Raw genomic sequence first — 143731 nt, 5'->3', positions numbered from 1 at the left:
AGTAACTTTCCTGTAATGCCATGGGCTCTTAACTTGGTAAGCAGCCTTATCAAAAGCCTGATGAAATTCCAAATATACAACATCCTCTGCATCCCCTTTATCTATCTTATTTGTAATCTCCTCAAAAAATTCCAACCGGTTCGTCAGGCAGGATTTTTCCTTAAGAAAACAATGCTGACTTTGTCCTATCTTGTCCTGTGTCACCAAGTACTCCATCACTTCATCCCTAACAATCCCTAACTCATAATCATCACTTATGTCAGAAGGAAAATTTCTCCATTTTCAAGCATCTGTAGACTTTGTTGAATCCACTTTACTACTCCACTCTGAAAATTCTTCAAGGTATGTCAATTTTGAAGAGTTTTCCCTCCTCCTATGGTAGTCTGTGATACCCTCGCTCACCGCTCTCTCTCAGTGGTTTCCACTGCTCTCTTGCTCTTCAATAATATTATTATCAAGTCACCACTCTACCTGACCATTGACTATTTTCCCTCTCTATTCTCATTCCTGTTGCAGCTTTTCAACTAAAGATGTTGACGATTCCTTTCTCCTTATAGATGCTACTTGACTCACTGAGTTTTTCCAGCAGGCTATTCATTACTCCAAATTTGTCAAGTTAAATTTATTGTTCTTGGTCTTAAGTCAGGAACCATAAATTTAACGAGAAATATGGAGCAATATAGTTTTGAAGTTCTTGTGTGAAGTTATTTTCTCTGTGATTTATAAACTGTGTGTAAGGTCATTTAAAATCTTTAGAGATGAGCTGAGTATTTAGATCAAAGTAGATACCAGCTGTTTAAAAAGATTAAATTGCCACTGATATTTAACATTTCTAAATTATTAGAAGAGTCTGCATTCTGACTTAACAGCTGATGTATCGTCAGAGTTAAATACCACACTGATATTTTTGGATCCATTTGGATTATATGATCTAAGATTAAATCGTGCATGTGTGTAAAATAAACGGTATTTTTGAAGTGTCTAAGAAGAGTGGTTTTGTAGAAATACTTCTGGAGTCCACCATCATGCTCACATATAATTCTGTTCAATGTAACAATCTGCAGATTTGACTCATATGCTGCCAACTTGGCCTGTGACAGAGATAAAATATGATTATTAAACAGCAAGGGTGATGCACTGCAAATGTGAATCAGAAGGAATTTCTCACTTCAAAGCAAAAACTTGATGAGAATGCAGGGACTCCAACATATGGTCCATGCAGCACATTCCAGGAACATGTTTGGAAGCTTTTCCAAAAGTACCACAGATTAAGTAAGAATCTTGTACTTGTAAGGTTCTCTGTGGGCTTCAGCAAAGCATGTTAAGGTCTTTTATTGAAATAAAATTTACAATTACCGAGGGGTTATACAATTAGTGTGGCTGCTCCCTGTGAGGAGCTTGTACGTTCACCCTTTCACTGCATGGGTTTCCTCCCACATTCCAAAGACATACCAGTTGGTAGCTTAATTGGTCATTGTAAATTGTCCTGTGATTAGGCTAGGACTAAGTTGGGAGATTGCTGTGCGGCGCGCTGGAAGGACCTATTCCGCACCTATCTCAATAAATAAATAAATAAATAAATGGAAAGGGTAGAAATCAAATAGATTTTTTGTCGGTACTTTCATTAGCCGAAAAGATCAAAAAGTTTGTCTAATTTTTTAATTGAATTCATATTTAATCCTTGACACTGTTGGTAAAAGCATCACCTGGTATGGTGTTGAACTGTTGAGATTTTAAAAATTGTACATTTAACTCCTGATATTTGCTGATTTTGCTGATATCCACTGTGGTGAAAGGTTGACATGCGGTACAAATAGAAACAAAAGGATGATACATCTGATATTTAGGAGGGAAAAGTAGATACAGTCTATATAATGAAGAGAGTATTCAGAAAGTATCACAAAATATTATTAACTGACAACCTTTGCACCTAATTTTCTGAAACCACTGTGGTGAAAGGTTGACATGCGGTACAAATAGAAACAGAAGGATGATACATCTGATATTTAGGAGGGAAAAGTAGATACAGTCTATATAATGAAGAGAGTATTCAGAAAGTATCACAAAATATTATTAACTGACAACCTTTGCACCTAATTTTCTGAAATACCTCTCAATGTATAAGACTGATGCTATTAATATAGGTACCTATGTACCTCCTGTACCTAATAAAGTGGCCACTGAGTGTATGCTCAAGATCTTCTGCTTCTATAGCCCATTCACTTCAAGGTTTGATGTGTTGCACATTCATAAATGCTCTTCTACACTCTACTGTTTTAATGTGTGGATATTTGTATTATTGTCACCTTCTAGTCAGTTGGAACCAATCCGGCCATTCTCCTCTGTCCTTTCTCATTACCAAGGCATTTTCACCCACAGAATTGCCACTCACTGGATTTTTTATTTGTTTTTCACACCATTATCTCTGAATTCTAGAGACCGGTGTGCATGAAAATCTTAGGAAATCAGCAGTTTCTGAGAACTCAAACTACTCTGTTTGGCACCAACAATCATTCCATGGTCAAAGTCACTTAGATCCTGTTTCTTCCCCATTCTCATGTCTTATTTCAGCAGTTGAACCAATTGGACATGTCTGCATGCTTTTATGCATTGAATTGCTGCCACATGATTGGCTGATTATACAGTTACATTAACAAGCTGGTGTACCTAATAAAGTGGCCACTAGGTGTATTTCTCAATTTATATGACAGAAATAATAAGTCATATACACTAATATATTATAAATATAGGCACAAAAGCCATAAACCAACAAATTGGCAGCAAGTAATCTATTAATCAACCAGTTATGGAAAGAAGGCAACAAGTTACCCAGCTCCTTTTTTTAATCATTTTTCATCTTGACTTCGTTTAGTATCTGTAGATTAAGTTTATGACTTAACAAGCACATAAAAAGGATTGAGTGAGATAACAAATCAATCATGATGAGATGGCAAAGCAGACTTGATGGGCCGAATGGCGTAATTCTGCTCCTATGTCTCTCACCAAATGTTAAGGAAGTAAGAATTTAGAATCATAGCCAGAAACAGGCCCACTGGCCTGGCCCATTCATGCCGACCAAATTGCCCAGATGAGTAATCTCATTTGCTGCATTTGGCCCATCTCCCTTTGGGTTTTTTTATCCGCTTTATTTTAATAATCTAAACCAATGAAAAGTCTAATAACTGTTAACTATTCATCTCTCCACAGATGTTGCTTGACCTGTTACATTTTCCCAGCATGTTTTGCATTTATTCCAGATTTATAACAGTCATAGACATTTCATTTGCCTTAAAGGTGTATTGAAAAATAATCACAAACCTCAACTAGAATGGAAGTCATTTTAGCTTAAAACCATATTTCTGAGAGATTTTCAGCAGAAGCTTGCGTATTGACAAGTGTCAAGTTTAACCCAGAAGTTTATGGAGTAAAAGCCAGCTCCTGCAACCTAAATACAAAATAGAGAAGATACAGGAGACTGCAGCTGCTAGAATCTGGAACAAAAAAAAACCCAATATGCTGGAGGAACTCAAAGGGTTGAGCTACGTCTGTGGGGGGAGACAAGAATCGTTGAAGTTTCAGATTGAGACCCTGTATCTGGACAGAGAGGAGAGGGAAGATGGCTAGTATAATGGGGAGAGAGGGAGGGGTGAGGCAAGGTCTGGTGGATGATAGGTGGATTGATGAGGAGTGGGAGCTGATGGGTAGAAGGAGGTGTAAGTGAGGTGGGGGTTAGAGGAGAGAGAAAGACATATCATTGGATTTTCATTTAATTTTACATCAGATCTTTCCAATTCAGGTAACACTTGCCTTCTGTGTTCCCATTTCTCTTTCTCCTTAAAGTCCACATCTGGCGTACCCAATTTTGTTCACTTTTCCATACTGACCACCACTCTCCTAGCACCCATTTTGGCCCCCCCCCCCGGTTTCACCACAAGCTGCCCACATGCTTCAAACCCCAGATCAACTCCCCTAAATGATTCCATCTGCTTGTCTCACCCTCAGTGGGTCATATTATCATCTTTCTTGCTCACCAAATTCCAATATGTGTGGTTTTTCTGTCCCTGGTTATTTTCCTCCAGCCTCCCCTTCCTCAGTATGGTTCCATCTACCCTATCCTCCCTTGTTGAACTTCATCTATGACCCACCTGCCTCAGTAGCTGAACTCCACCCCTCCTCCTTCCCCAGTGACTCCTGCCCATTATCCCTCATCCTTCCTTAGTCCACCTACGACCTACCATCCCCTGTCTCATCCCTCTCCGTCTTCACTCTATATTCTCAGACAAGATGCCGAATCTTTCCTGAACTGAATATTTACAACTATCCCTTAATTCTTTAATATTTACATCTGGACTGTCAATTGGAATCCCACTGTAAAAAATGTGAAATTTTGCAGGAAATTCATTTCATATATTTTGAAATTATTTAATTATCAGCTTCTCTATTTAGTATTTTCTTTTGTTTATCAACTTCTGCTAATTGGTTCCATCAGCTGGATGAACATTTAGAAATAGATGAGTGTGGAGAAGAAAAAAAATCCATTTGCAACTCAAATTTAAGATGCCTTTGTTGGAACTGACCGAAAAAGAATGGATCTATATCTTTAAATAGTTCATTTTATTAAGTCCCTTTGAATACATTTGTAGTGATGAGGTTGTATCCAGGATAATGCTACACAGTCACTTTGCAGCAGCAGTGGCACTGAATATAAAAAGTGACAAGAAGTTGGAAAAATAGGAGCCTCATCACTCACATCTATTAAATCTCATTCCTCATATTACATAACATCTAAATTGTTTTCATGTGTCTTTTAGACTATTTAAAGCACAATTTACTGCTTCAAATGCATATTAAAGCCTAAGCTTATTCCCTTAGGGGTATAATGGAGAATTTTTGCCAAACAAATCAGTTTGTTGTGCAAAGGCTAATGCTATATTTGCCAAGGAAAACAGCGCCACTTTTTTTCTGGTGAAGGGAGACACCAACTGGAGAGTGCACATATATTTTTTCCAGTTTCTTTGCTTCCCTAGAATCCCATGAATCTATGAAACCTATGTAGTCAATTGGGCTTCACGTATCCAATCTATAGAGTCATAGCATCATACAGCCCAGGAAGGGGCCCTTCAGCCACCATGGCAATTCTGTACATCCACCTGTCCTAATCTTATTTACCTGCACTTTATCCATAGCCTTTTATGCCTTGGAAATGCAAGCAATCATCTATCATGGGAGCACCTGCTTCCAATACTTATTTACATATCGAATTCCAGATTTCAATCACCCTTTAGGTGTTTTTTCTTATATTCCTCCCAAATTTCTTGCTCCTCCCTCTAAAACCAAAGTTTTCCTATTTTGACACTCCTGATATGGGGAAAAGTTTACTATCTACCATGTTGATGCCCCTCAGATTTTTTATATCATGGTGAAATCCCCCATCAGCCCCCTCCAGTTCAAGGGGAAAAAAAAACAGTTTATCCAGTCTCAGGATTAATAAACCACTCCAGCCAAGACAACATCTTAGTGAATCTCCGTTGCACCCTGTGCAATGCAATCATGCCTTTCCTGTGGTGTTGTGAACAGAAATGTGCACAATACTCCATTTGTGGATTCACTAATGTTTTATAAATATGCTCCATGAGCTCCTTGTTCTTATATTCTATGCCCCCAAATAATGAAGGAAAATATCTCATACAATTTATCTCATATACCAGTTTTTTTTTCGCTGAAGTCTCTTGATACGAATGCATTCATGAAAAGATAGATGAATTAATGAAACAAGTGGAAGTAATCGGCACAGTCTAATAATCATTATGGAACTGTGGTTATAAGGTCATCAGTGGATATCTAACTCCTAGAAGTTTTGGACAAAATGGAAAAAGAAGATGACAATATAATATGGGATAAAGGCAGTGGAGAGAAAGTATCATCTAGAAAAATCAAGAAGTAAAATTAGCTTGGTGGAGATAAAGAAGCAGCAAGTATAGAAAAGATTTGAGGGAGTTGTCCATAGTAATGGGAATGTAGTGGGTAGTATAAATCTGGAAATTAATGGAATAATGACATATTATAATAAAAAAGGACTTAAATCTACATATTGACTGAGCAAACCAAATTAGCAGTAATAGTATGAAGACCATATTCATGGAATATAAGATACATTGAAGAAATAATGAGCTACTGTATTTAAAATCCCATATTGCTTATGGGAAGGAGTTAAGCAGTTACCTGGTAGTTAAAGAAAGATTGATCAGAATACAATATAACTTTATTTATAAATATTGAAAATAATTTGATTCAGTGTCAAACCAGAGTCTTGAATTTAAACGATGCAGATATCATGACCACTGGTGCTGTCCATATGAATTTCCCCAGGATGTTCTGCGTTCCTTCTACATTCTCCAGGTTGGGGAGATGTTCCCTCTGAGGAGATATTAAGCAGGCTAGGCCTATACTCCTTTGACCATATTCAAAATTCCATTTGAATGTAATAGCATAGAAACAAGAATGATGTTTCTCCAGCTGGAATATCTAGAAGTAAAGAACACAGTCTCAAAATAATAGGTTGGCCATTCTGAACAAAGATGAGATGATTTTTTGAACTAAAAATTTATATATCTTTGGTATTCTCTGCCCAAAAGGGACATGGAAGCTTGGCCATTAAATATATTTAAGATAGACCATAAGACCATATGATATTGGAGCTGGATTAGGCCATTTGGCCCATCGAGTCTGCTCCATCATTTCATCATGGCTGATCCATTTCCCTCTCAGTCCCAATCTCCCATCTTCTTCCTGTATTCCTTTGTACCATGACTATCAACCTCTGCCTTAAAAATATCCAGTGACTTGACCCCCCACAGCCACCTATGGCAATAAATTCTGCAGATTCATTGCTCACTGGCTAAAGAAATTTCTCATCATCTCCATTCTAAATGGATGCCCCTCTATTCTGAGGCTGTCTTCTGGTCTTAGACTCACCTGCCATTGGAAATAGCCTCTCCACATTCTGTCTTTCCAGACCTATCAACATTCAATAGGTTTCAATTATTTCACCCCTCATTCATCTGATTCTTCTGATTATTGAGACTAATAAATTTTCAGATGTTCTAAGTTCAAAGTACATTTATTATCAATGTATGTATAACATACATATAACAGCCACAAAACAAGAAATCGGAAAGAACCCAATTAATAGAAAGACCAACACCCAGTGTGCAGAGAGAGAGGAAAAAACACAAATCATCCAAAAAGTAAAAACAAGCAACAGCATTCAGAACAAAAGTGAATCCATAGCTTGAAGCCTAGAGCAAATAAATGGATATGGAGTTAATGCAGGAACATGATAAATGATCAGCCATAATCTTATTAAATGGTGAAACAGATACAAAGTTTCAATGTTCTACTCTTTCTTATCCTTCTGAATCTGTGTTCTTAGAGATAAAAATTGTCAGGGACAAAATTGGTCCTCTTGAAGATCAGGGTCATCATCTATGCATGAAGCTGAAAGAGGTAGGGGAGATCTTAAATGTATACTTGCATCTGTACTTACTCAGTAGATGGACATAGATGTTATGTTTTGTAACTCCAAAACATAAAATTAATTGAAAACAAAAACACAGAGCCAGGAATAATGTGCTTTAGTTTCATTTTTACTTTTAATGAGACATGCCGGCTGGTGGCGCAATGGCATCAGCACCAGACTCCGGAGCAAAGGCTCCTGTGTTCGAATCCCAGTTGGGCCACCTCCGAACATGCTTTCCATCCGTGCCAGGAAGAGCGTCGAGCTAGCCATTCGACCTCGTAAAAACAAGGGTCGAGTCAGGAACGTTCATATCGTGACCCGGTTAATCCAAAAGGAGACCAATCCTGTAACTACGTGCCAGACAAGAATGGCTGACTGTCTGGTGTGACACGCTTAAAAAAAAAGTGAGACATGCATGTATGAAGTGGTGGAATGATGATATATACCATCTGTGTACTTTTACATATAACCTGCAGTGAATTATTTAAATGAACAAGAATGCTTAATCAAACAATATATTTACAATATTACTCAAATATTAAATATGCAACACTCCTCCCTGCTTAGCTATAAATTCCAACTCAATTTAGAATGCATCTCAACTACATACACACTATACTAAATAAAACAAATACTATATAGACATTCACAGCATAATAAATTAAAAATTGTTCCAGTCAGGCCTAAGGATTTAGTCAATGTGGAGGATCTCCTACTCATCTGGGATAATGTCTTTCTTGACGGCAGGGTTTGGAGTGCTTGGCAGGAGAGATTTGCGACCATGAAACAATCTCAGATTCTGGGGCCTCCTCCATGGTTGTAGGAGTTGACTCTGGGACAGCAGGAAGTGGTTCTGACAGCTCTGGACATCTTTCTTCTTTAATGATTAACTTTGCTCTTCGCAATGGATTGATATGTTGTATCAGAAGCAATCTCCACTGTGTAGGATCGTGGTCTTTTGATCACCTCTGTAGTCTTTTGCCAGGACTTCTAGGAGTTAAAATCAAACCTCCTTGTTTGAGGAGCCCTCAATTGGTCTCAGCTGTTTGTCCTGCATACTCCTTCTGAGATTGGATTTCAGGAGATCTAAGCATGAACACAAAGGATGACCCAGGAACAGAGTAGCTGATGAGTCATTGGATGTGTAGTGTGCTGCATTGCAATATGCAAGGAAGAAATTGGTGAGCTTCTGATTCAGTGTCAGTGTAGTGTGTTGTGCTGACTTTAGTTGTAGTATATTCTTTAGACCCTTGTCAAACCTTTCCACCAAGCCATTCTTAGCCGGATGGTATGTTGCAGATGTCATATAACTTATTCCATTCATTCATTATCAAGAATGACTGAAACTGTTCTGCAACAAACTGTGGTCCATTGTCACTGACTAAGTGTTCTGGAACACTAGTCCTTGAGAAGTGGCTTCTCAATTCATCAACAGTGTGTGAGTCTGTAGTGGAGGCAATTGGGAACACTTCTGAGCACTTTGTAGCTGCATCCGCTACTATCAAGAAATTTGTGTCCGTGAGTGGTCGGCAAATACACATGAATCCTCTGCCAGGGCAATGCAGGCCATTCCCAGAGATGGGGAGGCATTGCTCTTGGCAGTTTCTGGACGTGTTTGCATCCAGTACAGTGCATAGCAAGCTGGTCAATTTGCTAATCTATCCCAGTCCACCAGACAATGCTTCAAACGAGGATTATCATTTTGACCATGCCAAGATGACTGGTATGTAGCTTCTCCAATACTTTAGATCCCTGTTTTAATAGTATAACAATTCTTTATCCCCACATAAGGCAACCCCTGTCAAGAGCAAGTTCATCCAGGCACTGATAAAAATGAGGGAACTGGGATTTCTGCACATTTTGAGTGTCCATATAGACCTGAGATGGTACGAGATCTTTTTTGTTTTCCCTTTGGATCATCTCTGGTGTAATAGAGAGAATTTGATTTGCATTAGGGAGAATACATCAAGTATGGTGTCCTCTTTTTGTAAATTTTTCAGATATTTCATTTTCCAAGGGTAAATGGGCATGATGATGGTGAGGCCACATTGGTCAGGGTTGACCATGGATGTTGCCTCATTGCTGTCTAGATACACAAGCCAGGGCAGTACAATATAGAGAGTAAGCTGCTACCCATATAGCAAGCTACCTCTCTCTATGCATTTGATGAACCCAAAGGAACATCAGAGACCAAAACAGTTTGGATCCAGTAGCATTGCAAGAGTTGCCAGTCAGCGTTGAACCCAACGTAGGACTGTCTTAGGGACTCCATCTCTGGATTTTTCCCTTGGGGTTTACTCCCAAAGCCTTCTCCATGAGTATAGTCACAGGGCAGAGGAGGTTTGAGATCAGAGTTTTCCTTCTCCTAGATGAGCTGCCAACCACAGCTGACAATCCCCATCTGCCCAAAGCGACTGGTTTTAAGGTGGTAGTAGCCTGCATTTGACCCTTTTCTTGTCAGCAGAAATAGTTCCATCAAGCTTAGTAGCCAAGTCACATGTGAAGGTCAGGAGCTAGACTTGGTTGACACAGGCTATTTGAGTCACACGCCATTGGGAGCATTTAATAGGTAGTGGGAGCTTGTTCCCACTACCACCCCCTGATATTACAACTTTAAGGAACACAAATGGGACAATCCATCATCATATCCATGATTAGTCATCCTCTTGAATATAATCTTGTAATTGTGTCCTCTAAGAAACAGAGCCCACTTCTGCATTTGTGCTGCTGCTGTTAGTGGAACACCCTTCTGTGGATTGAAAACAGACACTAGTGGTTGATGATTAGTAATGAGAGTAAACTCTCTCACTGGTTGAAACGTTTTACACCCCAAACCATATTCAAGGCATCTCTATTGATCTGTGCATAATCTTTCTCTGCAGCAGTAAGGGAATGTAATGCAAAGGCTATGGGGCATTCACTTCCATCACTCATAACATTTGACACGATGACACCTAGGTACCATAAGGCAAGGCATCACATACAGGTTTCACTAGACACTGTGAAAAATAATGTGTGAGTACTTCGCCATTTCATTTACCTTTTGGAAAGCCACCTCATACTGCTTTGTCCATTGCCATTTCTTACAGATCTGTGGTAATAAGTTCAAGGGGTGGAGCACAGTAGCCAGGTTTAGTAGAAACCTATTACAACTAAAAAGAACCACAACTGTGAGATGTCCTTTCGCCTTGGGGCATCCATCACTGCTTGAATTTTCTCAGAAAACGTGTAAATATTGTGTGTCAATAGTGTGACCAAAGTAAGCGATGCTTGGTTTGAAGAAGTCACACTTGTTGTGCTCTGAGCTGAGAATCTTCTAATCTTTCTAAGACAGTCTTAAGATTTTGGAGATGTTCTGTGTATCCTTACCAGTAACAATACTGTCATACATTTAACCCTGACTGTCTTGGCAGCCTTGCAGCACCTGGTTCATAGTTTTCTGCCAGATTGCAGGTGCAGAAGCTACTCTAAAAGTAAGCCTAATATAGCAAAAAGCCCTTTGTGAGTGTTTATGGTGAGGTCAGAATCAGAATCAGGTTTCAGTAGAACAGAGTGATCTAGGAATAATGGTGCATATTTCCCTGAAGGTGGAATCTCATGTGGATAGGGTGGTGAAGAAAGCTTTTGGTATGCTGGCCTTTATAAATCAGAGCATTGAGTATAGGAGTTGGGATGTAATGTTAAAATTGTACAAGACATTGGTAAGAGCAAATTTGGAGTATTGTGTACAGTTCTGGTCGCCGAATTATAGGAAAGATGTCAACAAAATAGAGAGAGTACAGAGGAGATTTACTGGAATGTTACCTGGGTTTCAGCACCTAAGTTACAGGGAAAGAATGAACAAGTTAGGTCTTTATTCTTTGGAGCGTAGAAAGTTGAGGGGGGGGACTTGATAGAGGTATTTAAAATGATGAGGGGGATAGATAGAGTTGACGTGGATAGGCTTTTTCCATTGACAGTAGGGGAGATTAAAACAAGAGGACATGAGTTGAGAGTTAGGGGCAAAAGTTTAGGGGTAATATGAGGGAGAACTTCTTTACTCAGAGAGTGGTAGCTGTGTGGAATGAGCTTCCAGTAGAAGTGGTAGAGGCAGGTTCGATTTTGTCATTTAAAAAAAAATTGGATAGGTATATGGACAGGAAAGGAACAGAGGGTTATGGGCTGAGTGCGGGTCAGTGGGACTAGGTGCGAGTAAATGTTTGGCACCGACTAGAAGGGCCGAGATGGCCTGTTTCCGTGCTGTAATTGTTATATGGTTAACTCCATCTGTAGATAGGCCTCAGCTAAATCCACTTTGCTGAAATGTTTCCCTGCAGAAAGGTATGCAAAGATAGTCTCTACCCTGGGCAAAAGGTATTGATCGATTTTCAGTACTGGGTTGATGGTTACCTTAAAATCACCATAAATCCTGACATGTCCATTCTTCTTGACTACTGGGGCAAATGATGTTGTCCATAGGCTCTATGCAACCTTGGAAAGTTTCCATGCAAACTATGTAGTTCACTGGCTACTTATATTACAGATGGTATAAGGAATGGGACAGGCTTTGTATAAGTTCTCTGTGGCATTTTCATATAATAATATTTTACCCTTGATATGTTTGAGTTTTCAATACCATCCTTGAACACTGCAGTAGCATCATGCAGTACACTCTTAATTCACTTTCTGTTGACTCTATTGCTGGGGATGTGGCACCCAAATGATGGAAGGATCTCCAATCAAGCTGCAGTTGTTTCAGCCAATCACGTCCCATATTGCTGGCCCTTTTGGTTTCATCACATACAAGCCCAAGTGGCTTGTTGGTTGTTGTATTTCACTGTTGTGAATGTCATTCCCACAGGATTTATCTTTTCTCCAATGTAAGTTCTTAGTAGAATATTTGCAGACTTCAGTTCAGCATCTTTGAAAAGCCATTCAAATGCATTTTGTGGAATGATTGAAACAGCTGAACCATTGTCCAATTCCATTTTAATTAATTGGCTGTTCACTTCTGGTGTAAGCCACATTGCTTGTTTGCTGTTAGTTTCCAAATTGTAAGTCTCGAGGACAGCCAGTTGGGTGTCACTCTCTTCATTATTAGATTTTTCATCAACAGCATGCAGATTAGTGTTCTTTTTGAAACTGCAACTTGACTTTTTAGCTTTTACTTCTCCTTGTGCTGTCTATTTATTTTTGTCTGCCCATAATGGTTTTTGTATGTATCCTACTTTGTTGCATTTTTTGCAATTTTCACCTTCAACCCTGCATTGGTCTGGTGCAGGGGTCAGCAACCTTTACCACTGAAAGAGCCACTTGGACCCGTTTCCCACAGAAAAGAAAACACTGGGAGCCGCAAAACCCGTTTGACATTTAAAATGAAATAACACTGCATACAACGTTTTTTTTTGCCTTTATGCTATGTATAAACAAACTATAATGTGTTGCATTTATGAAATTGATGAACTCCTGCAGAGAAAACGAAATTACATTTCTGCATGCAACAAAAACATTTTGAACTCCGAAAAAAAGACGTTGGGTTGAAAGTTACTTTTAAGTAAAATATTCAATGTCTATTTGAGTCCTTCTTGTATTTATGAAAAACGCCGAACTTAAATTTTCCGCCAGCAGCAAACCAAAAATAACGTCAGCCAGCTGTCATCCTGAAAAATGAAAGGACTATTTCACTGAACTATGAAAAAATATGAATATAAGTAAAATAATAGGCAATTAAAATATTTATCATACTTGGTTAATGGGATTTCTGCTCTTGGACCTCAGCGCACAGCGTCTGCACATCAGGGCTGTATGATGTCACCTTCATCTTTACACAGGATCGCAAGCTGTCATCTGTGAGGTTTTCAATATCACTCCATTTGTGTTTCTGAGCAAGAACGGCCTTCTGACGGGCAACATCTTCAAGGTCTGCTGTCAAGCGTCTAAACTTGGACACCCATATGTCTTTGTCGGCTATGTCGGCCAGTTCCATCTCAAGATCAGGTTGACTCACACCTGCCAATGCAGTCGTATTCAGTAGGGAAGGATCGATGCTTAAGGGAGTGACCGGGAAGGATAATGTGTTTTTTTCCTCTCTGAACTCACAGAAGCGTTTCCCAAACGATGTTTGCATTGCAATGATTGCAGAATGTAAATACTCCGAAATTATCATGTCGTGACCTTGTTTGAACTCTCTCAAATTGGGGAAGTGAGACAAAGTGCCTTTCTGTAAATCTCTGGCAAGCACTGTCAACTTGCGCTCGAATGCCAAAACATCCTCCAACATGTGCAGGGCTGTACGTCCTTTCCCCTGAAGAGCTGTGTTCAGCGTGTTCAGGTGCGCTGTCATGTCTACCATGAAGTGTAGCTTTTCCAGCCACTCTGGCTGTTCCAGCTCAGGAAAGGTGAGCCCTTTGCTGCCCAGGAAAGTTTTCACTTCTTCCAGACACGCGACAAAGCGTTTCAGCACCTTCCGTCTGGACAGCCAGCGATAAAAACACGTTGTAGCGGTGTCAGTAAACTGCAGTCAAAGATAGCTTTATTCGAACTAAACAGCCTTGCTTTTAAGCCTCCCTCAACCCAGCCCCCATGGACGCAGATGCTGCAAAAGACGCGTACTCACAAACCCCCGTAGGCTATCTCCCTTAGCCGGAATGCCGGCTAATTGTGAGCCGTTTCGGATGTGGCAGGAAATGTACAAGATCACCATAATTACATTTCAAAAGCTAACAAACTAACATAAAATACATTTTAATTAAATACTGACCAATTATTTCCCAAAGCCACAGGGAGCCGCAGCACAGAGGTGAAAGAGCCACAAATGGCTCGGGAGCCGCAGGTTGCCGACCCCCGGTCTGGTGTATGTGAGCTCCTGTCACAATGTTGACACAATTTGTTCATCCGGTTCATTCAGTTTCTGCTGAGACATTGCAACTTTGTGCCTGCTCACCTTCATTCCTGACTACAACTCACTTGCGTTTTTGTCTGCTGTTTCCATAAGACCGTAAGATATAGAAGCAGAAGGCCATTCAGCCCATCGAGTCTGCTCCGCCATTCAATCATGAGTTGATTCACTTCATCCAGTCATCCCCACTCCCCTGCTTTCACCCCATACCCTTTTATGCCCTGGCTAACCATTAACCTATCCATCTCTGCCTTAAATACACCCAATGACTTGGCCTTCACAGCCATTCGTGGCAACAAATTACACAGATTTACCACCCTCTGACTAAAGTAATTTCTCCGCATCTGATTTCTAAAAGGACGCCCTTCAATCCTGAAGTTCTATAATCACCTGCCATGGGAAATAACTTCACCGTATCTAAGTTGTTCAGGCCTTTTAACATTTGGAACATTTCTATGAGATACCCCCTCATTCTCCTGAACTCCAGGAAATACAGCCCAAGAGCTGCCAGACGTTCCTCATATGGTACCCCTTTCATTCCTGGAATCATTCTCGTGAATCTTCTCTGAACCCTCTCCAATGTCAGTATATCCTTTCTAAAATAAGGAGCCCAAAACTGCACACAATACTCCAAGTGTGGTATCACTAGTGCCTTATAGAGCTTCAACATCACATCCGGGATCTTATATTCTATACCTCTAGAAATGAATGGCAACATTACATTTGCCTTCTTCACAACCGATTCAACCTGCAGGTTAACTTTTAGGGTATCTTGCACAAGGACTCCCAAGTCTCTTTGCATCTCTGCATTTTGAATTCTCTCCCCATCTAAATAATAGTCTGCCCATTTATTTCTTCCACCAAAGTGCTTGACTATACACTTTCCAACATTGTATTTCATTTGCCACTTCTTTGCCCATTCCCCTAAACTATCTAAGTTTCTCTGCAGGCTCTCTGTTTCCTCAACACTACCCACTCCACCTATCTTTGTATCATTGGAAAATTTAGCCCCTAGTACTGTAGTCCAAATCATTGACATATAGTACCTTGTAAAAAGTAACAGTTCCAACACCAACCCCTGTGGAATTCCACTGGTAACCGGCAGCCAGCCAGAATAGGATCCCTTTATTCCCACTCTGTTTTCTGCTGACCACCCAATGCTCCACCCACGCAAGTAACTTCCCTGTAATTCCATCTTGCTAAGCAGTCTCATGTGCAGCACCTTGTCAAAGGCCTTCTGAAAATCTAAGTACACCACGTCTACTGCATCTCCTTTGTCTACCCTGCTTGTAATTCCCTCAAAGAATTACAGAAGGTTTGTTAGGCAGGATCTTCCTTTCAGGAAACCATGCTGGCTTTGGCCTATCTTGTCAAGTGCCCCCAGGTATGCTGTAATCTAATCCCTAGCAATTGATTCCAACAACTTCCCAACCACTGATGTCAGGTTAACAGGTCTATAGTTTCCTTTCTGCTGCATCCCACCCTTCTTAAATAGTGGAGTAACATTTGCAATTTTCCAGTCATCCGTTACAATGTCAGAATCTATTGATTCTTGAAAGATCATTGTTAATTCCTCTGCAATCTCTCCAGCTACTTCCTTCAGAACCCGAGGGTGCATTCCATCAGGTCCAGGAGTTTTACCCACCCTCAGACCATTAAGCTTCCTGAGCACCTTCACCGTCATAATTTTTACTGCACAAACCTCACTTCCCCAACACTCTTCAATGTCCGGTATACTGCAGACATTTTCCACTATGAAGACTGATGCAAAATATGTATGCAGTTCCTCTGCCATCTCTGTGTCTTTCATTACAATATTTCCAACGTCATTTTGTATTGGTCCTATATCTACCCCCGACTCTCTTTTACCCTTTATATACTTAAAAAAGCTTTTAGTATCTTCTTTGATATTAGTTGCCAGCTTCCTCTCATAATTCATCTTTTCTTTCCGAATGTCCTTCTTAGTTTCCTTCTGCAAGTTTTTAAAAGCTTCCCAATCCTCTATCTTCCCACTAGTTTTGTCTTCCTTGTATGCCCTCTCTTTTGCTTTTACTTTAGCTCTGAATTCATTTGTCAGCCACGGTACTGTCCTTCTTCCCTTTGAAAATTTCTTATTATTTTGAATATATCTGTCTTACACTTCTCTCATTTTTCACAGAAACCAGCCATTGCTGCTCTGCTGTCCTTCCTGCAAATGTCCCTTTCCAATCATCTTCCGCCAGTTCTCTTCTCATGCCATTGTAATTTCCTTTACTCCACTGAAATACTGACACATTAGATTTTATTTTTTCCCTTTCAAATTTCAAAGTGAACTCTGACATATTGTGATCACTGTTCCCTAAGGGTTCCTTAACCTTAAGCTCTCTTATCACATCTGGATCATTGCACAGCACCCAGTCCAGCACAGCTGATCCCTTAATGAGCTCAACAACAAGCTGTTCTAAAAAGCCATCCCTTAGACATTCTACAAATTCTCTCTCTTGAGATCCAGTACTGGCCTGGTTTTCCCAATCTACTTTCATGTTAAACTCCCCAACAATTGTCATGACATTGCCTTTCTGATATGCCTTTTCTACCTCCTGCTGTAATTTGTAATCCACATCCCAGCTGCTGTTTGGAGGTCTGTATACAACTGCCATTAGGGTCCTTTAACCCTTTCTATTTCTTAACTCAACCCATAGAGACCCTGCACCTTCTAATACTATGCCATCTCTTTCCAATGATTTAATATTATTTCTTATACACAGAGCCACACCATCCCCTCTGCTAACTAACCTAACTTTCAATTAATAAATCAATTTCAACTGCTCTTTTAAGTGTAAGTTGTGCTTTTGTTAGGAGCCATTTTGAATGCTTTCTTGCAAAATTAGGGTTAACTAAATGGTCTCTCTTTAAGCCCATCACTGAACTGACAATGCTCGGACAATCTCTTCAAATCAGCTACATAAGCTGGAATGGACTCGCCTTTCTCTTGATTCCCCTTATGAAACTTAAAGTGTTCTGCAATCAATGATGGTTTCGTTTATAAATATTCCTGTGTTCCTTTCATGGTATCAGCAAAGGCTAATTTGATTGGAACAATTAAATTTTTAAGCAAACTGTATGCTATTCCACCTTTTGCACTCAGCAAAACTAGCACTCACTTCTCATTGGCAATTCCATTTTCTTTAAAATATTGTTCAATTCATTCAGTATACAGTATTCAGTTATCTATTATGCAATTGAATACATCTACTTGGATATAGATGAGGTGTCAGGCAACTTGTCGTGGCTATCTCTTGAGGTCGAGGATGATGGTTTTCGTTCTGAAGAAGTGGCCCACAGAGCAAAGACGCCTGTGCGTGTATTTGTTTAACATGTACTTGATGTTGCACTACAAGAAGGACACGATACTTCTCAAATCAACCAACTGATTCCAATGGCATTGAAACCACAATGATTGGAGCTGATGGATTTGTTGCAGCCTTCACAGCCGTTGAGATAGAAGTAACTTTGTCTGCCTGTTCCACCGTTGAGGTCTTGGTAAGATTGTTCTTTGTCAGGGACCTCACCCTTGACCTTACTGCCATGGGTGACCCTACCAGGAGCATAGCTCCAGACAACATTGCTCTCGGGATCACAGGACCACACAAGCTTCTCCACCATGACAAGGTGGAAGGCAGCAAATGGAGTATTCTTCTTTATTCCAGATGGGCAACATTGATGATGAACTAAGCAATTATAGGGCTGTGAATCTAAGATAAGTGGGAGAAACTTTTGCAAAAATAAATGAGTGTGTAGTCTACTCTGATGTACCTCAGTAAGACTTGATAAGATTTCTGTGGAAGGCTGGTTCTTAGGATTAGAACCTATGGGTTTGGGCAAATGGCAAAGTGGATCCAGAATTGGTTTGGTAGTAGAAGGTAGAAAATGATTGTTTTTGTGATTGGAAACCAATGACTAGTGACGTGCTGTATGGAAGGTGTAGAGACCCTTACTGTTAGTTGCATATATTATTGATTTGGATGTGAGACTTCAAAAAGGCTAAGATGAGAGAACACACACCAATCCTTATAGAGAGATCAGAAGTGGAAAGGGTGAGCAATTTCAAGTTTCTGGGCATTAACAGCTCTGAGTATCTATCTTAGGCTCAAAATATTGACGCAGTTACAAAGAAATGACGACACTGGCTATATTTCATTAGGAGTTTGAGGAGATTTGGTATATAACCAAAGACAATCGCAAATTTCTACAGATATACCATGGAGAGCATTCTAACTGGCTCTCCACCTGGTATGGGAGTGGGTAGGGGAGAGGCACGGGATCGAAAAAATCAGCATGTAACCCCCTGGGTCACCTCAGGCTCGCTCAGCTCGTTCTCGTCTAGGGGGAGCAGCCTTCGGCCCCGCCAAACTGGGTAATCAGCTGGTGTGGATGCTGTGTGATGTCCCGCCTCACCAAAGAATAGACAGTACACCATATGCGATTAAATGAGTACAATTTATAAAGGTTACTATAACTAAGTGATTAATAATGATACGGTATATATGAAGAAAAAAATAAAGAGAAGGTGCCAAACTTATCGAAGTCCAAACCACTTCATGCACAACTGTTGGAGCTCAATTCCTGGAGTCTTCTGGCCACCATTCGATCCCCTCCGAACTCCTCGACTCGCAGCTTAGGACCATCTGAAGTGGTCAACCAAGCACATCTAGCTTCATCTCCTCTCCTCAGAGTACCTCCTGGCCTCGGACCCCCACTTGGGTCCGTTCCTCGCCCAGCTTACAGCATCACGTCCTCTCTCTCTCTCAACCCCTCACGCCAATCTCCCCAAAAGCCCGCCAACAATAGCTTACAGACTCAGAAGAAAGAACAACATTAATCCCAATTGGTTTACAAAGGAATACAATTCTCGTTATCAGTAAATTTTAACCCAAACAAGCTTCCAGCACTCTCTCGCAACAAAGAAGCATTCCAGCTTTTAACAAAACAAAGAAGCCACTTTGATTACATACACAGTAACAAAGAAAAAAAAAGAAACCCCCTTTACAAGCAGAAAGTTGTAAACTCAGTCAGCTCCATCAGGGGCACTAGCCTTCCCAGTATCCAGGACATCTTCAAGGAGCAATGCTGCAAAATGGCAGCATCTATTATTAATGACCCCCATCAGCAAGGACACACTCCTTCTCATTGCTACCATCAGGAATGAGGTACAGAAGCCTGAATGCATACACTCAAGAATTCAGGAACAGCTTCTTCCCCTCTATCGTCAAATTTATGAATGGACGTTGAACTTACGAACATTACCTCACTATTTTACTTCCCCTTTTTGAGCTACTTATTTAACTATATATATATATATACTGTAATATACCATTTTTATTACGTTTTGCAATGTACTGTAGCTGCATAACAAAAAATTTCGTGATGTATGTCAATGATATTAAATGTAATTCTGATTCTGTATATTGGAGATATAATGCAGAAGATGAGGATTGATGGTGTTCTTCATGGTGAGAGAGTTATCTTACACCACAGGATGATACTGATTCATTGGTAAGAAAGGTAGAGCAATGGAAGAAGGAATTTAAACCTGATAATTGTGAGATGACATAATTTAGGGGAACTAATAGGAATAGAATCCACCAGAGGTATCATGCCCTCTGCATGATTTCAAGGCGAGTGGTCTTGTATTTGAATTCAGCCAGCTCCTTTCCATACATGTAGGGTTAAGAATTGACCTAGCAACTGGCTTTTTCATAAAAAAGCAGACAAAAATGCTAAACAAATGACAAGGGTGCTGCCCAATGCGCCACAAAGTGGGGAAAGGAACAACAAGAAGAGTAGAACCTACACAATTAATTGAGGATTTTAGGAAGTATTGAGGAACAGAGAAACTTCAATGTACAAGTGTGAAGATCCCTGACCATATTAGCACAGATAGATAAGATGGCGAAATGAGTATATGCAATGCTTGCCTTTATCAGATGGGGTTTGGAGAGGAAACAAGGAAGAACTATTTTCAGCATCCTAGAGAGTGGTTGGAACCTGAAATGCACTGTCAGAGGGGTGGTGGAGGCGAAGACCCTTTCTTTTAAGAATATTTAGACTAGAACTTGAATTGCCCAGGTATATAAGGTTATGGAATTAGTATAGATGAGCATGGAATTGGTGGGTTGAAAGCCCTGTTTCTGTACTGTGTGGCTATGACTATGAACAACAATAGCAACAATGGGTAGGACCTTAGCTTCCAAATGTACAGAAATGCATATGTTGTCTTTGTACAGTAACTCTGACTGTATCAGCTGTAATTCAATGCAATGTTATTTAAATCATGCTAGATTACACTTCCAAAAGGGTATTAGTTATGCAGCTGACTGGTTAGCAGCTTTAAGTAACACATTTATTACAATTCATCTGAAATTTATTTCAGTATACAGCTGCAAAGTTGGAACTAGGTTTGGTGATGGAATTCAGGATTGAGATGAAAAGAAAATTGTTTACTAGAAGGTCACCAGGAATTGTTTAAAGGACAGAAATCAATAAATTTTTGGATATGAGGAAAATGAAGGATATTGCTTTGGTTAAAAAAGTGATGAGTCTAGCCATTATCTTGTTGAATGACGGACAGATAACCTAGTCTTATGCAACACAATGCATAAGAAAGATGAATGGAGAGGAAAAAGCTGACATTTTGGGCCGTAATCCTTCACCAGGGCACTACTTCTACTAGTTCTAGTCCTACTTCTACATCTTGCTTCTTATTCCTGAAGTTTATAAAATCTCATCTTTTCCATTTAGTCACAGTATTCATCTTATATAGTAATGCTCCTGATATACAATGGCAAATTTAGATTTCAATTGTTATAGCATTATTGTTGACAAGGTTTATAGTTAGTAATAACAATCTTTTTAATATCAATCTTCTTACAGTCCTGTAAGAAGCAGGCTGATTTTCACATCATTATTGTAAACATTAATGGCAAACATTGAGCTAATTGCTTAATGTATAGTATATTGCTGAGAGCAAGCTGGATTTGTCCGGTGCATTTCAGCTAATGTGAATTATGTACTCAAATTACGAGTTATTTTTTCTACATTTGATTTTTAATTAAATAGGGACCATTCACACATATTACATTTCTTACATACTGAGCACATAAAACTCCAGAGATTTTATTTCAGTGATTCTTACATAATTTGGGAATGTGTTGGTGCTTTTAATGTTCCTTCTTATTCATTACCTTTGCTAACACGGACTCCAAACTATTTATGCATTCTGGATGTCGATACATTTTGGTTTAAGGCTTACATTAATATAAGATGTCCATCTCAGCATTCTCTTTTTAGCGCTTCATAAATTGCCCTTCTTTCCCCAACTGGAGACCCTTGCGGCACAGAATTTGCTACTCTCACAAATTAATTATGAGGAAGTGAAGTAGTCTGAAATTAAAAAAAGCAAATGCCAGTAACTCTCAGCAGGGCAGACAGTTTCTGTAGTTGGAAAATAAGAGTTAAATTTCAAATCTACATGCCTACATTTGATGGTATTACAATTTCCAAATCTCCCACCATCAATATCTTTGGAGTCACCATAAACCAGGGTCTCAACGGTACTGGTCATTATGGGTATGAGAGCTGGTCAGAGGTTGAATAGCCCATGGGGAGTGACTCATTTCCTAATATCCCAAAGCATTTTCATCCTCTATAAAATTAGCAATGTAATGGAATATTCTTCACTTACATAGATGTAGAGTATTCAGTTCGAACAGCATCAAGGACTGTGCAGTCAATTTGATTGATACCAATATCCATTGTGCCAAACATTACCTTTATCTGTCACTGGTGTATAGTGATTTTGGGGTGCACTATTAATGGTATATACTGACCTTGGTCTACTGCAAAAACAGGTCTCAATCCTATGACTCCTAAAACAGAGAACGACAAGGATTATTATTATTGAGTTATTTTTGTCAAACCTACTGTGACATGAAAAAAATTGTTTGCATGCCATCCAGAAAGATCATTTTGTACGTAAGTACATAGGTAATAAAGAGGAAAACAGAATGCAGAATATAGTGTAACAGAGACAGAAATTATTGTGGAGTTAGACAAATAAAGTGCAAGAGTCACAGCAAAGTAGATTAAGAAAGAGGCACATGGGAACTTCCAAATTACATGCCATCTTGATCCGAAAATATATCAACGGTCCATCATTTCATTGGGTGCAAATCCTGGAACTCTTGCCCCCAACAGCATCATAGGGGTTCTTTCAAAGGGAAAAATAAAGTGAATCAAAAGGTAGCTGGTCAACATGTTTGCAAAGCCTGTTTACAGATGGGCCATAAATGCTGACCATGCCAGCAAAGCCCAGAGCAGTTTTCCTTCTAGGCACTGGAGAAAAACCATCAATGTGTGTCCACAAGGTCCATTAAATTCACTGCCAGGATCGGTGAACCTACAGTTGAGTGTATTTCTTGCCCTTAAGTCACTATATTTACTTTTTGTACTTATGTAAGTTATGTGCAATTTACCTTAATTCAAGTTTGGTAACTTATCTCCCTCCTTGTCTTGTACTGCTGCTTGCTGCAAAAAGCCAACATTTATGGCATTGATACCCTGCATATTCATGCCAATGACAAAAATAAATTTGAACTGGAGCTTGCCAGTCTCTTCCTAGGTTTACATTGAGATTCTGTTCCTGCTGGATAACTTTGTAGGGTGGGTCACTCTGCCACAATGTCTGACACCAGACACCCAACACAAACAATTTACTCTAAGTTCCTTCATGACCATTAATTTCCAGAAGAAGAGAGAAAATGCTTCAAGGACCTTCTGAAAATACCCTTGAGAATGATTCATGTCCTCCTTGACTCATGAGAATAACTGACCAAAGATCATGGCAGGGTTGCTTTTGCAAAGAGGTTACTTGGAAGCTAAGTACAAATAGCAGTAGAAGCCCATCAACGCTAGAAGCTTTAGAGAGGATTCAAAGGAGATTATCAGGATACTGTCTAGATTACACAACATATCTTGTGAGGATAGATTGAATGAGCTAGGGCTTTTCTCTTTAAAGCGAAGGAGTATGAAAGGTGACTTGATAGAATAATACAAGATGATAAAAGGCATAGATAGAGTGAACAACCAGAGACATTTTCCCAGCTTGGAAATGGCTTCTGTACCTGTTGACATCAGGAAGAAGATACAGGAGCCTCAGGACTCACACAATCAGGTTCAGGAACAGTTATTACCCCTCAACCATCAGGCTCTTGAACCAGAGGGGATAATTTCACTCATCTTCAGTTGCCCCATCATTGAAGTATTTCCTCAACCTATGGACTCACTCTCAAGGACTCTTCATCTCATGTTCTCTATATTTATTACATATTCATTTTTATTATTATTTATTTCTTTTTATATTTGCAGTTTGATGTCTTTGAACTGGTTGAATGCCCAAGTTGTGTGCTCTTTCATTGATGCTGTTATGGTTACTAGTCTATGGATTTATTGAGTATACCCACAAGAAAATGAATCTCAGGGTTGTATATGGTGATAGATATGTACTTTGATAATATATTTTCTTTGAACTTTGAACTAATATGGAAGGTCATAACTTTATTTTGCTTAGAGGAAAGTTTTGGTAGGGGGGATGTCAGAGATACATATTTTATGCAGAGAATGGTAGATTCACGGAATATACTATCAGAGGTAGTGATATAGGCAGTTTTTTTTCCTGTGTTGTTTTTATGTAATTCAGTCTAGTTTTTGAACTGTTTCATTTAGCACCATGGTCCTGCAAAACGTTATCTCGTTTTTACTGTGTACTGTACCCACAGTTATGGTCGAAATGACAATAAAATGTGACTTGACTTGACTTGACTTGATAAATTAGTAATATTCAAGAAACTCTCAGGCACATGGATGAAAGAAAAATGAAATGCTATGTTGGAGGGAAGGGTTAGATTGATTTAGAATATGTTAAAGAGCCTGAGCAACATCATAGTCCGAAAGGCCTGTATTGTGATATACTGTATGTAACCCACCCACCTGTTTAACAAATATCTGCCACCTCTTCCCCTTGCTATTTTTTCAAAGGATGTAGTTACTCCGGAAGGCCAGAAACCATAAGATGCACAGGACTGTAGTAGAAGTGCTAGTTGTCAGAAGAATTACTGTAGATGAGATCATTTCCCTGAAAATGTGTGTTCCTTCCAATAATTTAAATGTGCACTCAATTTGACTAGCATTCAAAGTATTATCGCATTTACTTTTAATGCTTGTACACAGTAATGAGTTTTGGTTAATATGCTTTATTTTTACATCAGTTGAACCACTAGAGGTCCTCATACCCTATTTCATGCCAAATCAGTCTTGTTGGCAACGCCATGCTCATTTTCAGCCAATCATCCATCAAGCAGGTCATTGACAATTTAGTGAAGAGCTATTTCTATGTTACAGATCTTAAGTGGTTCATGTTACTGTCAGGTACAGAGGCCTTCTGAAATCCATAGGGGCTTCATCACATGAAAGGCCACCGCAAGTCAGCACATAATTTTAGTTGAGGGGTCAAAAACCAGGAAGCATAGGTTTAAAGTGTTTCTATAGATGCACAGTGGAGAGTATACTAACTAGTTGTACTACACGCTGGTATGGAAACACCAGTGCCAGGAACGGAAATGTCTACAGAGAGTAGTAGATACAGCACAGTCCATCACAGGCAAAGCCCTCGCCGCAAATTAGCACATTTACATGGAGCACTGCCTCAAGAAACTATCATCCATCATCGACGGCCCCTGCTATCCAGGCCACGCTCTATTCTTGTTTCTACCGTTGGCAGGAGGAACAGAAGCCTTAGGCCCCACATTTTCAGGTTCAGGAATAGTTATTACCCTGAACTGGAATGGATGACTTCAGAAACCTACAAACTCACTTTCAAGTACTTTTACAACATACTTTCTCAGTGTTACATTTTTTTATTTGCATGATTTGTCTTCTCTTGTACGTTAGTTGTTTGTTGGTTTTTGTTTATGCATTATTTTTCATAAATTAGACCATTAGACCAAAAGACATTGAAGCAGAAATAGGCCATCTGGCTCATCAAGTCTGGTCCAACATTCAATCATGGCTTATTCTTTTTTTTCTCCTCCTCAACCACATTTTCCGGCCTTCTCCCCGTAACCTTTGATGCCATGTCCAATCAAGAACCTATCAATCTCTGCCTTATTACACCCAATGACTTGGCCTCCACAGCTGCATGTGGCAGCCAATTCCACAAATTTACCACCCTTTGGCTAAAGAAATTTCTCTGCATCTCTGTTTTGAAAGGGCACCCCTCTATCCTGAGGCCGTGCCCTCTTGTCCTAGACTTTCCCACTATGCGAAACATCCTTTCCACATCTACTCTGTCTAGGCCTTTCAACATTCAAAAAGTTTCAATGAGATCCCCCTTCATCCTTTTGAATTCCAGTGAGTACAGACCCAGAGCCATCAAACATTCCTCCTATGATAACCCTTTCATTCCTGGAATTATCCTTGTGAACCTTCTCTGGACCTTCTCCAATGCCAGCACATCTTTGCTAAGATGAGGGGCATAAAACTATTCACAATACTGAAAGTGAGGCCTCACCAGTGTCTTATAAAGCCTCAGCATCACATCCCTGCTCTTGTATTCCAGACCTCTTGAAATGAATGCTAACATGGCATTTGCCTTCCTCACCACTGACTCAAAACTGCAAGTTAACCTTCAGGATGTTCTGCACAAGGACTCCCATGTCCCTCTGCATCTCAGATTCCTGGATTTTCTCCCTGTTTAGAAAATAGTCTGCACATTTATATCTGCTGCCAAATTCTATCTTATTTATTCATGTTCCTGTAAATGTCTGCAAGAAAAAAATCTCAATGTAGCATATGGAAGCGTATATGTACTTTGATAATAAATTTTAATTGAGTTTGAGGAATTAGTAGAAAAGTTAGAGTGGAGTTGAGTAAAAGATCTTTAGAAGTGCCTGAAAGCTCTTGAAGAGCCAATTCCTGTAAGACTGAAGAACGTGTGACAGAAGGTGGAATTAGGTTGGGGAGACCGTTTTTTGGAAGGCAAGAGTATGACCAACAGAATGTCCTCTGCTTGTGTCAGATATTTTCTGTAATTGTGAGTCCCCTTTGGCCAGATGTGAGTTTCTTTCTTCTTCTCTTTTAAAATTATTATATAAAATAAAATCTATACCCCCCCCCCCAATGACAAAGCTGGTTGGAGAAAGAAAAACAAGAGAAAAAGAGTAATGACCATATAGTATTTTATAATAATAGCCCAGATCTATATTATAGTAACAATTGAAAGGTCTTAAAAATAGTTCAGAAAGGGTCCCCATAATGTTTGAAAATCTTGGTTGGAATTGGAAAGCGAACAACGAATCTTCTCTAGATTTAAACATGACATAACAACTCATAACCATTGAGCCTGTGTGGAGGGGGGGGGGCAATCTCCTTCCATTTAAGCAAGATCACCTTCCCAGCCATAAGAGAAATAAAAGCCAGTACCTGTGAATGAGAAGGCTCCAAAATTATAGTTCTTTCCTCAACAATATGAAATAAGGCAGTTAGAGGATTGGGTGTAAAACTAACTTTAAAAAGTACAGAAAAAGTTTGGAATACATCTTTCCAATATTTTTCAAGGCTTAAACATGACCAAAACATCAGAATTAATGAAGCCTCTCCATTATTACAGCTGTCAGAGTAAGGAGATATATCTGCAATATAGCGAGAGAGCTTGTCTTTAGACATATGAGCCCTATGTACTACTTTAAATTGTAGGAGGGAATGACGAGCGCAGTTTCTTCTGAATGGTACGTAAATGATGCTATGTGCCTGCAATGCTGCTGCAAGTAAGGTTTTCATTGCATCTGTACATGCATGCATCTGACAATAAACTTGCCTTGACTTCTTGATGTTGATGCATTGATATCCTTGGGACTCCATGCTGAGTTCCCTGATTTTGGAAGATGTTTCTATTTTCACATTTAACCTGCATCAGATAATTTCTTATTTTTCTTTGCTCCTTTCTTTACTCATCTACAGCCCAGCACCTTTGGTTTTGCATCACCGTCCCATGTGTTATTATTTTTGTCCATCCCACCATATACATTCCCTCTGAACTTTATCCAATTCCAGTGTAAAGACATTTATCTACATAGTTTTTTCCCCCTTTTCTTTTATCTGCACAGATACCATCAGTTATGCTGTACAGAACTAACAATTTCTCTGTGCATTAAACAACCACAATAATTTGGTCATGTTATTTTAAGAGAGGGAGGATTGCAAGGATGGACTGGGTGATGACTGGGACAAATCTAAGCTCTCTCCAAGAGCCAAAAATGGGTTCTCTCATTGCCATTATCCCATCTCATTACAACATAAGAAACGAATGCTAGAGGTAGGCCTCTCAACCCCTCAAGTCTGTGTCATCATTCAATATCATGACCCATTTGCCCCAGGCATCTCCTCTTCTGTGCCAATTCTCCAAATGGCCCTCAAGCCTCCAACCCGTCAAAAGTATATCTGCATCCTCTTTATATTGTGCAATGACCTTCATGAAGCCCCCATGACCTTCAGTCAGAGAGGTTCAGAGACACAACACCCTCTGCAAGAAGTTCCCACAGATGGCTTACTTCTTACCTTTGTAACTATGTCCCCTCTTTCAAGGTTGTCCTACACTTGTACAAACATCTCCACTTCATGTAACCTCTACATCACACATCTGTTTCAAACACCCAGCAATATGTTTCAATAGTTGCTGCTAGCCAACAAAGACAAAGCAAGGTAGATGCTATCAGCTATTGGTGTGTTTCCTGTAACATTGAAAAAGAATCTAGCGTTTCAACTCGATCCTGAAAAGATAGAACACGTGAAACGACTCCTGACCCACACTCAATAGGGCAAAGGACGTTTTTATAAAACTGCTTTGAACCTTACAAGTTTATCATTCAGGAAGTCAGGGGAGTCGCATTGAACACACCAAGCCCAGACCGCCCAACACTCACTGTCTACCAGAGACGCGACCAAGAGAGAGAGGAAAAGAGATCCCCTTACTAATCAGTCTCTTCCCTGGAACCATGAGATTGTCCGTCTACCATGGGCGCATCAGCCTCGCAGAGACCGAAGATCTGCTAGCATCGATGGGGAAGGATGGCAGTTATCTGATCCGAGATAGCGAGACCATACCGGGAGTCTACTGTCTGTGTGTGTTGTAAGTACGGAAAAATGGGGTTTACAGAGAGGTTGAATAAAGGTTATAAATTAAAGCAGAAGGAGTCAGAAATTAGAGCGAATCACATGAGTAGGAACGTGCAATGTCATTGTATTGAGTTTTGATCGTGCGGGAGAATCAAACAAGGAAGAAACGAAGGGTGGGGAGGAAAGACATGTTAACCCCGGTGAGAGAAGTTATTTATTTCGTGGCCGGTGGGAATGCACGGATCTTTGAGCAAAGAATTTCATTCCAGATATAATAAAACGGGCGAATCATAAACTATATTCAGTAGTAAAGGAGTGCGATGGACGGTTGTTTTACGCCCCGAGGTGTACAGCTCAGGAGGAACAACAATCGCCGCCATATGCTAGGCATTAATTCTCTGGTATTAAGCTGTGTGGGTAGCAGAGTTCCAATTAGTACCTTCTATCATCTAAGTAGCATAGTTCTGCAGCATTGCAGATGTTTGAAAAATCAACGTTCAATCGAAGTACAACTCAACCATTAAAGAGGAGGAATTGTTTGGTCCAGGTCCAGTAAAAAGCCGGAGTAATGCGCCGATTATACTAAATAAGACAACATTTCTGGAGCCCACCTTTAGCCACTCGGGAGAGCTCCGGTTCAAGTTCAAGTCTGTTTCATGGCTAATGTACAAGTACCCTAAGAATTACCTTTTTGCAGCAACAAACAGCAGGAGACATTACAAACGTAAGAACTTTAACTTGAATTCACGGATTTACACAATTGCTCAAATCTGTCGCTCGGTTCTCTGTAAATACACGAAACGCTGCAAATACCAGTGGAACTCAACATGTGTGGAAAAGGAAAGAAGAGTCGACGTTTCTTTCGGACCGAGACCCTGAATCAGTCCTGCCTCTGTATCGACTCTTTGTTCCTTTCTATGGATGCTGACTGACCCGCTGATATCTTCCAGCATTTTGTGTGTGCTACTCAGTTCTCTGGACCGATGGCGATTTTGCGGTACCTAATACCTACCTGCTACAGCTAAGCAAGTCTGTACCTGGGACAAAGTCAAACCACCGACCCGAAGAATAAACCAGCCCAAGTATGTTTCTTCACTATAATTTTACACACAACAACCTAATAGTTTATACAAAACGTAAATACCATGGTAATGGCAAAGTCGAAGCCCAAGTTTTTGAAACATTAACGAAATTGAATAAAGGTACTACGAATGTTTTCTGAAACACAGTTTTGACATATAACTTCTCTAGCAAATATTCAACACGTTTATTTTTTGGCATAAACAAGTCAAAGCGTTAACTTTGCGTTCATCGTGGGGTTGTAACCCACGCTCAAACAGCGTTATGTCTGGTGGTCAGGGCTCTAAATGCACTAGTTACAATCTACGGCGCAAAATAAACGCGCTACCAACAATAACGATATTTAGTGATGAGGACCCTCGGCCCGAAACAACGACTCTTTATTCCACTGACAGACCTGCTGAGTTCCTCCGGCATTTTGTGTGTGTTACTTGCGATATTTAACTTCTCGCCTTCGGGACACACAGTGGCCAGTGAGAATAGAGAATCCAAAGAAAATAAAACACGAAATGAAAATAAGAAAATTACATCTTCACCACCCGTATCCTAGTTTAACAAATGGAGACGGGTGATGTGTTTTAAAACTAACCCCGCTGTCTTCTTTCGAGGTAATGAAAACATAACTACAGACGGCGTCTAAAGATGTTCATGCCGCTTGCTAAATACTGTGTATCCAGTTTTTTCCCCTTATTTCTCAGTTGGGAAGTAGTAGGGATTCCGCTAAAATATTTCACCAGTCACATTACCGCTTGCCAATGAAATTCTCCTCGGTTTGTCCTTTCATAGTCTGGCTCCCATCCTTTGGAGTCTGCCGGAAGATTTTGATCTAAAATTTTAAAGGTGTGTGTGTGTGTGTGTGTGTGTGGAGTAGATTCCAATTTCCGCAATGTATAAGATCAAACAAAACAAAACTGGCGGAATTTAAACAAAAGAAGAAGGGGGGAACTACTCCGATCAGGTAGTGGAAGAAGAAGCGCAGTTAATGTTTCATATCGAAGGATTAAAGGAGAGATAAAAAAAGTTTTGAGTGTGTGGGGCTGGCGGGGCGGGGTGTGTCGGGATTTACTGGCCTGGCATGATGGCGGAGATAGAAACAGTTCGACGCATTCGATAAAGCTTTATTTAACGTGCACTCGAAGAGCCATGACCCATAGGTAGTATTCGGCGGCATAACTTTGATTTTGAACTGGCACAGAAACGATGGGTGAATAGCATCCTGTGTCGTGAATGTTTTGCGATTCTAGCAATAAATTAATACAACAGGAAGATACTACACCAACCAATGGGCACCCACTCGTACTAATCCATCTTCCGACACGTGACACGCAGTCTTCCCTAAGACATAGGAACAGAATTTGTCCATTCGGCCCATCGAGTCTGTTTCGTACCTTGGCGATTCAGCCGCTTGTCTAGGCACTTCTTTTGCGCAAATCTATATATGTAACTGGAAAATCTTAATAAAAAAGTCCCAAGAACCCTTTAAGAAGTTAATAACAGTATTAGATGGCTCCAAGGATAGAGGTTGACAAACTGAATTGACCACGGCCTTTCACTCCCATCTCAGGCACCGGAATTTAATTCTCTATGTTAATGCCAAGACTTGTGTTATCTCGGGCAAGTTCTTTCTTGCACTATCCCTGTCACACACGCCACAATCAGATTTACAATTGGGCGATCATTTCATCTGATGCACTGCGCCAAGCGTTGGAGGCAGCCTGGATGTCAAGGAAGGTTCCAGGTGTCTGAATGTTGTTTTCTCTGTCGGAGAGGGAGAACTGGAGCCATAATAAAACGGAGATTTCTTTAGGTGGAACATTTTACCATTTGAGATGCTAAAGGTGTTTATGAGAACCCAGTTCATTTGCTAAACAAAAATCTAGTTCAGGAAGCGGTCTTCATGCTTTTGCATCTTTGCGGGAGCTGAGATCTGGACCACAGAATCAGTCGGAGCAATAGTTCACAAAATGTAAAACACGGTTTTATTATTAAACATTTTATTTGAGGTATTGAGGTTGGCGACAAACTGAAGGCGTAGGCGTGAATAAGGAGCATTTACAGAATCGCTTTTGTAGCTTATTGATTTAAATTGACCACACTCTTGTTGAAGAGAGCAGCTCTTTGGACAGTTAGCACTTTCCCCGAGAACCATTGTACCTGTACATCATAATCCCTGTATAGAAACCGCTCTGCACACCTCTCCTTGTTCACCACTCTCTCTGTGTATTACCTTCCCTGTGTGCCACTCTCACTGTGTATCCTTCTCCCTACACACCGCTCTTTCTGTGCACCGCACTCCCTGTACACCACTCTCTCTTTAAAGCATTCTTGTTGGGTATCACTCTCTGGGCATGACATGCCCTAGAACTTCACTCCCCTGGACACCATATTCCCTAGGTATCATGGTCTAACAGCACCATTCTGCCCAAGACCCTTTTTGCTTGGATGTTCCTGCTCCTGATCGGTTTTGGTTTATTGTCGTTTATTATCACGTACAATGAAAAGCTTGTCTTGCATACTGTTCATACAGACCAAATCGTTACACGGTACATTGAGATAGAATAAGGTAAAGCAATAGCAATGCAGAATAAAGGGCAAAAGCCATTGAGAAAGTGCAGTTGTAATAAACAATGAAGTGCAAGATCATAACAAGGTAAATTATGAGGCCAGGAGCTAATTGTATCACACAAGAGGTCTCGTCAAGAGGCTGATAACAGTGGGATACAAGATGTCCTTGAGCCTGATTGTACGTGCTTTCAGGTTTTTGTATCTTTTGCCTGATGGGACAGGGCAGAAGAGGGAATGCCCAGGTGGATGGGTTTTGTATAAAGTCTGTTGGTGCCAGAGACCCTGGTGCAACCCTGACCTCCAGTGCGGTGTGAAGTTTGTACATTCTACCTGTTGGTGCCCTCTGGGTACTCCAATCTCCTGGCATATTCTAAATATTTGTGGCTTGGTATGTTAATTGTCCGCTGTAAATTGTCCCTAGTGTGTGGGGAATGGGGTGGAGATATATATTTAAAAAAATCATGTAGACTGGTGGTTGGTGGTTGGCACTGATGGTGGGCTGAAGGGCCTGTGTACTGTATCTCTCTCTGTGACTATGATTATACACTCTAAGTACCAGTGTCACTGGAGATTATATTCATAGCCACTATTCTTGATTACACTCCCATGGGCAACATTTTCCATGGACACAACTCTCTGGCAATACAGACCCCTAACCCACTCTCTGGACACGCTACCTGGGCACACTGCCTTGGCACAATACCTGGTCATACTGCCTGGGCATCACTGCTCCGTCACATCCCTTGGGCATAATCCCAAGGCCGATGAATACAGATTCGGTGAACATCTCCCTTATAGAATCGATCAATCCGAGCAGGGTGCCAGGTTTTTGCGCCTGAATGAAGTCCGTAAAGCGAAGGCGTTAGCTATTTAAATGTTTACTGTACAACGGCATGTTTCATACAAATAACAGACAATTAAGGAGATTAAAAAACACGCGCATTCCTTTAGTATCGTTCACCATAGAAGACGCCCCAAAACACCAAAGAAATGCAAGTCTTGAACAAACAAGCACTTTCCCAATGCAGTCATTATTATACAACAGGGGATTACCGCGGGTAAAGGCCAAAGATTAAAAAGTCATCAAGGTGTAATGTACACATCCGATGTTTAATGCAGTTTAACATATTTAATTCACTGATGTTATAACAATGGTGGAAACATGATTACACAGATAACAAAATACTGAAATGTGAATGTTTCAGGTTGAGAAAGTCGCCCCGATGTTTATCACCATTCACAGTTGATAATTTTCTAGTTTCCAGTCTCTTATCTATTCCGAATGATTTGAAACCTAAAATTTACCGAGAGTGTGTGCAAATAACTACTTTTGTGCACTGGATGTTAACCTGAAATTCGAGCGTGTTACTGACTAGAGAGTTAAATTGCAAAAAAAAAACGCAGACAAGGGCGAGGGCGCGGACGAGTGTGAACTCTAACATCTCCATCAAAGAGGCTCGCGTTTTGCAGCATGTAAACATAATCCGTTGCAAAGAGTTTCAATTTAAGGTCGACCGCAGAGCTCACACGAAAACAAAAGATCAGCAAAAAAAAAACTGCGAGATTCTGTAGATGCTGAAAATCCAGAGCAACACACACACAAATGCTGGAGGAACTCAGCAGGTCGGTCAGCATCTATGGAGGGGAATAAACGGTCGACGTTTCGGGCCAAGACCCTTCATCAGGACTGAAAATAAAGGCGGAAGAAGCCAGATTAAGAAATTGGGGGTGGGGGGGGGGTGAAAGGGGAAGAGGTACAAGCTAGAAGGTGATAGGTGAAACCAGGTGAGGGCGCAGGTAAGTAACAAACACCAGAAAATCTGCAGATTTTGGAAATGAGGGGAAAAGTAGATTGGGGGGTAGGGAGGATGAAGTGGAGAGCTGAGAGTTGATAGGTGGAAAAAGTAAAGGGCTGGTGAAGGAATCTGATATGAGCCAGTGAGTCAAGCAGCATCTTTGGAGGGAAATGGATGGTTGACCTTTTGGTTGGAGATCCTCTAATGACTGACTTGCTGAGCTCCTTCAACAGTTTGCTTTGGCTCCAGGTTCCAGCGTCTGTAGTCTCTCATATCCTCTAAACAAAAGAGGAATTTTCAAATCAATCAAATCAAGTTTAATCATTGTTCAAGCCTTACTTAGATACATCTGAACGAGAGAGTGTTTCTCTGGAGCCAAGGTGCAAAATATTCAAAATGGCATGCAAACATTCAAAAATAACAAGTAAGACACAATTTAAGATACGTAGCCAAAAATGGCACCAGCAAACATGCAAAAAGAAAGTGGGAGTGCAATGTTGGAAAGGGAAGAGCAAGAAAGGATTGGGAGGTCATAGAGAGGGCACAGTAAAGGCTTACCAGGATGTTCCCTGCATTAGATTGCATCCGCTATAAGGAAAGATTGGACAAACTTGGGTTGTTTTCTCTGGATCAGAAGAGGCTGAGGGGATCTAATCAAAGTTAATAAACTTATGAGAGGCACAGACAGAATATACAGAAACTATTTCCCAGGGAGGAAATGTCACACACTAGAGGATAGGCATTTAAAGTGAGAAGGGGAAAGTTTAAAGATGTACATGCCAAGTTATTTTGCACAGTGAGTGGTAGGTGCTGGAACAGGATGCCAGGGATGGTGGTGGAAACAGATAATATGGTGGTGTTTAAAAGGCTATGAATAGACACAGGAATATGCAGGGCATGGAGATAAAGGAATCAGTAAGTATTCTATACTCACTTACTTACTTTTAGCCTGTTATGCGGCTGGCTTTTACGGCAGTAATGAAGGTCCTCCATTTCTGGCGGTGTTCAGCACTTTCTTCATCATGTCAGTAGTTTCCTTTCAGTCTTCATTACTATCTGTCTGCAAGTCCCTGATGAAGACTCAGGAATACCTTTGCACTCAGATGTAGAAGGATTCGTCATTGCTGCTTTGTAACAATTTTGTTTTTACCGGTAAGGGTTGTTAACCCTAAGCTGAACCCCTGAACCTGAAGGACTGGTGAACCTCTCTTAGTTTGTCCTCTACCCTTTGACCTGTTTGGCATGGGTGACCCTTCCAAGAGCCAAAACATGAAGCCCTGACTCCAGCCAACATATATGTCTGGGTCAGTGAGGCACACCGCCTCCAAACCACGACAAGGTTGTGGTCCTCTTGGAAGGTTCTACACTCTGTGGCCACTTTACTAGCCATCTCCTGTACCTAATAAAGGAGAATGGGGTTGAAAATGATAATAAATCAATCATGATGGGGGAGCACACTCAATGGGCCAAATGCTTAATTCTGCTTCTATGTCTTTTGGTCTTATAAGTGGCCACCGAGTTTATGTTCATAGTCTTCTGTATCTGTAGGCTGTCTGCTTCAAACATCCACATGTTCTGCTTTCAGGGACGCTCATTTTTGCTCAATTCTCTATAACCTCTAGAACAGAGGTTCCCAACCTTTTTATGTCATGGACCAATAGCATTAAGCAAGGGGTCTGTGGATCCCAGGTTGGGAAGCCCTGCTCTGGAGACTGTTGTGTGTGAAAATCCCAGAAGATCAGCAGTTTCTGAGATACTCAAATCACCCAACTGGAACCAATAATCATTCCATGATCAAAGTCAATTAGATCATATTTCTTCTCCGTTCTGATGTTTGGTCTGAACAACAACTGACTCTCTTGACCACATCTGCATGCTTTAATGCATTGAGTTGCTGCCACATGATTGTCTAATTCGATTTTTACATTAATGAGCAAGTGTAGAAGTATTCCTCATAAAGTGGTCACTGAGTATATGATTCTATTGTATGTTTTATGAAAGAGATTGAAAGCTGTGTGGCAGTTTCTATGGATGCAGAATATATAACATAGAGCAGTACAGCACAGTATAGACCCTTCAGATGATTATGTGGTGGCAACCTTTTAACCTTCTCCAAAATCAAAATAAGACCAAAATCAATCCATACATTTTTATTTTGTCCAAATGCCAACATAAGTGTCTCTTAAATGTCTTTTACACATACCCTGGCAGTGCATTACTTACACTTACCATCTCTGTTTTAAAAAAAAACTACCTCTGACCTCCATACTTTCTTCCAATCACCTTAATGTTGCAGTGAATGGATGAACCCAAATGCAGGACACTAACACTTAGGTAGAGTAAGCTGAAGAGTGTTTATTAATGGTTGCAGGGAAGGCAGAGGAGCGAGGAATAGGCCAAAGAAAGCAGAGGAATGAGCGAGGCTTGACCGTGGGATGAACCTGGGTCACTGTGGTGAGAGCGTGGCATTTACCCACTGAGCCAATGGAGAGTGTAGGCAGGCAGTGGGACGAGGCAGAGCAGGGATGCAGACCAGGTTGCGAGCGTGGCTTGAGCTGAACGGCAAACAGGAGAATGAATGGAAGGGCAGGCGGCAGGCAGTCCCTATCTTGAAACAGAGCATTGCTAGAGCTGAATGGCAAACAGGAGGCAGGCGGCAGGCAATACTTATCTTGACATGGAGAGACAGAGTTACACAGGCAAACCTCGGTACTGAAGTAAAACTTAGAATACACAATCCTAAGCAGCTGGGAACATGAATTACCACACTGGCTGAAACAACGATCTGGCAATGAGTGGAAGCAAAGCCGGGGTACTTATGCTGCAGATTTAGATGAGGATCAGGTGTGCAGCTATCAAGGAGCCCAGGAGAACATGGGGAAAAGGGAGTTAGGAGAATATGAGGAATTAATGGTCAGGACTGTAACACTTAAAGGTATGTCCTCTTATATTAGCCATTGCCACCCTGGAAGAAAGACACTGGCTGTCCACTCTATCAATGCCTCCTATCAGCTTATATACTTCTACCAAGCCTCCACTCATCTTCTTTCACTCCAAAGAGAAAAACCCTATCTTGCTCAAAAGACATGCTCTCTAATCCAGGCACCAACTTCACCATCTTGAGAAGTCTTCTCTGTACCCTCTCTAAAGCTTCCACATTCTGCCTATAATGAGGCTACAATAACTGAACACAACATGCCAAGTGTGGACTAACCAGATTTTTACCGAGCTGCAACGTTATCTCATGGTGCTTGAACTCAGACCCCAACTAATGAAGGCCAAGACACCATATGCCTTCTTAACCACACTATCAACTTACATGGCAGCTTTGAAAGACCCCAAGATCTATCTGTTCCTCCACACTGCTAAGCATTCTGCCATCAAGTTCAACCTCTAAAGTGTATCACAGTTTTTCAGATTGAACTCCATCTGCCACTTGTCAGCCCAGTCCTGCATCCTGCCTGTATCTCCTTGTAACCTACAACATCCTTCTACACTATCCACAACTCCACTAACCTTTGTGCTATCTGAAAACTTACTCATCCATCCTTCCACATCTTCATCCAAGTCCTTTATAAAAATCACAAAGACCAGGGGTCCCAGAATAGATCCCTGCAGAACACCACTAGTCACAGACCTCTAGGCAGAATTTGCTCTATCTAGTACCACCCTTTGCCTTCTGTGGGCAAGTGAGTTCTGTATCCACACAGCTAAGTTTCCCGGCATCCCATGACTCTTGACTTTCTGAATGAGCCTACAATGCGAACATTGTCGAACACCTTACAAAAAATCCATATACGCCACATCCACTGCTTTACCTTCATTGTTTTATTTTTCACTTCCTTGACAAAGTTGCTCAAGCTCGTAAGGCATGACCTGCCCCTCACAAAGCCATGCTGACTGTCCCTAATCAGATTATGTAAGGTTGCATTATTTGAATAGATAAGCATTGCTGCTATCAGTGGGAAGGAGAGAGAAAGATTTTGCAAAGAGAAAGAGAACATAACAATTTCAGCTTCTAGAACAGCTATAGATGCAGAGTAGAGAAAAATAAATTTCCCAGATCCATGACGGAAGTGGTATCAGTTGATCATGTAGGTTAATGTGGGTGCCTAGAGATAGTACCAGTGGAAGAGATTTGTAATGTGTTGTTATAACAGAACTGTAGGCACTGCTGGGCACATTCCACTTCCCCAGTACTAGCAATGTATTATGGTTCCTTGTTTATGTTATTACCCTATTACTTTCCCAATTAACCCAGATAATTCCATGGCTACCTTGGTCTCACTTTATCACACATATTCCCTTTGTTCCAGCCATGACACCTGCCACCCTCTCAGCAACTTAAAGCTGTTAATAATCTCTCCAGCCACCACACACAAAATGCTGGAGGAACTCAGCAGGCCAGGTGGCATCTATGGGAAAGTGTACGGTTGATGTTCAGGCAAAGACCCTTCAGTGACCTGACCTGCTGAGTTCCTCCAGCATTTTGTGTGTTTTGCTTGGATTTCCAGCATTTGCAAATTTTATTTTGTTTATAATCTCTCCCACTACCATCTGAAGTCTTAGTTTTGATGCTGCCTAAATTTGTTGAGTGATTCCAACATTTTCTGTTTTGATTTTAGATTTCTAGCATTTTTAAAAATTTCCATTTGTAGGACTTAGAATATAGAACACTGTAGCACAGTACAGCCCTTTGGCCCACAATGATGTGCTGACCTTTTAGCCTACTCTAAGGTCAATTTAACCCTTCCCTCCTACATAACATTTTACTTTCATCTATCTGCCTATCTAAGAGTTACTTGAATGCTCCTAATATGTCTGTCCCAGCCACCAACAACCTTGGCGGTGCATTCCATGCATTTACTACTCTGTGTAAAGAACTGATCTCAGACATCCTCTGTATACTTTTCTCCAATTATCTTAAAATTATGCCCCTTGGTATTAGCTATTGCCACTCTTGGAAAATGCCTGTAGGTGTCCACAATATCTATGCCTCTTATCATCTTATACACCTCTTATTCTCCTTCACTTCAAAGAGAAAAGCCTGAGCTCATTTAACCTACCTTCATAAGAAATGCTCTCCAATCCAGGCAGCATCCTGGTAAATCTCCACTGTACCTTCTCTAAAGCTTCTACATTTTCCTATAATGAAGCAACCAGAGCTCAGCACAATACTCCAAGTGTGGTCTAACCAGAGTTTTAGAGCTGCAACATCACATCATGGCTCTTGAACTTAATCCCCCAACTAATGGCTAGGATCAAAGTTTTATTCCATTCCAGAGAATTCCACTTAAGCATACAGATCCAAGATGAGACTCCAGTACTATGTGCTGTAGTGTTGGAGGTGTTCTTTGTCAGTGATAAATGGAGGTCCTGTCAACCCTATCTGGTGGAGATAAAAGATCCCATGGTGTCATTTTGAAAGTAGGTAGGAGGAGGGGTGGGGAAAGGATGTCTGCAGTGACCTGGCCAACAGTTTTTCTTATAATATGATTTCATAAATAGGTTATTAGATTATTTTGATGTTACATTTTCAGAAGCTTGCAGAGGACAGACATCCCAGCTCCTTGACTCAATATCCTAAATAATGAATGCTAGTGTGTCAAAAACCGTGTTCACCACCCTGCCAGTTTCCGGGAACTATGTACCCTTACCTCTCGGTTTCTCTGTTCTATAACACTCCTCAGGGCCCTTGCCAGATTTTGTATGAGTTCTATCCTGACTTATCTTATCCAAATACACCAACTTATATTTATCTGAATGCATCATTTGTGAGATGATGTGTTTTTTCTAGTACTTATGAAGGCTCTTTGCTCTGGATGCATAGCCTCAGGGTTCTTAATCCTCTCCTGTATACTCCATCCCTCATGGAGGTCATGGGCAAGAGATTCCCAAGAGCCACCAGGGAGATGTCAACAATGACTACGTTCAAATGTACATGATAGGCTAAAGGAATCTTAGGGACATTCTGAGAGATGTGAAATATGTCATAGGAATGCAAACCTTTCCCTTTATTCACAAATAGTTGAAAGGGAAGGATAAGGAATAACTTTACAGTTTTCACTTTCACTCCTTAGAGGACTGACAGCATGTAAAAGCATTTAACGGTGCAAATGCACAAGAAAAAATCTTTTGTTTGTTTTGGCTATATTATTGCAATGGTTCTCAGTCAGCAGATAGTTCTTTAATCTGCAATGAGTTGGACATGTGCATTTCACTCATGGAAACCTAGCATCCATACATGCCTTTAATTCAGTCACCAGTTCCAGCACATCTACGATTTCCAGTGTCAAAGTTCAAAGTAAATTTATTATCCAACTTTATGGAAAACTATACACAGACAAAAACTGACATACAACCCATGTGCAACAGAAACCAAATTGTGCAAGCAAAAGTAATTCAGAGAACATAAATTTGAAAATGTCCTTGAAAGTGACTCTGTAGGTTATAGAATCAGTTCAGAGTAGTGGTGAAGAGGTGGTGAATGAAGTTATTTTTACCCAGTTTTAAGATCTATTTAGATCACTATTTACAAAAGTGTCTTCTTTCTCTCTAGGAATAAAACGTTTGTTCATACCTACCGGATTTCGGAAACATCTGGGAAATGGTCAGTTCAGGTAAGGAAACTTGCTTATTCCATTTGCATTATATTGATCCTAACTTTAGGGGAGTTGTTAATTCCACTGCCTGTATTTATATAGAATATTGTGGTACTTGCACAGAAAACATTAAATGTGGGCAGGGAAAGAGGATAACTTGTGAGCTTTTGGTGTAGAAATGTCAAAATGTGTAATGATAAGTGGTAACTCCTGACAACACAACTGAAGGTTTTAATCTAATAACAACAGGAAGTAATGGCACTCTATGTTTCAAAATACGAGCTCATTACCAAATAGTTTTGAAAGTAAAGACAAAATGCCTTTCAATAAGAGGGAGTGATGTTTTTTAAGGATAACCTGAAGGAAAACAGAGTTAAAAAATAGACTGGATAGTGTTCAACTGGGCATGTAGTCTTCTCATACAATAACCCCACCCCTCCTCTCTCACTACCATTCATTCCTCTCCTCAACTGTTCTAATGCTTTTACTGATGGGAAGCTCGGCTTTGATGGTTCAGTGAGCCTGATTGATGGTCCTGGAGGTCCAGGTTGCAAGTCTGCTCTGCGAAGTGGATCAGGCTGGTGAATAGCTCAACCCCAGGTGCCCCTGGAAAGCCCTGGGTAGTCTTCTGATACCTTTTAACTGCTGTTAGCAACTCTGAGACAAGTGAAAACCTGGTAAAAATTAATTTAAATGATTAAAATAAAAATAATGAAGTTACTTAAAATAACTTAAACTAGAATTTAGCAATACGCATAAAGGTAAATAAAATAAAGAAAACCGAACAAATTATCAAGTTTTCTTTGAGGTACGTGACCTCAGATGAATAAGGATAACTACTCACACAAAGCCAAATGGTGCATGTCATTGACATCTGCTGCCTTGCTTGTCTCTGACTACTACTTTGCATATTTATTTGAGAAAAGTAGCCCAAGGGGAAGGAGTTGCCTGTTACAAACCTGCTGGGCTCAGCTAGCCACTTTTGGTCATTTATTTACAAGAATGATAAATTGAGTCTGGCAGTCAATTCTGACTAAATATATTGCTCACATTTGGTGCAATGTTAAAATAAATGAACTAAGGCACAAGGCATATGCTTTTTATGTTCTGTTACTACTTGCATTATAGACTTGTAATACCGTATTTCATAACAGCTGTAAGTGTTTCACAGCATGTGGTCCATATAGAAATATCAGGGAAAACGTGCTTATCAACTCTTGGAAAATGTATTTTGCACTGTATGTTTTCTTTCTGCCTAATCATGGATGACAATTTTATCTTGTGAGATTGTCCAGATCAGAGAGTTCTGGAAAGAAATTTCTCTCTCTCTCTGTCTCTCTCTGCTGTGAGTGTATTGTTCCAGGGAGTTTCTTATGTACACAGACTGAATTAACAAACAACTTTAACACAGATAAAATAAAATCATTGCTAGTAATAAAAACAGAAAATGCTGGAAATACTCAGCAAGTCAGATAGCATTTTAGAGGGTTATGCTTCAGTATGATGACATCCCATCAGGACTAGGAAAAGTTAGTAACCATAACTTTTCCTAGTTGATGTTCTGGAGCATGTTGATATGAAGGCAGAAGAGGTGTTAAAGTGTTAAAATACATTAGGACAGATAAGACCCTGGGGCCTGACGGAATATTCCCCAGGCTGCCCCACGAGGTGAGGGAAGAGATTGCTGAGCCTCTGGCTAGGATCTTTATGTCCTCATTGTCCATGGGAATGGTACCGGTGGATTGAAGGGAGGCGAATGTTGTCCCCCTGTTCAAAAAAGGTAGTAGGGATAGTCCGAGTAATTACAGACCAGTGAGCCTTACGTCTGTGGTGGGAAAGCTGTTGGAAAAGATTATTAGAGATAGAATCCATGGGCATTTAGAGAATCGGTCTGATCAGGGACAGTCAGCATGGCTTTGTGAAGGGCAGATCATGTCTAACAAGCCTGATAGAGTTCTTGAGGAGGTGACCAGGCATGTAAATGAGGGTAGTGCAGTGGATGTGATCTACATGGATTTTATTAAGGCATTTGACAAGGCTCCACACGGTTGGCTTATTCAGAAAGTCAGAACGCATGGGATCCAGGGAAGTTTGGCCAGGTGGATTCAGAATTAACTTACCTGCAGAAAACAGAGGGTTGTGGTGGAGGGAGTACATTCAGATTGGAGGGTTATGACTAGTGGTGTCCCACAAGGATCAGTTCTGTTATTAACAACCTGGATGTAGGGGTGGAAGGGTGGGTTGGCAAGTTTGCAGATGACACAAAGGTTGGTGGTGTTGTGGATAGTGTTGAGGATTGTCGAAGATTGCAGAGAGACGTTGATAGGATGCAGAAGTGGGCTGAGAAGTGGCAGATGGAGTTCAACCCAGAGAAGTGTGAGGTGGTACACTTTGGAAGGACAAACTCCAAAACAGAGTACAAAGTAAATGGCAGGATACTTGGGAGTGTGGAGAAGCTGAGTGATCTGGGGGTACATGTCCACAGATCCCTGAAAGTTGCCTCACAGGTAGATAGGGTAGTTAAGAAAACTTTTTATTAACAACCTGGATGTGGGGTGGAAGGGTGGGTTGGCAAGTTTGCAGACGACACAAAGGTTGGTGGTGTTACTTTCATAAGTCGAGGGATAGAGTTTAAGAGTCGCGGGATAATGATGCAGCTCTATAAAACTCTGATTAGGTCACACTTGGAGTACTGTGTCCAGTTCTGGTCGCCTCATTATAGGAAGGATTTGGAAGCATTGGAAAGGGTACAGAGGAGATTTACCAGGATGCTGCCTGGTTTAGAGAGTATGCATTATGATGAGAGATTAAGGGAGCTAGGACTTTACTCTCTGAAGAGAAGGAGGATGAGAGGAGACATGATAGAGGTATACAAGATACTAAGAGAAATAGATAGAGTGGACAGCCAGCGCCTCTTCCCCAGGGCACCACTGCTCAATACAAGAGGACATGGCTTTAAGGTAAGGGGTGGAAAGTTCAAGGGAGATATTAGAGGAAGATCTTTTGCTCAGAGAGTGGTTGGTGCGTGGAATGCACTGTCTGAGTCAGTGGTGGAGGCAGATACACTAGTGAAATTTAACAGACTACTAGACAGGTATATGGAGGGATTTAAGGTGGAGAGTTATATGGCAGGCAGGGTTTAAGGGTCGGCACAACGTCGTGGGCTGAAGTGCCTGTACTGTGCTGTATTGTTCTATGTTCTATAAACACAAGAGATTCTGCAGATGCTGGAAATGCAGAGTAACTCATACAAAATGCTGAAGGAACTCTGCAAGTCAGGCAGCCCCATGGAGAGGAATAAACAGTCACTGTTTTGGGCCAGCACCCTTCATCAGGACTGGTGAATGATCTAAACGTTGACTATTTATTCGTTCCCATAGATGCTGCCTGGCCTGCTGAGTTCCCCCAAAATTTTGTGTGTATTACCCCAAAGTTTGGGTGGTGGGGTGGAGATATATTTCTACCAAAGGAGGTGTAAGACGCTCCTTCCCTCCTCTAGTCTGTAGGTCACACTTAGGCAAAGTGTAGCACTTATTTAACCCCAGATCAGGGTCAAATGAAGCCATGTGAGCAGATAGTGGATGGTTGTATGAGCAGCTGATGTTTATCACAAGTCCTGGTAATGCGACCACTGACACCAGGGAGACAATCTTTGAAGAGTACTGATAATGGCTGGGGTCACTCGTTTTGTAAAGACACTGCCCAGAAGAAGGAAACGGCAAGCCACTTACATAGAAAAGTTTGCAAGAACAGTCATGGTCAAAGACCATAATCACCCATGTCATACGACACGGCACATAATGATGATGTCTCCAAAGTCAGTAACAAAATATGTTTCAAGTTATTGAGAAGGGGAAATAGTGAAGAGACCAAAGGAAATATGTGTGATAAAATGGAAACCAAGAGTGATTGAATTAAGTAAATTTCAGTCAAGATCTTAACAAAACCAAGAATGGAAACAGAAATCTTTTTGCTGGTGATCAATATTAGTTGATACAAAACAGCAGAAGGAGAGTCCTACCTCACAAACAATCCACCCACTTATCCTTCCAATCACATATCTCCTGGCCCACTTGTGGTTCTCATATTAGCCTCATTAGTTACTCCAATGGATAAAAATGGATTAGAAAAAACAATCTCAAACCCAAAGGAATATATAAGAAGAAAAAGAAACAGATCACCACTCATTCCATTTGCTGTCTCTACCCTTCTCCATTCTCTGCAGCTTAAAAGATGTTTGATTTCTAAATGTTCTTAGTTCCATGACATAACCAGATGTCAGCAACCTGGCATATTAACTCTGTTTCTCTGTCCTGACCTGCTGAGTGTTTCCAGTATTTTCTGTTCCTGTTTTAGATTTCTAGTACCGGCAGTTGTTTCTAAACCTAGCAGAACCTGGACTCTGTTGCGGGATTTTTGCTTTGATCTCTGATATTAGCTCATGGTTGACTGGTAAGAAGGCAAAATGCTTGGGCTTGTGTGAAGCCTGTGGTATCCAGTCAACCATGCAATAGACTTCAGTGCTTGTACTTTTGGAGTTCAATCCTCATTATGCAAGTCAAGGATCTCATGACAATGTGATAAATGGATAGCTAGAATCATATAGGAACACTAGTCTAATACAAACTCTAGTCCTTTTCAATTCTTGTGTAATGTTTCTAAACCAAAATCATTATCATATCCATCACTGGAAAAGCTGTACATATAAATGGTTTGTAATAATCAGGACCACCTATTAAAACTTTAATTTAATGTTTTGAGGGCTGCAGTTGGATGAGCAATCAAAATACTCAAATTTTCCGAGGTCATTGCGTGAATGAGAAAAGTTCACTGTTTACAGCTGAGGTGTGAACTGCACTGTGGCCATAGAATTGGTCAACAACCTTTGCATTCTGTGATAAATGATCTTGGATCAGCAGCCTTTTAAAACTTAGTCTTAGGGGATACACTTATTACATTTTAAATCAGAAACTATCAAAATTTAGTGCTGAAGAGGGAATTTTAGCTTCTGATGTTGTGCTACCTCTTTGTTCTTACTTTGTTTTGTTTTCAATGGTTTGAAAACGTTTATGTACTTTTTAATATAATTTCTCTCCTATCACCCTCAAATTTGGAAATGTTCCTTAAGTTTAATTATAATGGTTCTCAACAGAAACCATGGAATATTGTATACTTTTGACAAATCTTGAAGGGAGCCTTATTCAATTCCCAATAGTCAAGATATACACCATTCAATTTTAGCAGAATGACATCACCCTTAAAAGATTAAATTGCTGATCTTTGCAAAATATAGCAAAGAAAAGTACTTGGAAGAGAAGCTTCAGTCAGGCTTAAGTAAAACTGGTTATGTTAAGGTAAACATTCCAGTGGAGTCTCACTCTGCCAATGAAATGTGAAAGCTATTCTCTCTGTTCTTTCGTCCACATTAACACTTGCTCACGACAACAACCCCTTATGTTTATATATTAACTTTGACTTGGCAATGTCATGCATTTGCTATATTTGACTTTCAAGAGGAGACAGTGGCAGAGCAGATAGACCTTCTCTGTCACAGCTCTAGCATCCCACATTTGATTTTGACTTCAGATACAGTCTTTGTGGAGTTTGCGTGTTCTCCCTGTGACTGTGTAGATTTCCCCCAGTGGTCTGGTTTCCTCCCCCATCCCAATGACATTTTGGGCGATAACTTAATAAATTGCTCCCATTATGACATGTCTGTCCATGGCATTCTAATGCCATGATTAGGGCACACTCAGGTTGGAGGAGCAACGGGTAGCCTCCAACCTGACGACATGAACATCGATTTCTCTTCTGCTAATTTCAGCCCCCCCTTGTCCTTCCCTTTTTCCCAGGGTCCACTGTCTTCTATCAGTCTCTTTCTTCTTTAGGCCTTTAACTCTTCTACATCACCCCCCCCCCCGTTTCTTTTATCATTCCTCCTCCCCCACATACCCACCTTACCCTTTGTTATGTCTTGTAACTCCAAAACATAAAACTAATTAAAAGGAAGTCAGTGGACTCTGAAATGTGGCCTTAGGGTTTCCACTGTTGCTTGAATTTTCTCAGCACACTTGTGTGATCTTCGTGCATTAATAGTGTGACCACAGAAGGTGATACTTAGTTTAAAGAATTCACACTAGTTGTGTTGAGCTCTGTGCCCTTAATCTAATAATCTTTTTAATACTGTCTTGAATTTTTGGAAGTTTTACTTGTCATCCTTACTGGTAATGCTGAGTACCTGGGCAGTCTAGTAGCACCTGGTCGATAGCTTTCTGCCAGAGTGCAAGTACAGACGCTACTTCAAAAATAACCCCATTATAGAGATAAAGCGCTTTGTGACTTTGGACTCTTCTTCCATCTCCACCTGTAGGTAGGCCTCAGCTAAGTCTACTTTGCTGAAATGTTTTCCTCTAGAAAGGTTTGCAAAGATATCCTCTATCCCAGGCAGAGGGTATTGATATACTTTCAGAAGTGGGTTGATGATAACCTTAAAATCACCACAGATCCTTTTCCATGGCTACTTGGGCCGCTGACATTGCCCATTGGTTCCACTCAACCTTCAAAAGAATTTCTTCAGCCTCCATGCGATCTAGCTCACTGGTTACTTTAACACAGGTATCACAAGGAACTGGATGGGCTTTGCAAAACTTGAGTGTGGTATGTTCATTTAACACTATTTTACCCTTGATGTGTTTGAATTTTTCCAATACCATCCTTGAACACTGCTGTGGCATCATCCAGTATCTTTCTTAAGTTGCTTTCAGTTGGCTTCATTGCAGGGTATGTAGCATAGAAGTAGAGGGTGGATCTTCAATAAAGTTGTAGCTTTCTCAGCCAATCACATCCCCACAATTGGCTCTCCTGTTTTTACAACATACAAGCCAATGAGGTTTGTTGGTTGTTATATTTCACTGTTACAAATGTCATTTCCACATGAGTTAACTTTTTTCCAGTAGAAGCTCTTAGTTGAATAGCTGCAGGCTTCAGTTCAGTATCTTCGAAATACCATTAAACTCACTTTCTGGAATGACTGAAACAGCTGAGCCAGTGTCCAATTCCATTTTAATTAATTTGCTGTTTACTTCTGGTATAAACCATATTGCTTGTCTCTTGTTAGTTTTCACATTATAAATCTCAAGGCTACTCAGTCCTGTGTCATGCTCATCATTATCAGATTTTTCATCAACAGCATGTAGATTAGTGCTATTTTTGAAACTGCAACTTGACATTTTATCTTTTTATATTCCCTGTGTAGTCTATTTATTTTTGTTTGCCTGACATGCTCTTTATACATGTCCTTCTTTGCTGAATTTTCTTCAAGTTTCACCTTTAAAGCTGCATCGGTCTGGTGTATATGAGCTCTGTGACAATGGTAACACAATTTACTGGGCCAGGCACGCTTCTGTTTAGACATTGCAATTTTGTTCACGCTCACTTTCATTCCTGACTGCAACTTAATTGCATTTCTGGCTGCTGTTTCCATTAATACAGCAATTTCAACTGCTCTTTTAAGTGTAAGTTGTGCATCAGTTAGAAGCTGTCTTTGAATGCTTTCTTTTAAGATTCTGCATACTAAACAGTCCCTCAGTGCATCATTAAGCCCATTACTGAATTGACAATGCTCAGACAACTTCTTCAATTCAGCTATGTACATTGAAATGGACTCCTCTTACTTTTGATTCCACTTATGAAACCTAAATCGTTCTGCAATCAATAATGGTTTCGGTTCTAAATGTTCCTACATTACTTTTATGATATCAGCAAAACTCATTGCAGCTGGTTTGCTTGAGGTAGTCAAACTCTGAAGCAATCTGTATGCCTTTAAATCTAATACACTCAGTAAAATTGGTACTTGTTTCTCATTGGCTATCAATTTGCCTTTAAAATACTGTTCAGTATATAAAATCTGTTGTGTAGTCAAATGCATCAATTTTTCTGATGTAACCAGACATTTTTATGATTATTATCACCTGGTACTCACTGTTTATGAACCCATGAGTTCTGCCATTTTCTGTCTTGTTTTGAAACTCGATTGTGTCTTCCCTTCTGAGGAACACATGCTGATCTGCTTTTTAAAAACTCATACATCTTACTGCACTTCAACTGGTAGATAGTTGTCTATGGTTTGTTTTAAAAAAACATCTCATTGCTACTGTTATGCTTTGTAACATTGAAGTATTAAACTAATTAAAAGGAAGACACAGGAGTTCAAAATGTGAGTCTAACTTTGTGTTTTTTACTTTAAGCAAGGTGCACTCAGATCATGTTGTGGTGTGATGATGTATGTGATTCATTCATTTCACCTATCACCTGCCAGTTTGCACTTCTCCCTCTCTCCCTACCTTCTTATTCTGGCCTCTTCTTCCTTCTTCCTTCATTTCTAGTCCTGATGAATCCTCCCCAGTTCTCTCTGGGATTGATGGGATTGCTTTAAAAACTACCATAGACTTAATGGACCAAATAGATGATAACTTTGGTTTTGGTTGTGGTTTACAATTTTCACAGTTACCGGGATACAGTGAAAAGCTTGTTTTGCATACTGTTTATACAAATCAAATCATTACAAAGTGCATTGAGCTGGAATAAGATAAAGCAAAAACAATTGCAGAATAAAGTGTAAAAGCTTGCAAAAAGTGCAGTTCAGGTAAACAATAATGTGCAAGATCATCACAAGGTGGACTGTGAGGCGAAGAGTCCTTCTTATCACACAAGAGGACCACTGTCTGATAACAGTGGGACAGAAGCTGTCCTTGAGCCTGGCGGTACATGCTTACAGGCTTTTGTATCTTCTGTTTAATGGGAAAGGGGAAAAGAGAGAATGTCTGAGGTGGGGGTGTGACCTTTAATTATTCTGGCTGCTTTACTGAGGTATAGAGTGGATGGAGGGGGGAGGCTGGTTCCGGTGATGTGCTCAGCTGTGACCACAACTGACTGCATTTTCTTGCGGTCATGTGTGGAGCAGTTGCCATACCAAACCATTATGCATCTAGAAAGAACATTTTCTATGGCGCGTGAATAAAAATTGGTTAGAGTCAATGCAGATATGCTAAACTTATTTAGCCTCCTGAGGAAGTAGAAGCTTTCTTGGTCCTGACATCAACATGCTCCTGACTAGGACGGGCTATTTGTGATGTTCAAACCCAGGAACTTGAGGCTCTCAAATTTCTCAACCTCAGCATCATTGATGTAGACCCGAGCATTCCTTTCTGAAGTCAATGAACAGTTCTTTTCTTGACATTGAGGGCAAGATTGTTTTCATGGCACCACATCACTAAGCTCTTTATCTCCCTCCTGTACCCTGACTGTTCTTTGAAATATGGCCAACGACGGTGCTATCATCTGCAAACTTGTAAATGGGGTTAGAGCAGAATTTAACCACACAGTCATGAATGTATAGGGAGTCAAGCAGTGGGCTGAGGATGCAGTCTTGTGGAACACCAGTGTTTGGAGTAATCGTGGTGGATGTGTTGCTGCCTGTTGATGAGGAAGTTGGGGATCCAGTTGCAGAAGGAGAAATTAACTCCCAAGATCCAGAGTTTAATGATAGAGATACTAATGAAGAATAAGGTCATGTGATTTGAATGTTGCAGATCTAGACATGCCATTTGAAAATATGAAAAACATACCAAAATGCTTTATTGCACAGTTATCAAATCAAAAACAAAAGGTGACATTCAAAATATCTTTGGAGTCTGTCTCCATCTTTGGAGACAAACTGTCTACCAACATATTTTATAAACCTATTGATTCAACAGTTAACACATTCAAAATGCTGGAGGGACACAGGAGGCCAGGCAGCACCTATGGAAAAAGAGTATGGTTGATGTTTCAGGATAAGACCCTTCCTCAGGACTTAAAAAAAATATTTGAGGAGTCAGAGTTAGAAGGTGGGGGGAGGGGAGGAAAAAACACAAGGTGAAAGGTGAAACCGGGAAGGGGAAGGAGTGAAGTAAAGAATTGGGAAGTTGATTGGTAAAAGAGATAAAGGGCTGGAGAAGCGGAATCTAATAGGAGAGGACAGAAGGTCATGGAGGAAAGAAAAGGAGGAGCAGCCCCAGTGAGTGCAGACTTGGAGATAAGGTGAGAGAGGGAAAGGGGGATGGGGAATGGTGAGGGTGGGAGTGGGGGTGGGTGGCCCTTAATAGGAGTTCGGGAAATCTATGTTCATAACATCAGATTGAAGCTTTCCAGACAGGATATGAGGTATTGCTCCTCCAACCTGAGTTTGATCTCATCGTGGCAGTAGAGGAGGCTATGGATTGGTATGTCAGAATGGAAGTGGGAAGTGGAATTAAAACGTGTGGCCACTGGCAGATCTTGCTTTTTCTGGCGGACAGAGTATAAGTGCTTGTTGAAGCAGTCTCCCAATCTACATCAGGTCTCAGTGATATACAGAAGGTAACATTAGGAGCACCAGATACAGTAGATGACCCCAATAGACTCACAGGTGAAGTGTCACCTCACCAAGAAGGACTGTTTGGGGCCCTGAATGGTAGTGAGAGAGGAGGAGTAGGGGCAGGTGTAGCACTTGTTCTGCTTGCAAAGATAAGTACCAAGAGGGAGGTCAATGGGAAGTGATGAATGGACAAGGGAGTCGTGTAGGGAGTGATTCCTGTGGAAATCAGAAATCAGGGATAGAATTCCTCTTGCCCTAACTTACTAGCCCATGAGCGTCCACATCCAACACATCATTCTCTGCAACTTCTGCATCCTTTACCAGGATCCTACCGCCAAATGCATTTTTGTCACCATCCACTCCCCCACCCCCCCACCCACAGCTCTTGGCTCCCGTTGTCTATTCATTCTTCCCCGCTAATCTCTGTCTTGGCACATATTCCTGTAAACAACAGAAATATTATACTTGTGCATTTACCTCAGCCTTACCTCCACTCAGTGCACCAAACAGTCCTTCTAGATGAAGCAACACTTCACCTGCGAAGCTTTTGGGCTCATCTATTGTATCCAGTGCATGCAAAGTGGCCTTCTCTACATTGATGAGATCCCACATAAATTGGGGTCAAAATCTATTGAGCACCTCAGCTCCATCTGCCAATAGCAGAACTTCTGGGTAGCCAACCGTTGTAATTCCTATCCCCATTACTGTTCTGACATGTAAGTCAATGGCCTCCTCCTTTGCTATGATGAGGCCACTCTCAGAGTGAAGGAAAAACACCTCATAGTACCACTTATAACACCTCTGGTCACCAAATTATAGGAAAGGTGTCAACAAAATAGAGAGAGTACGGAGAAGATTGTTACCTGGGTTTCAGCACCTAAGTTACAGGGAAAGATTGAACAAGTTAGGTCTTTATTCTTTGGAGCATAGAAGGTTGAGGGGGGACTTGATGGAGGTATTTAAAATTATGAGGGGGTTAGATAGAGTTAACGTGGATAGGCTTTTTCCGTTGAGAGTAGGGGAGATTCAAACAAGAGGACATGAGTTGAGAGTTAGGGGGCAAAAGTTTAAGGATAACGTGAGAGGGAATTTCTTTACTCAGAGAGTGGTAGCTGTGTGAACGAGCTTCCAGTAGAAGTGGTAGAGGCAGGTTCCGTATTGTCATTTAAAGTAAAATTGGGTAGGTATATGGACAGGAAAGGAATGGAGGGTTATGGGCTGAGTGCAGGTCTGTGGGACTAGGTGAGTGTAAGCGTTTGGCATGGACTGGAAAGGCCGAGATGGCTTGTTTCCATGCTGTAATTGTTATATGGTTATATAGTCCATCAGTGTAGCTTCAAACTGATGGCATGAACATCAATTTCGCCTTCCAGTAATTTTTTTCCCTTCCCCATTCTATTCCTCACTTTTTACTTTTACGTCTTTTCCTCCCCTCCCACTGGTGCCCCTCCTTCTTCCCTTTCTCCCATGGTGCACTCTCCTCTCTTATCAGGTTCTGTCTTCTCCAGCCCTTTACATTTCCCACCCACCTGGCTGTGCTTACCACATTCCAGCTTCCTCCTTTTCATTCTGGTGTCCTCCCCCTGCCTTTGTTGCCCGAAACATCGACTATTTATTAATTTCATTGACGCTGCCTGACCTACTGAGTTCCTCCAGCATTTTGTGTGTGCTGTTCTGGATTTCCAAAATATGCAGAATCTCTTGTGTATATTCATAATTTAGGAATGGAAAACAAAGGCTTGGTCAAAGACATAAGTTTTAGAGAGGTGCTTAAAGGAGGAGAGAGCTTAATCATTGCGCTGATCACCCTGGTCGCACCGTGATTATCTAATTGTTATCTTATGATTGCTTATACAACGCCAGAAGGTTTGAGTTCTGCTACAATCTTTCTGGTGAAGTCCTTCACAATGGCACAGTACAGTAACAGTACGATTCCCACCGCTGTCTGAAAGGAGTTTGTACGTTCTTGTGTGACTGTGTAGGTTTCTTCTGGCTGCTCCAGTTTCCTCCCACATTCCAATGACAGATAGTTTAGGCAAATTGTGGGCATGCAACATTGGTGCCAGAGGTACTGTATGGCAACAGTTGTGGGCTGCCCCCAGCGCATCTCAGACTATGTTGGTCATTGATACAAAACTGCACATTTCACTGTATGTTCTGTTGTTTTAATGTCTATGCGAAAAATAAAGACAATTTTTCCCTTTAAGAACTTACCTCCTCACTTCTTTGTGTGGGAGGTTTTAGGATTTGGATCAAGAAGCAATGAGAGATTAGCTTGGTTAGTTTAGGCTTACCTGTCAGGTGTTTTAGATGGTGCCTTTCTCCATCTTCTCCTTAGGCTGTCCATCAGACAAGAAAATGAATTTCCTCCTCTCTCTGGTTTTGTTGGTTCTGAGATGGCTTTTGAGGCTAATCTGGGAATCATATTGGCAGATAGACAGGTAGTGCATGACATTGCAATGGGTGGGCAGTTTCTTAGGTGTTGTGAATATCACATGCTCTTGATCTTTTCAATAATTTCAAGTTCCCTGGTCCTGATCATTTTATTTTCACTATGGATGTCCAGTCCATAGTCCATAGTCCCTATGCACCTCCACCCCCTACCAGGAAGACCTCAAAGATTTCCATTTCTTTCTGGACACCTGGCCCATCCAGCTCCTCTCAGTCTCGCTGTACTGGTCCTCACTTTCAATAATTTCTCCTTTGTCTCATCCCACTTCGTCCAAACAAAAGGCGTAGCCATGGGCATTCACACAGATCCCAGTTATGCTTGCTTTTTTGTTGGTTAAGCGGAACAGTTTATGTTCCAAACCTACACTGATATCACTTCCCAACTTTTCCTGTGCTACATCAATGACTGCATTGGCAGTAGAGGAAGCCGTGGACTGATATGTTGGAATATGAATGGAAGTAGAATCATTCAGAGTTCCTTGTGTTTTTCTCGGGCAACTCGATCTTTGTAATGCGGTTTCCTGGTGCTTTCTGTTTAAACTTGTTAAGTTTATAAACTTGAGGATTCTGTGTGACTTGCATTATTTAAGTGGATGCTCAATTAGCACTAATTGTGGGCTCCTAATTCCTGCACCCATGTAGAACTCGTTGACTTCATCAACTTTGCCTCTAACTTCCACCCTGCCCTCAAATTTACCTGGTCCATTTCCAACACCTCCCACCCCTTTTTTGATCACTCTCTCTCAATCTCTGGAGACAGCTTATCTACTGATACCTTTTATAGATCCATTGATTCTCACACTTACATGGACTATACGTCTTTGCTTGTAAAAATGCCATTCCCTTCTCTCCATTCCTCCATCTATGCCACATCTGCTCTCAGGATGAGGCTTTTCATTCCAGACTAAAGAGATGTTCTCCTTTTTCAAAGAAAGGTGCTTTCCTTCCTCCACCTAAACTGCATCTCTTCCATTTCACAGACATCTGCCCTCACCCCATCTTCCTGCCTCCCCAACAGGGATAGGGTTTCTCGTCCTCATCTACCACCACAGCAGCCACTACGTCCAGCATATAATTCTCTGTAATTTCCGCCATCTCCGATAGGATCCCACCACCAAGCACATCTTTCCCTCCCCCTCCCCACATCTTCTGCTTTCCGCAGGGATCACTCTCTATGCGATTCCTTGTCCATTAACCCTTCCCCACTGATCTCCCTCCTGGCATTTATCCTTGGAAGCCAAACAAGTTCTACGCCTGCCCCTATACCTCCTCTCTCACTACCATTCACAGCCCCAAACAGTCCTTCTAGGTGAGGTGACACTTCACCTGTGTGTCTGCTGGAGTTACCTACTGTATCTGGTACTCCTGGTGTGGCCCCCTGTACATCAGTGAGACCCGATGTAGATTGGGGAATCACTTTACTAAGCACCTACGCTCTGTCTGCCAGAAAAAGTGGTTGCTCCTGGTAGCTCCCCATTTCAATTCTACTTCCCATTTATATTCCAACATACCAGTCCGTGGCTTCGTCTACTGCCATGTTGAGGCCACAGGTTGGAAGAACAACACATATTCCATCTAGGTAGCTTCCAGCCTGATAGCATAAACATCGATTTCTTGAACTTCCTGTAATGTCCTCCCCCCAACCATTTCCCATTCTCATTTCCCTCTTTCACCTTATCTCTTTACCTGCCCATCACCTCCCTCTGGTGTTCCTCCCCCTTCCCATTCTTACATGACCTTCTGTCCTCTCCTATTCAGTTCCCTGTTCTTCAGCCCTTTATCTCTTTCACGTATTGACTTCCCAGCTCTTTATCTCACCCCTCCCCTCCTCCCAGTTTCACCTCTCACCTTCCTCCTTGTACTTCTTCCTCCCAACCTCCTTACACTGACTTCTCATCTTTTTTCTGCAGTCCTGATGAAGGGTCTTGGCCCGAAACGTTAACTGTTTACTCTTTTAGATATGGCCTGCCATTTAAGTTAGATATGGCCCTTGTGGCTAAAGGGATCAGGGGGTATGGAGAGAAAGTAGGTACAGGGTTCTGAGTTGGATGATCAGCCATGATCATACTGAATGGCGGTGCAGGCTCGAAGGGCCGAAAGGCCTACTCCTGCACCTATTTTCTATGTTTCTATGTTTTCCATAGATGCTGCCTGGCCTGCTGAGTTCCTCCAGCAATTCATGTGTATTGCTTGGACTTCCAGCATCAGCAGATTTTCTCTTGGTTGTGATGTTTATGCAGGTCGTCTTTGTATGGCTGACAATAGACCCCAGGAGTAATGAGCTCTTTGGGCCTACCCTAACCCTATTTCAGGTTTTTAGAGCACCCGAATTGGTTAATTGTCATTTAATGAGTCGTTAATCATTTAGAGTCCCTTGTGTTTTTCTTGAGCAACTTGTTCTTTGTAATGTGGTTTCCTGGTGCTTTCTGTTTAAACTTGTTAAGTTTATAAGCTCAAGGATTCTGTGTGACTTGCATTATTTAAGTGGATGCTTGATTAGTGCTAATTGCGGGCTCCTAATTTGGTGAATGTTACTTCTCGCAGTGTGACGCAGCTGAGCCTCCAATATTCTTTTGGAATTATTATTAATAAACTCTCATCACCAATTCTACATCAGAATCTGTCCTTCCTCTTCTCTTGGTTCCGATATTGCCAGAGCACATCATGACACCAGGTTCAGAGTACCATCCTGTGAACCTGGAATCATCAACGTACTGTCCATTGAGAACATATATCCAGAAAATTGCCAGAAAAAGGCCAGCAATATCATCAAGGATCCCATCCACCTTGCTCGTGGACTGTTTGTCTTACTCCCATCAGGGAGCAACGCCAGGACCACCAGACTCAAAAACAATTACTTTCTCCAAGCAGTAAGGCTGATCGATATCTCCACCCAGTAACCTACACCACCACATTCCCCATCACTTCTACTTTATCATTTTCTGTCAGAGTCACCTTACATGCAGATGCTTCTATACCTAGCTTCACCTTATGTACATACAATCAATCTATGTCTATAAGCTATCTTATGTATTTTATACTTATTGTTGTTTTTATTAATGTGTTCTCTATCTTAATGTGCTTTATTGTGGTGCATCAGACCGGAGTAACAATTATTTCATTTTCCTTTACACTTGTGTTCTGGAAATGACATTAAACAATCCTGAATCTTGAATCTTGAATGTTCCTTTTCCTGTTTAACTGGAATAAAGAGATATCTAGAAGTCAATAGGGATATTTCAAGATGCTTTCCCCACACCCTGGACAGCTGACTGTTAATCCCTGCCTATTTATACAATCAAATCCCTTTTGACAACATCTTCTTCCCCACTGGTATTAGGTTCTTGAACTGACCTGAAAAACCCTAACAGTATCTCAGACTACAGTATATTAATTTTTTTCTCTCTCTCTCAACTTGCACTAATGTCATCACACCTACTTTATTTAGTCAAGAAAATTATTTATAATTTTATGTTAAGTTTATGTTAACTTATGCTTGTCATGTTTGTAATATACTGTGCTGCTTTAGCAAAAAGCTAATTTTCATGGCATTAATACCCTGTAAATATATACCTGTGATAATAAACTTGAACTTGTCTGGTCTTGTTCAAATGTTCATTTGAAAAGCTCTTAGTCGGAATTGCCAACTCTTTAAATCTTTTCAAAGAAAAACTAAATAAAGATCAAATATAACTCACAGTGACCTCTTTTATTCAACTCTGTTCAACACAGGGACACATTACATTTACACTCTTATCTAATTTTGGAAATAAATATAAATAAAAATTACCATGACTACATTCAATTGAATTAGTACAATGATTGACTACCTCAATGTAATATTTAATCACTGGTTCGCAGTAATTTAGTGTAAGGGATTAAATAGATAATTACTGCGGATTATATGTGCAGAAAACCTGGTGCACAGTAACCTCATAAAGTCACAATGATTCATATCATAAATCACTAAACATCAGAAATGTAAGCTCTCAGTGCACAGCCATCGCTTCTGGTGGGAAACTGATAAAATCACTCATTCGTTTCTTGTTCGGATTTGCATTTTTGCTTTTTTTGTTTTGAAAAATGTCTTCAAATGTTTTAGTAATAACTTTGTATTTTATAGATGGAGGATGCACCTCAATTATACATATTGTTTCAATTTATATCTGCACAGACCTAACTACTTCTCAGTGCATGCACCTTCTAATAAGCAAAAACAATCCTATTAAAGCTAAAGGGCTTTTAAAATATTAGACAAAGGCTTTGCTTACATGGCGAAGAGAAGTGAACAAAACTGCTAATGTTTTATGCATTATTCTATTAATGTCTTAATTACAATGATGCACATTTTTTTAAATGTTGCTCCCTGGCAAGCTTACTAGATTGCTCATGCTAAATCCTTTGAATAAAAGATCATTTGAAAGGAAGTCTCCTCCCTTTCCAGTAAGAACCCAAACAAACAGCAAAGACAGAGACAATTCAAGTAATAATTGTAGAAGTGGCTGTATGTAATGGGATTACATATTAAAAAGGACATCATTGTTCTGTGGTGTGGAGACTAAACTTGCTCATGGAAGCTATTAAATTAAAGGAAAATAGTGAAAAGACTTGGGTATTTCTACAGATGTGTCATGGAGAACATTCTAACTAGCTGGTTCGCCGACTGGTATGCTGCACAGAATCAAAATAAACTGCAGAGTTATATACTTAGTCAGCTTCATCATGACCACTGCCCTCTGTAATATCCAGGACATCTTCAAGGAGCGATGTCTCAAAAAGGCAGCATCCTTCATTTAGGACCCCCATCACCCAGGTCATATAACTATTGGACCATAAGATATTGTAGCAAAATTAGACCATTTGGCCCATCGATTTTGCTTCACCATTCTATCATGGCTGATCCAACTCAAGTGCATACCTGATGTAAAACAGATATGTTTTGTTCTCATTGCCACCACCAGGAAGGAGGTACAGAAGCCGGAAGTCACACACTCTATGATTCGGGAACAGCTTCTTCCCCTCTGTCATCTGATTTCTGAATGGACATTGAACCCGTGAACACAACCTCACTACTTTTTTATTTCTGTTTTTGCAAATCTTATTTAATTTAACTATTAAATATACATATATACTTACTGTATTTCACAGTTTTTTTCTCTATTATACTCATTGTACTGCTGCTGCAAAGTCAACAAATGATATATGCCAGTGATTCTGATTCTGAGATGTGAAGACCACCAAACACCATAACCTTGAAACACTGTTTTCCTTCTTGTTTTCCTGTTTATTCTGTTTTCCTTTTTATTACCTTGATGTACTTATGTATGGAATGCTCTGTCCGAATGGCAGGCAAACAGAAACTTTCACTGTATTTCACCACATGAGCCAAAGATAAACAAATGCTGGTAACAGTACCAATTCTTGAGAAATTTGGAGTTTTCCTTGATTACACCAGTGGGCCCAGGAATTACTTGTGCACCGTTTACTCCTCAGAAGATTTGAAGAATGCAGTAGAGCTCAAAGCAGAATGTAGGCTGAGAATGTCTGTAGAAGAACAGATGACCTTTTCCTGACTTTTGTTTCATCATTGTAGCTCAATTATATTCAACCATTTCTGAGATGTGTTTTATCCTGCTATATTTTTGATGATATTTCAATTACATGGTGTTCTTTGTTTTATTCCAGCCAATTTAAAATTCTTATTTAATTTGGGCAAGGTCAGATTTATTTCCCCTTTCTAATTATCATGAGATGTGAACACTAAATGTGGAGAAACATAAAAAGAAATTAGAATCGTCAAAGTTTATGGAACTTTTGTATGAAGTTTACAGAATGAAACCATTAAGCTCACCTAATGCAAACTGATTAAAAATAGACATTTTTCACCCCACTTCCCTGGATTTGGTTCATACTCCAGCAAGTTATCGAGTTTCAAGGACACTTTCAGTTACTTTCTGAATGTTGGAAGAGTTTCTGTGTCTATCATCCTTTTTGGCTGTGAGTTCCTGATTCTCGTGCCTCCACAGACGCTGCCTGACTTGCTGAATTCCTCCAGAATTTTACATGTGTTGCACCTGATTTCTAGCATCTGCAGTATATCTTGTGTTTATGACTTTTTTCCCCTCAATTTTTCACTAGTTCTTCAAATAATGTAGGTAAGTAACCATTGCAGGTGTCACATAATTTTATACATCTTATTTAAAAATACCTTCAGTTTCCTTTGTTCCAAAGATAATAACCCTGTCTAAGTCAGCCTTTCTCTTCAACTGTCATCCTTGAATCCTCCTATCAGCCTCGATAATACTATTATAGGGAGTGGGAAGTTCAATATGTATTTATTAGGAAGAGCATGCATTCCAATCAAGATTATTAATTAAACAATTCGGTGGAAGAAAGTGGGTCGAAGAGACTTTGTGGCTGCACTATTATTGATTGTTGTGGCTTGGGTCCCCTTTTACAGTCTCCCTGCATGTCCCTCAGACTGGCCCAAATCAGTGTTGTTGATGTCTTCCAGACCTTTCATGGTTGATATGATAGTTGCACTATAGTGCTCAACTGGAGAATCTAGAATGTGAGCCCATAAGAAACTTGGATAGTGATTTATGTCCACATTGAGGTGGCAAAAATAATTGATTTTGATGGTTTTTCTGTATGGTTACACTTGACCTTCATGGTGGCAGGTGATGCTGTAGAGCACGGCTTTCCAACCAATTTTGCCATGGATTCTTACCATTAATTCAGGGATCTGTGGACCCCTGGTTGGGAACTCCTGCCATGGAGGGAACTAGTATAGTGCATTCTACATATTTTCTATGTTGTTATGATGTGGATAGAATGCTGTTTGAATTAATAGACAAGTATTCAGAGTGATGAACAATTGACTCAAATCCCATCACAATACCAAGGAATTTAAATTTAAGTACTTGGATTAATCTGGAGACTCAAGTTCATATCAGTAGTAATGACAAAGAAACAACCGATTTGCTTTTTAAGATAAATAACTGGTTCACTGATATCTTTCAGGGAAGGAAATTTGGCATCCTGTCTATTTGCACAGGATACCCAGTATTTGAGTATATCTGGATACAGAGTGGTGTTCATGACTCCGAAAAACACCTTTCAGATTTCTTTGTTTGTTCGTTTTCTGGATTTGGGCATCCCTGAGAAAGTCATCATTTAATGCCTATCTCTGATTGCCCCCACTCCCATTTGGATAAACAGGGCAGCACTGTGAGGATGATGCTTTTTGATTTCTCAAGTGCCTTCAATTCCATGCAGCCCTCATTGTTGTGGGAAGGCTCTGTTCAATGCAGGTTTGCACTTACATTGTGTCCTAGATAACGGACTACCTGACTGGCAGACCACAGTTTGTGAGGCTTCAGAGCTATGTGTCAGATACGGCTATAAGCAGCACTGGGATCCCACAAGGGACTGTATTGGCTCGCTTCCTGTTTCCATAAGACCATAAGACAAAGGAGCAGAAGTCAGCCATTCAGTCCATCGAGTCGGCTCCGCCATTTCATCATGAGCTGATCCAATCTCCCCTTTAGTCCCATTCCCCCGCCTTCTCACCATAACTTTTGATGCCCTGACTACTCAGATACCTATCAATCTTTGGCTTAAATATACCCAATGACTTGGCCTCCACTGCCACCCGTGGCAACAAATTCCATAGATTCACCACACTCTGGCTAAAATTTATTTTTCGCATCTCTGTTCTGAATGGACGTCCTGCAATCCTCAAGTCATGTCCTCTTGTACTAGACTCCCCCACCATGGGAAACAACCTTGCCACATCCACTCTGTCCATGCCTTTCAACATTCAAAATGTTTCTGTGAGGTCCCCCCTCATTCTTCTAAACTCCAAGGTTTCCTCTGTATATTTCAGACTTTAGATACAACACTGAGTCATGTCATCTGCAGAAATTCTCTGATGACTCAGCAATAATTGGGTGTATAAAGGGAGGATGGGAGGATGAATACAGAGCTCTGTTGGAGCACTTTGTCAAATAGTGCAAGCTGAATCATCTGCAGCTTAACATCAGTAAGACAAGGGAGATGGTGAGGGACTTTAGGAAGACCAAGTCTGCACTGCTTCCTGTTACTATTGACAGTGAGGACGTGAATGTGGTGAGGACCTACAATACCTGGGGGTGCATCTGGATGAAGACTTGAGTGGAGCACCAACACGGGGCTATGTATAAGAAGGGCCAGAGTCACATCTACTTCCTGAGAAGATTGAGTTCCTTTGGAGTATGCAGGCCTTTCCTTCACATTTTCTACTAGTCTGTTGTCACTAGTACAATCTTCGATGTGGTGGTGTACTGGGGCAATGGCATCAACAGGCCCAATAAACTGACTAGAAAGGCTGTCTCTATTATAGGAGTCAAACTGGACAACTGGAGTCTGTGGTAGAACAGAAGACCCTCCAGAGAATTCTGGCAATTCTGGACAATGGTTCTTACCCTCTGCATGCCACCTAGGCTGAACAGAGGAGCACTTTTAGTACAAGACAACTGTGCTGCTCCAAAGAGGGCTTCTATGAGGTAATTCTTACCCTTGGCCATTAGCTGGTGAAGTGATGACCCTCTCCTGTTGGACTGTTAAATCCCTGTTTAAACACCGTTTAGCTCTGTTTATCACACTCTGCTATCATGGACATCCTGTGCAGTACTACCATCACTTCCTACCTGGATGGTATGAATGTGCACCACAACTGTATAATACTACATTAATCCTTGTACTGCCATCTTATCAGTGTGAACTTGGAAATCTTGTACATTTATTTTTAAGGTAACTTTTTTTAAAATTTTTACTTACTGCTCTTCTCATATTTATATATCTGTGCACTTGTAATGCTACTGTAAAGGTGTGATTTCCTTTGGGATCAATAAAGTATCTATCTGTCTACCTATCTATCTTTCTAAAGTGGGTTGTGAGCTATTTCCTTCTTCTAATGCAAGATCTGCATGGAAAACAATAACTCTGCCTCCACGGCTGCTGCCTAAGTCACAAAGCTCCGCCAGCAGTTTGGTTTTTGCACTTCCTTTATCTTTTGCAGTCTGACAGAGTGGAACACCACAGTTCTAGGAATGAGACCAATTAATAAGAACATCAGATCAGAAGAAATAGGAGCAGGAGTAGGCCTTCTGGCCTATTGAGCCTGCTCCGCCATTCGATAAGATCCTGGCTGATTTGGCCATGGACTCATCTCCACCTACCTGCCTTTTCCCCATAACCTTTAATTCCCCAACTATGCAAAAATCTATCCAACTTTGTCTTAAATATATTTACTGAGGTAGCTTCCACTCCAATGATGAATCCACAGTGGCATGGTGTGCAACTTGGAAGGGGACCAACAGATAAAACATCGAACAGTACAGCACAGTACAGGCCCTTGGCCCAAGACGTTGTGCCGACCTTTTGAACTATTCCATGATCAATCTAACCCTTCCCTCCCACACAGTCCATAGCCCTCCATTTTTCTTTCATTCATATGCCCATCTGAAAGGCTCTTAAATGCATCAGCCTCTACTGCCACCCCAGCAATAGATGTTTAGACATTTATACTCTCTATAAAAAAAACTCTGATATCTCCCCTATTTTTCCCCAATCACTTTAAAATAATGTCCTTTGCCATTAGTCATTGCCACCCTGAGAACAAGGTGCTGATTGTCCACCTCTCATAATCTTATACACATCTGTCAAGTTGCCTTTCATGCTCCTTTGCTTCAAAAAACCCTAGCTCACTCGACCTTTCCTCAGAAGACATGCTCTTTGATCTAGGCAACATCCACTCAAATTTCCTCTGTACTCTATGTCTAGTAGGGGTTCCAAACCTGGGGTCCATGGACCCCTAGCTTAATGGTACGGGGTCATGGCATAATAAAGGTTGGGAACCCCTGCTCTAAAGCTTCCACGTCTGCTCTGTAGTGAGGTAACCAGAGCTGAACATAATACTCCAAGTGTAGTCTGACCAGAGTTTTGTAGAGCAGCAACATTACCTCATGGCTCTTGAATTAAATTCCCCAACTACTGTAGGCCAACACACCGCATGGCTTCTTAACCACCCTACAACACACATAAAATACTGGCCAGACAAAATCTATGGAAATAGTCAATGATTTGGGCCAATACTCTTCATCAGGACTGGAAGAGAGATGAGAAGTCAGAGCAAGAAATTGGGGGGCATTGGAGGAAGATGTACAAGGTGCCAGGTGAAACCAGGAGAGGAGGAGGGATGAAGTAAAGAGCTGGGATTCTGATTGTTGGAAGAGGTAAAGGGCTAGAGGGGGGGGGGAATCTGATAGGAGAGAGTAGAAGACCATGGAATAATAGGAAGGGTGAAGTGCGCTGGAGGGAGGTGATGGGCAGGTAAGGAAATAAGGTGAGAGAGGGAAATGGGAATGGGGGAAAAGGGGGGGGGGCAATTACCTGAAGTATGAGAAATCAATGTTCATGCCATCAGGTTAGAGGCTACCCGGACAGAATATAAGGTGTTACTCCTCCAACCTGAGTGTAGCCTCATCACATCCGTAGAAGAGTCCATGGACTGACATGTCGGAATGGGAATGGGAAGTGGAATTGAAATGGATGGCTACTGGGAGATCCCCCTTTTTCTGGCAGATGGAGCATAATGGCATCTTGAAAATATTCTGGTGCCTGTCTGCCTTGTGTTGCAGATGGTGGAGAGGCTTTGGGCTGAAAGTCAGTGAGCCACTTGCGACAGCCCAAGCTGCTGCTGAAAGCAAAGGATTTACCTGCTGACCACCAGGCAAAGGGCCCAGCAAGCAAATCAGTTGAGGGACCTCAATTGAAGAAGAGAGTCTTCGCTAATCTTGATCTTTGCCTTACCTGCGATTCTGAGTCTGAGTCTGGCTGGAGGCCAAAGACAGCCTGTCCTGGGGTTGGTGGACTATGTATGTACGTGGGTAGGTGGGTGGGAGGGAGGACAGGGCTTGATTTGCTATAGTTATTCTGTTGTTTGTTGTATTCTGTGCTGTTATGCCAAGCATTGTAGGAATGTTATGTTGGCGCCTGAATGTGTAGCAACTCTTGCCCACAGCACATCTTGGTTGTTAATGCAAACGATGCGTTTCAGTGTATGCTTTGATGTATACGTGATAAACAATTTTAAATCTTGAACCTTGATCTCTTTGACTGACGCCTCTGTTGATGGATCAATGAGCACATTCTATCTGCTTGGAGCAGTGCCTGCCCTTTGTAAGTGAAGTTTTGAAAGAGGATAGTGATAGTTGTTACCTTGTCAGCCTCTGGCCAATAAAAATACACTTGGTTAGACCTGAAGCGACAGTACTGGAGCTGACCCTGAAGAAAGCTGCGCAGACAGATCTATGAGTGGGTGCCCTCCTTTCTGATGCTCGTTTCTCTAAAGCAGGTCATCTGTCAACTGTGAGATCATCAGCTGGGAAGAAAATATTGCACAGAGAGAACAGAGACCATAGAAGAGCACCGCACGGGAACAGGCACTTCAGCCACAATGTCTGTGTTGAAGATGATGCCAAAGTAACATAACTCCCTTCTGCCTGATCCCTCCACCCCTACATGTTCATGTCTCTATCAGCCTCTTAAACATCACGGCAAATGATAAACAGTAAAACACAATTTCTAATCAGAATCAGGTTTATTATCCCTGACATATGTTGTGAAATTTGTTGTTTTGTGGCAGCAGTACAGTACAAGGCACAGAAATTATTTAAAGCCACAAAATAAATAATTAGATAGATAGAGCAAATGAGGAATACTGAGGCAGTGTTTATAAACTCATAAACTGTTCAGAAATCAGATGGTGGAGGGGTGGAAGCTGTTCCTAAAACTTTGAGTGTGAGTCTTCAGGCTCCTGTACCTCCTCTCTGACAGTAGTGTTGAAAAAATAACGAGAAATGAGAATTAAGAAAAATAACTAAAGGCTCAATAAATTGCAATATGTACAGAAGTTTAATAGCATAAGTAAACCTTATACATACTAAAAAAAAATGTAAAACATTTAACTGGAATCACAGTGTACATGTACAAAACACGAGGAAATCTGCAGATGCTAGAAATTCAAACAACACACACAAAGAACACAGCAGGCCAGGCAGCATCTATAGGGAGAAGCGTTAATGTTAACATTGACTTCTCTAACTTCCGTTAATGCTCCTCCTCCCCTTCTTACCCCATCCCTGACATATTTAGTTGTTTGCCTGTTCTCCATCTCCCTCTGGTTCTCCCCCTACTCCTTTCTTTCTCCTGAGGCCTCCCGTCCCATGATCCTTTCCCTTCTCCAGCTCTGTATCACTTTCGCCAATCACCTTTTCAGCTCTTAGCTTCATCCCACCCCCTCCGGTCTTCTCCTATCATTTTGCATTTCCCCCTCCCCCCACTACTTTCAAATCTCTTACTATCTTTCCTTTCGGTTAGTCCTGACGAAGGGTTTCGACCCGAAACGTTGACAGCGCTTCCCCCTATAGATGCTGCCTGGCCTGCTGTGTTCCACCAGCATTTTGTGTGTACATGTACAAAATCCGTTTTATTAGGCCAGAAAGTTTGCTTTGATGTAATTAGAACTAGCTAAACTACTAAAAACATATTCAGACCTCATGCAAAAAAATGTTTAGAGAGATTATAAGCTGTTAGCTAAAAGGGAGAACTTGTACCATTTACACCCCTGTTTTCACATCGCAGCAGTGTAAAGTACAAGCAGTTTCAAAGTCCTGGAGTGAATATCTCACACAGCATCTCATGGTCCTAGAAGACATTCTACGCAATCAGGAAAGCTCACCAACACCTCGACTTTCTGAGGAGGCTGAAGAGAGCTGGACTTTGCACATCTATACTCACACCATTCTACCAATGCACTGTAGAGAGCATCCTAACAAGCTGCACCACTGCATGATATGGAAACTGCACTGCGGTGAACAGGGAGGGTCTACAACGGGTAGTCAGAACTGCCCAACACATCATTGGCATCAGTCTACCCACTGTCAAAGACATATATAGAGAAAGATGCCAGGAAAGGGCCAGAAACATCATGAAGGATGCCAGCCACATTGCTCAAGGAATGTTTGTCCCACTCACACCAGGGTGGGGCTATATAACAACTGTGCCAGGACTAACAGACTCAAAAACAGTTACTTCCCAAGCAGTAAGGGTAATCAACACCTCCACCCTCTAACCCACCCCACCACCACTACTTTATCATTTCTTGTCAGTCACCTTACGTACTGACATTCCTGTGCCTAGTGTCACTTTATGGAGATACAATCAATCTGTGTATATTAGCAACCTTATATTTATTGTGTTTTTATTATTGTTGTGTTCTTTATCTTGTGTTGTTTTTGTCCTGGATCGTATCCAGAGCAACAATTATTTCATTCTCATGTGCAGGAAATGTCATTAAATAATCTTGAATCTTGAAAAAGCTTGCAGATACTGGAAATTGAAACCACAAACATAAACAGCTGGAAAACTCAACCCGTCAGACAGCATCCATGGAAAGACAAACACAGTGAACATTCTTGGTTGAAGATCCTTTGTCAGAAGGATCTTTAAAATTTCCAGTGGGACAAGTTCTTAAGTTTGTATCAATCAAATTGATTCTATTGGAGTTGTTCAGACAACTTGTAGGATTTTGTGTTCAGCTAGAGAGGTATAACAAAATTCCAGCTGTTGTGGATCCATTATCGGTTTCTGCATTCATGACACAGAATCAGGTTCATTGTTTTGAACACTGTCAGATAAATGCCATGATTGTTAACATATTGCACAACAGGCTGTTTGCGGTAATATCTCCACTTGGTTGTGCAGAGTATGCAGATCTCATGAAATCCTACTACGACTGCAAAAAGTTTGCATCAGCTGAGTAGCTGAAAAGTACACCCTCCTCAATGTGGCAAGAGGTTTTTACAATGTGATTTGGCTGCTGTGTTTTCTACACTGAAACTTGTTTCCAAAGAACTTTGAGTTACATAAAGTATGTGCTTACTTAAAGCTGGGCCATGTAGAAATTTATTTTTGTAGCATGTGGTTAGGCTCTGGAATTCTAGAGGATTGTGGCTAGATCATTAGAAGTTCAAGACAGAAGTAGGCTGTTTTTGAAAGATCAAAGGATTAATTGGAACCGGCATAGATGAGATGAGATTTAGGAAAGATCTGTTGTGATCCCATTGAGTGGCTAAATGGCTACACCCTTTCTAATTTGTTGTGTCTATTTGCCATAAAGCACATCTTCAGCCACTGTGATGTTGTAAAGGGCACAATAGAAATGCAAGTCTATATTTTTTTTAATATTTGGAAGTTGGATTTTAATGCCTTTGAAAGCTTCAAAACAGACTTTAAACCATTTTTTACAAAACCCAGCAGTGGTTATTGTTGGATTCCACCAGCAATCTCTTCCAGCTTCTTTTCAAGAGCTGTTGAGTTGGCAAAGGTCTAGTGGTCTTGCCTTTGGGAGCATGGGGTGGCATTAGAGCATCTGAATATCAATGAAGAGGAGGGAAGGAGAGGGGGAGTCATTATTCTACCACATAGAGTACATATTCTAAACATCTGTTTCAGAGAATCGAGCATCTTTGACCCAGATGACTAAGCCATCACTCTTTGATGCACATAAAAACCAGACTGCACCTGTTTTACATCAGATATGCACTTGCAATATTACATAGATGACAGCATTTATTACCGTGCAGATACTTCCTCAAATCATAACACAAGTTTATACCACTGGTGTGACATGTGAGTAATGGTTTACTTGCAAAGATTTATTACGATCATGGATTACTTCTGTGCACGGTCCTCTCTGAGCTGCGTGAGTGCACGGCCATGCAGTAACTGAAATGCTCCTGTGCACAGCCTTTGTTGCTGCACAGCTGGAATTTTCTTTTGTACAATGTTAATAAAATTTTGAAATCTATGTTAATTGAAATCTATGTTATATAATTGTGAAATACACTAATTAATTATGTGTTAATGAATAAAATCTGTAAATATTATAAATAATAAACATATCACAACCTTGTTGTTACAATTCAGTCCTGTTACAAAAATTCTGTTTCATGAATTTAATTGAATGCAAATCCAGAAATGGACTGCAAATGGAACATTTGGATGATCTCATGAAGATCAAGACGTATCTTTCATCTGGATGCAAAATTAATCTGGCTGGCATTTATAGACAATAGGTTTGTAATAAAGACAGATGAGAAAAAGTTTATGAAACTTCAAAGCAACACTCACAAAATGGTGGAGGAACTCAGCAGGCCAGGCAGCGTCTATGGAAAAAAGTAAACAGTCAATGTTTCGGGCTGAGGTCTTTCATCAGGACTCGGCCTGAAACGTCGACTGTTTAATCTTTTCCGTGGATGCTTCCTGGCCTGATGAGTTCCTCCAGCATCTTGTGTGTGTTGCTTTGGAATTTCAGCATCTGCAGAGTTTTTCTTGTTTGAAACATGAAAGGATTTCTTTGTTATACTGTATTTCATTATACCCTTCGGTTAATACATAAAATCCAAAGTTATGTGATTTTTCAGTTTTCATTCTAAGTATTCATAGTATACATATTGCAAAAAAAACCATTTAAAGTACCGCACAGTTTTCAGGCCATGTAAAAATTTCCGGCACAAAGCAATGGTTGTAAAAAGAATCAGAAGGATTGTTGCTTCTGTGCACAAGCTGCAGTTCCACTCCTGTGCCCCAGTCGTAACGTTGTCCCCATACCCCATCAGATATCTTTCTCTAAGCCTTCCAGCCATTTGAGGTCAGGAAACCTAGGTGCTGAGACATTTTGTTTTCCCCATGTCTGTACTCAATGGATTTGTATTCCTTTTTTGATGGTTGTATTTACTTTTAGGGCATGCAATGCAAGTGATTTATGCCTTGTACAAAGCAGTACTTGAGCTGGGCATCTGCTTCATGCATCAGCTTAAAAAATGAATTCCCCCAGCAGTAATACATTTCTATCATCGTAAGGAACTCTCTCCATCTCTTCACTGTAGTTTCTAGTATGTAACTGTTTTAAACTAATTGGCAGAAGAACCAAAGGCAGTACAGTAGGTCTACATGGAGTGATGTGGAAAGGATGTTTCCTGTAGCGGTGGAGCCTAGAACCAGAAGAATTCTAACCTCAGAATAGGAAAATGGCTCTGCTCTGTTGGGTGGCTGTGGTGGCATGTATGTGAGCACATTGGGAGACCTTGGCTATGAAAGACTGGACCACAGTGAACATAAACTGTGAATTTGAAGTTAATAGATCATTTTAAATTACCCCATTGCATGAGAATAAAAGAAGGGATGATGGGCATATAACTAGAAATAGATTATTATAAGACCATAAGACGCAGAAGCAGAATTAGGCCATTTGGCCCAGAAGGTCTGCTCCGTCATTCCATCATGGCTGTTTTATCATCCCTCTCAACCCCATTCTCCTGTCTTCTCCCCGTAACTTTTGATGCCCTGACTAATCAAAAACCTATAGAACTTTGTTTTAAATATAAACAATAACATGGTCATACACGGCAATGAATTCCACAGATTTACTATCGTATGGCTAATGAGATTCCTGCTGATTTTTGTTCTGAAGATTACGGGGAAATGAGTGGAGCTGTGGGATTGATGGGATTGCTGTGCTAGCCATTGATGGTCTGAATGTCCTGCGAAAGTGTAACATTTGAAATATGATTGAGCCTGTTCAAAATTAAATATTACTGAAGACTTCTAAACAGTTTTAAATCATCTTTAAAACCTCAAACCTGAAAGATACTGAAAAACATTACAAAATCTCGATAGCAATCGAAGTCTCTTGCAACTATTCCTCTCAACTGAATTGATGGGAAAACGCTTTCTGTGAAAAACAAAGGTGTTTCAAAATGGAGCAAACTGATAGGACTATATTTTGCATTCTATACAAGGATGGATTTCCAGGCAAAGATATTTATTGGCTCCTTCTCACGAACACTGTCAGAGTTTATTCACTGTAGCACAAGTGTTTTGTGAACATGAAGCCATGAGGGATTTACTTCATTCAAGACCACAAATGCCAATTATTTTTTATTTTAGCTTTATTGCCTTGGCTCTTTTTGTAAGACTGTCTTGGCTTGTTTCACAGTGTAGCCTTGAATTTAAGTCAAGAGAAACTAACCTTAAACATCTTGTGGTTTCAGCAAACAGTTACACAGAGTCAGCTAAATGGTGGCCTGATGAATCTAAGACAGAAGCAACCCAGGAGTGAATTGATTTTAATTGCTTCAGTGTGCCTATATTTAGTACAAAACAGTGAGCTACCTACAAGTAGAAAGGAAATGAAAGCTTTAATCGACTGATTAAACCAGATTCTAAGTTTTGATAGTTTATGTAACTAGGCAAATAATGGAGACTTGGACTATTGATTGAGAGTCATGAGTGTTAATCCCAAGGAGGAAATTTAAATTCAGTTAATTTACTAAAGTAGAGCTTAAAAGAAAAGCTAGTCTTAGTGTAGTGACAATTATAGTAAAATTTCACCTGGTTCATTAGCACCAGAAGATCAAATACCTTTCTCTAGTCTGACCTGTTCATCATACCTACAACAGTGTGGTCGGCTCTTTGTTCTGGTGCAAACATATAGATGTCACGGCCTCTAGCACCTCTATTTTCTGAGGAGGATAAGGAAATTTGGCATGTATTCCAATGACCCTCACCAATTTTCACTGATGCACCATAGAAAACATCCTGCCTGGATCCATCATTGTTTGGTATGGCAGATGCTCTACCCAAGACCAGAAGAGACTGCAAGGAGTTGTGGAGACAGATCTGCACATCATGGCTATCCCTCCATAAACTCTGTCATTGCCTTGGAAGAAGAGCCTATATGATCAAAGATCCCTTCTACCCTGGTCATGCTCTCCCTTTTCCCTCTTCCTATGGGAAGAAGGTACAGAAGTTTGAAAGCATATATCACCAGGCTCAAGCACAGCTGCTATCCTGCTGTTACAAGACTATTGAATGAACCCTTTGTATCATAAGGTGAACTCTTTACCTGGCAATCTGCCTCATAATGGCTTTGCATCTTATTGCCCGCCTGCACTGCACTTCCTCAGTTACTGTAACACTATACTCTGCTTTCTGCTATTGCTTTTCCCTTTTACTATTTATTGATGTGAAGAAATGATCTGTATGGATGGCATCCAAAGCAAAGCTTTTCACAAGACAATAATAAACAAATTGCCAATTATCTGCCTCAAAATCTGCCAAAAACAGTGACAAATATAAAACTTTGAACAAAGAAATCAAGTGAAAATGTAGGGAAGTAAAAGAACTATAAATATACCCTCTTATCAACTGCACATATCCATGAACAGCTAATGTACTTAATTCCAGCTACTTCAATTTCAATGTCAGGAAAATATAATGAGACAAGGGTTTTTGATCAACACCAGGAGTGGTCTTCCTCATCAAGGATGAGAAAAAAAACAGCTGGTCCAATCTGTTAGCCCACACTAGTCACACTGATCTGTCTTTGAGTCTCCGTCTAGCATTTTGTTGGCTCAGAAAAGAAGGTTGATGGAACCAGAAGGAAGTGGTTGTTATTGATCTTGTGAAACATGAATCCCTGCTGCCATTTGAATTGCTTGCTCAAGTTACGTGTCAAGGACGTAATCTGATAGGATGGGGTGTCAGTCAAATGATTGGGTGAAATTCACAAGAGTGCTGAGTGATTGGACAAGTTGACAGTCATAAAGCATGATAACATAAATATGCTAAGGAAACTGCAGTGATTGATTTGAGTTACAGCTGTTACTGCAGCAAACCTAATCTCTCATATCCATTCTTATAACAAGCAGTGGTGCAATGGCTGAATTACTGGAATAGTAGCAAACACTTTAGAACCATGAATCCAGATCCCACTGTGGTGGCTACCACCGTGTTTGGCACTTCTTTCCCCATCTGTTGAAGAGTCTGTAGTTCTCATATCAGCCTTAACAGTGACTCAGAAACTCACAGAAGAAGTAGTTCTCTTTATTTCCAATGAACTGTCTAAGAAGAAGAAGATGAAGAAGAAGAAGTGATAATAGTAATTAAAAATATATATGTTTTTAAAAAAAGTATTGAAAGGCCTAGACTGAGTGGACGTGGAAAGTTGTTTCCAATAGCGGATGAGAATAGGACTAGAGGACACAACCTCAGAATAGAAGGATGCACTTTTAGAACAGAGGCGAGGAGGAATTTTTTGAGCCAAAGGATGATGAATCTGTGGAATTCATTGCCACAGATGGTAGTGAAGGTCAAGTCACTGGATATATTTAAGGTGGAGATTGATATGTTCTGGATTAGTAAGGGTGTCAAATTTCATGGGAAAAAGGCAGGAGAATAGGGTTGAGAGGGAAAATAGCTAAGCCCTGATGGAATAGTGGAGCAGGCTCAATGGGTTCAATGACCTAATTCTGCTCTTATGTCCTCATAAAATGAAAACTAAACAAAACTGTTTACAATCATGATAATCTTTGAAACTATTGGATTGTTTTGAAAGAATCATCTCCTTCACTAAAGTAAAAAAAAATTGCTAGTGTACATAGAATACATAGAACATAGAAAAGTGCCCTTTGGTCTCACTATCAATATGATCCTGGCTGATCATATGCTTCTGTACACTACACCCACATCTCCATATCTCCTAATCTCATGTTATATTATAAACACACTTCCTTTTTTCAATCAACTTACCATATATAATATATGTATTAGGAATTTGCTGTGGTGTGTTGGCCCAACGTGCATCAAAAGACAGCATTCACCAATTATAAAGAGTAAAAAACTATATAAAATCAAGTTAAGACATTAAATCATGAATATGAAATATAATGTGCATAAATACATAAATGCCACCGTATATTTATAATGCATTATGAAGGTGCAGTGCAGTGATGGTGGTCATAGATAAAGTTGGGTGGGGGAGTTGCTAGCTACAGTTACTGATCAGATTGACTGCCTGAGGGGAAAAACTTTTAAGATGGCATGAAATTTTTTGTTTTAATAGCCCTATAATGCTTTACAGGGATTGTTGTACAGGAACATCCCAGATCTTGTTGTTAACTTCCCTTTTTTAAAATACTTTTTATAAGACATTTAGATGAATTAATGTGAGACTAAAATTGTAGTTTAATTAGTTGTACTTTTTGACAAAGTCTACTATTTTACATAGTCCGGTATGTAGTGTTTCATCCCCATTTGCTGGCGGAAAGGGGTGTAGCAATTACATGATGGTTTATCTCCTTTCTTATTTTTCATTGGCTAAGTGTTAGCACATTACTCATGTGATGTAATTGTGTAACCATTGATAGGTTTATTATGATCTAAAGAATTTCTCTTATTTTGATTATAAAGGTGATGGATTTTTCAGAGTCTCCATCTTCTCTTTTTGCTGTTTCCAAATTTGCTTTTCATTGACTCTCTACTTTGCTTCTCAGGTCTTCACTTAGTTTGCTTAGTATTTGTCTGTTTGTTTGAACTTCAAAATAAACAATCATTAAGAATGAAGACTCCTCACCATTCTTGACCCTTGGAAGAACCCTAAGGATCAGAAAATAACAGAGATACAACAGTATTCAGATAGTAATCTCCCTTTCTTAACTTGAAATGGTTCTGAATTGAATTTTTATTTTGGGGTACATCATGGTTACAGACCAACTTACACCTGTGTTACCAATTAACCTACTAATCTGTACATCTTTGGAATGTGGGAGGAAACTGGAGCACCTGGAGGAAACCCACATGGTCACTGGGAGAATCCTTACAGACAGCAGCAGAACTGAACCTTGGATGTTGATGCTGTAAAGACACCCCAGGAAAGAAGACACATTCCTGAAGATGATTTTCTTGCTTGGAAATATTGCATGTTGCAGCTTCATTTTCAGATACACTGATTAACACTGGGAGTTTTGAACAAAGCAATAAACATTTCTGTAACATTGATGAAGGGTCTTGACTCAAATGTTGAATGTCTATTGATACTACCTGACCTGCTGAAAAGTTCTTCCAGCATTTTGTTTGTTGCTCCAGAGTTCTAGTGTCTGCATTCTCTTGTATCTCAAATATCTAAATAACTTCTTTAACATAGAAGCATGTGCTAAAGCACTCCTCGAGTTTCCATATAGTGCAAAAGTCTTAGGCACATACCTAGTCTTATATACCTAGGGTGCCCAAGACATTTCACAGTACTGTACTTGTCAACGTGGAGCAGAGAGTGAGCTTGTAAATTTGGCAGGAGCAAAGGATATTGGCAAGGGTGATGGTGGAGCGCTGCAGGAGAGGTGTGTAGGACAGGTGGCAGAGAATTGCCAGGGGTGGGGGATGACGTGGGTGCAGATAATCCCAGCCTCAAGATTCCAGGCAAAGTCATTTGATTCCAAACAATTAGTTTGTCGTTCGTTACAGAATATCTCTCTGATGCTTCCTACTCCCTGCCCTCTCCCTTTCCCCTTTCCCAAACATAATTGCTCTCTCCCTGCCCCCTTCCCACTCTCTGTTGACAATAGAAATCCATATCAGAATCAGGCTGCAAAATGGAGGAAAATGTAATCCATTATGTATTCTGTATGGTGTCATTCCTTCAATAAAAAATGTATTTAAAAAAAGTATCAGGCTTATTATCATTCACATATGTCATGAAATTTGCTTTTTTTTTGCGGCAGCAGTACAGTGCAATATATAGAATTACTACAGTACTGAGCAAAAGTGTTTTGCACCCTAACTATATATATTTGCCCAAGATTTTTGCACAGCACTGCATGTTGAATAACATCTGGCCAAACCAGAGGTGAGGGGTTTAGTTTTGGTGTCCTGAAGCTGAGTGCAAAGGGCATCATGGTGGAACATGCTGATAGAGGCCCTCAGTGTCCTGGGTTCAATCCTGATGTTGGGAGCTGTCTGTGTGGAGTGTAGACTCTTGTGATACATTTTCATAGGATAAAGAACATAAAATATTACAGCATAGCACAGGTCCTTTGCCACACAATGTTGTGGTGACCTTTTAACTTATTCTAAGATCAATCTAAACATTCCCTCCATTCTTCAATCATCCATGTGCCTATCTAAGAACCTTTTTAATGTCTCTAATGTAACTGTCTCTACGACCACACTTGGCAGTGCTTTCTGTGGGCTCACCACTCTCTGTGTATAAAACTTATCTCTGACATCTCCCTGTACTTCTCTCCAGTCACCTTAAAGTTATACCTCGTGGTATTAACCATTTCCGCCCTGGGAAAAAGTCACTGGCTACCCACTCAATCTATCTCTGTGCGCTCCAGTTTCTCTCCAGATCTGAAGATTGTGAGGGTGCTGGCTACTGTAAATTGCACTTAGTGTGTGGGACAGAGGCAGAATCTGGGGGAGTTGGTGCAGATCAGAAGAGAATAAAAATAGCACTGATGTACTGTAAATGACTGCTTAATGGTCAGTTTGGACTCTGTGGGCTGAAGGGCCCTTGTGGGACTGATTCATAAAGGTAGGTTTTAATTTACATCAGAAAGGAAAAAAGTATGTGGGTCTGGGATTGAGGGGGGAATCAACTAAGTGACAGGGGAGGGGTTGGCAATGTTGATTGATTCAGGCTTAGTGTGGTTACCAGCTAGAACGATGAACTCTGTCTCAAGCTGAACGATCAGATGTAAGAATCTAACTTCTTTTCATTTTGTTCTTTCCTGCAACAGACATTGAAAGGCATTCCTCCTCGTTATTTCAGTAGCATAGAAAATCTCCTTGTAACGTACAAGAAACCAGGCCAAGGACTGGTTATACCTCTGTTACATCCAGTGGAACACAAAGCGCAAAAAATCCAAGACCAGAACGAAGGTGAGATCTTGTGTGATTCTAAGATAACATGAACCTGTTCATATATTAGTGAGCAGGTAAATAAGAGCATCACTGGAAAGCTCATATTTATGATTTTTAACCATTTTCCATGAAGGAGATCAATTACTAAATTGTCTATTTAAGATAAATCTTCCTTAAAATGAGTTTGAGCACCATAATAAGTAGAGGTAGAAGGCTTAATTTCAATGGAACAGTGAGAATGGGTAGAGTAAATTTGTCAACATTTCTGCCTGCTAACACTGTGATCCCATTGCCAGTCACATCCCCCTTTCCCAACCTTTTCTTCTTTCCACAGGGACCACTCTCTCCTTGACTCTGGTTCACTCACTAGTCCCCATCCATCACACTTCGTTCCTTGGCTCCTCTCCCTGCAACCATAAGATGTGTAACACCTGTCCCTACACTTCCTCTCTCACTACCATCCAGGGACCTAAATAGCCCTTTCAGCTGATTTGGAGATTCAAGTGCAGAGTCATTGAATGGTTCATTGTAAATAATTATAATTTTGAATAAAGTATATTTTACTAAATAAAAAATAGTGCACCTCGTCTAATCTTGTCTATTGCATCTGGCACTCTCATTGTGGCCCTCTTTAGAGCGGTGATACCAGGTACAGAATACTTTGCCGAGCACTCGTGCACCATCAACCATGGACATCTGGAGTTCCTGTTTACATGCTGCTTTAATTCCCCTTCACATTCCCACCCCGGCCTATCTATCCTCAGCCTTGAGGTCAAACACAAACTGAAGGAGTTCATATTCTGCCTTCGTGGTCTACAACTGGAATTGGGGTCACCACAGTGGCGTGGTGGTTAGTGCAATGCTACTACTGCTCGGAGTGTTGGAGTTCGGAGTTCAATTCTGGCTGCGTCTATAAGGAGTTTGCATGTCCTCTCCATGACCGCGTGAGTTTCCTCTGGGTGCTCCAGTTTCCTCCCACAGTCCAATGACCTACCGGTTAGTAGGTCAATTGGTCATTATAAATTGTCCTGTGATTGGGCTAGTGTTAAATAGGTGGGCTGCTGGATGGGACACCTTGTTGGGATAGAAGGAGCTATTCTATGTGGTATATCTTAATGAAATAAATGAAATAACACAAAGGCATGAATATTGAATTTTCCAGTATCAGCTAACTGCTCTCCCTCTGTCCATTTTCTCTGTCGTTCTGGTCTATCCAGTTCCTCATACACCCATCCCAGCTTCCCATCACCTTGTTTTTATCCCCTCTTCCAACTACTCCTTCTGCTTATCACCCACACGCTCTTTCCACTGAGTCCCTGCTGCCTACTGTTTCCAACTACCCTCTCCAACTTCCCTGTTTGATTCTATGCTCCACCTTCCTTTCCCATCAGATTTTGTCACCTCCATTAATCATCTCCCAGCCTCTGTCACTATTTCCACTTTTCCCTCCAGCAACCTTCCTCAGCTGTATCCATCTATTACTAGCAAGCTCTTGCCCCACCCACCTGTCATGTCTTTATACTGAATATCTTCCTTCTACTCTTTCAGTCCAGGTGTAGGTTCTCGACCTAAAATGTCGAGTGTCCATTTTCCTCTACAGATGCTGACTGACCTGCTGAGTACCTCCAGCAGTTAGTTTATTTGACTATAAGATTTAGGAGCAGAATTAGGCCATTTGGTGCATCGAGTCAGCACCACCATTTCATCATGGCTGATCCATTTCCCTCTCAGTCCCAGTTTCCTGCCTTCTCCTCATAACCCTTCATGGCCTGACTAATCAAGAATCTATCAAACTCTTCCTTCAATATAACCAATGACTTGGCCTCCACAGCCCTCATTGGAAATGAATCCCACAGGTTCACCACTCTCTGGTTAAAGAAATATGCTCCATTCCAGCATTTGCAGTCTCCTGTGTCTCCAGGTATTTTCTCATTTGACACTGACACAATGAGCTGCACATACTCCTTTTGTCTCATAAATATTCTAAGATTCAATGATTGTAAGTAAAATCTGAAAGTTTATGTTAGCACTGAGAAGAGGTGTGTAAAACTGGTATCCTGAAGGATAATCTAATGCTGGAGGTGTTCTGCTTTATTGAACACACTGATACTGCAGTACTGTTTTGGGCAGAAGGCGTAAAAGGCTGAAAGCAGGTACTACCAGGCTCACGGAGAGCTTCTACCTCACTCTTATAAGACTATCAAATAGTTGCCTGGTATGATAAATTGGACTCTTGACCTCACAATTGACCACTTTATGATCTTTGATTGTAAACAAGGTGGAGCAGCGGAAACCTGACTGGATGAGGATTACCCGTCAAGAGAGACAATGATTGCACATTGCATTGAGATAGAACAATTTAAAACAATTACAATGTAATTGCCACAGGGAAAGTGTAGTTCAGGTAAACAAAGGGTTGAAGAATAAACTCTGCTTGGGCTTCCAGGAGGGATGGACTACGGGGATGTAAATACCACCGGATTCGACAAACCTAGGCACTTTCTCTGTGGCAATTGTTTTAACTTGTTTTATCTCAATGCTTTGTGTAGTCATTTGATCTGAATGAACAGTTGGGTGGCACAGTATTGAAGTGGTTAGCATAACGCTATTATAATGCTAGTGGCTTGAGTCTTTGGTTGCCTGTTACAGGGTATGTAGTGGCTAGCCAAACGCTTCTCAGTACCAGCGAGCAGGGTTCAATTCCCACTGCTGCCTGTAAGGAGTATTTTCAGTTTCCCCGTAACCACGTGAGCTTCCTTTGGGTGCTTCAGTTTCCCCCTACATTCCAAATACACATGGGTTAGTGGGTTAATTAGTACATAGGTGTAATTGGGTGGGTCAGGCTCATGGGACTGGATGGGCCTTTTACCCTGCTTTCAAAGAAAAGAACATGATTAACTCCTTTAGCCAATAAAATATGGGAAAGGATCAAAGGAAGGAAACTTCAGAGTGAGTGAAACTAAAGAGAAAATGTTGGACCTAACATCAGAATGGGGAAGAAAAGAAACTGTGAGAGTAGAATGATTATTGGTGCCAGACTGAGCAGTTTGAGTATCTCAGAAACTGCTGATATGTTGTGATTTTCATGCACAATGATCTCTAGTGTTTACATAGAATGGTGTGAAAAACAAAAAGAAAATAACATTCAGTGAGTGTCAGCCCTGTGGGTGAAAATGCCTTGTTTATCAGAGACGTTGGATGATAACAGCTGGACTATTTCAAGCTAACAGGAAGGCAACAGTGACACAAATAACCACACAATAGAACAATGGTGTGCAGAAGAGTGTCTGAATGTCAAGCCTTGATGTAGATGGGCCACATCAGCAGAAGATCAGGAACATATACTCAGTGGCCACTTTTTAAGGTATATGAAGTACTTAATAAAGTGGCCACTGCATGTATGGAGATATGCTCACCATGTATTTTCTAACTTATGGAGAAAATTAAGTTATGGACATAGGTAAAATCAGAACTCTTTCATTATGCACCGATGACTTGTATAGTTTTCAATAGAATTATGATTCAAAACAAACTATATCATCTATTGTCTTGTCGACAATTATTCATATAATTTGAAAGCAATCAGATGGAATAGTATGCAGTGTAGCTTGCAAGGGTGGGGGTGGTCATTGTCCAATTTCAAGATAGAATGCAATTGTACAAGTGGGAAAGATAGCAAATTCTATCAACGATTATCATAGTAAATTTCTCTTACCTATAATTATAATCTATTAATTGTAAATGATCTATAACAATTATCTACAATTGTTATCATCAAACCATTCCTCTAACTAAAGATACTACTTTATAGCAGACAGCTCCTCACACCCTTGCAAAGTTCACATTTAATCAATCTCTTTCATGGTGCAGTTTCTGTTATATCTTTGGTTTATCAATGTCTCTGAGTGGGAGGACAAGGGCTTACATGTGTTCTGTGTTGTTCTGTTGAACAGTGGGCATGCTATATTAGCACCAGAATGTGTTATAACACTTTTGCAGTCTGCCTCCAATGCATCCCTAGATTGTGTTGCTTGTTAACACATGCAGCATGTTTCACTGAATGTTTCAATGTACATGTGATAAATAATCTGAATCTGTCATGCACTGTCAAGTACGTCTTCACCGGAGACCCTCAGCACCCAGGATTTGCCCTCTTCTCATTACTTCCATAAGGGAAGATGCACAGGATCCTGAAGACACACACTCAATGTTTGGGAAAGGCTTCTTCTGTTCTGTCATTAGATTTCTGAACAGTCCATGAACTCATGAACATGACCTTATTATCTTATTTTCTTTTTGCAGTATTTATTTATTTTTTTTTACAAATTTCTTAATGTAACCTATAGTAATTTTTCATGTTCTACAGCCGCAAAATAACAAATTTCATGACCTATAGTATGTCAATGATAATAAACCTGATTCTAATTCTGAAAGGCCATAAAACTGAATTTAAGTTGTATCACTATGTTGCCTCTACCCTCCAATTTGTTTCCATTGTTGAGTGGTGCATGGGTTCAGCAGCACCATTGCACCTTTGGGTGTTTCGGTACAAATTCTCAACTCTTGATCTTAGTACAATCAACAATTATACAATGGACATCAGTCTCTATCAAGGCAGTTGGTGTCATGGTAGTAGTAAGGGACGGCATGAGAGCATAGTGGTTCATGTATCACTCACTATTATATTCATTTCCTGCCGCTGTCTGTACGGAATTTGTATGTTCTCCCAGTGGGTTTCCAACCACATTCCAAAGATGCTAAAAGTTCAAAGTTCAAAGTACATTCATTATCAAAGTATGTATAAATTACACAACCTTGAGATTCGTCTGCTCACAGGCAGCCACAAAAGAAAGAAACCTGAAAGAACCCAATTAAAAAAAGATCAAAACGTAATGCGCAGGAGGGGAAAAAAAAACAAACCACAAACCGTGCAGACAATAAAAGCAAGCAACAGCATTCACAGTGAAACTGAGTCCGTAGACCTGGAGCCGCAGTAGGCCCATGCCACTAGTCTCAGTTCATGACACAGTGAGGCAAATCTCTGCAAAGCTCGCAGATACAAAGCCTGGAGCAGTTGCACAGCCTCCGTGCCATGGAGAGAAGAGTAGAGCGAGCAGAATTGACCTGATCCCTCACCTCAGGATCTGGACTGACATATCTGGGTACATGTTAGTAAGTTAATTGGTCACATGGGTGTAAATGGCTGGCATTGGAGCTCATTGGGTCAGAAGGGCCTGTTACCATGCTGTATCTCTAAATTTTTAAAAAAAATTAACAATGCTATCCTAGTGTACTAATTACAAGAGTTTGGTGAGTCACATCAGGCTTTGTATTGCTAGTTGATTAATCCAGGTATAAAACTACAGGAGTTGTGACAATGGTAACTGATCTCTCAAATATAGTGAAGCCATCTTCCTCTATTAGCCTCAAATATGCACATAGTTTGGTCCTGATCCTCTCTAAGGACGCTCTTACAATCCCAGAAATTCTAAAGCAAGGTAAAATGCTTTGAATGCACATATGGCATAAAACATAAAACATTAAACAGTACAGCACATGAACAGACCATTTGGTCCATAATGTAATCAAATGGGATAAGCAACTAAACTAATCCCCTCTGTCTACACAATGTCCGTATCCCTCCATTTTCCTCACATTCTAATAACCATATAACCATATAACAATTACAGCTCAGAAACAGGCCATCTCGGCCCTCCTAGTTCGTGCCGAATGCTTACTCCCACCTAGTCCCACCTACCTTCACTCGGCCCATAACCCTCCATTCCTTTCCTGTCCATATACCTATCCAATTTTTTTAAGATTACAAAATAGAACCTGCCTCTACCACTTCTACTGGAAGCTTGTTCCATACAGCTACCACTCTCTGAGTAAAGAAGTTCCCCCTCGTGTTACCCCTAAACTTTTGTCCTTAAGTTTCCTAATAATCACTTAAATTTCTCTAACGTATCTGCCTCTAGCACTACCCCAGGCAGCACATTCCAGGCACCCACCACTCTGTTATAAAGCACTTGCCCCTCACTTTGATATTGGTCAGACGAGGGATCGGGGTATCACGTAACTTATCCGATTTAATTTTCCAAAATTTATAGGGAGCTAAAAGTTAAGTTTGTTTGAAGTCATCCTTGATTTATCTCTTTGCCTCTTCACTTTTTTTATATCCTGGTGGTGTTTGGTTTAATTGCTCTTGATTCTGGGGTTAGCTATTGAAAGGAAATAAGAAGTTTACTCTGATCATTGCTACTTTTTTCACTTTGATGAACACAAGAATAAAACATTCAAAAGGAAGAAAAAGCAAAATAATGGCCACCAAATAAATCAAATGTCAGACTGTGTAAGGACACATTGTATTTCCCTTTCATTTGATATGTGCCTTTAGGATATAAATGAGTCGGTAATGTTGTGATTGGGTGGTTGGCAGTTGCTCACTCTCTTTGCCACATGCTCATTAATATAATTGTACAGTTTAGTTCGGTGACTTTTGACCAGAGTAAAATCACAAAGGAATGCAGAAAGTCCTCAATATTCACATGTATAAATCATGGACCAGATCAGAGAAGTAGAAAAAGCTGTATACAAAATCCTGTATGTTATTGGTTTGCAGGATTATTGAGTCGAAGAAGAATCCCAATCTTAGGTGTAAGAATCCCAATCTCCATTTCCCTGCTGAAACTGACTTAATCCCTTAATGAGTGATATTGCTTTTCAATTAACATCTATGCCTTGAAATCTGACTTAATTCAAGAATTTATTTATTAATTTATTCATTAAGATATAGCGTTGTCAAGCCATGTCACCAGCAACCCCCAATTTAACCCAAGCCCAATCACAACTTACAATAACCAATTATGCTTCCAACTGGTAGGTCTTTGGGATGTGGGAGGAAACGGGAGCACCCAGAGGAAACCCACACAGCCACGAGCAAAATGTGCAGACTCCTTACAGGCAGTGTCAGGAATTGAACCCCAGGTCACCTGTACTGTAAAGCACTGTGCTAACCACTATGCTACCATGAATTAGGCAACAAAAGCCTCAAGTCTCCTAAAATTCAGTAAATAAATCCTAAGATTGACAAATAAAATAGTTGAGCAATAAATGAAGGAAGCTATACTAAGCATTGGAAAACTTTTGGTAAATGATTTATTATTGTCATATGTACATTGAAAACTTTGTTTTGCCTGCCATCCATACAGATAATTGCATTTCACCAGTGCATTGAGGTTGCAAAAGGAAAAGCAAAAATTGAATGCAGAATAAAGTGTTAAAGGTACAGAAAAAATGCAGAGTGGGCAACAAAATGCAAGGCCACATTGGGGTAGACTGTGACATCAAGAGTCCATCTTGGTGCACTTGGGAACTGTTTCATATGGCAGTGGGATAGAAGATGTCCTTGATCATGATGGATTGTGCTTTCTCACCTAGAACACTTAGCCGCATTTAATTGCTTCCCTATTCCATTGCCTGCAGTTGCTGTTTTTGTCCTGTGAGCTTCAGACCTGGCTGATGCAGTGAGTAAGTCTCAGGTGGATGACAGTGAAGCTCACCTCCAAACACCCCCTACCCTCAACACACTGCCCTAAAGGCCTTCTGAAACTCACTGCTGTCAAATGCCTTTAGTCAGAGACCATTAAATTATACCCAATTTAATAATTAACTTAAATAATAAAACATCATCAAAGAATAACAACATAAAAAATGGACTCACTGGGTGACAGGGTGGAGATGCATCTCTATCAAAGGAGATATAAGGCATTCCTTCCTTCTGCTAGCCTGCAGGTCACCCTTGAGCAAGGGATAGTACCTACTTAGATCCCCCTCCCTGATCAAGGTCATGTGAAACCATGGGAGCAGGTGGTGGAGGGTCGTATAAGCAACTGGAGCATATCACAAGTCCTGGTTATGCGATCACTTAGATCAGGCAGACAATCTCCGTGGAGTATTATTAATGGGGTCACCCATCCTGTAAAGACACTGCAAACCACTTCTGTAGAAAAATTTGTCATGGACAATCATGGTCATGGAAAGACCCTGACTACCCATATCATACGACACAGCATATAACGAATGAACACAATGGACTTCAAAACATAAAAACACTCCTGGGAATTATTTAAAAATAGAAAGATTAAGTAAATAAAGAAAAAAAAGATTAGTCCAATTTGGGGACCCAATCAAAAGAATGGAGCTGCATTGAACATTGGAGTCTAATCCCTGGTATAAAAGTTGAGAGGCTGGATGCAAAGCACACTCTCAGCCAAGACCTTCCGTCAGCACTGGAAAGGAAGGGGGCAGAGGCCAGAAGAAGAAGATGGGAGGAGGGGACGGAATACAAGCTGGCAGGGAATACGTAAAGCCAGATGACTGGAAAGATAGGTGGGTGTGGGGCGGGGGTTGGTGAAGTGAGAAGCTGGGAGTTGATAGGTGGAAGAAATAAAGGGATGTCGGAGAAGGAGTCTGATAGGAGCAGACAATGGTCCACAGAAGTAATCGAAGGAGGAGGGGAACCAGGGGGAGGTGCTGTGCATGTGTGGAGAAGCGAAGGGGGAACAGAAAAAGGGAGATGAAGAGGGAATAAGAAATTACCAGAAGTTGGAGGAATCAATGCTCAGTCCATCAGTTGGGAGGCTAGCCAAACAGAACAGGAGGTGTTGCTCCTCCACCCTGAGTGAGACCTCATCACAGTGGTAGAGGAGGCCATAGACCAGTGGTTCCCAACCTGGGATCCACAGACCCCGCAGTTAATGGGAAGGCTCCATGGCATAATAAAGTTTGGGAACCCCTGCCATAGACTGATGTGTGAGATGGTGAATGGGAATCACATTGAAATGGATGGCCATCAGGAGATCCTTTCTTTGGCAGCTGATAGAGGGAAGGTGTTCAACAAAGTGGTCCCCTAATAAAGTGGGTATCAATGATGTAGATGCACTGGGAACACCTGATACAGTAGATGACCCCATCAACAGGTCATTTCTAGTTTCCATGTTGCTATGCACAGGATTGAACGTTAGGGACATACTTACCCAAGGGCTGCACAGGAGTTTGAAGTGCTCGGGGAAGCTGGAAATGTGCATTTCATTTGAGCACTTCTAATATTGTTCAAGTTTCGTTCCGAGTCTCTGAAGAGCTGTCCCACACATTTCTTCAATTGATGGTGATATGTTAAGATAATTTTATTGCTATTATTGTTCTCAGTTGTTTTTTTTTTGTTTTCTTTTGTCTGTTGATTATTATGAAAGTCCACATCAGTATGGAAATTTTTGATGAGTAATGTTGTTGCTAATTATTTTCATGGAGTCCCTGCTGAATTTGAAAAGCATAACTCAAATCAAAAACTTGCTTCTACAACCTATGGACTACCTTTCAAGGATGCTACAACTCATGTTATCAGTATTATTTATTAACTAATTTATTGTTATTATTATTATATTGAATATGCTGTTTGTCTTTTGCACATTGGTTGCTTGTCAGACTTTGTGTGTAGTTTTTCATTGATTCTATTTTATTTCTTTGTTCTAGTGTGAATGCACTACAAGAAAATACATTTCAAGGTTGTATATGGTTTTACACACTCTCTCTCACACACACACACACACACACACACACACACACACACACACACACACACACAGAGTCAGTGGCCACTTTATTAGGTACATCCTTACATCTGCTCATTAATGAAAATATCTAGTTGGCCAATCATGTGGTGGCAACTCAATGCATAAAAGCATGCAAACATGGTCAAGAGGTCCAGTTGTTGTGCAGGCCTAACATCAGAATGGGAAATAAATGAGATCTAAGTGACCTTGACCGTGGAATGACTGTTGATACCAGACAGGATGGTTGGAGTATCCTGGTAATCTCCTAGGATTTTCACAATATACAGTCTCTAAAATTTATGAGACAATAGTGTAAAAATTTAAAAAAAACCCCAAAGAGTGGATGTTCTGTGGGCAAACACACCTTGTTAATGAGAAGATCAGAGGAGAATTGCCAAACTGGTTCAAGTGACAGGAAGGTGACAGTAACTCAAATAACCACGCATTACAGCCGTGCTGTGCAGATCATCGGTGACTTATCCAGTTTGTTTATTGCTTGGACTTAAGTAAGTATTTGGCAGCCTTTTAGCTGTTCTTCTTTTTAATGGGCCATCTCTTGTACCCCCTGATGTTAAAGGTGTACTGAATAAAGAGAGAAGATTCATAGCCCTTTTTGAATGTCAGAACAGGTTTGAAAGGCTATGAAGTTTACATGAGATCCTTTGTTTGTAATTTCCAAGTTCACCCTTCTCATTTGGAACTAGAAGGAAAGCATGCAGTGGCTGTTCACTGCTTAGCATCAGGCGGTTAAAGTGCGTGGTGTTTGAAGCCTTAGTCTCAGTGGGGTATGTCTGCAATGGTGCCCACATGAAATAGACGAAAGAAAAATGTACTGACAGATGTCTGTTTGGTGACAGCAGCGTGTGTCTGCAGTAACTAGGGTAAGACACGGCGGTGCAAGTGAAAGAGTGTTTGCATTACTTTCTGCAGATGATAATAAATTTGATAAACAGAAAGGCCTTGTTCTGGGTCAGAAACAGGATGGTTGGGTAATTCCAGAAACAGAATTAGAATCAGGTTTATTATCACTAACATATATTGTGAAATTTGTTACTTTTTGGTGCTAGTACAGTGCAGTACATAAAGATATACCATAAATCATAATATATAATTTATAATTATATATAATTAAGTAATTATATTAATTATATATTAAATTAAGTAAGTAGTACAAAGTGAAAGCAAGAATAGTGAAGTAGTGTTCATGGGTTGGTTCACTGTCCCTCCATCTGATGCTGGAGGGTTGAAGCTGTTCTGAAAAAGTTGATTGTGTCTCGTTAGGCTCCTGTACCTCTTCTCTAATGGTATCAATGAGAAGAGAGAATGTCTAATAGTTGAATGTGCCTGGATACTGTTTTGCTGTTAATGTCTGTGATCCTTTTCCCACAGCTGTTTTCAAAAGACCTAGACCATCAGCTCTACAGTACAGGGAGAAGCCTCCCTCTCCACCCCCATCCAAATTTTCTGACTGTATCTCCCATCCTTTTGTTTCTTCTCTTTAACTTCTTTAACTTCCTCTTAAAGATATCTGTGCTATGTGCCTCTGCTATTTCTTGTGTGAGCAAGTTCTGCTTTCTCAATGTACAATGTAAATGTAACCCCAGTCTTTAAGGGAGAAGGAGAAGGGATAAAGGGAATTAAGAACCAGCTATCCTGACAGAGGTAGAAGCAAAATGCTGGATTCTATTATTAGAACTTAGAACATGGAATATAGAACATTACAAGCCCTTCAGCTCATAATGTTGTGCTGGCCATTTAACCAACTCCAAGATTTTTAACCAGGCATTTTAAAATTCAAAATAAAATTTTAAAGTAGGACTGCGCAGTCAACATAAATCTATAAAAGGAAAATCAGGTTTGAGAAGTCCTTTAGAATTTTCTGAGGTTGTTACCAGCAGAGTAGAAAATGGCAAATGAATTGATATGGTGCATTTAGACCTTCAGAAGACCTTTGATTAGGTATCACATGCAAGAGATTATTCAACAAAACTAGCAAGAGGTTATTAAAGAAAACTAGAGCATGTGTATTGGTTGGACTTACAATTAGTTGATGGAGAGAAGATTAAGATAATTTTCAAGGTATGTCACTAAACAGGAATGAGTGCAAAAAGTGATATACTAGGATTCTACCAGATTTGAAGGGTTGAGTAAGAAGGAGAGCTAGATCAACTGGGACTTTTTTTATCTAGAGCGTAGGAGGCTAAGGGGTGACATTGCAGAAATTTATATAATCTATGAGGCGCCTAGATAAGGTGAATAGACACAGTCCTTTTCCCAGGGTAGGAGAATCCAAAACTAGAGAGTACAGATTTAAAGTGAGAGGGGAAAGACTTAAAAGGGACCTGAGTGGCAACCTTCTCACATGTAGGTAGATACTTATATAGAACAAGCTGCCAGAGGCAGATACAATTCTGACATTTAAAAGACATAAAAGCTTGGAGAGATATGGACCAAATGCAGGCAAATGGGACCAGCTCAGTTAGGCAAATTGGATAGCATGGACAAGTTAGACCAAAGGGCCTGTTTCCATGCTGTATGACTTGACAGTCAAGAAGATGTGACCACTAGGATGCACAGGGATCTGTGCCAACTATTGACAATCTACAATAGCTGTTTGAGCTAGAATCTCAACTTACACACATCAAGGGAATCAAGGGGCATGTGGTTAATGCAGGAAAGTGACGTTACAGTAAAAGATTATAGATAGAATATTGTTGTTGATGTTCCTTTCCATGCCTTGTAGCACATCAAGTGGAACCTTGCCATTCCTTTAGCATTTCTTGTCTGTTTTCTTTTGAGACTGAGTTGCTGGCTTGATGCTTAACCCTGCATGGATGGGAAACATGCTAGAAGCTAACTGGATTTGAACCCGGACCACTGGCCTCAAAGTCCTATGCAGGTGCCACTACACCACCAGACAGCTACAGATAGAATATAAACGAGTATTGGACATTTGTATTGTGGTCAACTGAAGACCAGAAAATAACTCTGGTTGAGCTGACGGTGCCGTGGGAGGAGGCCCATGAGAGAAAGGCCTTGAAGTACCAGCCCTTAGTGCAAAGACAAGGGATGGCAGGCATGATTGTTCCCTGTGGAGATCGGCGGCAGAGGTTTCCCAGCCAAGTCAGCTTGGCGGTTGTTGTCAGCTCTGGGCCGGGACGAAAGGAGGGAAAAACAAGCAGCTGGTAGGATGGGGGAAGAGGCAGAACAAGCCTCTTGTTGGATTTGGCCACTACTGCCATCCCACCAACTGGGGAGTGTCGTGGTTAAGGGTCGAAACACTCTGTTAAGGTTGGGAACCACCTGATGACATCTGCTCCTGGCTGAAGGCTACAGTTACCTCATAAGATATCTGGAGAATGCACCCTAATAGGTGTACGTAACAAGTAACAAGCAGGCTGTGCAGACTATTATTTTGAATTACTCAAAAGCCCAACTAAATGAATCCATTCTGCCTACACAAAGTCCATGTCTTTTCAATTTCTCCATATCCATATGCCTATCTAAAAAACTCTAAAACGTCCTTAACTGATTTACATCCATCACCACCCCAGGCAGTGCCTTCTCTATGTAAAACACTTGCCCCCATGTCTTGTTTGAACTTACCCATCTAATATAAAATGCAGTCCATTTTTGAATCATGGGATACTACAGCACAGAAACAAACAGGTGCTTTGGTGCATGTAGTCTATGCCTAACAAGTCAGGCTACACTTGGAGTATTGCCAATAGTTTTCTTATCTCAGAAAGGATGTGTTGTCATTCAAGAGAGTCCAGAGCAGATTCACAAGGATAATTCCAGGAATGAAGGAGTTAACATAGGAGGAGCATTTGACAGCTTTGAATTTTGAAGAATGAAGGGGTATCTCATTGAAACCTACCAAATGTTGAAAGGACTAGATAGGGTGGATGTGGAAAGGGTGTTTCTTATGGTGAGGGTATCCAGAACTAGAGGGAACAGCCTCAAAATTGAGATCAACTTTTTAGAACAAAGGTAAGAAGGAATCTGTGCAATGCTGTGCCAAGACCATGGGTATACTTACAGAGGAAGTTGATAGTTTCTTGATTGGTCAGGGCATCAAAGGATATGGTGAGAAGGCAGATGTATGGGGTTGAGTGGGAACTGGGATTAGCCATGATGGAATGGTGGAGCATTCTTGATGGGCTGAATGGCCTAATTCTGCTCCTATGTCTAATGATCTTATGGTCTCTTGCATTTCTTATACTTGTCAATACCTAATTTGTTCCTATCTGCCTATAACAACTATGTACCTTCTTTTTCTGAACTAGGGCCTCAGCATCTGTCAAAATCCAAAGTTCCCTAAATCTGTTATCCTTGCCTTTTATTCTCACAGGAACATACAACTCTATTCTCTCAAAATTTCACTTTTGAAGGCCTCCCACTTACCAGGTACACATTTGCCAGAAAATAACCTGTCCCAACCAGCACTTGGCCAGATCCTTTCTGATACCATCAAAATTGGCCTTTCTCCAGTTTAGAATCTCAAACTGACAACCAGACCTGCCCTTTTCCATAATTGCCTTGAAGCTAACGACATTAACATCACTAGATGCGAAGTGTTCCTGTACACAAACTTGGGTCACCTGCCCTGTCTCATTCCCTAATTGGAGATCTAGTATCATATTCTCTCTAGTAGGGACTTCTATGTACTGATTAAGGAAAATTTGAACACATTTGACAAACTGTTTCCCATCCAGCCCTTTTACAGTATGAGAGTCCCAGCCAAAAGTTAAAATCATGTGGAAAGTTAAAATCATCTACTATCACAACCTTATATTTCTTGGAACAGTCTGCGATCTCTCTAAAATTTGCTCCTCTAAATCCTGTGAACTGTTCAGTGGCCGATAATATAATCACATTAATGTGGTCATACCTTTTAATTCCTCAGTTCTACCCATAAAGTCTCAATAGCTGAGGTCTCCGGACTGTCCTGTCTGAGCACCGCCATGGCATTTTCCCTGACCAGTAATCCTACTCCTTCTCCTTTAATCCGTCAGGGCTGTGACCTAACCCCACTCCTTTACTCTCTGTATACCCATGACTGTCACCACACACAGTTCCAATACATTAATTAAATTTGCTGGCGATACTACACTGACTGGCCTGATCTCAAATAATAATGAGGCAGCCTACAGAGAAGAAGTCATCGCCCTAACACAGTGATGTCAAGAAAATAACCTATCCCTCAATGTCACAAAAACGAAAGGAGCTGGTTGTGGATAGGCTATCCCCTATTGACATCACTGGATCTGGGGTTGAGAGGGTGAACAGCTTTAAGTTCCTCAGCATTGACATCACTGAGGATCTCACATGATCTATACATATTGGCTATGTGTTGAACAAGGCACAGCAAAGCCTCTTTTACCTCAGACAGTTGAAGAAATTTGGTATGGGCCCCAAAATCCTAAGAACTTTCTACAGGGGTACTATTGCGAGCATCCTGACTGGCTGCATCACTGCCTGGTATGGGAACTGTACTTCCCTCAGTCGCAGGACTCTGCAGAGAGTGGTGCGGACAGCCCAGTGCACCTGTAGATGTGAACTTCCCAGTATTCAGGACATTTACAAAGACAGGTGTGTAAAAAGGACCCGAGGGATCATTGAGGACCTGAGTCACCCCAACCACAAACTGTTCCAGCTGCTACCATTTGGAAAATGGTACTGCAGCATAAAAGCCAGGACCAACAGGCTCCAGGACAGCTTCTTCCACCAGGCCATCAGACTGATTAATTCATCCTGATACAATTGTATTTCTATCGACAGTCCTGGTGTACATAATATTTATTATAAATTCCCATTAATTGCACATTGCACATTTAGACAGAGACATAACATAAAGATTTTTACTCTTCATGTATATGAAGGATGTAAGGAATAAAGTCAATTCAATTCAATTCCTGCTCTAAAACAAGGGAATTTTGGAATATTGAGCTGCTAGTCCTGTTCCTCCTGCAACAAAATATGGCTATAATGCCATAATTCCTGATGATGTTGATCTGTCCTAAGTTAATCCGCCTTTCCTACATTACTCCTTGCATTGAGATAGATGCAGCTCAGAACATTAGTCCTACCATGTTGAACCTTTTGAGTCCTGACTTCATATGTAGGCTTAACAACATCTTTCTCCACTATGTGTTCTGTTGCTTTGGTTCCCTTCCCCTAAAATTCTAATTTAAACACCACCGCGTGCAGTACTAGCAAACCTTACTACCTTCAGTTCAGGTGTAAGCTGTCCCTTCTGCACAGGTCCCACCTTCCCTGAAAGAGAGTCCAATGATCCAAAGGTCTGAAGACCTCCCACTTGCACCATCTCCTCAGCTGTGTCTTAAACTGTATGATCTTTCTATTTCTGGCCTCACTTGTACAGGGCACGGTTAACAATCCTGAGATCACAATTCTGGAGGTCCTGCCCTTTAACTACTTCCCTGAATTCTCTTTGCAGGACCTTGTTACCCCTCCTACCCATGTAATTGGAACTGACAAGAACTATGACCTGTGGCCGCTCACCCTTGCTCTGGACTCAATCCAGGATGTCTCTGACCCTGGCACCTGGGAGACTTCAAAACATTTGGGAATATGGTTCTGATCCACAAAATTTCCTTTTTGTTCCCCTAAACGGTGTTTCTCCTGTTGCTGCAGCTTGCTTCTCCTCCTTCTTTCCCTTGTGAGACACAGAGCTAGACTCAGCACCAGAGACCTGACCATTGTGGCTTTCCTTTGCTAGGTTAACCCCCCCCCCCCAACAGAATCCAAAGCAATATACCTATTGTTGATGGGAGCAGTCACAGGGGAACTTTGCACTGGCTGCCTATCCATTTACCCCCTCCTGACAGTCACCCGTTCACTTGTGTCCTGCACCTTGGGTACAACTGCCTCCCTGTGTGTCCTGTCCATCAACCCCTCACCTTCCTGAATGACCTGGAGTTCATCCAGTTCCAGCTCCAACTCCTTAACACGGTCTTTTAGAAGCTGCAACTGGATGCACTCCTTGCAGGTTAATTATCAGGGACACTGGAGGTCTCTCTACCTTCCCACGTGGTGCAAGAAGAGCATTAAAGAATCCTGTTTGGCATGTCCACTGTTAGAAATGAGCAGCAATAAAGAATAAATAACAAAGAAAATTTTAAATTACATATTTCAACCCTGGTAAAAAAAAGTCTTGTATGATCCATTTCAACCCTAGGTAAAAGATACTGGCTGTCTATCTAAAGCTCTTGATAGATCGGCACGGGGAGGATGTTTCCTATAGTAGGGGAGTCTTGGACTAGAGGGAACAGCTCCAGAAATCATGAGAGATCTTTAGAACTGAGATGGAGGAACCTCTTTAACAAGAGCATTGTGAATCTGTGGAATTCATTACCACAAGTGACTGTGGAGGTCAAGTCACTGGGTATATTTAAAGTGGAGGTTGACAGGCTCTTGATTAGAAGAGTGTCAAAGATTATGGCAAGGTGGTAGGAGAATGTAGTTGAAAGGGATAATAAATCAGGCATGATCAAATAGCAGAGCAGACTTGATTGGCTGAATGGTCTAATTTTGCTTCTATGCCTTATGCTCTTCTGGTCTTTAGGTCCATATCTGTCTGTACTTTGCCTATTCAGAGTGGCATGCAAAAGTTTGGGCACCCCGGTCAAAATTTCTGTTATTGTGAATAGTTAAGTGAGTAGAAGATGAACTGTTCTCCAGAAGTCATGAAGTTAAAGATGAAACATTCTTTTCAACATTTTAAGCAAGATTAGTGTATTATTTTTGTTTTGTACAATTTTAGAGTGAAAAGAAGAGCACCATGCAAAAGTTTGGGCACCCCAAAAGATTTGAGCTCTCAGATAACTTTTACCAAGGTCTCAGACCTTAATTAGCTTGTTAGGGCTATGACTTGTTCACAGTCATCATTAGGAAAGGCCAGGTGATGCAAATTTCAAAGCTTTATAAATACCCTGACTCCTCAAACTTTGTCCCAACAATCAGCAGCCATGGGCTCCTCTAAGCATTTGCATAGCACTCTGAAAATTAAAATAAATGATGCCCATAAAGCAGGAGAAGGCCATATTGGACTGTCTCAGTACTTTTATATTTGTATGCTGTAGGCACTTACTTTTTATTCGCAGTTATTTTGTAAATAAGACTATTCTTTTGCACTTCTGGTTAGATGCTAATCACATTTTATTGGCTTTTTACCTGTACTTGGCACAATGACAATAAAATTGAATCTAATCTAATAAGATAGCAAAATGTTCTCAGGTCGCCGTTTCCTCAGTTCGTAATGTAGTTAAGAAATGGCAGTTAACAGGAATGGTGGAGGTCAGGTTGAGGTCTGGAAGACCAAGAAAACCTTCTGAGAGAACTGCTGGTAGGATTGCTAGAAAGACAAATCAAAATCCCTGTTTAACTGCAAAAGACCTTTAGCAGACTCTGGAGTGGTGGTGCACTGTTATCCTGTGCAGTGACACCTGCACAAATATGACCTTCGTAGAAGAGTCATCAGAAGAAAACCTTTCCTGTGTCCTCACCGCAAAATTCAGCATCGTAAGTTTGCAAAGGAATATCTGAAGCAGCCTGATGCATTTTGGAACCAAGTCAATAGACAATAGACAATAGACAACAGGTGCAGAAGTAGACCATTCGGCCCCTCGAGTCTGCACCGCCATTCTGAGATCATGGCTGATCATTCACTATCAATACCCAGTCCCTGCCTTGTCCCCATATCCCTTGATTCCCCTATCCATCAGATATCTATCTAGCTCCTTCTTGAAAGCATCCAGAGAATTGGCCTCCACCGTCTTCCGAGGCAGTGCATTCCACACCTCCACAACTCTCTGGGAGAAGAAGCTCTTCCTCAACTCTGTTTTAAATAACTGACCTCTTATTCTCAATCCATGCCCTCTGGTACTGGACTCTCCCAACATCTGGAACATATTTCCTGCCTCAATCCTATCAAATCCTTTAATTATCTTAAACGTTTCAATCAGATCCCCTCTCAATCTCCTCAATTCCAGCATGTACAAGCCCAATCTCTCTGCGTAAGACAGCCCTGCCATCCCAGGAATCAACCTAGTGAATCTACGCTGCACTTCCTCAATTGCCAGAATGTCCTTCCTTAAACCTGGAGACCAAAACTGTACACAATATTCCAGGTGTGGTCTCACCAGGGCCCTGTACAAATGCAAAAGGACATCCTCGCTCTTGTACTCAATTCCCCTTGTAACAAAAGCCAACATTCCATTTGCCCTCTTCACTGCCTGTTGCACTTGCTTATTCACCTTCATTGACTGGTGAACTAGGACTCCTAGGTCTCTTTGCATTTCTCCCTTACCTAACTCTACACTGTTCAGACAATACTCTGCCCTCTTGTTCCTGCTTCCAAAGTGGATAACTTCACATTTATTCACATTGAATGACATCTGCCAAGTATCTGCCCACTCACCCAGCCTATCCAAGTCTCCCTGTATTCTCCTAACGCCCTCTTCGCATGTCACACTGCCACCCAGTTTAGTATCGTCAGCAAACTTGCTGATATAGTTTTCAATGCCCTCATCTAAATCTCAATCCTGTGGATTGAGGAAGTTAAAATAGAACTTTTTGGCCGCAATGAGCAAAGATATGTTTGGAGAAAAAAGGGTGCCGAATTTCATTAAATCAACACCTCTCCAATTGTTAAGCACGGGGGTGGATCGGTCTTGCTTTGGGCTTGTGTTGCAGCCAGTAGCACAGGGAACTGGTAGAGGGAAGAATGAATTCAATTAAATACCAGCAAATTCTGGAAGCAAACATCACACCATCTGTAAAAAAGCTGAAAATGAAAGAGGATGGCTTCTACAAAAGGATAATGATCCTAAACACACCTCAAAATCCACAATGGACTACCTCAAGAGGGGCAAGCTGAAGGTTTTGCCATGGCCCTCACAGTCCCCTGACCTAAACATCATTGAAAATATGTGGATAGACCTCAAAAGAGCAGTGCATGCAAGACGGTCCAAGGACCTCACAGAACGAGAAACCTTTTGCAAGGAAGAATGGGCGAAAATCCCCCAAATAAGAATTGAAATACTCTTAGCTGACTACAGAAAGTGTTTACGAGCTGTGATACTTGCCAAAGGGGGTGTTACTAGGTACTGACCATGCAGGGTGCCCAAACTTTTGCTTCGGATCTTTCTCCTTTTTTATTATTTTGAAACTGCAAAAGGTGGAGATAAAAAAAGTAATCTTGCTTAAAATATTAAAGAAATGTGTCATCTTTAACTTTATGCCTTTTGGAAATCAGGTCATCTTTTACTTGCTTAGCTATTCACATTAACAGAAATTTTGACCAGGGGTGCCCAAATTTTTGCATGTCACTGTATGTGACAGTCTAGATGTCTCTTAAACATTTTGGCATTGGTTCTGTTAAAAGATATAGTGAAAAGCTATTGTTTGTGTGCCATTTGGACATAATAATTACAGGAATGTACCAGAAAAAAATGGAGGGCAGAATATAGTATTGCAGTTACAGAGAACGTTAGCCCTTTTAAATTGAAGCAAGAGGCAGAGATGGAAGAAGTAAAGGCATCTCAGAGAGAAGCTGTTTTTGTTAACTGATCAGGGAAAAGAGGCTAGACTGCACAGGCGCGTGATGTAGTGCGCCAAAGGTTTAAAAAAAAGACTGCCATATACAGCAGCCATCGTCATAGTGGCCATCGTCGGAGTGGACTGAGGCAGAGTGGGATGGGCTTGGCTCAACAGGCTTCGGCGAGAACAGACAGAGGCGAGGTTGAATGGGGCACAACTGCGCAACCGCATGAAAGTTGGCCTCTGAGATCAGTGGGAGAATTTAAAAAGCGAGCAGAGGCTGAGGACGAGTTTCACTCCAAGTGAGTTAAGGCTGGGTAAGCTCCCTTAATTAATCTAATTAGTTTAGGAGTAGGTAATGGAGGCAGCAGTTAGGGCAGTCGAGTGCTCCGTTTGCAGTATGTGGGAAGTCAGGGTGAGCACAATTGTCCCTGATGACTACACCTGTGAAAGGTGCATCCAGCTGCAGCACCTGACAAACAGTGTTAGGGAGCTGGATGAACTATGGATCATTTGGGAGGCAGAGGCAGACCTAAACAGGAGTTTCAGGGAGATAGTCACCCCTAAGAGTCAGGAAACAGGTAGCTGGGTGACTGTCAGGAGAGGGAAGGGGAATAGACAGGAAGAGCAGAGCACCCCTGTGGCCATTCCCTTCAATAATAAGTATTCCATTTTGGATACTGTCGGTGGGGACGACCTACCAGGGACAAGTTGTAGTGGTTGCATCTCTGGCACTGAGACTGGACCCTCAGCTCAGAAGGGAAGGAGGGAAACGAGGAGAGCAGTAGTGATAGGGGATTCAATAGTTAGGGGGACAGATAGGTGGTTCTGTGGAAGAGATCTAGAATCCCGGATGGTCTGGCGCCTCCCTGGTGCCAGGGTCCGTGATATCTCGGATCGAGTTCTCAGTATTCTCAAGAGGGAGGGTGAGCAGCCAGATGTCATGGTCCACGTAGGGATCAATGACATGAGTAGGAAGAGTGAGGTCCTGAAAGGTGAGTTGAGGGAGCTAGGTGCCAAGTTAAAGGACAGGACCTCCAGGATAGCAATCTCAGGATTGCTACCAGTGCCACGTGCAGGTGGGTTTAGAAATAGTAAGATAGTACAAATCAACACATGGCTGAAGACATGGTGCAGGAGGGAGGGCTTCAGATTTATAGATAATTGGGCAGTTTTCCAGGGAAGATGGGACCTGTTCCGGCGGGATGGTTTACATCTGAACTGGAGGGGGACAAGTATTCTTGCAGGTAGGTTTGCTAGAGAGGCTCCAATGGATTTAAACTAGATATGAGGGGGGAGGGGAACCACAGTGCAGGAACAGATGTATGGGAGAAGGAAGGAAAAGAAGACAGTAAAGTTCTTTGTACTGTTAGAGATAAACAGAGAGGAAGAGGTGGAGAATTTCTTAAATGCATTTATTTTAATGCTAGGAGCATTGTAAGGAAGGTGGATGAGCTTAGAGTAAGGATTGATATCTGGAAGTATGATGTTGTAGCTATTAGTGAAACATGGTTGCAGGAGGGGTGTGATTGGCAACTAAATATTCCTGGATTTCGTTGCTTCAGGTGTGATAGAATCGGAGGGACAAGAGGGGGAGGTGTTGCATTGCTTGTCAGAGAAAATATTACAGCAGCGCTCTGGCAGGATAGATTAGAGGGCTTGTCTAGGGAGACTATTTGGGTGGAATTGAGGAATGGGAAAGGTGTAGTAACACTTATAGGGGTAATTTATAGACCACCTAATGGGGAGTGCGGATTGGAGGAGTAAATTTGTAAGGAGATAGGAGATATTTGTAGTAAGCACAGGGTTGTGATTGTGGGAGATTTTAATTTTCCACACACAGACTGGGAAGCCCATACTGTAAAAGGGCTGGATGGTTTGGAGTTGGTAAAATGTGTGCAGGATAGTTTTTTTTGCAGCAATACATAGAGGTACCAACTAGAGAAGGGGCAGTGTTGGATCTCCTGTTAGGGAATGAGATAAGTCAGGTGATGGAAGTATGTGTTGGGGAGCACTTCGGGTCCAGTGATCACAATGCCATTAGTTTCAATATAGTTATGGAGAAGGATAGGACTAGATCCAGAGTTGAGATTTTTGATTGGAGAAAAGTTAACTTTGAGGAGATGTGAAAGGATTTAGAGGGAATGGATTGAGACAATTTGTTTTATGGGAAGGATGTAATAGAGAAATGGAGGTTATTTAAAGGAGAAATTTTGAGGGTACAGAATCTTTATGTTCCTGTTAGGTTGAAAGGAAAGGTTAAAAGTTTGAGAGAGCCATGGTTTTCAAGGGATATTGCATATTGGGTTCGGAAAAAGAGAGAGATCTACAATAAATATAGGCAGCATGGAGTAAATGAGGTGCTGGAGGAATATAAAGAATGTAAAAAGAATCTTAAGAAAGAAATTAGAAAAGCTAAAAGGAGATATGAGGTTTTTTTGGCAAGTAAGGTGAAAGTAAATCCAAAGGGTTTCTACAGCTATATTAATAGCAAAAGGATAGTGAGGGATAAAATTGGTCCCTCAGAGAATCAGAGTGGACAGCTATGTGTGGAGCCAAAATAGGTGGGGGAGATTTTGAACAATTTATTTTCATCGGTGTTCACTAAGGAGAAGGATATTGAATTGTGTAAGGTAAGGGAAACAAGTAGGGTAGTTATGGAAACTATGATGATTAAAGAAGAAGAAATACTAGAGCTTATAAAGAATATAAAAGTGGATAAGTCTCTGGGTCCTGACAGGATATTCCCTAGGACCTTGAGGGAAGTTAGTGTAGAAATAGCAGCGGCTCTGACAGAAATATTTCAATTGTCATTATAAACGAGGATGGTGCCGGAGGATTGGTGTATTGCTCATGTGGTTCTATTGTTTAAAAAGAGTTCTAAGAGTAAACCTAGCAATTATAGTCCTGTAAGTTTGACGTCAGTGGTGGGTAAATTAATGGAAGTATTCTTAGAGATGGTATATATAATTATCTGGATAGACAGGTTCTGATTAAGAACAGTCAACATGAATTTGTGTGTGGAAGGTCATGTTTGACAAATTTTATTAAATTTTTTGAAGAGGTTGCCAGGAAAGTTGACGAGGGTAAAGCCGTGGATGTTGTCTATATGGACTTCAGTAAGGCCTTTCACAAGGTTCCGCATGGACACCCCATACACCCCTATCACCCCTATCACTCACTACTTGTGTAAAAAAATCTTTCCTCTCAAATTCTGAGGAGTGCGGGTTAGTCTGCTGTGCAGTCTCATTTTAATAGTTCTACATATCTCCTGAGAGTATCCCAAATCATGGCACAGAACTCCTCTACTGTAAGGACATTTCACTCGCCTAACTTCAGAACTGAGGAGTATCCATTGAAGGTCCATTGACCTACCATATTACCCCTCAACCATCAGGCTCTTGAATCATTGGGGATAACTGCACTCTATTTATTTATTTATTGACTGATTCATTCATTCATACATTGAAATGCAGAGCAGAGCAGTCCTTTCTGGCCCTTCAAGTCATGCCAGCCAGCAATCTCCCCCAATTTAACCCTAGCTTAATCATGGGTCGATTGCAATGATGAATTAACCTACCAACTGGTACACCTTTGGACTGTGGGAAGAAAGTGGAGCACCTGGATGATACCCATGTGGTCATGGGGAGAACATACAAACTCCTTACAGGCTGTGGCAGGACTTCACTCACCCCATCACTGAACGGTTCCCATAACCTATGGATTCACTTTTAAGGACTCTTCATCTCATGCTCTCAATTCTTGTTGCTTATTTATTTATTATTAGTAGTCAATTATTTTTCTCTTTTGGATTTGCACAGTTTGTTGTTTGTCTGCTCTGTTGGTTGCAGTCGTTCATTGATTGTATTATGGTTCTTGGATTTATTGAGTATCCCAGCAAGAAAACAAATCTCAGTGTTGTACATGGTGACTTATATCTACTTTTAAAATAAATTACTTTGAACTTTAAACTTTGAATCCTGAAGGTATCAGTCTGTTTACAAAAATGATCCCAGGAACAACAGGCTTAATTTAGGAGGAGCATTTGAAGTTTCTGGGTCTGTACCTGATGGAGTTTATAAGGCAATGCGGGGAGATCTGATTGGAACCATTGCATACTGAAATACCTGGATAGAGTGGACTTGGAGAGGTGTTTCCATTAGTAGGTGAGTCTAGCATCCAAACACACAGATTCAGAATAAAGTGATATCCTATTAAAATTGTAATAAGGAGGAATTTCTTCAGTCAGAAAGTGGTGAATTTGTGGAATTTGTTCTTGCAGTGATTAGTAGAGGCCATGCCACTGGGGGTATTCAAGGCAAAGATTGATTCAGATTCTGATTAAGATTCTGATATTGATTCTGATTCAGATTCAGATTAATTGATTTATCACATGTACATCAATATCAATATTTACAGCGTCTTGCATTATTTACATTACAACTAACACGACCTAACGATTGGCTGGAGATAATGTGCAAATATCACAACATGTTCCAAATTTTGATTGGTAAAGGAGGTTATGGTTTACAGGAGAAAGGTGGGTGAATGGGGTTGAGAGAAAGAAAATCAGCTTGATTTAATGGTGCAGCAGATTTCATGGGCTGAATAGCCTAATTCTGCATTGATATCTTATAGAGTTATGTTTGTAATGTAACTGGCTCCGGATTCCCACCTGTATATAACCACACTGCAAGAGTGAAAATAAGTCCTGATACAGGGTTTCATCCCAAAGCATCCACAATTCCTTTCCTCCCACAGATACTGCTCAATCTGATGCACTCTTCCAGCAGTTTGCTGCTAAAGAAAAAGATGTGCTCTTTTTTTAAATGTAGTTCTCTACTGGAAGGATTTACTGAGGTGGATTAGGTTTACATTGAAAAAGGAACAGCGAGAAATAATTAAAGGGAAATGCCAATGGGGTGAAGGCTAGCGGCTCTTGTGGAGCATTAAACATCAACATAGAGTAGAAATGCTGACTGGCTGGTTCCTGTAAATTAAATGTAATTCTTTGCAATACACCCTCCCTAGGGAAGCTGTTTCTAATATTTAGAGTTATTCCCTTAACAGGGTTGCTAGCTTCTTGCAGATAGATTCCTGATAAATCAATTTGAGTGGAGAAGTGTAAGTCAGTAGGACTGCAAGCGATAGTTATTGAAAAGGATGATACACTTTGTGGCCGTATGGTGGGTGTGTCCTATTGCCAACTGATTTGCTTGTGCTTATATGGATCGCCTGCTGTAAAAATCAGTCTAAGTTTACTGACATGGTGATTTTGGCAGGGCCCAGAAGTATGTGTGATGTGGTGGTAGTTCCATTGCTGAATAACTGGACTCTGACAACTTGCAGTCATTTATCAATCACACTTTACTTACCTGTGCACAAGGAGCAGAGCAGGGCTCCTGTCACCACACTGCTCTGAAGTCTGAATAAAGAAATGATATTTATATACAAAGAATTGACTAGTTGTCTACAAATATTATTCCCATAGAAAGTTGATGTACTTCTGAATCTCACTATTTGCATAGTTATGTACCTATAATAATATATATTTTAAGTGTTATTAACCAATTGAATTTACTTGTTAAAGGCCAATAACACTTGGAATTTAGTAAAATAATTGTCCAATCCTTTGTTTGTAGTTTTATCTCGTCTTGGTTTGCTTGGTGACATCGGTTCACAAGTTTGACCAGAAAGTCTGTACAAAAGTTAAACTTTCATAGGTCATGCTCAGCCTGGGTGACAGCACTATGTCTGCATACTGTCTCTGTCAGCATATCTCTCACACTATCAAGTGGGTTTATGTCTTGTGACACCCAGTGTCATCATGATTGTTCAAACTAAGTAAGGTCTGTTTTCCAGAGATAACAAAATCCCTCAAGCATCAAAGCCAAAAGAACATGTGCAGAGCTGGACAATACGTTCAGTGGCCACTTTATTGGGTACTTCCTGTATCTAATAAAGTTGTCACTGAGTGTACATATGTGGTTTTCAGCACCTGTAGCCCATCCACTTCAAGCTTCAACAAGTTGTGCATTCAGAGATGCTCTTTTGCACACCACTGTTGCTGTTCCTGTCAGCTTCAACCAGTCTGGCCATTCATCTCTGACTTCTCTCATTAACATGGCATTTTCCCCCACAGAACTAGATTTGTTTTTCATTTCTCGCACCATTGTCTACAAACTCTGGAGTCTGCTTTGGGTGAAAATCCCAGGAATCAGCAGTTTCTGAGATACTCAAACCATCCAATCATACCATGGTCAAAGTCACTTAGATCACATTTGTTCCCCATTCTGACATTTAGTCTGAACAACAACTGAACTTCTTGATCATGTCAGCAGACTTTTCAGCATTGAATTGCTACCACATGATTGGATGATTAGATTTTTGCACTAATGAGCAGGTAGACAGGTGTACCTAATAATGTGGCCATTGAGTATCTATGTTAAAGTCAATTTATTATCAAAGTATGCATATGTTACTAAATGCTACTTTAAGATTAATTTTCTTGCAGGCATTTACAGGAAAATAAAGCAAGATAGTAGAATTTTTAAAAAGCTAAATGTAAACAAAGACTGACAAACAAAAGACTTGCTCATACATCTATTACCTTCAGAATACATGTTAGTGTGGCATAGGAAGGAAGCAAGGGAAAATAGTCTTTAATTAACATGGGGATGCATTAAATGTAGAATAATCTGGTCAGAAAATGAAATGAAAAGTAATCAAGGCTATTTCTTGGTCTCAAGCGTTTGGATCTCAATATAGTGAATGCTGGCAATCAACTGGTTAAAACAAACTTATTTTTATGCAGAATGTGGTTACAAGCAGCATAGGAATGATGACCAGATGACCTATTTTGATGACGATTATCAAAACCAGGCAGGAAGTGTGGAACAAATTTACATTGCTTATCTGAAATGATGAAGTGGAATTTTTTATATGGGAGGAAACACTGAATCACAGTTTAGCATCTTGTCCCTTCAAAAGGCCAGCATGGATCTTTGTCTTCAAGTCTCCGGTTTGGGACTTGAACAACCCACAATCTCCTGAATTACAGGTTCTTCCTTGAGTAGTGTTATAGTATTTTTTTGTTAACATTCTCCTGAGGGTGTATAAAGGTTCTGCAATTAATCAAAAAGATCATGAATCTCAAATCTCATTATATTTTCCTCTGAATTCCCCCAGCTTCCTCCAAATTCTGAATCTCAGCAATATTCTAGGAGCAATTTATAGTGGTCAATCAATCTAGTAACCATCTTTTATTAGGATAATGCAAAAAGAAACACAGATCAGAGACAAGTACATGGCAGTGCAAGAGGTTGTCCATTGTGTTCCATGGATGAGGCAGCATTAGAGATGTGCAGGTTGGTTCAGAAACCAGATGGAAGCAAGAAAGTAACTGTTCTTGAATGAGGTGGTGTTGGGCTTCTGATTTCTGTACCTCCTGCCTAATGGTAGAAGCGAGAAGCAAGCATGAGCTGGATAATAGGGATCCTTGGTGGTAGATGTCACCTTCTTGAGGTGTGCTGGTATTGGGCTTGCTGCCTGTGAAGTTCTAAACTCTAATGAAGATCTTAAGCCATGTCCAATATAAATAGCTATGGGTGCCTTCAGTAAAAGGTGATACTATAGCTACCTGCTCTTTAAAGATTAGTTCACTTCCCTGATTATCCTCCATATTGACCTTAGCTGCCAATGCTCACTATTTGAGAGATGGGTTCTCCATCCCTACAAAGGAGGAGATACTTCCAGTTAACAAAGTTGTTTAAAAACAGTTCATTTATTTTTTGGATGCACATTTAAATTTAGATATAATTCTTAAAATACAGTGAAAAATCACAGAGGGCTTCTATCTTATAAAAGATTTCCAAATTACAAATGATTTCTAAAATACAAAGGATTTCCAAAACACAGGTTCACTTCCTATTAACTAAAAAGACATACCAAAGAGTGCAGAGAAATGAATCATCTGTTGCAGAAATTGAAAGCGGAGGAATAGATCCTAGTTAGTTTCTCTTTCTGTTTTTCATCTTGCTTTTCCTTGACCATTCCTAACAAGCCTGACTACTCTCTAATATTTATACTGTTTTACTGCTGCTTTGGAGTCTTCATAGATATGTGATATCTTTTTCAGAACTTGTATCTTTTTAGACACAGCTTGTCTAAGAGCTTCAGTGGACAGAGTTCCCAGATACCACAATTAATGCTTGAAGCTGACTTTCTGAGCACACAAGCCTTCCAACTATTAATAGATCAGTTACTTGATGAGTTAAGTGATAGTATCAATCTGGGCTGCAAGCTTTTTTGAACTAAATAACTTAGCTACTGTTGTCTGGTTTGAAACAGGCCAATTAACATAACCCCACTGTCTTATACTGCAACTTGCCCCTTGCTCTATGGACAGTGCTGTTAGTTTGCAAAGCTGTCTTTTAACTTCAGACTGATTATTGCTTGCAATTTGCATAAATAACTGAAGACCAGCTCCTGTTTATGGCATGAAGCTGAACAAAGAACATTGGTTAACTTACTCAAAAACAACTCTTCGATATCTACAAGTGTAGACTGCTATGTTAGAAAGCTGAGGTTGGCAAAAATGGCCCCTTAGCCCTGTACAGTGACTATCCATCTAGAGGCCTCCTGTTGATGCCTTCAGTAGTGGGAAAGGCTGAACTAAGGGCTAGTTTAATTAGTTGTGCATAACATCATGTGTTGAAGGCAGCAAATAGGTACACTCTAGCCTCTAACAAACAAAATCATCTGTTGTCTATCATGTTTTTATGAAGAAATCCTGACCACCATGGATTAAATCCCCCCCAGTTCTTCCTTGAAATAGTGTTGTAGGATGTTTACCCAGCTGAGGAAGCAAACAAAATAGCAGCTTAATCCAAAAGATGGCAATTCTTGCTCTTTGGTTATGTACTATAATGCCAGCCTTATTATTAGACTTCAAGGTGTAGGATGGAAATTCACAAGCTTCTGAATTAATGCTATGAATTCAGCCTTGATTGACACTTGTAGTTTATTAGTGGTATGCTGTTTATTTTTTCCACTTTCTTCTGTACCTTCTAGTGGAACCTTGGAGTGCCAAGAAGGAACATTTACATATGTGAAACTGCTTGGTAGCAAATTCTAAGGGTTTGGGCATTAATCAAAGCCAACCTGTCCTTGGAAGGACCGTGCAGTACATGTTCTTATCCTCTGCAGTCTATTCTTTGAGGGCACACTCACGGTCTTGTTGATTCAACAATAATGTGGTGATAAGCCCCATGAGGAGATGTTTTTTTGCAAGGATTATGGGTGCACTTTTATATCAGTCATGCGCGGTCTACATGCTTTTATATACCACCTGCAAGGAGTACCTTTTGATTTTATCAAAGATTTAAAGGAGGTGGTCTGTTTCATTGATCAACAATGTGTAGAAGTGGAGATCAGAACAGCTACAGACCAGAGAAAAGAATCACCTGAAGTTGCTGCATGCAAGAAACCCCAAAGCATCTTGCTGTGAGATGAAACCAAACTGGTTACACCACTTGAATAGCAATCTTCACCTGCAGTTTGGTCATACTCAAACTCAGACATGAGACAAAGGAGCAGATTTCGGCCATTTGGACCATCAAGTCCAAATGCCATTCCATCATGATTTTTTTTTAATCCCCTTTCACCCAATTCTAGCCAGCCGGTGGTGTAGTGGCATCAGCACCAGACTTTTTTCCAGGGCAGAAATGACTAATACGAGGGGGCATAATTTAAAGGCGATTGGAGGAAAGCTTAGTGGGGGGATAAGAGATAAGATGTGTGGAATGTGCTGCCAATGGTGGTGGTAGAGGCAGATAATTAGGAACATTTAAGTAACTCTTAGATAGTACATAGACAATAGTAAAATGTAGGGCTATTATAGAGGGAAGAGTTAGATTGATCTTAGAGAAGGGGTAAAGATCAGCATAACAAAGTGGACTGAATGGCCTATACTGAGTTGTGCTGTTCTATTTTCTAACAGCCAAATATACAATGTATAATGTTGCATTTGATTGTTGAAATAAATGTACATCTTAGTTAATGGCTTTTACTGGACTGTTGGATCAGAGTGCAGACTTGAGCATCAAAGTGTTTAGGATTTCCCTCTTTTTGATTAACCTCTCACCATTCCTTTCAATCCTTTCCCTCCTTATCCAAAGTTCTCATTTTTCAGACCCATTCTCTGATGTCTAATTTTCTAACTTTACTATTCTTCCTTAAAAGAAATTCCACCTGTCTACTAGATGCAGCAAAAAATGTATTTGTAATTTACTGCAGTGAACAATTTGCCATCATTAGGTTTTGGTCCTAGTCATGTTATATTGAAACCTGGCTGAGAGCAGAGTAACTAGTAATCCAGCAGGTGATCATTCCTAATGTGGAGTATGCAAATAGAGTCATAGATTCATAGAGCACTACAGTACAAAAACAGGCCATTCAGCCCATTGAGTCCATGCCGAACTATTATTCTGTCTACTCATAGCCCTGGATCATTGCCCGCCATATCTGTCCCATCCATGTACTTATCCAACCTTCACTTACATGTTGCAATCGACCCACACCCGCCACTTCTGCTGGCAGCTTGTTCCACACTCTCACCACACTCTGAGTTAAGAAGTTCTCCCTCAGGTGTCCCTTAAATATTTCACCTTTCAGCCTTAACCTATGACCTCTAGCTCTCGTCTCACTAAACCTCAGTGGAAAAACCCTGAAACCCTGCTTGCATTAACTCTATCTATACCCCTCATAATTTTGTATATAAAATTTGGAAAGAAGATGCATGGGCAGATTATCTACATTGAATGGGAGGAACATGGGCCAGGACACGTGGAAATTCTCTGCCATTATCTCTTTACCAGACTCCACCAGAAAGTTTCTGACACGTGATAATGAGCTGAAACCCCTGGCATGGGATTCAACACTATAGCTTTCGAAAAAAGTGATGGAAGTTCTCCAATTGAAGCAACAGTTTATAATGTTCTTAGATTATTTTGTTATCTTGTTAGAAGAATGCACTTTCTCAAAGGTGATAAAGAATGGGCAATAAATCCCAGGCTATGCAGCAAACCTGGTATCGTAGCGGTTAGCGTAACACTATTCACCAAAAGTGACCTGAGTTCAATTGTTGCCACTGTCTCTAAGGAGTTTGTACATTCTCCCCATTCTCCTCCAGAAGCTCTGGTTTCCTCCCATATTCCAAAAGTTATTTGGTGACATGTGTGTAAAAGGGAGGCATTGGCTCAATGGGCCAGAGAGACCTGTTACCGTGCTGTATCTCTAAATAGATAGATAGCTAAATAAATAAAAAGAAAAAACACGATCTACGAATGAACTACACATCTTCAGTTCACTAATTTGTTGGATTGAAGTGATTTTACCTGCAAGTACTTCCTCTTCTATAATGTGCAAATGCTCCTTGAGATCATTCAGAAATCCATGTGCCTTTGGTGCCTTTGTCAGACAAGTGCAGACTGATTCTCTGATTGATTGGGCTCGACCAGAAAAAAGTCCTTCAGTTTATTCCTTAAACCTTATCAACAGTTACTAACACATCTGGTTAATTTAGCTCAGAAGTTGTTGTCTTTATTACTCCAAGATTCAAGCCCTGGCTCCTAAAAAGAAATAAAATAAATTCAATTGGGCCTCAATTTTAAGTTCACATATCAAGACATTTTGCAGTTGTGTTGTTTGCTTGCCTTTTTTTTTTGTTTATAATTGCCCGATAACTTACAAATTTCATGTTTTTGTTCAGAGGATCAATCAGATTATATTTAATTTGTTTTTGTTAGGATGCCTACACTGCACACCAGCCAGCGTTGGGCAGATAAATTTAATGTTTCTATCATCGATTTTCATGTTTTATTATGAATTGTATCAGTATGAGAACTCCCAGTAATGGAGAGCTTGCATCTGAGTTACTAACATCTTCCAACCCTCTTTCTACATGTAGTTTTTCCAATATTGCCTCTTACAAGTTCAGAGTTGATCACGAGCATTATTGAAGCATTATGGGTTGGAAGTTATTATAGAGATAAGGAGGGCCAGTTTAGTGGGGTTCCAAAAACAAAGCTAAGAAATTTTAAATCTTGCTTTATTAGTTACTAATAGGGAATCAGTACTGAGTACAGGTATGGTAGAGATGGGCTTAGAGAGAAGGGGAGTTGTGTTTTTCATTAGGCAGCGTTAGGGAGAAAAAACCTTCTGCCATTACACAGAAGGCACAGCAGCACATCAGTCATGGCATTGAGTTCAGGAGTTGCGACAGTATATTGAATTGTACAAGATGTTGGTGAGAAAGCATTTGGGAGTTTTGTATGAAGTTTGTCCAGCCTGCTATAGAAAAGAGTAATTTAACTGGAAAGAATGCAAAACAGATTTAGGACTTAAGGGCTCGAGTTGAGCAGATAGAGACTTTATATATAAAATCATGTGAAACCTAGATAAGTGAATGTATACAGTATTTTTCCCAGGGAAAGGGTACTATAAACTAGAAGGCATAGGCTTAAAGTGAGGGGATACAGTATTGCTGTACTACTCTGGGACAAAATTCTATCTTAGTTGCTGGAATCTTGTAACAAGATCATACTGAGGAAATACTTCCACAAATACTCACCAGCAGTTCAAAACGCAGCTGTCACCACCTCTACAATACCATTAAGGATGAGCAGTCAATACTGGACTCAGTTGAAGGAACTGGACTCAGTTCCTTATCTCTGTTGAAGGAACTTTTAGACAAGCTGTGAACCACTTTTGCCCAATTGCCTCTTTGTTAGACCTGCTGTGCATTTTCAGTTTTCTTTTCTGCAAGGAATATTATCCTTTCTTATAAGAGGCAATATTGGAAAAACATTATATGTAGAAAAGGTGGTTAGAAGATGGAAATAACACTTGGATCACAGCTTTGCTGGGAGCTCCCATACTGATATAATTCATTATAAAAATGAATATTGACATGCTTTGTGCACAAAGGCAAGATGAGGAAATTGAAGTCAACTACTATTACAGCCCTATTGTTCTTACAGCTGCCTGTAATCTCCCTATATATTTGCTCCTGTAATTCCTGTAGACTATTGGGAGGGGGGGGGGGGGTAAAATACAATTCCGTCAGAGTGATCACCCCCTTCTTATTTCTGAATTCCACAAATATAGCTCCAATGGACGATTCTCCAAGTACGTCAAAGTTTAAAGTAAAATTTTTATACAAGTACATATATGTCACCATATACTACCCTGAAATTCTTTTTTTTCCAGGCATTCACAGTAGACAAAGAAATACAATAGAATCAATGAAAGACACACATAAATAAAAACCGATAAACAACCAATGTACAATAGAAGGCAATCTGTGCAAATACAAAAATAAAGAAAAAAAGAAAACAAGAAGGAAAGAAAGAATGAAGATATGAGATGAAGAGTCCTTGAAAGTGAGTCCCTGGGTTGTGGAATCAGTTCAGTGTTGAGATGAGTGAAGTTATCCATACTCAATGAGGAGCCTGATCATTGAGGGTTCTGAACCTGGTGGTGTGGGACCTAAGGCTTCAGTACCTCGTTCTCAATGATAGCAGTGAGAAGAGAACGGCCTGGATGGTGGGAGTCCTTGATGAAGGATGCTGCTTTCCCCTTCCTTTCCAGTCTCGAAGAAGGGACTCTGCCCAAAATGTCAACCGTTCATTTCCAAAGACCCTGCTTGACCTGTTGTTCCTCCAGCAGCTTGTGTTTGTTGCAGTATCCCAAAAACCTTCTTCAAAACAGTTTTCAATATTGTGAGACACAATAGAGGGTGACTTAGAAATGAATGGGGAAGTGGTTCTGTTTCTGGTCTCCCTAGATGGCACATTCAAAAAATGATAGTGGAATCTTCACTTACACAATGATATCTACGCTTTCACAACAAACCATAACAGGTTCAGGAACAGTAATTATCCTGCAAACATCAAAATCAGTTCCTAAACCAGTGTAGGTAACTTCACTTACCACAACCCTGAAATGACTGACTTTCAAGAACTCTTTACAACTTATATTCCCTTTTTTATTTGCACAATTTGTCTTCTTTGCTCATGGGTTGTTGTCAGTCTTTAGTTATGTATAGTTTTTCTTGAATTCTATTGTCTTTATTTTCCTGCAAATGTCTGCAAGAAAATGAGTTTCAAGGTAGTATATGGTAATATATACATACGTGAATAGATAATCAATCTTACTTTGATTTTGACTACCAACTCTCGATAAGTGACAGCGAGCAGAAGTATATTCTTTAACAGCAGCAGAACACAACATTGCTGGAAGAAAGCACTGAGAAAAAAGAACATTTCACAGGAGCGAATCTTGTGTTCAGTAAGGATCCTAATGGATGTGGTGAAATGCAAACAGACCATGCAGAATCAGAATCAGGTTTAATATCTCTGGCATATGTCATGGAATTTGTTGCTATGTGGCAGCAGTACACAACAGCACATAATAATATAAGCTGTAAATTGCAGTAAAAATATACTAGAAATGTTAAGTAAGTAATGTGAAAAGAGAAAAAAAGTGAGGTAGTGTTAATGAGTTAAATGGCTAGTGGAAATCTGATGGCAGAGGGGAGAAAGCTATTCCTGAATCATTTAGTATGTGCCTTCTGGCTCCTGTATCTCCTACCCAATGGTAGCAATGAGAAGAGGGCATGTCTTGAGTGATGGGGTTTCTTAATGATGGATGCCGTCTTTTTGAGGCATCATTCATTGAAGATGTCCTGCATGCTGGGGAGACTAGTGCCCACCATGGAGTTGACTGAGCTTACAACTTTCTGCAGCTTATTTTGATCCCGTGCAGTGCCCCCCACCCCCATACCAGACGGTTAGAATGCATTCCATGGTACATCTGCAGAAATTTGAGAATGTCTTTTGTGACATACCAAATCTCCTCAAACTCCAAATGATATATAGCCACTGTTGTGCCTTTTTTGTAACTGTATCAATACGTTGGGCTTAGGATAGATCCTCAGAGATGTTTGCACTCAGGAACTTGAAATTGCTCACCCTTTCCACTTCTGATACCTCAATGAAGACTGGTGTATTTTCCCTCGTTTTACTCTTTCTGAAGTCCACAATCAATTCTTTGGTCTTACTGAATTGGTCTTTAATGAATCTTTCTGTTCTTTAGGTGGTTTTTCAACAATTCTCACTCTCAAAGCAGCAAATTAACTTCATTGGACAAGAGTCTCGGCCTGAATTGTTGACTGTTTACTCTCTTCCACAGATGTTGCCTGGCCTGATAATTTCCTCCAGCATTTCGTGTGTGTACACTGGACACTTCGTTAGATTCCCAGTCAAAGGCAATGGGTGTGATTTTCATCTTAAGTGCATTAGCGTTAAACTTTCCTGAACAAAGCTCTTATTTCAATTTCATTCTAGGAAATAAAACCCAGCAAAGGAAGAAATAAAACTTAAAGAATTTGCTGAGTTTATCATTAACTGAACCTTCTCTGTCTTCACACCTTGCTTCCTGTACAGCTAGCTCTGAAATGTATTTGCCATTTGTAAAAACATTCAAAGGACAGGAGTGAGATTGATTGGCTGGTTGAGTGGTATTACAAGAACAACATTGCATTCAATGTCAGTAATTCTAAGGAACTGATTGTGGACTTCAGGAAGGGGAATTTGAGGAAACACACATCAGTCCTCATCGAGGGATCAGCAGTGGAAAACTTTGGGCGTCAACATCTCTGAAAATCTAGCTTGGACCCAATATATTTCATTAGGAGTTTGAGGAGACTTGGTAGGTCACGAATGACTCTTGTAAATTTCTACACATGTACCATGCAGAGCATTCTGGGTGGTTGCAACACTGTTTGGTATGGATGGGCCACTACACAGGATAGGAAAAAGCTGCACAGGGTTGCAGACTCAGCCATCTCCATCATGGGTGCTAGCTTCCCCAATGTCAAGGACATCTTCAAAAGGCAGCATCCACCATTAAGGATGCCCATCACCCAGGACATGTCCTCTACTCATTGCTACATTCAAGGAGGAGATACAGGAGCCTGCAGACACATACCTAACATGTAAGAAGTTTAAAAGAAATGCGCATGGATAGTCAATACAATTTGCACACCACAGTTTCTGTGGAGACATTCAATTGTGCATAATTAGGTACCTGGAAGGCCCAATAAAAATAATTTAGTTTAAGTGCAGAAGCCATTGTGGGAGCGGCCATTGTGTGAGTGGGCCAGTGTTGGAATGGGGAGTTGAGGCTGTGGCGAGTCTTCTGTGGGGAGAGCCGGAGGCCATATGTAGATTTTTTTTCATTATTTATTCTTTCTTTCTTTCTTTCTTTCTTTCTTTCTTTCTTTCTTTCTTTCTTTCTTTCTTTCTTTCTTTCTTTCTTTCTTTCTTTCTTTCTTTCTTTCTTTCTTTCTTTCTTTCTGCACACTTAGAGCAATGGGGGTGCCAGACAGGATACCGGAATGCTCATCTTGTAGGATGTGGGAAGGCAAGGAGACCTCCAGTGTCCCTGACCACTACAGCTGCAAGAAGTGCATCCAGCCGCAGCTTCTCACAGACTGTATTAAGAAGTTGGAGCTGGAACTGGATGAACTCTGGATCATTCGGGAGGCTGAGGGGGTGATAGAAAGGATTTATAGGGAGGCAGTTACATCCAAGGTGCAGGACACGGGTAACTGAGTGACCATCAGGAGGAGGAAAGGGGATGGGCAGCCAGTGCAGAGTACCCTTGTTGCTGTTCCCCTCAACAACAGGTATACCTCTTTGGATACTGTTGAGGAGATGACCTAGCAGAGGAAAGCCAGAGTGGTCAAGTTTATGGTACTGAGTCTGGCTCTGTGGCTCAGAAAGGAGGGGGGTGGAGAGGCAAGCAGTAGGGATAGAGGATTCATTGGTTAGGGGAACAGAAAGGAGGTTCTGCGGATCAGAATGAGATTGCCAGATGTTTTGTTGCCTCACAGGCGGTAGGGTCAGGGACATCTCGGATCGTGAAAACCGCGTTCTAAAGTGGAAGGGCGAGCAGCCAGAGGCCGTGGTCCACATCAGGACCGATGACATGGGGTAGGAGGGATAATGAAGTCCTGCAAAGTGAGTTCAGGGAATTAGGTGCTGTTAAAGAATGGGACCTCGAGGGTTGTGATCTCAGGATTGCTACAGTGTAAACCCCCAGTGCCCAGGACAAGCCCTTTTCTGATTGTTACCTTCAGGAAAGAGGTACAGAAGCCTGAAGGCACATACTCAATGATTCAGGAACAGCTTCTATCCCTCTGCCATCCAATTTCTGATTGGACATTGTATCCAAGAGCACTACCTACTATTTTTTACTTGTTTTTGCGCTAATTTAATTTATACACAGTGACTCACAGGTTTTTTTTCTCCATATTATCACATATTGCATTGTACTGCTGCTGCAAGGTTAACAAGTTTCAGGCCTGATTCTGAGGAATGGCTTTTAAATTCAGAAGTGTGAATAGTAGACTCGTGGTTGTGATCTTCTCTAGTGCACTAAAAGCCCACTTGGCTTTTCACCTTAAGAGTGTGATACAATTTACCCCATGCTCCAGCTCTTTCCCCAGAGGTCTGCATCTTTCCCCTTTTCAATTGAAGGTCCAGTTCCTAAGACAATTCCAAACAAGAGAGCTTTTGGCACATTAGCCTTCATACATCAGATCATTGAGTGTAAGAGCTGGCATGTTATGTTGAAGTTATATAAAATGTTGGTGAGGCCACACTTAGAGTAATGTGTGGAATCCTGGTCTCCAACCTTCAGGAAAAATGTAAATAAGATTGAAGGGATACAGAAAAAACGTACAACGATGTTACTGGAACTTGAGGACCTGAGTTAAAAAGTTTATTCCCTGAGCCATAGGAGATTTGATAGAGCTATACAGAATTGTCTGTGTAGGCCTCCATTAGTCTTGATAGACCATGGATTTGCACTTTGTAAAGTTTCCAGGGCGCAAGCCTGGGCAAGGTTTTTTTTAATGGAAGACCGGCAGTTGCCCAAGCTTCAAGTCTCCCCTCTTCACGCACCAATGTTGTCCAAGGGAAGGGCATTAGGACTCATACAGCTTGGCACTGGTATCATCGCAGAGCGATGTGTGGTTAAGTGCCTTGCTCATGGACACAACATGCAAGCCTCAGCTCAAACTAGCTCCTTCAGAAAACTAGACGAACGCCTTAACCAGTTGGCCACGCACCAACACTGTATACAAAATTATGAGGGGTATAGATAGGGTAAATGCAAGCAGATATTTTCCCACTGAGTTTGGGTGAGACTACTACTACAGGTCATGGCTTAAGGCTGAATGGTGAAATATATAAGAAGAACCTGAAGGGGAGCTTCTTCACTTGGAGGGTGGAGTGCATGTGGATCAAGCTGTCAGAAGAAGTGGTGGATTCATGTTTGACTGCAACACAAGTGAACTTTGGATAAGTATATGGAGGGCTACAGTCCAGGTGTGGATCGATGGCACAAGGCAGAATAATATTTCAGCATGGACTGAATGGGCCAAAGGGCCTGTTTCTGTGCAGTTGTGCTCTATGACTCTCACTGTTATATAACAAATAAAAAATCTCCATACTGTATCTCAGCTCTGGTTTTTATTTCGGCAATTAACTTAAACCTAAGTTCTCAGGTTACTGATTTCTACTAGTGGAAACACTTTCTCCCCATCAATCAAAAAAAGTCATGTTAAAATCATTAAACCCTTGCATTATGTTATTTTAATACTTTCCTTTTCTTGTAGATTTTCAGGAAGAACGGAAGTACATGGAAATGCTTGGCGTGTGATACAGCCAGAGTATAACCGAAGAGTCCCCAGAGCATGATGGAGGATTATCTTGGATGAAAATATAGTATTCTGTTCAATGCTGTATTTCCACCTTAGTTATTTGTTTAAATGTTCTACATGTCTAAAAATGTGAACATCAATTTTCTGTAAATAAGATATGTTCATCTTTTCAAGTTGTAGAATTCACTAATGTAAAATTATTTACTGAAGTCTCTTCTTGCCTGTTCTATTCTCAAATAGATGCTTCTTAGAAGGAGATCATTTGGCCTAATGTGCTGTATTGGCTTTTTCAAAGAGCCGTCCAATTGGTTCAGGAGGTCCGGCTGGTTCTGGCTGCACTGAATAGTCAAAACTATACTGCATGTTCTATTTTTCAGATAGTATCTGGAATAAAAATTTTGTCTTTGTGTAAGATTTTAATAAAGTATTGAATTTTATTGTTTTTTATTGGGGTAATCATAACTTAAATAAGGCTTAAATATTTGTAGTCAAATATTTTGTGGAACTCTGTGTCTGATCCTCATCAACCAGGTTTTGGACCCACCACACTACTAAAGTGACCCTTATCAAAATAACAAATAATGTGTCTAAAACAAAGGAAGTCCATTCCTGCCTCAATATTCACACATTACAAAAATGTAATCGCACCTTCACATCCTCCCTACCCATCCACTCACACATGCAGACAGTCCTCCAGCTCAGTGATAGGCCACCTCTAGGCCTCCAGCCTCACCGACTTGCAAACACCATGCCTCCAACTACCCCAGTGAACTCCCAGGGCTTCGGCTGTTGACCTGAACAGAAGGGGTAATTGCAAGGGCAGAGGGGATTTTCAAATCAAACAGTGATGATGATAATTTTGAAGGAGAGTGGAACACTGTCTGTGGAAGTCACTTTAAAGTTCGGCAATTTAGTGATCAGAAATCCACACTGCTACTCAGCAAAATGGAGACAAGATTGTGACTTTATTTACTCACCTCAGCCTTGACATATGCATGGAAGATCTGCACATGGTACAAACTAGTCATTGTTTTTTAAGGGAAAATGGACAGTGTTCTACAATAATATTTAACAATGATGTTACACAGCAACTTCAGTTAACTCAGGGGAGAATCCTACAAAAAGTAGTGGATACTAGCCCAGTCCCTTATGGGTAACGCCCTCCCCACCATTGAGCATAAATACTCAGAGCACTGTAGTAGGAAAACAGCATCCATTTTAGAGACCCCCACTATCCAGGTCATACTCTCTTCTCGCTGCTACAATCAGGAGGGTACAGGAGCCTCAGGACTCACACCACCAGGTTCAGGAACAGTTATTACCCCTCAACCATCAGGCTCCTGAACCAGAGGGGATAACTTCACTCAACTTCACTGGCCCCATCACTGAACTGTTTCTACAAACTATGGACTCACTTTCAAGGACTCTTTTCTCTTGTTCTTAATATGTATTGCTTATTATTATTATTACTTATTTTCTGTCTTTTTGTATTTGCACAGTTTGTTGCCTTTTACACATTGATTGTCAACCCTGTTGGTGCAGTTTTACATTGTGGTTATTGGATTTATTGAGTATGCCTTCAAAAAATGAATCTCAGAGCTGCATACAGTGACATATATATACTTTGATAATAAGTTTACTTTGAACTTTGAGCTTTGGACAGCAATGAAGTCAAGTGAAAGGTATGTAGTGAGAATAATATTGAGTGAATGGGAGAATCTCCTGGAAAAGGGGTGCTGAATGAGTTCAGGACAGGTGTTGGGGAAGTGGGAGGAACAACAGTAAAATGTCAGCCTAATGGCCTGGGGTGAAGGGAAGAGGCAGCAGACAATGCTCTTAACATTTGTGATAAAGAAGTCCTTTAGCTCACTGCACGTTAAAGGAACTGAGTTTGATTAGTTTGAGACGAGGCTTGCTAACTTTATTCAAAAGGAAAAGAGAAGTTCACCCAGTGGTAAATGAATCAATTATGGTTAATGTGATGTGCTGCAATTTGCTGGCCAAACCTTTCATGGTTTATCACATTAGAAAACACAATAAACTTTGGACCAAAATACTTTCACATGCCCACTTGTTCTCTCATGTTGATTTAATCAGCACTGATTTGATTGTGTGCATGCTTTTTCAGTATCCTAATAGATTAAGCAGGGATGATGATCTATTTAGGCCTAGTGCTTAGCTTTCAGACTTCCTTATGTTTAACACTTGGACTATGGACTTAGGCAGTAGATTATCACTCAGGAAATTCTGTAAATGTGTCTTGGACAACGAATGATTGTGAAATGCAGAGATTATTGCTTTGAGATTCATATTCCTCCACTGGACACAAGTACAGGGAAATATTCATTTATTATTGCAGTTTATCACCCACTAACAAAATTGGGAGAGTTTGAAAGCATGCAATTGCTGACAATGTGATCTTGCCTCAAACAGTAAGAACTACACCATGTCATACTGCATTTCTGAAGCAATCATCTCTTAATAAAGTCCAAGTAGGCAGTGAGTCATATAACCTGCAATTTCAGAACTTTGAAGCAGACATTTATCTCCTATTCTCTTATGACAAAGGTGGTCCAATGTGTTTCTGCTAGTTCTAATATCAATCCCTTGCTCTACTTAATCTTCGTGGTCACTCTATCAGGTATCTCCTATAAAGTAGCCAAAGACTGTATGTTCGTGGTCTTCTTTTGCTGTAGCCCATCCACTTCAAGGTCTGACATGTTGTGCATTCAGAGATGCTCTTCTGCAAACCACTGTTGTAATGTGTAATTATTTGAGTTAATGTTGCCTTCCTGTTAGCTTAAAGCAGACTGGCCATTCTCCTACAACTTTCTCATTAACTAAGTGTTTTTGCCCACAGAACTGCCGTGCACTGGATGTTATTTTGTATCTCGCACCATTCTCTGTAAACTCTGTTGTTCATGAAAATCCCAGGAGATCAGCAGCTTCTGCGATACTCAAGCCTCCCTGTCTGGCACCAACAATCATTTCCCAGTCAAGGTCACTTAAATCACATTTCTTCCCTATCCTGATGTTTGATTTGAACAACAACTGAACCTCTTGGCCATGTCAGCATGCTTTTATGCATTGAGTCTCTGCCAGATGATTGGCTGATTCAATATTTACAAGAACAAGCAGGAGTACAAGTGCACCTAATAAAGTGGCCACTGAGCGTATATCTAAAGAGGTAATCTCTTGATAAAGTATAAGCAGGCAGTGAGTCATTTAACCTGTAATTTCAGAGTTTTGAAGCAAACATTTATCTCATGTTCTCTTACGGCATAGAATGAGGCCATTTGCCCCAATAAGTTTCTGCTAGATCTTAGATCAATCCCTTCACCCACTTTATTTCCCAGTGACCAGTTTTCTCATGCTCTATCAGCATGATCAGCATCTTTTGGTGTAAGCTGGCGCTGGTGAATCTCAGTGACTTCCGGCTGGTGGCTCACTAAACAAGGAAGCAACTAAGTACTTTGTTAATCACTATTTTTCTGGCAAACAACCAACGAAAGCAATAGTCTGTAACCTCCCTTTGAACTTGAAGACAATGCGAAGTGGCAAAAGCAAGATGAGGCAATGGGCCCTTCGCTGAGAGCGAGGAAGACCCGAGATCTGATTGATTTCAGTGGCAGGCTGAATTGGAAAGGTTGAGTGCACTGAAGCAACTGAACCCAAGGTTTGTTCGACAAGCTAGATGCCGGACCAGACTGAAGTAGTGGGGTGTCAGGGCCTAAGGTGAGGGTCAGCAGAATCATCTCGCTGCTTGGCTCTGCGCAGAACTAAGGATCTGTAGACTTCAGTTCAGAACGCTATTTGCTTGTGTTTATTGTTTGCCTGATTTGTGTTTTTTCCCCTCTGCACACTGGGTGTTCGACAGTTTTCTTTTAATGTTTTTTTTTGTTTTGTAGCTGCCTGTTAGGAGACAAATCTCAAGGTTGTATAATGTATATGTACTTTGAGAATAAATGTACCTTGTCTACGGAATTTGGGAGGAAACCAGGGCACCTAGAGGAAACCCACACAATCATGGGACGAACCTGTAAACTCAGTGCAGAGAGCATCACAGGTCTTAATTGAACCAGGATCACTGGATCTGAACTACCCGCGGCGCTGCTTTGAAAATTGTTTTCAAGTTCAAGTTTATTGTTATATAACTGTACATATGTACAATCAAATGAAACAACGTTCCCCAGATCATGGTGCACCCACAAAACATATATCACACACAGCACAGCAAAATATTAACACAGATGTTAACGAAGTATAAGTCAAATTAATATATGTAGTGCACAAGACAGGTAAAAGGTAAACAGAAAGCAGTAACCAGCTCATTGTCCTAGTGACCAGACTTTGGTAGTAGTAGGGTATTCATTAGTCTCACAGCCTGAGGAAAGAAGCTGTTGCCCAGTCTAGGTCCTGGTCCTGATGCTCCTGTACCCCCTTCTTGATGGTAGTGGGTTAAAGAGATTGTGGGATGGGTGGTAGGGATCTTCAATAATGCGTTGAGCCCTTTGCATACAAAAGCTCCTGGTGAATCTCACAAATAGTGGGGAGGGAGACCCCAATGATCCTCTCCGCTGTTTTGACTATCTCTTATTTCCTATGGGAATGTTTTGGAATAGTCAACTCCGCTTTGTGGATTTCTGATGGAAAGGATATCATCCAATGATGTATCAGAATCAATGTAGACACTCACTGTATCCTCCTACAATTGTAATTCTAAATCCTACTGGTTCAATTTTTGTACCCGACTGCTGTTAAAGGGAAATCAATCTCTTTTGCTTGTTAGGTCTTTTTTGTTCTTCATATATTTGTTTCAGCTCTATCGATCAGCAATGTTGATAATGCATTTTAAGGGAGGCTCAGAGTTTGACCAGGAAGAAGAAGAAAGCATACATTCAGTGGCCATTTCATTATGTACAGGAGGTGCTGTAACCCAACCATTTCAAGGTTTGACATGTTGTGCATTCAGAGATGCTGTTCTGCACACCACTGCTGTAATGTGTGGTTATTTGAGTTACCATAAGACCATAAGATGTAGGAGTTGAATTAAGCCATTTGGCCCACTGAGTCTGCTCCCCCATTTCATCATGGCTGATTAATTTCTCCTTTCAGCCCCAATCTCCTGCTTTCCATCTGTACCCCTTCATGCCCTGACCAATCAAGAATCTATCAACCTCTGCCTTAAATATGCATAAAATCATGCCTGCAGCTGCCTGTGGTAATGAATTCCACAGATTCACCACTCACTGGCTAAAGAAATTCCTCCTTCTAAAAGGATGTCCCATTCTGAGGTTGTGCCCTTTGAGCTTAGGCATTCCCACCATCGGAAACATCCTCTCCACATCCAGTCTATCAAGACCTTTCACCATTTGATAGGTTTCTACTAGATCACCCTTCATTTTTCTGAATTCTAGTGAATACAGGCCCTGTCATGGTCCGGTCCATTGACTCCTCATTTCAGTTAATTTCCTTTCCCCGTGTTCCACTGGGTTCCTTGTTTAGGGCACCTGATCCTCATTCGAACCGGCAGCATGAGACCTCCAGCTTTCATCTACTTGCTGCTGGTTTGTCACCTCAGCAGTGCAGCTATGCTTGTTCCAAGCTGCCGAGAATGTGTCGAGTCGAGAGCCTGTCATCTGCTGTTCCTGGGTTGAGTCAAGAGCCTCGTGTCCAGCTGAGTGTTGCCAGCCATTTGCTGTTGCTCCAAGCGAGGATAAGAGTGGTCTGTTGTTTTGTTTTGCTGAGTCCCAGTCCAAGCAAAGGCTCCGAGTCCCAGTCTAGGCTCTGTGCTCCAGTCAAGTCCAGTTCCAGGCTCCAAATCGAGTCCAAGTCCAGGCTCCGAGTCCAAGTCTAGTCCAATTCTGTCTCCGTGTCCAAGTCTGGTCCAAGTCCGTCTCCATGTCAAGTCTCTGTGCCTGTGTCCTGCACTTGGGTCCTACCAAAGTGTATGACCATACACTTCCCAACACTGTGTTCCATCTGCCACTTTGCCCATTCTCCTCATCTGCCTGTCTTTCTGTAGCCTCTCAACTTCCTCAAAACTACCTGCCCCTCCACCTATCTGCATATCATCTGCAAACTTTACAACAAAGTTATCAATTTCACCATCCAGATACTGACAAATAATAAAAAAGAATCGGTTCCAACACAGAGCCCTATGGAACACCACTAGTCACCAGCAGCCAACCAGAAAAGGCTCCCTTTATTTCCACTCTTTGCCTCCTGCCAATCAGCCACCACTTTATCCATGCTAGAATCTTGCCTCAAATACCATGGGTTCATAGCTTGTTAAGCATGCCTCATACAGTGCCTATAAAAAGTATTCACCCCCCTGGGAAGTCTTTATGTTTTATTGTTTTGCAACATTGAAGCCCAGTGGATTTAATTTGGCTTTTTTGACTGATCAACAGAAAAGACTCTTTCATGTCAAAGTGAATACAAATTAGTCTAAATTTATTGGAATTATTAAACACAAAATAATTGATTGTGTAAGCATTCACCCCTTTCAAGTCAGTATTTAGTAGGTGTGCCATTGGCAGCAATTACAGCCTTGAGTCTGTGTGGATAGGTCTGTATCAGCTTTGCACACCTGGGCACTCCAACTTTTCCCCATTCTTCTTTGAAAAACTGTTCAAGCTCTGTCAGACTGAATGGAGATTGTGAGTGAACAGCCCTTTTCGAGTCCCGCCACAAATTCTCAATTAGATTGAGGTCGAGACTCTGACTTGGCCACTCCAGAACGTTAACCTTGTTGTTTTCATAACATTCCTGTGTACCTTTGGCTTCGAGCTTGGGGTCATTGTTTTGCTGGAAAACAAATCTTCTCCCAAGTTGCAGCTCTCTTGCAGACTGCACCAGGTTTTCCTCCTAGATTTCCCTGTATTTTGCTGCATTTACTTTTCCCTCTACCTTCACAAGCCTTCCAGTGAAGCATCCCCTCAACTGATGCAGCCACCACCATGCTTCACGGTAGGTAGAGATGGTGTCTTTTTGATGATGTGTGGTGTTTTGGCTTACGCCAAACACAGCATTTAATCTGATGGCCAAAAAGTTTAATTTTGGTTTCATCAGACCATGGAACCTTCTTCCATCCGACTTCAGAGTCTCCCACATGCCTTCTGGTAAATTCCAGCTGAGATTTATTGTGAGTTGTTCACAACAATGGCTTTCACTTTGCCATTCTCCTATAAAGCTGTTACTGGTGAAGCACCCAGCCAACAGCTTCTGTATGTGCAGTCTGTTAATCTCAGCTGCTGAAGCTTGTAACTCCTCCAGAGTTATCATAGATCTCCTGGTGGTCCTTCTTATTAGACCCTTTCTTGCATAGTCACTCAGCGTTTGAAGACAGCCTGCTCTATGCAGATTTAAAGCTGTGCCATATTCTTTCTATTTCTTGATGATTGACTTAACTGTACTCTAAGGGATATTCAGTGACTCGGATATTTTCTTGTAGCCATCTTCTGACCTGTGCTTTTCAATAACCTCTTCGGAGAGTTGCTTGGAGTGTTCTTCTGTTTTCATGGTGTAGCTTCTGACAGGATACTGACTCACCAGCATTTGGACCTTTCAGACACAGGTGTATTTTTTCTACAATCAATTGAAACACCTTGACTGCTGAAATAGCTAGGACACTTTAACTAACTATATGATTTCTAAAACAAATTGGTTGCACCAGTGAAGATTTGGTGTGTCATATTAAAGGGAGTGAATGCTTATGCAAACAATTATTTTGTGTTTTATATCTGTAACTAATTTAGATCACTTTGTAGAGATCTGTTTTCACTTTGATACGAGGTTTTCTGTTGATCAGTGTCAAAAAGCCAAATTAAATCCACTGTGATTCATTGTTGTAAAACAATAAAACATGAAAACTTGCAAGGAGTTGAATACTTTTTATAGGTACTTGTATGTAGTGTTACGTACTCGTGGATATCATGTACTTGTCACATGACCGTGGTGTTGAGCTGCTGGAGATGAGGTAATGGTCTTGTGATGGTGGAGTGACATCATTTTCCCACCAGTGAGAGGTCATGTGATAGGTTTTTTCAAAAGGGTATAAAAGGAGGACCCTTTTCTGTGACGCAGGGCAGTCGGTGGGTGACTTCACTGGAGACGCCATGCTGCTGCGTATTCTGATATTATGATGCAGTTTCATTTAAAAATGGAGTTTTATTTTCTGCCTTAAGTTTTAAAAGGTTATTGCCGGCAGTTTCGCCATTAATACTGCCAGTTCAGCCGTGGCGAGTAAAACTCATTGACATTCGGAGACCTCGAAGAATCGGGGCAAGTCGATTTTGACGGGTAAAGCAGGCTCGACTTTGTTTAATCTTCATTCAGAAGAAATTCATTTGCCCTGATGACTCCTGTTCTGCCAGAAGAATAGAGGATCGGGTAAAATTTCGCCAAGGAAAGGTCAGTAGCTTTAAGCCTTTTCATTGTTTGCTTTGTAAATTCTCCGGGGAAAAAAAAATCCTTCTACAGGAATCAACATTAACACCATGAAAGAGAATTTAAGTTATAAAGGACAGACTCTTGTTAACAGACTTGGTAAAACTTTGGACTTTTGCATTACTACTTCTAAGAACTCTTTTCGCACTATCGCTTTAAGAATTCTTCAAACTGCCGCAGAGCAGCTGACTTCCGGTTACGTTAGTTTTGTTTACTTTTGGGTTTTTTTTCAGTGTTTAATAAATATTTTATTTGTTATTAAAAAACCTGCCCCAGTTATATATTTGTTGTTGCTGAATCCATAACAGTAGCATCTTGTCAAAAGCCTTCTGAAATTTCAAGTACACAACATCAACTGATTCTCCTTTGTCTATCCTGTTTGTTATTCCTCCAAAGAATTCTAACAGATTTGTCAGGCAAGATTTTCCCTTGAGGAAACTATGCCAACATTTTCCCAACCGCTGAGGTCATACTAACTGGCCTATAGTTTCCTTTCTTCTACCTCTCTCCCTTCTTGAGGAGTGGAGTGACATTTACAACATGTTAGTCATCCAGAATCATTCTGGATTCTAGTGATTCTTGAAAGATCATTACTAATGCCTCCACAATCTCTTCAGCTTCCTCTTTCAGAACCCTGGTGTATATACACTCTGGTCTAGTTGACTTATCTATATTCATACTTTTCTGTTTCCGAAGAATCTTCTCCCTAGTAATGGGAACTTTACACACTTCATGACCACTGACTCCTGGAACTCCCACATACTGCTAGTGTCTTCCACAGTGAAGACTGATGCAAAATACTTAATCAATTCATCTGTCATTTCCTTGTCCCCCATTACTACCACTCCAGCATCATTTTCTAGCCATTCAAAATCCACTCTCGCCTCTCTTTTACACTCTATGTATTCAATGAAACGTTTGGTATTCACTTTAATATTATTGGCTAGCTTAATTTCGTGTTCCATCTTTACTTTCTTAATGAGTTTTTTAGTTGCCTTCCATTGGTGTTTGAAAGCTTCCCAATCCTCCAACTTCCCAAAGTTATTTCTCTATTATTTGCTCTCTGTTTGGCTTTTATGTTGGCTTTGACTTCTCTTGTTAGCCACGGTTGTGTCATCTTGTCTTTAGAGTACTTCTTTCTCTTTGAGATGTATATGTATATCCTGTGTCTTCCAAATTGCTTCCACAAATTCCAGCCATTGCTGCTCTGCTATCATCCCTGCCAATGTTCTTTTCCAATCAATTCTGGTCAACTCCTCTCTCCTGGACCTGTAATTCCCTTTACTCCTCTGTAATACTGATACATCTGACTTTAGCTTCCCCTTCTCAAATTTCAGTGTGAATTCGATCATATTATGATTACTTTTCCCCTAAGGGTTCTTTTACCTTAAACTCTCTAATCAATTCTGGTTCATTACACAGCAACCAATCCCAAACAGCTGATCCCCTAGTGGGCTCAACCATGAGCTGCTCTAAAAAATCATCTCGTAGTCATTCTAGAAATTCCCCCTTTGAGAATCCAGCACCAACCTGATTTTCCCAACCTTTCTGCATATTGAACTCCCCAGTGACTATTATAACATTGCCCTTTTGGTCTGCATTTTCTATCTCCCATTGTAACTTGTAGACCACATCCTTGCTACTGTATATAACTCCATTCGGAGTCTTTGTTCCTTTGCAGTTCCTTAGCTCTATCCACAAAGATTTCTGACCCTTTGTCACCTCTTTCTCATGATTTGATTTCATTTTTTACCAACAGAGCAATGCCACCCTCTCTGCATTCCCGCCTGTCCTTTTGATACATGTGTCCTTGGACATTAAGCTCCCAGCTATAAGCTTTTTTCAGCCATGATTCAGTGATGCCTAAAACATCGTATATGCCAATCTGTAATCGTGCTACAAGTTCATCGACCTTATTCCGTATACTGCCACATTCAATTATAACAACTTCAGTCCTGTATTCACCCTTTTCAATGTTGTCTGGCATTTACATTGCAATTCTTCCTGTTGACTGCAATTTTTCCCTATCAGCCTCTCCTTGCTAGTAGTCTCACTATACACGGCCTCTATTTGTAAACAACTACCTTACCTTCAGCACCATTACACTGGTTCCCATACCCACCAAATTGTTTTAAACCCACCTGAACAGATCTAGCCAACCAGCCTGCAAGGATATTGGACTCCCTTGGGTTCAGATGTAACCTGTCCCTTTAGTCCAGGTCATACCTTTCTCAGAAGAGATCCCAATGATCTATAAATCTGAATCCCTAATCCCTGCACCAGTTCCTGAGCCATGCATTCACCTGCCAAATCATCCTATTCTTACCATCACTCGCACATGGCACAGGCAGCAATCCAGAGATTACTACCCTGGAAGTCCTGTTTCTCAGCTTTCTACCCAACTCCCTGACATCTCTTTTCAGGACCTCCTCACCTTGTCTATCTATGCCATTGGTGCCAATATGTACAAGATTTCTGGCTGCTCACCCTTGCCCTTAAAAATGCCATGGACACAATCTGAGATATCCCTGATCCTGGCACCAAGGAGGCAACATACAATCCAGGTGTCCTTATTACACCCACAGAACCTTGTCTCTCTTCCTCTAATGAATCTCATATCAACACTGCAATCCTTTTCACTTTTACAGTGCTAACAATTGCAATTGGGATTCAATTCCCACTGCTGTCTGTAAGGAGTTTATATGTTCTCTTCTTGACTACATGGGTTTCCTTCAGGTGCTCTGATTCCCTCCCATATTCCAAAGATGTACCGTTCAGGGTTAGTAAATTGTGGGCAAGCTATGTTGGCACTGGAAGCATGGGGACACTTGTCAAGTCAAGTCACTTTTTATTGTCATTTCGACCATAACTGCTGGTACAGTGCACAGTAAAAGTGAGACAATGTTTTTCAGGACCATGGTGTTACATGAAACAGTACAAAAACTACACTGAACTATGTAAAAACAACACAGAGCAAAAAAACTACACTAGACGACAGACCTACCCAGGACTGCATAAAGTGCACAAGACAGTGCAGGCATTACAATAAATAATAAACAAGACAATAGGGCAGTAAGGTGTCAGTCCAGGCTTCGGGTATTGAGGAGTCTGATAGCCTGGGGGAAGATATTGTTACATGGTCTGGTTGTGAGAGCCCGAATGCTTCGGTGCCTTTTCCCAGACGGCAGGAGGGAGAAGAGATTGTATGAGGGGGTGCATGGGATCCTTCATAATGCTGTTTCCTTTGTGGATGCAGCGTGTAGTGTAAATGTCCGTAATGGCGGGAAGAGAGACTCCGATGATCTTCTCAGCTGACCTCACTATCTGCTGCAGGGTCTTGCGATCTGAGATGGTGCAATTTCCAAACCAGGCAGTGATGCAGCTGCTCAGGATGCTCTCAATAGAATGTGATGAGAACGGGGGTGTGGGAGATGGACTTTCCACAGCCATCGCAGAAAGTAGAGATGCTGCTGGGCTTTCTTTGCTATAGAGCTGGTGTTGAGGGACCAGGTGAGATTCTCCAGCAGGTGAGCACCAAGAAATTTGGTGCTCTTAACGATCTCTACCGAGGAGCCGTCGATGTTCAGCTGGCAGTGGCTGTCCCCAGCACCATCCTTGGATCGTGTTGGCCTTTGATGAAAATGATGCATTACATTGTACGTTTTGATGCTTTATGTACAAATAAAGTTCATCTTTTAATCTTAATCATGTTCACATGCTCTGTTTCCTGTGCCCATTTTAAACCTATCAGGACTCTGTTTTCTGCAGTCTTTTAAAACTCCATTGTGCTCTGCCTTCACACTCATTCTCACTCACTGTGAAATTTATTACACAGGTGTTTAACATCTAAATAGAGACATTGAATGTAAAACATAGCACATTACAGACCCTTTGACCCACAATGTTGTACCGACCATGTAACCTACTCTAGAAACTGCCTGGAATTTCCCTACCACAAAGCCCCCTATTTTTCTAAGCTCCATGTACCTACCTAAGAGGCTCTTAAAAGACCCTATTGTATCCACCTCCACCACTGTTGCTGGCAGTGCATTCCACACACTCACCACTCTCTGTGTGAAAAACTTACCCCTGACATCTCCTCTGTATCTACTTCCAAGCACCTTAAAACTATTTCTCCTCATGTTAGCCATTTTAGCCCTGGGGAAAGGCCTCTGGCTATCCACACGATTAAATGTGCTGATGTATTAATGGGAGTAACATCCAATTGTACAGAAAATCCTCCTATCTAGCATCAGCAAAGCATGCTGGGCTGTTGGATTTTGACATACTGTATGTTCCGTTTAAAATTTGCTCTTTGGGTCATTCATCTATTTCATTGTTTATGGAGTGATGGATTCTTATAGCCCAGAAACAGGCCTAACATACCACCATGTTGACACTGACCTTTCTGACCATCCATACTAACCCCATTTGTCCACATTAGGACACCTTTCCTGTGCAAACGTCTGTTTAAGTGAGTCTTAACTGTAGTGATTGTTTACCTGACTTCCTTTAGAACATAGAACAACTCAGCACAGTACAGGCCATTCAGCCTGCAATGTTATGCTAACACTTTAACCTACTCCAAGATCAATTTAACCATTTCCTCCCACATACCCCTTCACTTTCCTATCATCCATGTGCCTATGTAAGAGTTTCTTAAATGCCCTTAATTTATCTGCCTTTAGCACCATCTCACCAGTCTCTCTCTAAGGAACTTACCTCTGACATCCCCTGAATATCTTAAATACTTCCAATCACAAAATGATGCCCCCTTGTATTAATCATTTCCACACTGGGAAATAGTCTCTGGCTATCCACTCAATTTATGCCTCTTATCACGAGGGTGCAGCCACTCTTTTGTGTGGAAAGTTTACCGGTCAGATCCCCTACAACTTCTTCCACTCACCTTAAACCTATGCCCTCTTGTTTTTGATACCATTCCCCATGGGAACAATCTACCTTATTTATGGCTCTCATAATTTTATCGGGTCACTTCCCTTCATCCATTTGATTCTTGAACCAACCAGCACAACCATAATCAATACAGTTCAACAACACTATGGCCACTTTGATCATTTTACACTAAAAAGGACTGTTGTAATTGAGTTCTTTCTCTTAAAAATTACAGTACTGTGCAAAAGTCTTTGGCACAAATGTATAGCTAAGGTGCCTAAAACTTTTGCACAGCATTGTTTTTGTCAACGTGAAGCAGAGAGCGAGTTTGTAAATCTGGCGGGTGCAAAGGATGTTGGGAATGTCAAGAGTGGAGCACCGTGGAAAGGGATGCAGGGCAGGTGGCAGAGAAGGAGTGCCAGGGGCAGGGGTTGGCACAGGGGCAGACACACCCAGCCCTGAGACACCAGGCAAAGTCATTTGTTTCCAAACAATTGGTTTATTAATCATCACAGAATGTCTCTCTGGTGCTTCCCACTCCCACCACTTGCCCTTCCCCTTTTCCCCAATCATGATTCCCCTCTCCCTGCTCCCTTCCCACTCTCAGTCCACAACAGAGACCCATATCACAATCAGGTTTATCATCACTCACATATGTCATGAAATTTGATTTTTTAAGAAGCAGCAGTACAGTGCAATACATAAAATTACTACAGTACTGTGAAAAATTCTCATGCACACTAGTTATATATATGTGCCTAAGAATTTTGCATAGTACTGTATCTATAATTATGTTTAATTCATGTTTTTCTTATGAATGCTATGAATTCAAGCATTCTAACTGGCTGTATCATCGTCTGGTATGGGGGGGGGAGGTGTTGGGGGCACAGCATAGGATTGAAATATGCTGCGGAGAGTTGTAAACTCTGTCTGCTCTATCATGGGAACTAGACTCCCCAGAATCCACGACATCATCAAGGTGCGATGCTTCTAGAAAGTGACATCCATCATTAAGGACCCCCACCACACAGGACATGCTCTATTCTCATTGCTATCATCAGGATGGAGGTACAGAAGCCTGAAGTCACACACTCAGTGATTCAGAAACAGCTTCTTCCCCTCTGCAATCTGATTTCTAAATGGACATTGAACCCATAAACACTATCTCACTACTTTTGTTTTCTCTTTTTTCACTATTATTTAATTTAACTTTTAAAATATATAATATATATATTTCTGTAATTTACGGTTTTTAATTGTTATGTATTGTAGTACACATAACCAGGACCTGTGATATGCACCAGCTGCTCATATAACCATTCACCACCTGCTCCATGGCTTCATGTGACCTGGATCGGGGGGGGGGGGGGGGGTTAACAACAAATTTCTTGGCACAGGCTGGTAACTTAAACCTGTTTCTGATTCTGATTCTGAAGTAGTGGATACAGCCCAGTCCATTATGGCTAAAACACTTTCCACCATTGAGCACATCTACATGGAGCGTTGTTGCAGGAAAGCAGCATCCATCATCAGGAACCCCCACCACTCAGGACATGCTCTCTTCTCACTGCTGCTATCAGGAAGAAGGTATAGGAGCCTCAGGACTCACACCACCATGTTCAGGAACAGTTATCAGCCCCTCAGTCATCAGACTCTTGAACCAAAGGGGATAACTTCACTCAACTTCACTTGCCCCATCATTGAAATGTTTGCACAATCTATGGACTCACTTTGAAGCACCCTTCATCTCATGTTCTTGATACTTATTACTTGCTTATTTACTTATTTAGTTAGTTATCTATTTCTTTCTTTCTTTCATTAATTTTGCATTTGCACAGTTTATTGTATTTTGTGACCAGTTGAACGTCCAAGTTGGTGCAGTCTTTCATTGATTCTATTCTGGTTATTGTTCTATTATGGATTTATTGAGTATGCCTGCAAGGAAATGAATCTCAGTGTTGTATATGGTGACATATATTATATACTTTGATAATAAATTTTCTTCGAACTTCAACTTATTATTTGCAGCATTTCCCATCTAAAATGATGTTCATGCCAAATGATTTAGACTTAATGTCAGAATTCTTGCCTCACCGTTACGATGTGATTACGCAATTCATTAATGCTGATGTTTTACACCGGCCAAAGTTCTTAATGTATTTTTAGAACTAATCTCAATTTTAGAACTAGCCTCAACTGTGTTACCTGCATGCTCAGAGGTTAAATCCTTTAAGATGGCGAGGAGGAGGTGTCCAAGAGTCAGATAACTTGTCTGGTTGAGAGGTGTTGTAGCAACAGCCTTGCATTCAATGTCAGTAAGACCAAGGAGCTGACTGGGTTCTTCAGTAAGGGGAAGTTGGCAACAATGCATACCAGTCCACACCTAGTGGTCAGCAGTGGAAATCATGAGTAGCTCCATGCTGTTGGGTGTCAACATCTCCGAGGAACTGTCCTGATGTCAACACGTTGATGCAATCTGAAGAAGGCACACCAGCCATTTGATTTAATTAGGAATTTGAGGAGATTTCATATGTCACCAAGGACTCTCGCAAATTTATTCTCCTACAGTATATGGTGGAGAACATTCTGACTGGTTACATCACTGCTTGTTGTGGAGATTTCAAAGCAGAAGATCAAAGGAAGCTGCAAAGGGAAGCTGTAAAATTAGCCAGCTGCATCATGGGCACAAGTCTCCCCACCATTGAAGATATCGTCTAAAGATGGTACTTCAAGAAGGCAGCATATATCATCAAGGACCCTCATCATCCATAGCAACACACTCAAAATGCTGGAGGAACTCAGCAGGTCAAGCACCATCTATGGAAATGGAAAGGGTCAGCGGTTCAGCCCAAGACCCTTCTTCAGGACTGGAATGGAGGTGTCAGAATGACTATCTATGACTACTATCAGGGAGGTGGTACAGGAATCTGAAGACCCACACTTAATGATTTAGGAACAACTTATTCCCCTCACTATTGTATTTCTAAATGGCCCTTAAACCCATGCACACAATATTGCTATTCCTCTTTTGCATAATTAATTAATTTGTTCGTTTTTTAATTTATTTTTAACTTATAGTAATTTTGTATGTCTTGCACTGTTTACCACTCTCTGGTTTCCCCTACAAAGCCAATGTCTAATTCGATTTATTACCTCATCTTGAATGCCAAGCAACTGAACATTCTTGACCAACCTCCCACGTGGGACCTTGTCAAAAGTCTTGCTAAAATCCATGTAGACAATATCCACTGCTTTGCTTTCATCAATTTTCCTGGCAATCTCTATAAGATTGTTCAGACATGACCTACCACGCCCGAAGCCATGCTGACTACCCCAATCAATGCTTGTCTATCCAAATACTAATACATCCAGTCCCTTAGAATACCTTCCAATAACTCTCCCACTACTGATGTCAGGCTCACCTGTCTATAATTCCCTGGGTTGTGTTTGGAGCCTTTCTTGAACAACGGAACAAAATTGATTATCCTCCAATCCTCTGGTACCTCACCTGTCACAAAGGTCGATTTAAAAATCTCTGCTGGGGCCCCTGCAATTTCCGAACTTGCCTCCTACAAGGTCTGAGGGAACACCTTGTCAGGCCCTGAGGATTTATCCATCCTAATTTGCCTCAGGATAGCAAGCATCTCCTCCTCTGTAACCTCTATATGGTCCATGAATTCAATACTGCTTTACCTCACTTCTATAGACTCCTGAGTAAATAGCTGCAAAAAAATACATGTAAGATCTCCCCCATCTCTTTTGGCTCCATGCAAGGATTACCATTCTGATCTTTCTGAGGACAAATATTGTCTCTTGCAGTCTTTTGCTCTTAACATATCTGTGGAATCCCTTAGGATTCTCCTTCACTTTGCTAGGGCAACCTCATGCTTTCTTTTAGCCTTTCTGTGTTCTTTCTTAAGTGTTGTCCTGCATTTTTTTATATTCCATAAGCACCTCATTTGTTCCTACCTGCCTATACCTGCTATGCACCATTTTTTTTTCTTAACCAGGACCTCAATATCTCTTGAAAACCAAGATTCCCTAAACCTGTTATCTTTACCCTTTATTCTGACAGGGCCATACAGGCTTTGTACTTTCAAAATTTCACTTTTGAGGGCCTCCCACTTACCAAATGCACCTTTGCCAGAAAACAGCCTGTCTCAATCCACACTTGTCAGATCCTTTCTGATACCATTAAAATTAGCCATTCTTCAATTTAGAATCTCAACTTGTGGACTAGACCTATCCTTTTGCATATTTACTTTGAAACTAATGGCATTGTGGTCACTGGATGCAAATGTGCCCCTACACAAACTTCTGCCACCAGCCCTGTCTCATTCCCTAATAGCAGATGAAGTATTGCACACTTTCTCGTTGGGACCTCTACGTACATATTAAGGAAACTTCCCTGAACACCAGCGACAAAACTCTATTCCATCTCGTCCTTTTACAGTTTGAGATTCCCAGTCAATAATGTGGAAAATTAAAATCACCTACTATAACAATCTTATGTTTCTTGCAGCAGTCTGCGATCCCTCTACAAATTTGTTCTACTAAATCCTGCAGACTGTTGGTTGGTGTGCAATACAGCCCTATTAATTTTGTCACACCCATCTTGTTCCTCAGTTCCTCTTGTAACGTCTCACTAGATGAGTTCCCCTGAATGTCCTAACTGAGCACTGCCATGATATTTCCCCTGACTTGTTCAACAGCCTTCCTCCTTTAATCCCTCCGCTCTGTCTCATCTAAAACAATGGAGTCCCGGAATATTGAGCTGCCAATCCTGCCTTTCCTACACCTAAGTCTGACTGCAATATCGTAATTCCATGTGCTGATCCATGCCTTGAGATCATCCACCTTCCCTATGATACTTCTTGCATATTAACTGCTCAGAATATTAGTGCTCCATGCTCAAACTTTTGATTCATGACTTTTTCTTGATGTCTTAACTCCATCTGTCTCCACAACCTCTCCTCCTTCTGTCCTGGGACTCTGGTTCCTATCCCCCTGCAACTCTAGTTTAAACAACCAACTCTTCTTCTTCCTGTGCAGAACTAACAAACCTTTCCTCTAGGATATTAATCTCCTTCCTGTTTAGGTGCCAATTATCTCTTCTGTACAGGTCCCACCTTACCTGCAAGAGAGTCCAATGATCCAAAAACCTGAAGCCCTTCCTCATACACCAACTCCTTAAATTGTACAATCGTCCTAGTTCCGGCCTTGCTAACACATGGCACAGGTAGCAATCTCGTGATCATGACCCTGGAGGTCCTGCCCTCTAACTTAGTACCTAACTCCCTGAACTCGTCACTCTTCCTACTTATGTCTTTGGTACCTACATGGACCACAGCTTCTGGCTGTTCACCCTCCCACTTAAGAATGCTGAGAGCTCCATACCCAACTTGAGAAGCAACATACCATCCATGAATCTCGTTCTTGTCCACAGAACCTCCCTTCTGTTCTCCAAACTAATGAATCCCCTATCACCCCAGCCCATCTCTTCTTCCCACTTCCCTTGTGAGTCATAGAACGTGACTCAGTGCCAGACACCTGACAGCCCTGACTCTGTTAGGTCATCCCTCACCCCAACAGCATTCAAAGTGATATACCTGTTGTTGAGGCAGATAGCCACAGGGGTGCTCTGCTCTGGCAGTCTTCTTGGCTGTCACCCAGTTTCCTGTGTCCTACACCTTGGGTGTAACTACCTCTCTATGTGTTTTATTTATCACTCTCTGAGCCTCCTGAATGATCTGGAGTTCATCTAGTTCCAGCTCCAACTCCTCAGTGCAGAGTGATAGAAGCTGCAGCTGGATGCACTCCTTGCCAGTGTAGTTGTTAGTGACCCTGGTGGTCTCTCTGCCTTCCTATATCCCACAAGAGGAGCATTCCACTATCCTGCCCGACATCTCTACAGTTCTATGGAAACTGAGCAAATATAAAGAAGGAGAAACAAAAATTAAACTGTGGGAAACAAAATTACTTACAGCTTTTCATTTTATATGACTGAGGCCTGTACTTGCTGAAGCCTTGAAGAGCTAAAGCCTCAAAATCTGTAGTCTTTCTAATTCTGTAGTGGCGACCACAGATGGATACAATACTCTGTGTGTCTTGTATTGTTGCCATATAGAGTTATAGAGCTCTACAGCATAGAAACAGGCCTACCTAATTCATGCCAGACTATTAATCTGCCTAGTCCCATCTACCTATACCCAGACTATGTACTTATCCAAACATTGAAACTGAACCTTCTCTTAAACATTGAAATCGAAACTGCATCCACCACTTCTGCTGCCAGTTTGTTCCACATCCTCCCCAACCTATGAGTGTAGAAGATCCCCCTTAGGCTGCACTTCAGCATTTCATTTTTTACATTTAACCCATAACATCGAGTTCTCGTTTCACTCTCCCTCAGTGCAAAAAAGCCTGCTTGAACACAGCCCCTCTATACTCCTCTGAATTTTGTACACCTCTATCGAATCTCTCCTCATTCTTCTATGCTGTAGGGAATAAAGTCTCAACCTATTTATCCTTTCCATATAACTCAGATCCTCAATTCCCAGCAACATCCACACATCCCAATTTTTATATTCTACATTCCAATCAATGAAGACCCACATGCCAAATGTCATCTTAACAACACTGTCTACCTATGTTGCCAGCATTTAGGGAACTATGGATATGAAACCCAAAATTCTCTGTTCAGCAACATTCCTTGTTGCCCCAACATTTACTGTATTTATCCAACCACTATTTGACTTTCCAAAATGCTTCAGCTTGCTGATGATTCCTGATGAAGGGTCTCAGCCCGAAATATCGACTCTTCCAACGATGCTGCCTGGCCTGCTGAGTTCCTCCAGCATTTTGTGTGTGTCCATTGCATTTGCTGGGATTAAATTCTATCTGCCAATGCTCTATCCAACTTTCCATCTGACCTATATCCCAGTGTAGCCTTAGATCATTTCCCCACTCTCCACAACTCCATCAAATTTCATATCATCTGCAAACATACTAATCATACTTTCAACATTCACATCCAAGTTATTAATGTACATCATGAGCAATTAATGTCCTAGCATCATTTTCTACACCACACTACTCCACGCACACTTCCAATCAGAAAAGCATTACTCTCTGTCTTCTATCGCTAAGCCAAATTTAAATCCTATTAGCTGGTTTACCTTGGATCTCAAGTGCCTTGACTTCCTGGCCTGGCTTACAATGCAGAATCTTATCAAACACTTCACTTGGGTGCCACAGTAGTGTAGTTGTGAGTGTGACGCCGTTGGAGTTTGCAGTTCAATTTCAGCATCATCTGTAAGAAGTTTGTACCTTCTCCCCATGACCATAAGGTTTCCTCTGAGTGTTCTGGTTTCCCCCCACAGTACAAAGGTGTACTTTTAGTAGCTTAATTGGTCATTGTAAATTGTCTTGTGGTTAGGCTGTAAATAGGTGGGTTGCTTGTTGGGCCAGAAGGGCTTGTTCTGTACTATATCTCTAAATAAAATAAATAAACTCCGTGTAGATAATATCTACTACCCTGTCTTAATCAATATTCTTATTTACCTCCTCAAAAAGTTCAATGAAGTTAGTAAGACAGGATTTAACTAGGGTGGGTACCCCTAATCAGCCCCTACTTTTCCAAATTCACCCAAATCCCATCCCTTAGGATTTTCTCCAGTGATTTCCTTCCACTGACATAAAGTCCCTTGCCCTGTAGTTATCTTTGCTGAGTTTCTTAAATAATAGAACAACATTAGCTATCTGGATGATCCTGTTTCCTCCGGCAATCCAAAGACCTGTACATTGGTAAGTTAGTTGGCCAGTGTTAATGGCTTTGCGTGTGAGCGGCTGAATCTGGGGAATGTCGGGAGTTTATAAGGATTGTAGAGGGGTAAATATAGATAGGTCATAGTGGACTCACTGGGCCAAAGTGCCTGTATCTGTGCTGAGGGGCTGTGATCACTGCAGCTAATGCCCAATATATAAATAACAAAAAAAAAACAGACCAATTGGTCTTTCCGTTTTGCTTCACACTGGAGCATTACAGCCAGACACTTTGCACCCTCGGTAGCCCTTCCCTTCTGTTGAAATATCTTAAATGTGGGGAAGAGAAAATTATTCTGGATAACTTCACCAAAGACCATTAAAACCAGGCCAGGAAATTATGCTGTCCAGATGTTACCTGTGAAGCTACTTAACTCCAGTATGATGCAATCTCTACTCTGCTCCAGCTTTCTCCTAAAGGCGCACCAAGGGTCAGTCCCCAAATCTAGGCATGAGGCTTCAGCCATTAAATATGCAATCCAGTACTTTTGCAAATTCCTCCAATTGCTTTGTTGGGAAAATGTCATCATGAGCAACAGGCAGACATCTTGGAAATGCCACTTGGAGCTTCAGAGGCGATGTTAGAAAGATATGAAAAAAATAACTTGATACCAAAATCTCCAAACCTTGAAAGGAGAACTATTCAATTGGTCTTGCTAAAGTTATTCACCTAAAAACCTGAAAATTTCAGAGGCTGGAGAAGTGGAATTTTTGTAAGCTAGAATGTTCTACCCATTCATACTTGGATACTTTGCACGTTTTGGATCCTTTATGTGCAAATCAGTTAGTTTTGTTATGAGGTCTACAGAAAGGGTCAATGCAAACAGGCTTTTTCTGCTGAGATTGGGTGTGACTATAACTAGAGGTCATGGACTAAGGGTGAAAGCTGAAATATTTAAGGGGAACATAAAGGGAAACTTCTTTACTCAGATAATGGTGAGAGTGTGAAACAAAATGCCAGTGTAGGAGGTGGCTGTGTGTTTGATTTCAACATATAAGAGAAGTTTGGATAAATACCTGGATGTGGGGGGGGGGGGGGACATAAAAGGCTATATAAAGTACAGCTGCAGGTAAATGTGACTAGGCAGAATAATAGTTTGGCATGGACTGCAAAGGCCAAAGAGCCAGTTTCTGTTCTGCAGTGTTCCATAACTCTATGACTGTGCACAGATTTGTTCCCCTTGCTGTTAAGAGACTGTGTTGGTACAGTTCCTGCATTCAATTCCAGAAAGCCTGAGAGGTGGCCTGTACAAATTTAAGATGTTCCAAAGTTATCCCAATTCTGGACTCTCAAAGCTTTAATCCCAGTGGATCCCAAAGGGCATGGTTGTTCGGTTGTGAAGGAGCAAACATTCTCCAAAACATTTTTTTTCCCTATCTTTCATTATAATACCTGCTTGCAAGGGAGGGATACTGTTGATGCCCTCCCTGTGACAACCAGGAATATGTGGATGTTATGACAGTGTGTAGTCTATCCCTATAGTAGTATTTCAGTTGGAAGAGGAAGAGAACAGACATGCCTTCTAGGGCCCAGAGGGTTGTTTGAGTTGTTCAACACTTAATTTTGGAACTTAATAAACTACAGCCTCCAGTGTGGGGAGAGAATTCCATTCCAGCAGGCCAGGGAGCCTCAGTATAGGAAGGCCACCTCATTATTGGAAGGATGTGGAAGCTATGGAGAGGGTGCAGAGGAGATTTACCAGGATGTTGCCTGGTTTGGAGAACAAGTCATATGAAGCAAGGTTAGCAGAGCTAGGACTTTACTCTTTGGAGCATAGAAGAATGAAAGGGGACTTGATATAGGTCTACAAGATTATGAGAGGCATAGATAGAGTGGATACTCAGTACCTGTTTCCCAGGGCATCAATCGCAAACACCAGAGGGCATATGTAGAAAATTAAGGGAGGGAAGTTTAGGGGAGACATCAGGGGTATGTTTTTTTACACAGAGGGTTGTGAGTGCCTGGAATGACTTGCCAGGGATGGTGGTGGAGGCTACAACATTAGGGGTATTTAACAGCCTCTTGAACAGGCTCATAGATTAAAGAAAAATAGAGGGTTATGGGGTAATGTGGGTTTAGTACTTTTTTTTAAAGGATTATATGGGTCAGCACAACATGGAGGGCTGAAGGGCCTGTACTGTGCTGTAGTGTTCTATGGTTCTATGGAACTCATGGCTATTATTTGTCAATCAATTTTTTGTGAACACATATTCCCAACTAAAAGTGACTTCATGCATACAGGCCAACAAAGACAATCTACGTGACAAGAAGTGCAATCATCTCAATGTGAGAGTTTTATCTTTAACAATCTGGTGGCCTGAATGGTGATTGCATTTTATATGTTAAACTAAACACGTCAACTCTGTTTTGAGGTTTGGATCATAGTAACGCAGAGCTTACAGCTCAGAAACAGCCACTTCCACCCAATATGCACTCAGTAGCTGGTTCATTAGGCACACAGGTACTCCTGCTCTTTAACGCAAATACCTAGTCAGCAAATTATGTGGCAGCAACTCAATGCGTAAAAGCCTGCAGTCATGGTCAGGAGGTGGATCAGTTATGGTCCAGGCCAAATATCGGAAAGGGGAAAATGTGATCTAAATGACTTTGACCGTGGAATGATTGTTAGTGTTAGACAGGGTGGTTTGAGTATCTCAGAAACCGCTGATCTCCTGGAATTCTTACACAACAGTCTCTAGAGTTTACCGAGAATGGTGTGGAAAACAAAAAAAAAATCAGTGAGCAGAAGTTCTGTGGGTGACAACGTATCGTTAATGAGAAAGATCAGAGGAGAAAGGCCAGACTGACAGATGCTAATCAATGGCTGGAGTGTTTCCTGATATCTATAAGCTCTCAGTTTGGCAGTTTGTTGTATCTACGTGCTTCAAGCAGGCTTCAATCATAGAAGAATGTGGTAATCTGCCTCAAAGACTATCATCTAGTAGTACTTTCTGTACATCCACTGTGATGAAATGCTTTGAGGGGCTGGAGGTGAAACATATTAAGTCTTGCCTGAGGACTGACTTGGGTCACTCCATTTTGCCTACTATCACAACAGGTCCACAGCTGATGCCATTTCTTTGGCTGTTCACTCAGCCCTGGAACATCTGGTTAGTGAAGATGAATACATCAGGATGGTCTTTATTGAATACAGCTCTGCATTTAACACCATCATCCCCTCAAAACTAATCAATAATCTCCAAGACCTGGGCCTCAATACCTCCAGCAAATAGATTCTCAATTTCATCTCTTGCAGAACCCAGTGGATTTGGATTGGCAACAACATCTCTTCAACAATCACCATCAGCACAAGTGTAGCACAAAGCTGTGTGCTTAGCCCCCAGCTCTACTAGCTTTATACTTATGAATGTGAGGCTAGCTAGGTACAACTCCAATACCAACTTTAAGTTTGCTGATCGCTCATTGTTGTTGGCTGAATTAATGTTGTTGATGAACTGGCATGTAGGAGGGTGATTGAAAATCTGGCTGAATGGTGCCACAACAACAATCTCTCATTTGACATCAACAAAACCAAAGAGCTGATTATTAACCATAGTGGGAGGAAACCAGAGGTACATGAGCCAGTCCTCATCAGGGGATCCGAGGTGGAGAGGGTCAGTAACTTTAAATTCCTTGGTGTTACCATTTTAGAGGATCCGTCCTGTGTCCAACACACATAAGTGTATTACAAAGAAGGCATGGCAGTGCCTCCAATTTCTTAGAATTTTGTGAAGATTCAGCATGTCACCTAACACTTTTGACAAACATGCACTCTGGAGAGTAAACTGACTGGCCTGCTATGTAAACACTGGTGCCCTTGAAAGGAAGAGCCTACAAAAAGGTAGTGGACATAGCCCAGTCCATCACAGGTAAAGCCCTCCTCACCATGGAGACCATCTACAAGGAGCACTGTCCCAGGAAAGCTCATCCATCATCCAGGATCCTCACCCTCTGGACCATGGTCTCTTCTCTCTGTTGCTGCTGGGAAGGAGATACAAGAGCATTAGGTCCCACAAAACCTGTCTCAGGACAGACATTACCCCTCAGCCGTCAGGCTGCTGCACTCACCCCAGCACTGAGGACCCTGTTGATTACACAACCCATGGACTTATTTTCAAGGTCAGTACAACTCCTGTTCTTTATATTATTTCTTACTTTCAAAGTAATGTTTGGGCAGGTGGGGCTCATTAGCCTGGGATGCCAGCCCGCCCAGGAGAAGGAAAACTGATTTTAAACCCCCACTGCCTTGCGGCCATACCCACCCATTGGTAAGACTTCGGGAGTAAACCCTGAGGAAGAAATCCGGAGCCGGGGTCCCTAAGGCAGTTTGATGTTGTTCACAATTTCACTCTGGCAGCCTCTGTGACGACACTGGTGCCAAGCTGTATCAGAGCTTGCCCTTCCCTTAGACAACATCAATGACATGGGGAGGAGGAACCCGTTTACCTAGATGACATTTTAGTAGCCAGCTCTTCCAGGGACAAACATTTCTTACACTAGAGAACTCTTCTTGAATGTCTTAGCGCAGTCTTATTGTCTACCCAGCAAAGTGCCAGTTTGGAGTGTCCGTGGTTGATTTCCTCGGACACTGTGTCAATGCAGCAGGGGCAGTTCCCCTGCTGGCTAAAGTTGAGGCTGTTAAGTGCTTCCCTTGGCCAGTCACCGTTAAGGCCCCGCAGGAGTTTTTGGGCATGGTGAACTTCTATCACCCAAAGCAGCTCAGCTCACGAGCCTCCTCTATGAGACCCTTCAGGGCAAAGCAGCCAAGCATGTCGTGGACTGGACAGTGGAAAGGTCCAAGGTGTTCTCGGACACTATGCAGGCATTGTCTAATGAAAAGCTGCTGGCGCATCCCCTCCCAGACACGCCGATTGCTCTCACCACGTCGGATTGCATGGTTGGCGCGGTGCCTGAGCAGTTGGCCAATGGCATTTGATAGCCTCTTGCCTTTTTTAGCCATGAGCTTCACCCCAAGAGCGCAAGTAAAGCATGTTCGACTGTGAGCTTCTCGGCCTACACTTGGCAGTGCGGCATTTTTGTTTTCTCCTAGAGGCCTGTCCATTTACGGCTTTTGTGGATCATAAGCTCCTAACGTTCACCATGGCTAATGTCTCTGAACCTTGGTCTGCTCAGCAGCTGCGCCATCTTTCTTTTATTTTAGAGTTCACCACTGACATCCAGCATGCCATGGGGAAGCGTAACCTCATGGCTGACTGCCTTTCCCGCTCCCTCGCTGGGCCTGGACTATGCTCAGATGGTGGCAGACCAGGTTTCCGATCGGAGCGTGCAGCAGACACAGGGTTGAAATTGGAGGACATTGCTTTCGGTGACAGCAGCGTTTCACTGCTGCGTGACGTGTCACTGGGGCGACCCAGGCTGGTTGTGTCCACAAGCTGACGGCAGTACATTTTTGTTGTAGTCCAAAGGCCTTCTCAACCAGGCCCAAGGGCATTGCAGAGACTGGTGACAGAAGTGTTCCTGTGGCATGAGCTTAAGAAGGACACCAAGAACTGGCCTAGTGCCTGTTTGGCGCATCAATGCGCGAGGGTGCATCGACACATTAAAGGTCCTTTAACTCCTTTCGCAGTCTCTGAACAACATTCTGACCAGGTGAGTGTTGATTTGGTTAGCCTGTTGCCTCTGGTCTGTGGGTTCAATCACTTCTCCATTCGTTGGCTCGTGGGTCGCTCAGTTCAGCGTCCTGTCGGATAGTTCTTCAGACTGAGAGACACGGTTTATGCCCGAGCTCTGGTTTGTGGTTGCCCATGATCTGTGTGGGGTTGGGGGGGGGGGGGGAGTGGTCAATGGCACCGGACCACGGCTCAGCACCCTCAGGCCAATGGTCAGTGTGTGCAGTTCCACAGTTCAATGGAAGCCGCTCTGCATGCCTAGTGACAGCTGTTGGGTGGACAGACTGCCGTGCCGAGCCTCAGGGTGGCCCCTAAGGCGGACCTTCAGTCCTCTTCTGCGGAGCTCGTCTTCGGGCAAACCCTGTGGCTGCTGAGGGAGCTTCTCCCAACATCCACGGTCCCACAGTCCACTTTGCGGCAGCTGTCGGCTCTCGTGGACAGCTCCGGTGCCCACAGCCAAGCATTCCCTGCCGCGTTCACCCCTGTTGCTGGGTCTGCAGGAGGCGAAATATGTGTATGTACATCATGATGGACATCGGGGCCCCCTGCGGCTGCCTTCTGACAGCCCATTCTGCGTATTGGATGCAGGGGCAAGTTTCTTACACTGAACTTTGGAGGTATCCCGGACAGTGTCTCTGTGGATTGTCTCAAGCCTGCCCATTCCTCCCCAGCACTTGCCCATGAAGGCAGGAGTAGGTTTGGCTGAGTTTCGCTGGCCCCTGTCTGATAGAGTGAATTCTGGGGGGTGTGGTGCGTGTGTAGGGGAACCATAATTTCACTGGGTAGAATTCACCCAGACTGTTAAGGGTTAAGTTCACTGTGTATGTTATGTGTTACGATGTGCGTTATTACATTTTAATGTTTTTTTCTTTTATATATATGACTTCGCCATTTGTTTACTGTTGGAATAAAGCGAACGTAGAAGTAATTACACTTGTGTCGAATTTTGTTGACACTCCTACAGCCTTAACATGATATCTTTACTTTTATATTCTAGCCCTATTGAAATGAAAGCAAAAATCTCATTTGCCTTCCTCACCACAGACTCAACCCAGGCAAGATTTTCCCTTGTGGAAACCATGCTGACCACAGTCTATTTTGGACTCAATTTGCCAACACATCTCAGATCCCAAGTGTTTCCAACTTCTGAACCAGCTTAGCATGTGGACCTTATATCAAAAGCCTTGCTAAAGCCCATATAGCCCTGTCTATTACCAGCCTTTATCATTTCTTTTAATTTATCTACAGTATTTCCTCAAAAATTCAATCAGATTTGTGTGATAAGATTTCCTTTGCACAATACCATGCTGACTCTGGTTTTGACATAAAACCAAGCATGAAAGTAAAAAAAGAGATCTGATCTTACAATAAAAAAGACCCATTCTTCTGCTTTCAGTTCAAAGCAGTGGACATGGGCTGAACTGAGGCTACGGAGCCCAGGCCCAAGAGCGTATAGAAGCAGCAGGGCCACGGTCCGTAAGTGAGGAATGTCCCACTGTTTGGCCGGAGGTGAGGGACGGGCTGGTGTTCAGCTCGTTGCTCGTTGAGGTTTAATCGTCATTGCACTAAACTGATGCTGCGACTTTCACCTAACAGGCTGGAACAATGACTGGCTTCAAGGTTGTGGACTTACCTTTGTGAATTTCAAAGTCAAAGTAC

The 143731-nt window shown here is 41.1% G+C and overlaps 1 protein-coding gene across 1 annotated transcript; it reads left to right on the top strand.

Annotated features, from left to right (window-relative positions):
• Window positions 1-28367: 28367 nt before the first annotated feature.
• LOC132390721 (SH2 domain-containing protein 1A-like) lies at window positions 28368-115627 on the top strand. Its single transcript, XM_059963275.1, has 4 exons — window positions 28368-28617; window positions 40605-40665; window positions 76177-76318; window positions 115226-115627. Exons 1-4 carry the CDS (start codon window positions 28484-28486, stop codon window positions 115267-115269), a joined length of 381 nt encoding a protein of 126 aa, XP_059819258.1. The 5' UTR covers window positions 28368-28483; the 3' UTR covers window positions 115270-115627.
• The last annotated feature ends 28104 nt before the right edge of the window (window positions 115628-143731 follow it).

The sequence above is a fragment of the Hypanus sabinus genome, chromosome 3 (assembly GCF_030144855.1).
Source record: "Hypanus sabinus isolate sHypSab1 chromosome 3, sHypSab1.hap1, whole genome shotgun sequence".
Lineage (NCBI taxonomy): Eukaryota > Metazoa > Chordata > Chondrichthyes > Myliobatiformes > Dasyatidae > Hypanus > Hypanus sabinus.
This window is presented reverse-complemented; position numbering and strand designations above follow the sequence as displayed.

Excerpts from the sequence above, each read along its gene's own strand:
- LOC132390721 (XM_059963275.1), top strand. The coding sequence starts at position 28,484 with ATGAGATTGTCCGTCTACCATGGGCGCATCAGCCTCGCAGAGACCGAA. Across the intron at positions 28,618-40,604 it reads GTCTACTGTCTGTGTGTGTT|GAATAAAACGTTTGTTCATA; the intron begins GTAAGTACGGAA and ends CTTTCTCTCTAG. Across the intron at positions 76,319-115,225 it reads AATCCAAGACCAGAACGAAG|ATTTTCAGGAAGAACGGAAG; the intron begins GTGAGATCTTGT and ends CTTTTCTTGTAG.